At 43.2% G+C, this 144,179-nt stretch overlaps 2 protein-coding genes across 2 annotated transcripts; one reads left to right on the forward strand and one right to left on the reverse strand.

The window, feature by feature from the left end:
- The first annotated feature begins 7,638 nt into the window (after positions 1-7,638).
- On the forward strand, positions 7,639-29,991 carry LOC115194783 (Fc receptor-like protein 5). The gene is made up of 7 exons (XM_029754716.1): positions 7,639-7,832; positions 16,446-16,490; positions 20,753-21,013; positions 23,403-23,645; positions 27,179-27,292; positions 28,166-28,207; positions 29,341-29,991. The coding sequence occupies exons 1-7, from the start codon at positions 7,799-7,801 to the stop codon at positions 29,361-29,363; spliced, it is 762 nt and encodes a 253-aa protein (XP_029610576.1). The 5' UTR covers positions 7,639-7,798; the 3' UTR covers positions 29,364-29,991.
- Positions 29,992-55,577: 25,586 nt separating this feature from the next.
- Positions 55,578-95,252, reverse strand: LOC115194775 (low affinity immunoglobulin gamma Fc region receptor II-like). Its single transcript, XM_029754705.1, has 10 exons — positions 95,214-95,252; positions 80,685-80,729; positions 70,886-71,146; positions 70,248-70,490; positions 69,817-70,059; positions 69,593-69,649; positions 68,385-68,462; positions 68,221-68,274; positions 67,878-67,920; positions 55,578-56,250 (listed from the first exon to the last, which is right to left on the reverse strand). Exons 1-10 carry the CDS (start codon positions 95,242-95,244, stop codon positions 56,190-56,192), a joined length of 1,116 nt encoding a protein of 371 aa, XP_029610565.1. The 5' UTR covers positions 95,245-95,252; the 3' UTR covers positions 55,578-56,189.
- Positions 95,253-144,179: the final 48,927 nt, after the last annotated feature.

The raw sequence follows: 144,179 nt of genomic DNA on the forward strand, positions 1-144,179 counted from the left end.
GAGAATCTTGTTTCTCATGGTCTGCATCCCTTAGGTGCCTTTTGTGAAACTCCAAGCATGCTGTCATGTGCCTTTTACTGAGGAGTGGCTTCCGTCTGTCCACTCTACCATAAAGGCCTGATTGGTGGAGTGTTGCAGAGATGGTTGTCTTTCTGGAAGGTTCTCCCATCTCCACAGAGGAACTATGGAGCTCTGTCATAGTGACCATCAGGTTCTTGGTCACCTCCCTGACAAAGGCCCTTCTCCCCCGATTGCTCAGTTTGGCCGGGCGCCCAGCTCTAGGAAGAGTCTTAGTGGTTTCAAAACTTCTTCTATTTAAGAATGATGGAGACCACTGTGTTCCTGGGGACCTTGAATGCTACAGAAATATTTTGGTACAGAGTCGACACAATCCTGTCTCGGAGCTCTACAGACAATTCTTTCGACCTCATGCCTTGGTCTTTGCTCTGACATGCACTGTCAACTGTAGAACCTTATATAGACAGGTGTCTGCCTTTCCAAATCATGTCCAATCAATTGAATTTACCACAGGTGGACTCCAATCAACTTGTAGAAAAATCACAAGGATGATCAATGGAAACAGGATGCAACTGAGGTCAATTTTGAGTCTCATAGCAAAGGGTCTGAATACTTATGTAAAGAAGGTATTTCTGTTTTTAATTTTCATAAATCTGGAAAATGTTCTAAAAACCTGGTTTTGCTCTGTCATTATGAGGTATTGTGATGTCATTATGGGGTATTGTGTGTGTGGACTGATGAGGAAAATGATTTATTTAATCCATTTTAGAATAAGGCTGTACCGTAACAAAAGTCAAGGGGTCTGAATACTTTCAGAACCTTCCGAATGCACTGTATATACATATATACGTATGTATATATAAAACAATACCAATAATTCCATCAGAAAAAGGAAGTTGTCTTTCAAAAAAACATATTGCTCAGGCTCTTGAATTTGTTTTAGGTTCATTTTCCCATCTGTTAGGTGCATAACATTTTCTCTATAATTTAGCCGGTGTCATTTTTCTTAAATGGAGAATTGCAACAAACTAACAGGGTGACATCAGAGGACACATAGAACATCTTAAATACAATACTAATAATGTAGTCTAACTAGGACTATAAAATAATGAAAACATGTTTTTAATATTTTATTATTTCATAGTTTATATTTCTTGTGGAAGTTGATGAACCCGAGGACATAAGCAAATCGTCAACAAAAAATATATATTGTTCAAAATGCATAAAAATTCCCTTTCAAGATGTATATGTTTGTGTTTTAAAGGTAATGGTCACCTGACGGATCACCACCTCAAGCTGAACCTCGGCAAGACGGAGCTGCTCTTCCTCCCGGGAAGGACTGCCCGTTCCATGATCTCGCCATCACGGTTGACAACTCCCTTGTGTTCTCCTCCCAGAGTGCTAAGAACCTTGGCGTGATCCTGGACAACACCCTGTCGTTGTCCGCTAACATCAAGGCGGTGACCCGTTCCTGTAGGTTCATGCTCTACAACATTCGCAGAGTACGACCCTGCCTCACACAGGAAGCGGCGCAGGTCCTAATCCAGGCAATTGTCATCTCCCGTCTGGATTACTGCAACTCGCTGTTGGCGGGGCTCCCTGCCTGTGCCATTAAACCCCTACAACTCATCCAGAACGCCGCAGCCCGTCTGGTGTTCAACCTTCCCAAATTCTCTCACGTCACCCCGCTCCTCCGCACACTCCACTGGCTTCCAGTTGAAGCTCGCATCTGCTACAAGACCCTGGTGCTTGCCTACGGAGCTGTGAGGGGAACGGCACCTCCGTACCTTCAGGCTCTGATCAGTCCCTACACCCAAAGAAGGGCACTGCGTTCATCCACCTCTGGCCTGCTCGCCTCCCTACCTCTGCAGAAGCACAGTTCCCGCTCAGCCCAGTCAAAACTGTTCGCTGCTCTGGCACCCCAATGGTGGAACAAGCTCCCTCACGACACCAGGACAGCGGAGTCAATCACCACCTTCCGGAGACACCTGAAACCCCACCTCTTTAAGGAATACCTGGGATAGGATAAAGTAATCCTTCTAACCCTCCCCACCCCCTACCCTCCCCCCCAAAAAAAGATATAGATGTAATATTGTAAAGTGGTTGTCCACTGGATATCATAAGGTGAATGTACCAATTTGTATGTCGCTCTGGATAAGAGCGTCTGCTAAATGACGTACATGTAAATGATGTAAATGTATGTAGACCCCTTTCCTGCAGTCACATGACCAAATCTATGGTGGCCTCATGGGTGGAATGTTCATCATATTTTTTATAATTTCATAATTAATTTACTTTATTTTAAAAACCTGCCCAAAATCCAGTGTTTCTACAGTATGTCAAACAGTTGTGTTATATTTCAGTCTAATGTGATCTATACAAAGTGTAATATTAGGATGCAAACTCAAAATGTAATACATTTCAACTCTGTATCTGACATGGTACAGGGGTCTTCTTTTCTTTAACACCATAACCATGTGTGTGAGGTGGATACATTTGTTTAAAAGTACATTTGTTTAAGACTACCAAGAAAAAGTCAGTGTGACCCTGATTTAGCCCACTACAGTAAAAGGTTACAGCCTTTCGGAGTCCACATTTTACACTAAATAAGAAGGTATATTTCCTGGGGACAGAAAAGGCACTGCATTGTAGTAATGACCAAGCTAGCTAGCCATCATATAAAACAGGTGTGTGTATGTGTGTCAGTGGAGGCTCCTGATAAGAGAATTATCTAATAAAGGTAAATGAATAAAGAATCCATTACTAATTAGTAGTTATGTAGCATGGATAATGAATAATTAAAGTACTGAACATTAGTCCCATTAAGGTCTAGTAGAGACCCGGAAGGGAGAGAAATGTGTGTGTGTGATTAGTGGGTCGAAGGGAACTGTGGAAATGTGTGTGGGTGAAGAGACCGGGAGTAGCCTTCAAGGTTCTCCTAATCTCGGGGGAAAGGAACAGGCAGCGCTGGATAATGATTAACAGTGGTCGGAAGTCAAGGGAGGCCTGTTCACCTACTGTTTGTGTGTATGTGTGTGCGTAGGTTATCAACTGTTGGTGTGGAGGTGTGTGCGTAAGCGGAGAGAGAGGATAAAATGAACATCTTTGTTATTTGGACCTCAGAACGTTCTCTGAATAAACTGAACAGACCTTTTGCAGAAAGCTGAGTCCTTGCCTAATTATTCTTTACCCAGTGTCTTACAAACCTTGGGAATTAGTCAAGGCTTATTGATTGTTAATTATTATCATGGGGATAAAATAATTCCCACGACAGCTCCTCAGAGAAGGAAAGGGAGGACCATCCTCCACTATAAAAATATAAACAGTGAAACATTAAAAAAGTTATACTCTTTAGATAAAACTATAATAAAAAATATTCACGTCACCAAATAAATGATGAAAAAACACTGTTTTGCGATTAAGGTCTACAGTAGCCTCAACAGCACCATCGTGTAGCTAGCTTCTGTCCTCCTCTGGGTACATTGACTTCAATACAAAACCTTGGAGGCTCATGGTTCTCACCCCCTTCCATAGACTTACACAGTAATTATGACAGCTTACGGAGGACGTTCTCCAACCTATCAGAAATCTTGCAGCATGAACTGACATGCTGTCCACCCAATCAAAGGATTAGAAAATTAATCAAGTACTGAAAGCATAAGCTACACCTAGACATGGAGCTGCTGCAGAAAACATCCATAGACATGGAGCTGCAGCAGGTAGACCACTTCCTACAGGTAACATCCATGTCCTGCCTCAGCCTGGTCTCCATTGGCTCGGTGTCCTGGCTCAGCCTGGTCTCCAGCAGCTCGGTGTCCTGTCTCAGCCTGGTCTCCAGCTGCTCGGTGTCCTGGCTCAGCCTGGTCTGCAACAGCTCGGTGTCCTGGCTCAGCCTGGTCTCCATTAGCTCTGTGTCCTGTCTCAGCCTGGTCTCCATTAGCTCTGTGTCCTGTCTCAGCCTGGTCTCCATTAGCTCTGTGTCCTGTCTCAGCCTGGTCTCCATTAGCTCTGTGTCCTGTCTCAGCCCAGTCTCCATTAGCTTGGTGTCCTGTCTCAGCCTGGTCTCCATTAGCTCTGTGTCCTGTCTCAGCCTGGTCTCCATTAGCTTGGTGTCCTGGCTCAGCCTTGTCTCCATTAGCTCAGTGTCCTGGCTCAGCCTGGTCTCCATTAGCTCTGTGTCCTGTCTCAGCCTGGTCTCCATTAGCTCGGTGTCCTGGCTCAGCCTGGTCTGCAACAGCTCGGTGTCCTGGCTCAGCCTGGTCTCCAGCAGCTCGGTGTCCTGGCTCAGCCTGGTCTCCATTGGCTCGGTGTCCTGGCTCAGCCTGGTCTGCAACAGCTCGGTGTCCTGGCTCAGCCTGGTCTCCATTAGCTCGGTGTCCTGGCTCAGCCTGGTCTCTATTAGCTCGGTGTCCTGTCTCAGCCTGGTCTCCATTGGCTCTGTGTCCTGTCTCAGCCTGGTCTGCAACAGCTCGGTGTCCTGGCTCAGCCTGGTCTCCATTAGCTCTGTGTCCTGTCTCAGCCTGGTCTCCATTAGCTTGGTGTCCTGTCTCAGCCTGGTCTCCTTCAGCTAAATTTATTGTACATAATTCTTGCCACCAACAAAAGGTTGAATATTTGGAGCATAAAACCATCGAAGCTCTGCATATTTTGTTGTGAGGATACAGAATCAATCGACCATTTATTTTGGTATTGCCCTCAGGTAGCCTGTTTCTGGTCTCAGGTTCAGGAATGGCTGAAAATGCATAGCATTGATCTAAAATTGACCCTAGAAATACACATGTGTACAAATGCGTATACATATGCTCGCATTAAAATGCACACACGGACACACACACACGGACACACACACACAAGGACACACACACACAAGGACACAGGCGGGTTGGTGGTCTGGCCGTTGGGAGCTTGGGCTGGTGGATGATAGGTCATTGGTTTGGGTCTCCGTTTTGACTTGTTTCGAGATCTGTTGACCTGCCCTGGGCAGGGCGTTGACCCTAGTTGCTTCTCTGGGTCTCTCTAGATGGGAGTCTGTTAGATGACTAATGTAATGTAAATGGTTCTGTGGGCCTCTCTAGATGGGAGTCTGTTAGATGACTAATGTAATGTAAATGGTTCTGTGGGTCTCTCTAGATGGGAGTCTGTTAGATGACTAATGTAATGTAAATGGTTCTGAGGGTCTCTCTAGATGGGAGTCTGTTAGATGACTAATGTAATGTAAATGGTTCTGAGGGTCTCTCTAGATGGGAGTCTGTTAGATGACTAATGTAATGTAAATGGTTCTGTGGGTCGCTCTAGATGGGAGTCTGTTAGATGACTGAATGTAATGTAAATGGTTCTGTGGGTCTCTCTAGATGGGAGTCTGTTAGATGACTGAATGTAATGTAAATGGTTCTGTGGGTCTCTCTAGATGGCAGTCTGTTAGATGACTGTATGTAATGTAAATGTTGAGCGGCAGGTAGATTGTATCTTTAAATATTTGATAATAAAAATACAAATAAATTGGAAAAATATATGATAATAATAATGTCAGGGGAGATATCAACACCCCCTCTGGTTCTCTGGGGTATTACAGCTACATCACGGGGTAGTCTATTAATGTCAGGGGAAATATCAACACCCCCTCTGGTTCTCCATGGTATTACAGCTACAGATCAGGCTGACAACTAGTAAAATGTCAACTAGGCAAAGCTGCCTGAGCTGAACAGAAGAGGGAGCCATTTAGCAGAGTTGGGTCCAATGAAGAAAAGCACCATGGTCCAACCCTTAGCCTCTACTCCCTAGACCCTACTCCCTAGACCCTACTCCCTAGACCCTACTCCCTAGACCCTACTCCCTAGATCCTACTCCCTAGACCCTACTCCCTAGACCCTACTCCCTAGACCCTACTCCCTAGACCATAGACCCTAGACCCTACTCCCTAGACCCTGGACCCTACTCCCTAGACCCTACTCTCTAGACCCTACTCCCTAGACCCTGGACCCTACTCCCTAGACCCTACTCCCTAGACCCTACTCTCTAGACCCTACTCTCTAGACCCTACTCTCTAGACCCTACTCCCTAGACCCTACTCTCTAGACCCTACTCCCTAGACCCTACTCTCTAGACCCTACTCTCTAGACCCTACTCCCTAGACCCTACTCTCTAGACCCTACTCCCTAGACCCTACTCCCTAGACCCTACTCCCTAGACCCTACTCTCTAGACCCTACTCTCTAGACCCTACTCCCTAGACCCTACTCTCTAGACCCTACTCCCTAGACCCTACTCCCTAGACCCTACTCCCTAGACCCTACTCTCTAGACCCTACTCCCTAGACCCTACTCTCTAGACCCTACTCTCTAGACCCTACTCTCTAGACCCTACTCCCTAGACCCTACTCCCTAGACCCTACTCTCTAGACCCTACTCTCTAGACCCTACTCCCTAGACCCTACTCCCTAGACCCTACTCTCTAGACCCTACTCCCTAGACCCTACTCCCTAGACCAGTGGTTCTTAACCTGGGTTCGATCGAACCCCAGGGGTTCGGTGAGTCAGTCTCAGGGGTTCGGCGGAGGTCAAGACACACACCCGACTCATATGATTCGTGATGACACGCCCCGCTTGGCCATCATTGGCTGCAGGTGATCACGCAACATCGCTTGGCCTATCTGTGCTGCAGGGAATTTGGCGCGCTCAGTAGTCGAATTGTGACTGTCGTGATGGTACGTCGTGTGATTTCTTTCTTAATATTTTAATCCCTTCATACTAACTATGTCGGGCAAAAAAAGAAAGTGGTCGGACGAATATGTACAATATGGATTCACATGTATAACGGAACGTGATGAGAGTCAGCGTCCTGACTGCATGATTTGCAATGCCAAGTTGAGCAATTCTAGTCTAGCACCGGCAAAACTAAGAGAACACTTCCTTAAGCTGCATGGAGATGGACAATACAAGAACACAACGCTCGCTGAATTCAAGATGAAGAGAGCCATTTTTCCAATTAAGAAGGGTTCGGTGAATGCGCATATGAAACTGGTGGGGGTCAGTACCTCCAACAAGGTTAAGAACCACTGCCCTAGACCCTACCTCCTAGACCCTACTCCCTAGACGCTACTCCCTAGACCCTACTCCCTAGACCCTACTCCCTAGACCCTACTCCCTAGACCCTACTCTCTAGACCCTACTCCCTAGACTCTCAAGCCTTTAGCTCCTCCTCCCTATAGTAGTGACTGATAGTAGGGGTTAGAGGTCACTCCTCTCAGATCTACAGTAGTGACTGATAGTAGGGGTTAGAGGTCAATCCTCTCAGATCTACAGTAGTGACTGATAGTAGGGGTTAGAGGTCAATCCTCTCAGATCTACAGCAGTGACTGATAGTAGGGGTTAGAGGTCAATCCTCTCAGATCTACAGTAGTGACTGATAGTAGGGGTTAGAGGTCAATCCTCTCAGAATAACACAGTTTAACGGACATGACCCAGAGGTGGGAGAAGTGGCAATGAAGAAATATACAGCAGTAGAGGAAGTATAGACAAAATAATCTACTCTTTCTTCCTCGGTTTCATCACGTCGTCAGCAGCCTTGTGTGTGTGATCAGAACAGGAAGGAGGAGGAGTACTGTCTATAACTGGAGATCAGTCTCACTCAGAACTCACACCACTCTGCTGGCTACTCTGTTGGTAGTCTACTGTTTCCTCCTCTAGGGGGGTCAGGGTCTCAGTGTGTCAGAACAGGAAGGAGGAGGAGGAGGGTCTATAAGTCTATAACTGGAGATTACAGAGTCTCACTCAGCATCAAGACATGAGAGAACTGACACCACTCTGCTGGCAGCTCTGTAAGTACTCTCTCTCTGTCTCTTTCTCTCTCTCTCTCTCCCTCTCTCTCTCTCTCTCTCTCTCTCTTTGTCCGTGTGTCGCGGCAGGTGAGATGGAGCACATTTGTCTTATACTCTGTGATTATCTGGTTTAATATCTATCTGGTTTAATATCTGTATAGTTTAATATCTATATAGTTTAATATCTATATGGTTTAATATCTGTATAGTTTAATATCTGTGTGGTTTAATATCTGTATGGTGTAATATCTGTATAGTTTAACACCTCAGCCACGCTCAAGGTCCTAAACGATATCTTAACCGCCATCGATAAGAAACAATACTGTGCAGCCGTGTTCATTGACCTGGCCAAAGCTTTCGACTCTGTCAATCTCCACATCCTCATCGGCAGACTCAATAGCCTTGGTTTCTCAAATGACTGCCTCGCCTGGTTCACCAACTACTTCTCTGATAGAGTTCAGTGTGTCAAATCGGAGGGCCTCTTGTCCGGGCTCTGGCAGTCTCTATGGGGGTGCCACAGGGTTCAATTCATGGGCCGACTCTTTTCTCTGTATACATCAATGATGTCGCTCTTGCTGCTGGTGAGTCTCTGATCCACCTCTACGCAGATGACACCATTCTGTATATGTCTGGCCCTTCTTTGGACACTGTGCTAACTTCCCCTCCAGACGAGCTTCAATGCCATACAACTCTCCTTCCGTGGCCTCCAACTGCTCTTAAATACAAGTAAAACTAAATGCATGCTCTTCAACCGATCACTGCCTGCACCTGCCCGCCCGTCCAGCATCGCTACTCTGGATGGTTCTGACTTAGAATATGCGGACAACTACAAATACCTAGGTGTCTGGTTAGACTGTAAACTCTCCTTCCAGACTCACATCAAACATCTCCAATCCAAAGTTAAATCTAGAATTGGCATCCTATTTCGCAACAAAGCATCTTGCACTCATGCTGCCAAACATACCCTCGTAGTAAAACTGACCATCCTACCGATCCGTGACTTCGGCGATGTCATTTACAAAATAGCCTCCAATACCCTACTCAATAAATTAGATGCAGTCTATCACAGTGCCATCCGTTTTGTCACCAAAGCCCCATATACTACCCACCACTGTGACCTGTACGCTCACATTGGCTGGCCCTTGCTTCATACTCGTCGCCAAACCCACTGGCTCCAGGTCATCTACCATACCCTGCTAGGTAAAGTCCCCCCTTATCTCAGCTCACTGGTCACCGTAGCAGCAACCACCTGTAGCACGCGCTCCAGCAGGTATATCTCTCTGGTCACCCCCAAAGCCAATTCCTCCTTTGGCCGCCTCTCCTTCCAGTTCTCTGCTGCCAATGATTGGAACGAACTACAAAAATCTCTAAAACTGGAAAAACTAGCTTTAACCTGATATAGCTGATATAGCTGATATCACTAGCTTTAACCTGATATGGATAGGGGGCAGTATTTTCACGGCCGGGTGAAAAAAACGTGCCCGTATTAATCTGGTTATTACTCCTGCCCAGAAACTAGAATATGCATATAATTAGTAGATTTGGATAAAAAGACTCTAAAGTTTCTAAAACTGTTTGAATGGTGTCTGTGAGTATAACAGAACTCATATGGCTGGCCAAAACCTGAGAAGATTCCATACAGGAAGTGCCCTGTCTGACCATTTCTTGTCCTTTAAGGTTATCTCTATCGAAAATACAGTATCTCTGCTTTACGTGACAATTTCTAAGGCTTCCATAGGCTCTCTGAAGGCACCAGAAAGTGGATTGAGATCTCTGCAGTCTCTGGGCAGGGTTCAGCAGCTCTGTTTGTGAGTGGACAGCCTAGTGGCTCAGAGCCTGGAGATGCACGCGCACGACAGTACTCCATGTTTTTCTTCACCTGTTTGAATGAAATCAACATCGTCCGGTTTGAATATTACCGCTATTTTATGAGGAAATTTGCATAAAAATTGATTTTAAACAGCGTTTGCTTCTAAGTACGGTAAAATAACATTTTGAAATGTTTTGTCACGATACACGCCTTCGCGTCACCTTTCGGATAGTGACCTGAACGCACGAACAAAACGGAGGATATTTGAACATAACTATGGATTATTTTGAACCAGAACAACATTTGTTGTTGAAGTAGAAGACCTGGGAGTGCATTCTGACGAAGAACAGCAAAGGTAATGCAATTTTTCTTATAGTAATTCTGATTTAGTGAACGCCAAACTTGGTGGGTGTCAAATTAGCTAGCCCTGTGATAGCGAGCTATCTACTCAGAATATTGCAAAATGTGCTTTTGCCGAAAAGCTATTTTAAAATCTGACACCGCGATTGCATAAAGGAGATCTGTATCTATAATTCTTAAAATAATTGTTATGTATTTTGTAAACGTTTATCGTGAGTAATTTAGTAAATTCACCGGAAGTCTTTGGTGTGTATGCTAGTTCTGAACAGCACATGCTAATGTAAAAAGCTGGTTTTTGATATAAATATGAACTTGATTGAACAAAACATGCATGTATTGTATAACATAATGTCCTAGGAGTGTCACACACATGAAGTTTTGAAAAGATGTTACCTTTTTAACCCTTTGAAACAGCCCCTATGACCCCAATTTAACCTGTTTAGGATAGTGGGCAGTATTTTCACGGCCGGATAAAAAAACGTACCCGATTTAATCTGGTATTACTCCTGCCAGGAAACTAGAATATGCATATAATTATTTTATTTGGATAGAAAACACCCTAAAGTTTCTAAAACTGTTTGAATGGTGTCTGTGAGTATAACAGAACTCATATGGCAGGCCAAAACCTGAGAAGATTCCTTACAGGAAGTGCCCTCTCTGACCATTTCTTGGCCTTCTATAGCCTCTTTATGGAAAATAGAGGATCTCTGCTGTAACGTGACATTTTCTAAGGCTCCCATAGGCTCTCAGAAGGCGCCAGAACGGGGAATGATGACTCCGCAGTCCCTGGGCGAAAAACAGTAGGGCTTTTGGAAAGTGGTCACTCTGAGAACAATGACACGGTTGCGCGCGTGCATGTGAAGACTCCATTTTCTATTTTCAGTGTTTGAATGAAAACAAGGTCTCCCGGTCGGAATATTATCACTATTTTACGAGAAAAATTGCATAAAAATTGATTTTAAACAGCGTTTGACATGCTTCAAAGTACGGTAATGGAATATTTTGAATTTTTTTGTCACGATAAGCGCCGGCGCATCACCCTTCGGATAGTGTCTTGAACGCAAGAACAAAACGCAGCTATTTGGATATAACTATGGATTATTTGGAACCAAAACAACATTGGGTGTTGAATTAGAAGGCCTGGGAGTGCATTCTGATGAAGAACAGCAAAGGTAGTCCAATTTTTCTTATAGTAAATCTGAGTTTGGTGAGTGCCAAACTTGGTGGGTGTCAAAATAGCTAGCCATGATGGCCGGGCTATCTACTCAGAATATTGCAAAATGTGCTTTCACCGAAAAGCTATTTTAAAACCGGACACCGCGATTGCATAAAGGAGTTCTGTATCTATAATTCTTAAAATAATTGTTATGTTTTTTGTGAACGTTTATCGTGAGTAATTTAGTAAATTCACCGGAAGCTTTCGGTGGGTATGCTAGTTCTGAACGTCACATGCTAATGTAAAAAGCTGTTTTTTTATATAAATATGAACTTGATTGAACAAAACATGCATGTTTTGTATAGCATAATGTCCTAGGAGTGTCATCTGATGAAGATCATCAAAGGTTAGTGCTGCATTTAGCTGTGGTTTTGGTTTTTGTGACATTATATGCTAGCTTGAAAAATGGGTGTGTGATTATTTCTGGGTGGGTACTCTCCTGACATAATCTAATGTTTTGCTTTCGTTGTACAGCCTTTTTCAAATCGGACAATGTGGTTAGATAAAGGAGAGTCTTGTCTTTAAAATGGTGTAAAATAGTCATATGTTTGAAAAATTGAAGTTTTTGGATTTCTGAGGTGTTTGTAATTCGCGCCACGCTCTATCATTGGATATTGGCAAGGCGTTCCGCTAGCGGCACATCTAGATGTAAGAGGTTAAGGGACTTCCGGTTGGCACAGGAAGCTTACAGTAAACACATATCCTCATTGGGGTAGGCTTTTACAGAATCCTGAGTTTCAAGTCTTTACGTTAAGAACTGACTGATTTACACAGGGTTGAATGCAGTGTTTTCACAAAACTGCAGGTTGGGTGTATCATAACACCTTTAGTGTAAATTTAACCACTTCCGGTTGCTCCAGGAATCTTAGAATCAACACAGGTAGACCTCATAAGTGGCCTGATGGATTGTCATCAAAGACAGGTTCATAAGGCATTCATAAACCACATAGGCTTCAGGTTGAATTTATGGGAGCAGGCAATGTATTCCTATGGGGAGAGAAGACATTGCAAACTGTTTGATGCAAACACACTGTTTTCACTGTTAAGGGTTAATGCCACATGGTCAAGGTTAGGCTTGCACAGATCGGGAGGACCTCAGGAACGTTCCTGAGGTTGAATTGTGCTTCTAACCCTAACGGTTCTCCCGCTGTCACCCAAAAGCACCTACAATTTAGGGCCAGGTTTCATTTTGGGCCTACTTTTTTTCACGGTCGCTGTGCTCAGAGCGAGCTACTGTCAAGCGGGGCGTCTCGTTGAACTCGGCACAGCCTAGAGATAATGGTAATGCCATTGCAGGCTCTGTGTGTCTTTAAGTACCGCACTCTGTCACTCCATCCTTGCTGTGTTCGTGTGTGTGTGTGTGTGTGTGTGTGTGTGTGTGTGAGAGAGAGCTTTTTTTGACATCTGTTGGGAGAAATGACTGATTTACAGTTCATGAGGGTTGCCTAATCACACATATGAAGTTTTGAAAAGATCTGACCTTTTTAACCCTTCGAAACAGCCAGAATGACCCCAATTTAAGGCACTTCCGGTTGACACAGGAAGCTGAAAGTGAACACATATCCTCCATGGGGTAGGTTCTTACAGAATTATGAGTTTTAAATCTTTACATTAAGAACTGACTGATTTACAGAGGGTTGAATGAGTGTGTGTGATTTCAGAAAATCACAGAAAATCACAGAAATCTCACAGAGCTCCGAAACCCACCTTAACGGATTCGTCTGAACATGCTGCAACTGGATCTGTAACTTTTTTGAAAAAATAACTTTTCTTTGAGCATCACCAATTGTACATTGTACTATTTCTCGTAAATTACGATAGAGAAATGGCTAGTTCTTTTTTTCCTGACACCGTAGGTTCATGTACTTTGATGTGAAGTGGTCAAATTAGCGCTCTATTTTCGTTTTTGACCTTTCATCCCAGAGAAATGGTCTTAACTCAAAAAGCGTTGAGGCATCGACGCCATCTTGTTTCTGGGCTAACAGCCCATTAGGCCAAACCTACGCTCACCAAGTTTCGTCTTCGAAGTCTTTTCCGTTTAGGAGAAATTGCCATGTCATGATTGGTGATATTTGTACATTTGCAATAAGATTCCATTCGCCATCTGGTGGAATTTACCGGGACAAAATTTGAACATTTTATAAAACGGAAACCGAATGTTCGTGAGACTTTATTTGATGACTTCCCGGAAGATCTTTCCCTGGTGCACGGCCCGACACCATCGGCAAATTTTAAAAACCATTCGCGGACATCTAGTAAGGGTCCGTACATTTGCAATATGGAGATTCTCATCGATCATACAGCAAATGCCGAAAAGTGCCCTTCATGTATGGTAAGGCAATAAATAGGCCATAGTGGCGACATAATTACCATTTAGCAGTTAAACACTGGAGGGATAGTGCAGAAGATGAATGTGCAAGTAGAGATACTGGGGTGCAAAGGAGCAACAAAAAAAACAATATGGAGATAAGGTAGTTGGGTGGGCTATTTACAGATGGGCTATGTACAGGTGCAATGATCTGTAAGCTGCTGATACTGATGAGTTAGTGAGGGAGATATGAGTCTCCAGCTTCAGTGATTTTTGCAATTCGTGCCAAAGGAAGAATTGGCTTTGGGGGTGACCAGTGTAATATACCTCCTGGAGCGCGTGCTACGGGTGGGTGCTGCTAAGTTAAGGGGGGACTTTACCTACCAAAGACTTATAGATAACCTGGAGCCAGTGGGTTTGGCGACGAATATTGAGCCAGCCAACGAGAGCATACAGGTTGCACTGGTGGGTGGTGTATATGGGGCTTTGGTGACAAAACGGATGGCACTGTGATAGACTGCATCCAGTTTGCTGAGTAGAGTGTTGGAGGCTATTTTGTAAATGGCATCGCCGAAGTCGAGGATCGGTAGGATGGCCAGTTTTACGAGGGTATGTTTGGCAGTATGAGTGAAGGATGCTTTGTTGTGAAATAAGAAGCCTATTCTAGATTTGGATTGGAGATACTTAATGTATTAGTAAAACTATTTAGTAAAACTAAATGCATGCTCTTCAACCGATCGCTGCCTGCACCTGCCCGGCCGTCCAGCATCACTACTCTGGATGGTTCTGGCTTAGAATATGTGGACAACTACAAATACCTAGGTGTCTGGTTAGACTGTAAACTCTCCTTCCAGACTCACATCAAACATCTCCAATCCAAAGTTAAATCTAGAATTGGCTTCCTATTTCGCAACAAAGCATCCTTCACTCATGCTGCCAAACTTACCCTAGTAAAACTGACTATTCTAACGATCCTCGACTTCGGCAATGTCATTTACAAAATAGCCCCCCAATACCCTACTCAATAAACTGGATGCAGTCTATCACAGTGCCATCCGTTTTGTCACCAAAGCCTCATGTACTACCCACCACTGTGACCTGTACGCTCTCGTTGGCTGGCCCTCGCTTCATACTCGTCGCCAAACCCACTGGCTCCAGGTCATCTACAGGTCTCTGCTAGGTAAAGTCCCCCCTTAACTCCGCTCACTGGTCACCATAGTAGCACCCACCTGTAGCACGCACTCCAGCAGGTATATCTCTCTGGTCACCCCCAAAGCCGTCTCTCCTTCCAGTTCTCTGCTGCCAATGACTGGAACGAACTACAAAAATCTCTGAAACTGGAAACACTTATCTCCCTCACTAGCTTTAAGCACCAGCTGTCAGAGCAGCTCACAGATTACTGAACCTGTACATAGCCCATCTATAATTTAGCCCAAACAACTACCCCTTCCCCTACTGTATTTATTTATTTATTTTGCTCCTTTGCACCCCATTATTTCTATTTCTATTTAGCACTTTCTTCCACTACAAATCTACCATTCCAGTGTTTTACTTGCTATATTGTATTTACTTTGTCAACATGTCCTTTTTTGCCTTTACCTCCCTTATCTCACCTCATTTGCTCACATTGTATATAGACTTATTTTTCTACTGTATTATTGACTGTATGTTTGTTTTACTCCATGTGTAACTCTGTGTTGTTGTATGTGTCGAACTGCTTTGCTTTATCTTGGCCAGGTCATAATTGTCAATGAGAACTTGTTCTCAACTTGCCTACCTGGTTAAATAAAGGTGAAATACAATAAAATAAAAAAATATTCACTATTATACAGAGACATGAGGGCATTTATTTTTTACCTTCATTTAACTAGGCAAGTCAGTTAAGAACAAATTCTTATTTTCAACAACTGCCTAGGAACAGTGGGTTAACTGCCTTGCTCAGGGGCAGAATGACAGATTTGTACCTTGTCAGTTGGGGGATTTGAACTTAAAACCTTTCGGTTACAAATCCAACACGCTAACCACTTGGCTATGCTGCCTCCCCGGCATGGAACTCCCATCTTTTTAGCACAGGTGAACAGCAAACCTGGTTGTTAAGTGTAAGTAAATTGTAAAGTCTTCTGTCTGTAATGTATTTTCATTATATGTCGGACCCCAGTAAGAGTAGCTGTCTCCATGGCATCAGACCCCAGTTAGACTAGCTGTCGCCATGGTATCAGACCCCAGTTAGACTAGCTGTCTCCATGGCATCAGACCCCAGTAAGACTAGCTGTTGCCATGGTATCAGACCCCAGTTAGACTAGCTGTCTCCATGGTATCAGACCCCAGTTAGACTAGCTGTTTCCATGGTATCAGACCCCAGTTAGACTAGCTGTCTCCATGGTATCAGACCCCAGTTAGAGTAGCTGTCTCCATGGTATCAGACCCCAGTTAGACTAGCTGTCTCCATGGTATCAGACCCCAGTTAGACTAGCTGTCTCCATGGTATCAGACCCCAGTTAGACTAGCTGTCTCCATGGTATCAGACCCCATACTTCCATTCATTTGTATGGGTTACCTTCAGACGAGTCCTGTGACACTTGTGGGGGTCGTAGAGCAAAACACACTTTCTACAGCAGATGCGGAAGGCCATCATAGGGGATGTGTTGGAGTGAAAGCAAAAAAATAGATACCTCTTAAACTGAATGATTTTGTTGGGGATGTTTGTATTATGTTAATTAGATTGACGCACAAATGTGTCACTATACTATTAAGGAAATTAATATCTGTGGTACAGCCCTGTGTTTATATCATGTACCATAGTGATAGTTCTCTCTGTGTGTTTCAGTGTTTACATCATGTACCATAGTGATAGTTCTCTCTGTGTGTTTCAGTGTTTACATCATGTACCATAGTGATAGTTCTCTCTGTGTGTTTCAGTGCTGTTGAGTACACTGGTATACTGTAGCCTCGGACAAGGTGGAGGTTAGTACATTTATCTATATTCACCACCTGTTCTATAATAGTAACATTTATCTATATTCATCACCTGTTCTATAATAGTAACATTTCTCTATATTCATCACCTGTTCTATAATAGTAACATTTATCTATATTCATCACCTGTTCTATAATAGTAACATTTCTCTATATTCATCACCTGTTCTATAATAGTAACATTTATCTATATTCATCACCTGTTCTATAATAGTAACATTTATCTATATTCATCACCTGTTCTATAACAGTATAATTTCTTCCTGGTCTCTTCATTGGTTCTTCATGTCTCCAGTCCTTATTCTCTTAGTAAAGAAGGTTCCATAAAGGTTCCAATTGTTCTAGCTGCTCTCAGAAATGTTAGTCTGTGATGTGAGATACAGACTGAAATAGCTACATATTGACTATAGCCTCTTCCTCATTGATTCCCCGGCGTTTCAGGTGGTACTGGGGATTCCCCGGCTGGCCAATCACAATCCTAAGATTTCGTGGAAACAGAGGGCTTTTAAGGGGTGGTTGAAGGAGTGCTCGGGCAGATGCATAGGAGTTTCCATCGGTGCGACTACGGTGGAGAGTCCAGACCAAGTCTCTACCGTGCACATTCCCTCAGAGTATGCCGATTTGGCTATCGCCTTCAGTAAGACGAAGGCGACTCTATTACCACCCCATCGACGAGGGGATTGTGCGATAAACCTCCAGGTTAACGCTGCACTTCCCAGGAGTCACGTGTATCCCCTGTCTCAGGAAGAGACAGTGGCTATGGAAATATACGTCACTGAGTCCTTGAGGCAGGGATACATTCGGCCATCCAAATAACCTGTCTCCTCGAGCTACTTTTTTTGTGAAGAAGGAGGGAGGTTTGCGTCTGTGCATTGACTATAGAGGTCTAAATTCCATCACGGTGGGCTTCAGTTACCCGCTACCTCTCATCGCTACGGCGGTGGAGTCATTTCACGGGGCACGCTTCTTCACAAAACTGGATCTACAATTTGGTGCGTATCCGAGATGGGGACGAGTGGAAAACAGCATTTAGTACCACATCTGGCCATTATGAGTACCTCGTCATGCCGTATGGGTTGAAGAATTCTCCAGCCGTCTTCCAATCCCTTGTGGACGAGATTCTCCGGGACCTGCTCGGTCAGGGTGTGGTGGTGTACATCGATGACATTCTGATCTACTCCGCCACACGCACCGCGCATGTGTCTCAGGTGCGTAAAGTGCTTGGGAAACTGTTGGAGCATGACCTGTACGTCAAGGCTGAGAAATGTGAGTTCTCCAAACAAGCCGTCTCTTTTCTGGGGTATCACATTTCCACATCTGGGGTGGTGATGGAATGTTACCGCATTTCGGCCGCGCGTAATTGGCCGACTCCGACCACGGTCAAGGAGGTGCATCGGTTCTTAGGGTTTGCCAATTACTACCGGACGTTTATCCGGGGCTTTGGGCAGGTGGCGGCTCCCATTACCTCACTGATGAAGGCGGGGCCGGTGCGGCTGCGGTGGTCGGTGGAGGCGGACAGAGCCTTTTGTCGGCTGAAAACTCCAGCCGAAAACTCCAGTGCTAGCGCATCCGGACCCCTCTTTGCCATTCATAGTGGAGGTGGACGCGTCCGAGGCTGGGGTTGGAGCCGTGCTGTCATAGCGCTCGGGCTCGCCCCCGAAGCTTCGCCCCTGTGCTTTCGTTTCCATAAGCTGAGTCCGGCGGAGCGTAACTATGATGTGGGGGACAGGGAGTTGCTGGCTGTGGTAAGGGCCCTGAAGGTGTGGAGACATTGGCTTGAGGGGGCGCGACACCCTTTTCTCATCTGGACTGATCACCGTAATCTGGAGTACATCCAGGCGGCGAGGAGACTGAACCCTCGTCAAGCCAGGTGGGCTATGTTTTTCATGAGATTCCAGTTCACTATCTCGTACATACCAGGTTCCCGGAACATCAAGGCTGACGCACTGTCTCCACGACACCGAGGAACGGTCCACCGACCCCACTCCCATACTTCCAGCCTCCTGCCTGGTGGCACCGGTGGTCTGGGAGGTGGATGCGGACATCGAGCGGGCGCTGCAGTCAGAACCTACTCCACCTCAGTGTCCCGCGGGTCGGAAGTACGTCCCGCTCGGTGTCCGCGATCGGTTGATCCGGTGGTCGCACACGCTACCCTCCTCGGGTCATCCAGGGATTGAGCGGCCGCTGAAGGCTCTGGGCTGCAGACCGCCACTGACAACTCTGGGCTGCAGACCGCCGCTGAAGACTCGGGGCTGGGGAGCGTCACTGGAGGCTCCGGACGGAGGAGCGTCGCCGGAGGCTCCGGACTTGGAAGCGTCATTATCGGTTCCGGACTAGTGACCACTGCTGCTGGCTCCATGCCTGTTCATGATCATCTCTACAGGTTCCACGCCATGGATCATCACCGGAGGCTTCATACCATGGATGATCTCTACAGGTGCCGGGCCATGGATTATTCCTACAGGCTTCGTGCCAGGGTTTACCTACCCTACAATAACCCTACCTACCCCTACACTAACCCTACCTACCCTACACTAACCCTACCCTACACTAACTCTACCATCCCTACCTACCCCTACACTAACCTTACCTACCCTACACTAACCCTACCTACCCCACACTAACCCTACCTACCCTACACTAACTCTACCATCCCTACCTACCCCTACACTAACCCTACCTACCCTACACTAACCCTACCTACCCCTACACTAACCCTACCTACCCTACACTAACTCTACCATCCCTACCTACCCCTACAGTAACCCTCCTACCCCTACACTAACCCTACCTACCCTACACTAACCCTACCTACCCTACACTAACCCTACCTACCCTACACTAACCTTCCTACCCTACACTAACCCTAACTACCCTACACTAACCCTACCTACCCCTACACTAACCCTACCTACCCTACACTAACCCCACCTACCCCTACACTAACCCTACCTACCCCTACACTAACCCTACCTACCCCTATACTAACCCTACCTACCCCTACCTACCCTACATTAAACCTACCTACCCCTACACTAACCCTACCTACCCTACATTAAACCTACCTACCCCTACACTAACCCTACCTACCCCTACACTAACCCTAACTACCCTACACTAACCCTACCTCTCTCTACCCTACACTAACCCTACCTACCCTACACTAACCCTACACTACCCCTACCTACCCTACACTAACCCTACCTACCCTACAATAACCCTACCTATCCCCACACTAACCCTACCTCCCCCTACCCTACACTAACCCTACCTACCCTACACTAACCCTACTGACCCTACACTAACCCTACCTACTCTACACTAACCCTACCTAACCCCACACTAACCCTACCTATCCCTACCCTACACTAACCCTACCTACCCTACACTAACCCTACCTACCTCTACATTAACCCTAACCCTACCTACCCTACACTAACCCTACCTACCCTACATTAACCCTACCTACCCTACACTAACCCTACCTACCCTACACTAACCCTACCCTACCCTACCAGTTTCAACTGTTCTGCCTGCGGCTATGGAACCCTGACCTGTTCACCGGACATGCTACCTGTCCCAGACCTGCTGTTTTCAACTCTCTAGAGACAGCAGGAGCGGTAGAGATACTCTGAATGATCGGCTATGAAAAGCCAACTGAAATTTACTCCTGAGGTGCTGACCTGTTGCACCCTCGTCAACCACTGTGATTATTATTCTCTGACCCTGCTGGTCATCTATGAACATTTTAACATCTTGGCCATGTTCTGTTATAATATCCACCCGGCACAGCCAGAAGAGGACTATCCACCCTCAAAACCTGGTTCCTCTCTAGGTTTCTTCCTAGGTTCTGGCCTTTCTAGGGAGTTTTTCCTAACCACCGTGCTTCTACACCTGCATTGCTTGCTGTTTGGGGTTTTAGGCTGGGTTTCTGTACAGCACTTTGAGATATCAGCTGATGTAAGAAGGGCTTTATAAATAAGTTTGATTCGAAATTTAGTATCACTAAACAGTAGATAGATACTAATAGTATCCTACGCTCATCACCAGGCTAAACATCTTGAGAATAGGTTCTCTGCTGTGTTTCAGCATCTCTGTTCCAATACAGGCTTTACTGCTCTTGAGGGCCTACATTTAATAATTTTCTCTCTCTCTCTCTCTCTCTCTCTCTCTCTCTCTCTCTCTCTCTCTCTCTCTCTCTCTCTCTCTCTCTCTCTCTCTCTCTCTCTCTCTCTCTCTCTCTCTTCCAGCCTCTCTGAGTGTCAGTCCTGACAGATCTCAGTTCTTTAAATATGAGTCTGTTTCGCTGAGCTGTGAGGTTCAGGGGAACTCTGCTGGATGGAGAGTGGTGAGGAACACACCGAGAGGAATCCTTTCAGAGTGTCATACTGACTGGGGAAAACAACAAGGGTCTACATGCATCATGCCACTAATACCATTAGACAGTGGATTGTACTGGTGTGAGTCTGGGTCTGGAGAACACAGCAATGCTGTCAACATCACAGTACCTGGTACGTCCACAAACACCATCTACTAACATTATAGTGTTTAGTGGTTCATCTGGTTTCAGATAGCTGATGTTATGTTTATATATGATGTTTATATATTATATACAGCTGGAGCTGTGATCCTGGAGAGACCTGTTTATATATGATGTTTATATATTATATACAGCTGGAGCTGTGATCCTGGAGAGACCTGTTTATATATGATGTTTATATATTATATACAGCTGGAGCTGTGATCCTGGAAAGACCTGTTTATATATTAGACACTCCACAAGGTCCCAGCTACATCACAAATGGTCCTTGTATTCAATAAAGTCCTTCTTTATATCCCAAAAACTCAGTTTAGCTGGCGCGCTTCATTCAATTATCCACCGGTTTCCCTCCTTCAAAATGCATACAAAATGAATCCCAAACTTTACCAATAAACTTCTCCAAACAAGTCAAACAACGTTTATAATCAAACCTCAGCTACCCTAATACGTAAATAAATGATACAATTTAAGATGGAGGATCGTTATCGTCTTTCCCGGAGATAAACAACAAAGAACGAGCTCTCATCCACGCGCATGATAACACTACAGCCAAAATGGGAGCCACTTAGAAAAACTACAAATTCTAGCTATGTTTTCCAAAAAACAAGCCTGAAACTCTTTCTAAAGACTGTTGACATCTAGTGGAAGCCCTAGGAACTGCAATCTGGGATGTCTTCCCTTCATATTAACCATGACAGGCATTGGAAACAGTGGTGGGCTGAAAAACATTTCTGGATAGTTTGTCCTTGGGTTTTTGCCTGCCTTATCAGTTCTGTTATACTCACATACATTATTTTAACAGTTTTAGAAATTTTAGAGTGTTTCTATCCAATACTACCATGCATATGCATATCCTAGCTTCTGGGCCTGAGTAACAGGCAGTTTACTTTGGGCACCTCATTCATCCAAACTTCTGAATACTGCCCCCTATCCCTAAGAAGATTTATACAAGAGTCTCAGTTGTGAGGCTTGCATCTAATTGTTGTATAAAATGAATGAGTAAAGATGAAACTATTTGTGAAATTATGTAATGTGATTTTAAACTGTTTAATGAAGGAAACTCCAATTCCCTTTGGAGTTTAACTAAATCATTGGCCCGCCCCATGAGCACAGACATTGATCTGGCGTCATGGGACAGCCCCTTTCAACTGTTACGAATATAACCCCACCGGGAGGAATTCCCTTCAGACCAGCTTACCTCGATAACCGAGAGAGCTAAGGTTTGAGTAGAGACCATTAACCTGAGTATAAGCTAAGTTTGTAATGGTTGTTGATACTCTGAGACTATCGATACCGACAGAATAAGAGCAAATCTTTGATACTGATTACTAGTCTGCAGCTAGGAATTCTATACCATTGAATGCGAAGGCCGACAACCTCCAAAACATCTATTCTATAACAACGTTTCTGAATGGGACTCTGAAGTGTCCATTCTAACCACGGAAGAGAGAGAGAGGGAGGACAAACTTTCCAATCGAAAGATTCCAACAGAGATCACGACGACACACTGAGCGTAAATATATATGGATTGCAATTATTCCCGAATGAGTGAGCGTTCATGTGCAAAGGATTAGCATTTCAATGAATATAATTATTAACTGTGTGGTGACTCATTTGTGTAATTTCCGCCTTTCTCAGTCAACACCCACTTCCCTTTGTCCACCTAGCCGCTATATCAACTAAGCCCACTAGTCTTTTGTCTTTCACGCCCTTCTCAGTCCCTTTGTCTACCAAGCCGCCATACCGGTTTAGCCCACTAGGGCACATCCCCTATCATTTCCTTGTAACCATATCTACTTTGTTTGTTTATGTATTTCTGTGATTATTTAGTTAGTTAATAAATAAATGATTGAGACAATTGATGTATGAATGATTCATAGTGAAGACTGGGTTCGTACAGATAACCAACAATTTACGACGTTTGGAATGAGACTAACGTGAGGTATAGAATAATTCATTAATTAGAAGACTAATTGATCAGATATTAAAATATCTGAAAGTTATATTAGGAAAATTAGAACTTTGTAATCTGATTATTTTCCTTGGTGCCCTGACTTCCTAGTTAATTACATCTACATGATAAGTTTAATCACCTAATAATAATTACAGAGAATTGATTTGATAAATTAACAGTCTTCAGTTTAATGATGCCAAAGACAAGACACCTGTTTGTATATGATGTTTATATATTATATACAGCTGGAGCTGTGATCCTGGAGAGACCTGTTTATATATTATATACAGCTGGTGCTGTGATCTTGGAGAGACCTGTTTATATATGATGTGTATATATTATATACAGCTGGTGCTGTGATCCTGGAGAGACCTGTTTATATATGATGTTTATATATTATATACAGATGGAGCCGTGATCCTGGAGAGCCCTGCCCTTCCTGTTACTGAGGGAGATTCTGTGACTCTGCGCTGCAGATATCAGGGAACTCCCTCTGACCTCACAGCTGTTTTCTACAAAGATGGATCCCTCATCAGGGCTGAGACTACAGGAGAGATGACCATCCCTGCAGTATCCAAGTCAGATGAAGGACTCTACAAGTGTGCCAGCTTGAAAGGAGAATCACCAGAGAGCTGGATAACAGTGACAGGTGAGAATATGAGAAACCTTGACATTCAGATTATCTGGTCTTTACACCGTTAAGAGGTGCTAAAACCTGCATTATAAACTGGGGGGTTCCAGCCCTCAATGCTGATTGGATGGAAGCCATGGTATACCACAGGTATGACAAAACATGTATTTTTAATTCAAATCAAATGAAATAAAATGTATTAGTCACATGATTCTGCCACCACCATCCTTCAAGACAAATCAAATTGTATTATTCACGTGATGCTGCCACCACCATACTTCAAGTCAAATAAAATGGTATTTCTCACAACAGGTGTAGACCTTACAGTGATATGCTTATTTACAAGCATTTTATTTAACTTTACATTTGATTTAACTTTTTTATTTAATTTTATTTAACCAACAATGCATTTAAAAAGAATACTACTAGTAATAAGAAATAAAAGGAACAATTAAAGAGCAGCAGTAAAATAACAATAGTGAGACTATATACAGGTTGGTACCGGTACAGAGTCAATGTGGAGGCTATATGTGGATGCTCCTAATCCAGGCACTTGTCATCTCCCGTCTGGATTACTGCAACTCGCTGTTGGCGGGGCTCCCTGCATGTGCCATTAAAGCCCTACAACTCATCCAGAGCGCTGCAGCCCGTCTGGTGTTCAACCTTCTGCGTTCATCCACCTCTGGCCTGCTCGCCTCCCTACCTCTGCGGAAGCACATTTCCCGCTCAGCCCAGTCAAAACTGTTCGCTGCTCTGGCACCCCAATGGTAGAACAAGCTTCCTCACGACGCCAGGACAGCGGAGTCAATCACCACCTTCCGTAGACACCTGAAACCCTACCTCTTTAAGGAATACCTGGGATAGGATAAAGTAATCCTTCTAACCCACCCCCCCACCCTCTCCCCCAGAAAAAGATATAGATGTACTATTGTAAAGTGGTTGTTCCACTGGATATCATAAGGTGAATGCACCAATTTGTAAGTACCGGTACAGAGTCAATGTGGAGGCTGTATACAGAGGATACCGGTACAGAGTCAATGTGCGGGGGCACCAGTTAGTCGAGGTAATTGAGGTAATATGTACATGTAGGTAGAGTTATTAAAGTGACTGTGCATAGATAATAACAGAGAGTAGCAGCAGCATAGAAGGGTGGGGGGGCAATGCAAATAGTCTGAGTAGCCATTTGATTAGATGTTCAGGAGTTTTATGGCTTGGGGGTAGAAGCTGTTTAGATGCCTCTTGGACCTAGACTTGGCATTCCGGTATCGCTTGCTGTGCGGTAGCAGAGAGAACAGTCTATGCCTAGGGTGGCTGGGGTCTTTGACAATTTTTAGGGCCTTCCTCTGAAACCGCCTGGTACAGAGGTCCTGGATGGCAGGAAGCTTGGCCCCAGTAACGTACTGGGCCGTACGCACTATCCTCTGTAGTGCCTTGCGGTCAGATGCCGAGCATTTGCCGTACCAGGCAGTGAAGCAACCAGTCAGGATGCTCTCGATGGTGCAGCTGTAGAACCTTTTGAGGATCTGAGGACCAATGCCAAATCTTTTCAGTCACCTGTTTCATTCTCCTGAGGGGGAATAGGTTTTGCCGTGCCCTCTTCACGACTGTCTTGGTGTGTTTGGACCATGTTAGTTTGTTGGTGATGTGGACACCAAGGAACTTGAAGCTCTCAACCTGCTCCACTACAGCCTCTTTGATGAGAATGGGGGCATGCTCGGTCCTCTTTTTCCTGTAGTCCACAATCATCTCCTTTGTCTTGATCACATTGAGGGAGAGTTTGTTGTCCTGGCACCACACGGCCAGGTCTCTGACCTTCTCCCTATAGGATGTCTCGTCGTTGTCGGTGATCAGGCCTACCACTTGTATCATCAGCAAAATTAATGTTGGAGTCGTGCCTGGCCATGCAGTCATGAGTGAGGGAGTACAGGAGGAGACTGAACACGCACCCGTGAGGGATCCCTGTGTTGAGGATCAGCGTGGCAGATGTGTTGTTACCTACCCTTACCACCTGGGTGCGGCCCGTCAGGAAGTCCAGGATCCAGTTGCAGAGGGAGGTGTTTAGTCCCAGGATCCTTAACTTATTGATGAGCTTTGAGGGCACTATGGTGTTGAACGCTGAGCTGTAGTCAATGAATACCATTCTCACATAGGTGATCCTTTTGTCCAGGTGGGAAAGGGCAGTGTGGAGTGCAATAGAGATTTCATCATCTGTGAATCTGTTAGGGCGGTATGCAAATTGGAGTGGGTCTAGGGTTTCTGGGATAATGGTGTTGATGTGAGCCACCAGCCTTTCAAAGCCCTTCATGGCTACAGACGTAAGTGCTATGGGTCTGTAGTCATTTAATCAGGTTGCCTTTGCCTTTGTGTTCTTGGGCACAGGGACTATGGTGGTCTGCTTGAAACATGTTGGTATTACAGACTCAGACAGGGAGAGGTAGATAATGTCAGTGAAGACACTTGCCAGTTGGTCAGCGCATGCTTGCAGTACACATCCTGGTAATCGTCTGGCCCTGCGGCCTTGTGAATGTTGACCTGTTTAAAGGTCTTAATCACATCAGCTACGGAGAGTGTACCGGAACAGCTGGTGCTCTCATGTGTGTTTCAGTGCTATTTGCCTAGAAGTGAGCATAGAAGGAATTTAGCTTGTCTGGTAGGCTCTAGTCACTTGGCAGCTCGCAGCAGTGCTTCCCTTTGTCGTCTGTAATACTTTTGCAAGTCCAGCCACATCCGACAAGCATTGAAGCCGGTGTAGTACGATTCAATCTTAGGCCTGTATTGACACTTTGCCTTTTTGATGTTTTGTCGGAGGGCATAGCGGGATTTCTTATAAGCTTCCAGGTTAGTCTCGCTCCTTGAAAGCGGCAGCTCTAGCCTTAAGCTCAGTGCCGATGTTGTCTGTAATCCATGGCTTCTGGTTGGGGTATGTACGTACGGTCACTGTGGGGACGACGTCATTGATGCACTTATTGATGAAGCCAATGACTGATGTGGTGTACTCGTCAATGCCATTGGAAGAGTCACGGAACATATTCCAGTCTGTGCTAACAAAACAGTCCTGTAGTTTAGCATCTGATTCATCTGACCACTTTTTTATTGACCGTGTCACTGGTGCTTCCTGTTAATTTGTGGTGGTATGGAGACAGCTACGAAAAATACAGATGTAAACTCTCTAGGTAGATAGAGTGGTCTACAGTTTATCATGAGATACTCTACCTCAGGCGAGCAAAACCTTGAGACTTCTGTAGATATCGTGCACCAGCTGTTGTTTACAAATATACATAGTCCACCCCCCTTGTCTTACAAGAGGGTGCTGTTCTATCCTGCTGATACAGTGTATAACCATCCAGCTGTATGTTGGTAATGTCATCATTCAGCCACGACTCAGTGAAGCGTAAAATATTACAGTTTTTAATGTCCCGGTGGTAGTTTTATCTTCCTCGTAGGTCGTCAATTTTATTTTCCAATGATTGCATGTTAGCTAGTAGAACGGAAGGCACTGGGAGTTTATTATCTTCCTCCAACTGCTGTTCCATCTCCCATTCCATCTCCAGCAGTCCCAGTGTCCATGTCTCTCTCCAGGCTGCTGTGTTGTCTACTGGTGGGGTCTCCTTACCTGCTGGTGACCATCATACTGCTGGTGAAATACTGCAGGAGCAGGGCTCAAGGTGAGAACCTGAGTTTATACAGGATCACCTCATTCCAACAGAATACCTGTTGTAAATCAGAAATATATCACAAGGACTGACAATACTGCAGTAGCTCTGACTGAGTCAGGTTGTAATGTGTTGATAACTGTATCTCTGATTGAACCATGTTTAAAGTGTTGATAACTGTATCTCTGATTGTACCATGTTTAAAGTGTTGATAACTGTATCTCTGATTGAACCATGTTTAAAGTGTTGATAACTGTATCTCTGATTGAACCATGTTGTAAAGTGTTGATAACTGTAGCTCTGATTGAACCATGTTTAAAGTGTTGATAACTGTATCTCTGATTGAACCATATTGTAAAGTGTTGATAACTGTAGCTCTGATTGAACCATGTTTAAAGTGTTGATAACTGTATCTCTTATTAAACCATGTTGTAAAGTGTTGATAACCGTATCTCTGATTGAACCATGTTGTAAAGTGTTGATAACTGTAGCTCTGATTGAATCATGTTGTAAAGTGTTGATAACTGTATCTCTGATTGAACCATATTGTAAAGTGTTGATAACTGTATCTCTGATTGAACCATGTTGTAAAGTGTTGATAACTGTATCTCTGATTGAACCATGTTTAAAGTGTTGATAACTGTATCTCTGATTGAACCATGTTGTAAAGTGTTGATAACTGTATCTCTGATTGAACCATGTTGTAAAGTGTTGATAACTGTATCTCTGATTGAACCATGTTGTAAAGTTTTGATAACTGTATCTCTAATTGAACCATGTTGTAAAGTGTTGATAACTGTATCTCTAATTGAACCATGTTTAAAGTGTTGATAACTGTATCTCTAATTGAACCATGTTGTAAAGTGTTGATAACTGTCTGTTTAGGTGAACCCAGGATACCCAGGAAGAAACACCAAGACCAATTAGGTGAGTTTCTACCTTACAACACAACAGCTGCAGGGGCACTATATGGTATTCTGAACACAGTGTGTACTATATTATGTTACCTCTTAGTAGTAGTAGAAAGTAGGATGGATTAGAGTCAACTACCACAATATGGTATGTAACTGATAGGAATTCATTCATTTAGGAGTAAATATTCTGGGTATTGTCGTGGAAACCCCCCCAAATAATGGGAGAGATCAATCACCAATCAGCATATTACTTTATTCAAAACGTATGGAATAATACATTATGGCCTTTCTCTTGCATTTTAAAGATGATGGTACAAATAAATACAAAAGAACGGGTTGTTATTTTCTTTGTATTATCTTTTACCAGATCTATTGTGTTATATTCTACTACACTCCTTTCACATTTACACAAACTTCAAAGTGTTTCCTTTCAAATGGTGTCAAGAATATACATATCCTTGCTTCAAGTCCTGAGTTATAGGCAGTTAGATTTAGGTATGTTTAGGATAACATTTAATAAAGGGTCCGATCCTTAAGAAGTTTAATAAGGAAGCAGGTCACAATACACACACAGGTGAATACATGAATAGTGAATAGAGTGCTCTGCAATAATGAGGCTGGTCGACCCAACAAACACCAACCCATTCTATGGAATGCAGGCTCCATCAGACCAGAGGATTAGAACTACCACAACATATGTCACTGATATGAATTCTTTTTTTTAACCTTTATTTAACAAGTCAGTTAAGAACAAATTCTTATTTTCAATGACAGCCTAGGAACAGTGGGTTAACTGCCTTGTTCAGGGGTAGAACAACAGATTATTCCCAGCTCAGGGAATTGATCTTGCAACCTTGTGATTACAAGTCCAACACTCTAACCACTAGGCTAGCTGCAATTAGAAGTAAGCAGCCTGGGTATTGACAAGGAGTAAATATCCCAGGTATTGATAAGGAGTAAATAGCCCAGGTATTGATAAGGGAGAACTGGACATAAGCAGGAGCCCCATTGGAAGTAATTTGATAGGATTCTAAGTAGCACAGTATTGACTAGTAAATCATCTGATATGATTTACCTTTCTAAGTGGTTCTGTATTGGATAAGTAAATACATGGCCACACTGATGAACTACTTCTGTGTTGAACAGGTGATCATGTTGAAGAAGAGTGAGGCTGAGATCACCTGATCACCATAACAACCATCAGAATGGAACTCATGGAATTCTAATATAGAACTGTGAGTCACAATGCTGTATGTTGTTACATTGTAGCTCCACCTGCTGGAACAATAGTGGCATTTGATCAAATGTGATCTATTATTAACTGATACATGTATTATTCTGATTGGAATGTGTTTTAATATAATGTGTGTTGTATTATTCATTCAGCAGCTGTCCTTTAACATCAGTCATATACTGGTCATATACTGTATAGCATTATGGTTGATACATTGTAAACGCCTTAACTTTTCATGTCTATACAGAACAACTGATAGGTGTTGTGGTTCAGGCATTATTGTTACAGGTTCAGTATAATGTTATACCGTTACATGTTACAGAGATAGAAAACATACAGGAGAGGAGAATTCAATTATTATCATTATTTACTTTATTTTCCCATTTTGGTCTCTACAATAGTTCATCATTATTTGATTTAAACATGAAACTAATGTAGGCCTTTTGTTTTCTGGTTGTTTTGTGGTTGTTTTGTGCAAAACCATTATTTTTCAATTAATTATCTAGGTAAGATATTGCTTTTGACTTTGTAGCATATAGAATTAAATAAATGATTTTCCTCAATCATGTAGCCTGTTTTTTAATCTGTTCTGAATGACATCACAACCACTCTGTTTTTAATTTAATTCACTTCCCTTCATGTATCTTCTAAATACTCCATTCCAGGTTTCCCCTACAGCCCCCAGGGCCTTGAGTATCTTCTAAATACTCCATTCCAGGTTTCCCCTACAGCCCTCAGTCATTTCTGCCAAACTGCTCAACTATCTAGTCAACAACTGACAGTGAAAGTCACATTTATTTTATATGATCAATGTTCTTGGCACATCCCAAGTTGTTGTAAATTGAAATATTTACCACAGCCTACTTGTTGTCCAGTGACGATTTTAGCTGTAAATCTTGGTGGGTCAAGGTACATTTTATTAGATTCATGCCAACAAAGCCACTACACAACACAACACTAAACAATACATTCATTGCACTATAACGGTGAAAAACGTTGCACACAAACTATTTAGGGCCTACATAAAGCTGTCCCAACAGCAGAGCCTTCTTTTCAGCACCATAGAGTGAATCCTCACCACCACTACCCCTGAGCCTCAGTGAAGCCTTGTCTGGCAGCAAAACAGTTCATTCAGCCTCATTAACTGCCTTTAAAAACATCGCTGATATGGCTGACTAGTTTAAACAAATGTGGTTTCTACTGACAATTGAGTTAAACAAACTATGGCATGAGGGAATGATGAGTGGATAAGAGGCCATCGTAATTTTGATTAAGACAGTGAGTGAGCTGAGACGGACGTAGTCAATATAACTATTTGTTCAGCACTTTTGAAATGCACAGCGACAGAATTCAGAACATGGGCCGTTCTTACAGTATTCTACCTGTTCACCAAGTCAGAACCGTAGGATATAAAAAGGCTCCTTAACAGCTTTTACCCCCAAGCTGTAAGACTGCTGACAAATGTATAAAATGGCCACCCGGACATTTATATTTGTTTTTGCACTGCTGCTATTCACTGTTCATTATCTATGCATAGTCACTTTACCCATACCTACCATACAAATTACCTGGTCTAACCTGTATCCCCACATATTGACTTGGTACCAGCACCCCCTGTATATAGCCTCATTATTGTTATGTCATTTTATTGTGTTACTTTATATTTTCTTTTTGACTTTAGTTCATTTCGTAAATATTTTCTTAACTTCTATGGGCTAGGTGGGACGCAAGCGTAGTGTACAGCCAGTGTAATCCCGTGGCGCGATATTCAAATACATCAAAAATGCAAAAACTTCAATTTTTCAAACATATGACTATTTTACACCATTTAAAGACAAGACTCTCGTTAATCTAACCACACTGTCCGATTTCAAAAAGGCTTTACAACGAAAGCAAAACATTAGATTATGTCAGCAGAGTACCCAGCCAGAAATAATCAGACACCCATTTTTCAAGCTAGCATATAATGTCACATAAACCCAAACCACAGCTAAATGCAGCACTAACCTTTGATGATCTTCATCAGATGACAATCCTAGGACATTATGTTATACAATACATGCATGTTTTGTTCAATCAAGTTCATATTTATATCAAAAACCAGCTTTTTACATTAGCATGTGACTAGCATGTGACTAGCATTCCCACCGAACACTGCCGGTGAATTTACTAAATTACTCACGATAAACGTTCACAAAAAACATAACAATTATTTTAAGAATTATAGATACAGAACTCCTCTATGCACTCGATATGTCCGATTTTAAAATAGCTTTTCGGTGAAAGCACATTTTGCAATATTCTGAGTAGATAGCCCGGCATCACAGGGCTAGCTATTTAGACACCCAGCAAGTTTAGCACTCACCAAAGTCAGATTTACTATAAGAAAAATGTTATTACCTTTGCTGTCTTCGTCAGAATGCACTCCCAGGACTTCTACTTCAATAACAAATGTTGGTTTGGTCCCAAATAATCCATTGTTATATCCAAATAGCGGCGTTTTGTTCGTGCGTTCAAGACACTATCCGAAAGGGTAAATAAGGGTGACGAGCATGGCGCAATTCGTGACAAAACATTTCTAAATATTCCATTACCGTTCTTCGAAGCATGTCAACCGCTGTTTAAAATAAATTTTTATGCCATTTTTCTCGTAAAAAAGCGATAATATTCCGACCGGGAAAGCCTGCATACGTACAAAGAGAGAGAAAATACATCTTGTGCCCTCGTGCACGAGCGTGAGTCTCAGAGTACTCTGACCAGCCACTATCCAAACGCGATAATGTGTTTCAGCCAGAGGCTGCCTCGATATCATTCAGCTTTTTCCCGGGTTCTGAGAGCCTATGGGAGCCGTAGGAAGTGTCACGTTACGGCAAAGATCCTCAGTCTTCAATAAAAAGAGCCAAGATGAACAACAACTTGTCAGAGAGGGCGCTTCCTGTTTGGAATCTTCTCAGGTTTTTGCCTGCCATATGAGTTCTGTTATACTCACAGACACCATTAAAACAGTTTTAGAAACTTTAGGGTGTTTTCTATCCAAAGCCAATAATTATATGCATATTCTAGTTACTGGGTAGGAGTAGTAACCAGATTAAATCGGGTACGTTTTTATCCGGCCGTGTCAATACTGCCCCCTAGCCCTAACAAGTTAACTCTATTTCTTGAACTACATTGTTGGTTAGGGGCTTGTAAGTAAATATTTCACGGTAAAGGTCTACACCTGTTGTATTCAGCACGTTACAAATAAAATGTTATTTGATTTGATAGCATGGCTTCAGAACTGGAGGTAGAGTAATCTGATCCTAGATCTGTGGCTAGGGACAACTTCTACTATTTAAAGTATCATCCATGTCTGCAGCCAGGGAATGTAATAGATGTATCACAGTGTACAGTATTACACCATTACAACACATGGAGCACTGCCATCTAGTGGACAGATCAGGATACAACACATGGAGCACTGCCATCTAGTGGACAAATCAGGATACAACACATGGAGCACTGCCATCTAGTGGACAGATCAGGATACAACACATGGAGCACTGCCATCTAGTGGACAGATCAGGATACAACACATGGAGCACTGCCATCTAGTGGACAAATCAGGATACAACACATGGAGCACTGCCATCTAGTGGACACAAGGAGCACTGCCATCTAGTGGACAGATCCGGATACAACACATGGAGCACTGCCATCTAGTGGACAGATCAGGATACAACACATGGAGCACTGCCATCTAGTGGACAAATCAGGATACAACACATGGAGCACTGCCATCTAGTGGACAAATTAGGATACAACACATAGAACCTCTAGGTATTGGAAGCTTTATTTGACAAGTTGGCAAACATAAACTGGTGTTGCTCAAGATAAACACACAAAACGACATTATAGAAAAATGGTTCCAGTCAGTGGTGTCTGTATGTTCTCATGATAAACTAACTCTAACTCTGTTGATGGAGGTCAAGGCTGCAGCGTCTAAAGAGAAGTACATGATAAACTGACTCTAACTCTGTTGTGGAAACTTCACACCTCTCTGTTGCTGATACTGTTGACGGCGGTCAAGGTCGCAGCGTCTAAAGATAATTCTGTTGGTCACAAAAAGGGAAGGAGGGAGAGAGAATATAAGAGAAAGGAGAAGTAAAGAGATGGACTGACAGGGTTGTGGTTATTCACCGCTGCTGAAGAGAGCATCTTTTTCCACCCACCATTTTTCCAACAATTGTTTAAAGCCAGATTATTTCACTTATAACTCACTGTATCACAATTCCAGTGGGTCAGAAGTTTACATACACTAAGTTGACTGTGCCTTTAAACAGCTTGGAAAATTCCAGAAAAATGATGTCATGGCTTTAGAAGCTTCTGATAGGCTAATTGACATAATTTGAGTCAATTGGAGGTGTACCTGTGGATGTATTTCAAGGCCTACCTTCAAACTCAGTGCCTCTATGCTTGACGTCATGGGAAAAAATAAATAAATCAGCCAAGACCTCAGAAACCAAATTGTAGACCTCCACAAGTCTGGTTCATCCTTGGGGGCAATTTCCAAACACCTGAAGGTACCACGCTCATCTGTACAAACAATAGTAAGCAAGTATAAACACCATGGGACCAAGCAGCCGTCATACAGCTCAGGAAGGAGACGCGTTCTGTTTCCTAAAGATTACTTTGGTGCAAAAAGTGCAAATCAATCCCAGAACAACAACAAAGGACCTTGTGAAGATGCTGGAGGAAACAGGTACAAAAGTATCTATATCCACAGTAAAACGAGTCTTATATCAACATAACCTGAAAGGCCGCTCAGCAAGGAAGAAGCCACTGCTCCAAAACCGCCATAAAAAGTCAGACTACGGTTTGCAACTGCACATGGGGACAAAGATCATACTTTTTGGAGAAATGTCCTCTGGTCTGATGAAACAAAAATAGAACTGTTTGGCCATAATGACCATCGTTATGTTTGGAGGAAAAAGGGGGAGGCTTGCAAGCCAAAGAACACCATCCATCCCAACCATGAAGCACGGGGGTGGCAGCATCATGTCGTGGGGGTGCTTAGCTGCAGGAGGGACTGGTGCACTTCACAAAATAGATGGCATCATTAGGAATGAAAATGATGTGGATATATTGAAGCAACATCTCAAGACATCAGTCAGGAAGTTAAAGCTTAGTTGCAAATGGGTCTTCCAAATGGACAATGACCCCAAGCCTACTTCCAAAGTTGTGGCAAAATGGCTTAAAGACAACAAAGTCAAGGTATTGGAGTGGCCATCACAAAAAGCTGACCTCAATCCTATAGAAAATAAGTGGGCAGAACTGAAAAAGCTTGTGCGAGCAAGGAGGCCTACAAACCTGACTCAGTTACAACAGCTCTGTCAGAAGAACATGCTACATAATTCACAACAAACACAACATGCTACATCATTCATAGCAAACACAACATGCTACATCATTCATAACACAACATGCTACATCATTATTAACAAACACAACATGCTACACCCTTCATAACACAACATGATACATCATTCATAACGAACACAACATGCTACATCATTCATAACGAACGCAACATTCTACATCATTCATAACCCAACATGCCCCATCATTCAAAACACAACATGCTACATCATTCATAACACAACATGCTACATCATTCATAACAAACACAACATGCTACATCATTCAAAACAAACACAACACGCTACATCACTAATAACAAACACAACATGCTACATCATTCATAACAAACACATCATGCTACACCATTCAATAAAAACACAACATGCTACATCATTCATAACAAACGCAACACGCTACATGGTTCATAACACAACATGATACATCATTCATAACACAACATGCTACATCCTTCATAACAAACACAACATGCTACATCATTCATAACAAACACAACATGCTACATCATTCATAACACAACATGCTACATCATTCATAACAAACACAACATGCTACATCATTCATAACACAACATGCTACATCATTCATAACACAACATGCTACATCATTCATAACACAACATGCTACATCATTCATAACACAACATGGTACATCATTCATAACACAACATGCTACATTATTCATAACAAACACAACATGCTACATCATTCATAACACAACATGCTACATCATTCATAACACAACATGCTACATCATTCATAAGACGACATGCTACATCATTCATAACAAACACAACATACTACATCATTCATAACACAACATGCTCCATCATTCATAACACAATTTGCTACATAATTCATAACATACACAACATGCTACAACATTCAATACAAACACAACATGCTACATCATTCATAACAAACGCAACACGCTACATCATTCATAACACAACATGCTACATCATTCATAACACAACATGCTACATCCTTCATAACAAACACAACATGCTACATCATTCATAACACAACATGCTACATAATTCATAACAAACACAACATGCTACATCAATCATAACACAACGTGCTACATAATTCATAACAAACACAACATGCTACATCATTCATAACACAACATGCTACATCCTTCATAACAAACACAACATGCTACATCATTCATAACAAACACAACATGCTACATCATTCATAACACAACATGCTACATCATTCATAGCAAACACAACATGCTACATCATTCATAACACAACATGCTACATCATTCATAACACAACATGCTACATCATTCATAACACAACATGCTACATCATTCATAACACAACATGCCTCGCTTCGCGTTCTTAGAAAACAATGCAGTATTTTTTTTTTTTTATGTATTATGTCTTTCATTGTTACCCCAGGAACTCTTAAGTCTCATTTCCGGGAAGAACTATTGGGTAAGAGAGAATCACCATCTTACCAACATTACGACCAGGAATACGACTTTCCCAAAGCGGATCCTCTGTTTGGATCACCACCCAGGACAATGGATCGGATCCCAGTAGGCGACCCAAAACAACGACGCCGCAGAAGGGGCAGACAGAGCGGTCTTCTGGTCAGGCTCCGTAGATGGGCACATTGTTCACTGCTCCTGAGTGTACTTCTCGCCAATGTCCAGTCTTGACAACAAGGTAGACGAAATTCGAGCAAGTGTTGCCTTCCAGAGAGACATCAGAGATTGTAACATTCTCTTTTTCACGGAAACATGGCTCACTCAGGATATGTAATCAGAGTCGGTACAGCCACCCGGTTTCTTCACGCATCTTTCCAACAGAAACAAACATCTCTCTGGTAAGAAGAAGGGCGGGGGAGTATGCCTTATGATTAACGAGTCGTGGTGTGATCATAGCAACAAGCAAGTCCTTTTATTCACCTGACCTAGAATTCCTTACAATCAAATGCCGATCGCATTATCAAGAGAATAAGAGAATTCTCTTCAATTATAATCATAGCCGTGTATATCCCCCTCCCAAGCAGACACATCGACAGCCCTGAAAGAACTTCACTGGACTCTATGTAAATGGGAAACCATATATCCTGAGGCTGCATTTATTGTAGCTGGGGATTATAACAAAGCAAATCTGAAATCAAGGCTCCCTAAATTGTATCAGCATATCGAATGCGCGACCCGGGCTGGCAGCATTCTGGATCATTGTTACTCTAACTTCCATGATGCATACAAAGCCCTCCCTCGCCCTCCTTTCGGAAAATCTGACCACTACTCCATTTTGTTGCTTCCAGCCTATAGACAGAAACTAAAACAGGAAATGCCTGTGCTCAGATCTGTTCAACGCTGGTCCGACCAATCGGATTCTACACTTCAAGATTGGTTCGATCACGTGGACTGGGATATGTTCTGGATAGCCTCAGACAACAACATTGATGTATACACTGATTCGGTGAGCGAGTTTATTGGCAACTGCATCAGTGATGTTGTACCCACGGTGACTATTAAAACCTTCCCCAACCAGAAACCGTAGATTGATGGCAGCATTCGCACAAAACTGAAAGCACAAACAACTGCTTTTAATCAGTGCAAGGCGACCGGAAATATGACAGAATACAAACAGTGTAGCTATTCCCTCCACAAGCAATCAAACAAGCTAAGCGTCAGTATAGAGACAAAGTAGAGTCGCAATTCAACGGCTCATACACGAGACGTATGTGGCAGGGTCTACAGTCAATCATGGATTACAAAAAGAAAACCAGCCCCATCGCGTACACCTACGTCTTGCTCCCAGACAAATTAAACAACTTCTTTGCTCGCTTTGAAGACAATACAGTGCCACTGACATGGCCCGCTACCATAACCTGCGGGATCTCCTTTACCGCGGACAACGTGAGTTAAACATTTAAACGTGTTAACCCTCGCAAGCCGGCAGCCCTAGCCGCGTCCTCAGACCATGCGCAGACCAGCTGGCTGGTGTGTTTACAGACATATTCAATCAATCCCTATCCCAGTCTGCTGTTCCCACATGCTTCAAGAGGGCCACCATTGTTCCTGTTCCCAAGAAAGCTAAGGTAACTGAGCTAAACGACTATCGCCCCATAGCATTCACTTCTGTCATTATGAAGTGCTTTGAGAGACTATTCAAGGATCATATCTCCTCCACCTATTGCTTACCACACCAATAGATCCACAAATGACGCAATCACAATCATACTGCACACTGTCCTAACCCATCTGGAAAAGAGGAATACCTATGTAAGAATGCTGTTTACGAATTACAACTCAGCATTTAACACCATAGTAACCTCCAAACTCGTCATTAAGCTTGAGACCCTGGGTCTCGACCCGGCCCTGTGCAACTGGACTTTCTGACGGGCCGCACCCAGGTGGTGAGGGTTGGAAATAACATCTTCAACCCGCTGATCTCCCACACAAACTGGACCTGTTGAAAATACCTGCTTTAATCAGTCAGTTGATTACAAAGACGACATTGAATGTTCCTGAGTGGCCTAGTTACAGTTTTGACTGAAATCGTCTTGAAAATCTATGACTTGAAAATGGCTGTCTAGCAATGATCAACAACCAACTTGACAGATATAGAAGATTTTTTAAAAGAACAATGTACAAATATTGTACCATCCAGGTTTGCAAAGCTCTTAGAGACTTACCCAGAAATACTTACAGCTCTTAGAGACAGAAATACTTACAACTCTTAGGGACAGAAGTACTTACAACTCTTAGGGACAGAAATACTTACAACTCTTAGAGACAGAAATACTTACAGCTCTTAGAGCCTTACCCAGAAATACTTACAGCTGTAATAACTATTCGCTGCCAAATCTGATTCTAACATCAAATCAAATTTGATTTGTCACATGCGCCGAATTCAACAGGTGTAGGTAGACCTTACCATGGAATGCTTACTTACAAGCCCATAACCAACAATGCAGTTTAACAAAGACAAAAAAAGAATAAGAAATACAAATAACATTGAAGAGCAGCAGTAAAATAACAATAGAGTGACTATATACAGGGGTACAGAGTTAATGTATTGAATCAGGGGTGTGAATTAGATATTTATGTATTTCATTTTCAATAAATTACATTTCTAAAAACATGTTTTCACTTTGTCATTGTGAGGTATTGTGATGTCATTGTGAGGTATTATGATGTCATTGTGGGGTATTGTGATGTCATTATGGGGTATTGTTGTCACGGCTGTCGTCGGTGAAGGAGGACCAAAACGCAGCAGGTACGTGTATGCTCATCTTGACGTTTATTTAATAACTTTAAAAAATGAACGTACAAAATAACAAAACAAAAAAAAGAACGAACGAACAACTACTAACAGTCTGGCTAGCATAGGCTCAACACAGAACAATCACCCACGAATCCCAAACACAAACACACCCCAATATATGGGACTCTCAATCAAAGGCAGATAGACAACACCTGCCTTCAACTGAGAGTCCCAACCCCAATCAACACAACATAGAAACACACTCACCAGACTACACATAGAAATACATAAACATAGACTATAAACCAAAACCCCGGAAATACTAAATCAAACACCCTTTAAACAAACACACTACCCTGAACCACATAAAACAAATACCCACTGCCATGCCCTGACCAAACTACAAAAACAATTAACCTTATACTGGCCAGGACGTGACAGTACCCCCCCCCTTAAAGGTGCTACCCCAGAAGCACCTTAACAAAAAATAACCCCAAGCAACACCAAAAAATAAAATTCCCCTTTTCTAAAGGGAGGGAAGGGAGGGTGGCTGCCGTCAACGACGGCACTGTGCTACACCCCCCCTCCCCAACCCACCTATTTCTGGAGGTGGCTCCGGCTCAGGCCGTTCCAGGCTGTCTGGGCAGTCTGGCAGCTCGGGACAGTCTGGGCAGTCTGGCAGCTCGGGACAGTCTGGGCAGTCTGGCAGCTCGGGACAGTCTGGGCAGTCTGGCAGCTCGGGACAGTCTGGGCAGTCTGGCAGCTCGGGACAGTCTGGGCAGTCTGGCAACTCGGGACAGTCTGGGCAGTCTGGCAACTCGGGACAGTCTGGGCAGTCTGGCAACTCGGGACAGTCTGGGCAGTCTGGCCACTCCGGCAGTTCAGGGCAGTCTGGCCACTCCGGCAGTTCAGGGCAGTCTGGCCACTCCGGCAGTTCAGGGCAGTCTGGCCACTCCGGCAGTTCAGGGCAGTCTGGCCACTCCGGCAGTTCAGGGCCGTCTGGCCACTCCGGCAGTTCAGGGCCGTCTGGCCACTCCGGCAGTTCAGCGCAGTCTGGCCACTCCGGCAGTTCAGCGCAGTCTGGCCACTCCGGCAGTTCAGCGCAGTCTGGCCACTCCGGCAGTTCAGCGCAGTCTGGCCACTCCGGCAGTTCAGCGCAGTCTGACCACTCCGGCGACTGTTGACTGGCGGGCAGCTCCGACGACTGTTGACTGGCGGACAGCTCCGACGACTGTTGACTGGCGGGCAGCTCCGACGACTGTTGACTGGCGGGCAGCTCCGACGACTGTTGACTGGCGGGCAGCTCCGACGACTGTTGACTGGCGGGCAGCTCCGACGACTGTTGACTGGCGGGCAGCTCCGACGACTGTTGACTGGCGGGCAGCTCCGTCGACTGTTGACTGGCGGGCAGCTCTGACGACTGTTGACTGGCGAGGCTGGGTTTACGCACTTGCAGGCTAGTGCGGGGAGCGGGAACAGGACGAGTCGGACTGGGTTGACGCACTTCCGGGTCCGCACGAGAGACAGGAGCTGGAAACCCAGGGCTATGGAGGCGCACAGCCGGTCTAGATCTTACGTCCTGCACAACCCGCCTTGGCTGGATGGAACTAGTAGCCCTGTACGAGCGGGGTGCTCGTACAGGGCAGACTGGGCTGTGCAGGGGCCTGATGGTAGCCGTGCGTAGAGCGGGAGTTGGGTAGCCTGGTCCTCGGAGGCGTACCGGCGACCAGATGCGCTGCGCAGGCATCCTCCTACCAGGCTGGATGCCCGCTCTAGCACGGCACCTGTGAGGGGCTGGAATAACGCGCACCGGACTGTGCGTGCATATGGGTGAGATAGTGCGCTCCTCAGCGAAACATAGCACTCTCCACCCCATACGCTCCTCCATATAACCACGGGTAGCTGGCTTCCGGCTCTTCCTTTGCCTAGCCAAACTACCCGTGTGCCCCCCCAAAAAATTTCTTGGGGGTGCCTCTCGTGCTTCTCCCTCAGCGCGTCTCTGGCCTCGTACCACCGCCTCTCTGCCTTGGCTGCCTCAATTTCCCACTGCGGGCGGCGATACTCCCCAGCCTGGTGCCAAGGTCCGGCCCCGTCCAGAACTTCCTCCCAAGTCCACTTCTCCCGCCAGTCCAACTCGAACGCCGTCTGCTCCTTCCTCTGCTGCTTGGTCCTTGAGTGGTGGGTGATTCTGTCACGGCTGTCGTCGGTGAAGGAGGACCAAAACGCAGCAGGTACGTGTATGCTCATCTTGACGTTTATTTAATAACTTTCAAAAATGAAGGTACAAAATAACAAAACAAAAAAAAGAACGATCGAACAACTACTAACAGTCTGGCTAGCATAGGCTCAACACAGAACAATCACCCACGAATCACAAACACAAACACACCCCAATATATGGGACTCTCAATCAAAGGCAGATAGACAACACCTGCCTTCAACTGAGAGTCCCAACCCTAATCAACACAACATAGAAACACACTCACCAGACTACACATAGAAATACATAAACATAGACTATAAACCAAAACCCCGGAAATACTAAATCAAACACCCTTTAAACAAACACACTACCCTGAACCACATAAAACAAATACCCTCTGCCACGCCCTGACCAAACTACAAAAACAATTAACCTTATACTGGCCAGGACGTGACAATTGTGATGTCATTGTGAGGTACTGTGATGTCATTATGGGGTATTGTGATGTCATTGTGGGGTATTGTGATGTCATTGTGGGGTATTGTGATGTCATTGTGAGGTATTATGATGTCATTGTGGGGTACTGTGATGTCATTATGGGGTATTGTGATGTCATTGTGGGGTACTGTGATGTCATTATGGGGTATTGTGATGTCATTGTGGGGTATTGTGATGTCATTGTGGGGTATTGTGATGTCATTGTGGGGTATTGTGTGTAGGTGGGTGAGAAATAACATCTATTTAATGCATTCTGAATTCAGGCTGTAACACAACAAAATGTGGAATAAGTCAAGGGGTATGAATACTTTCTGAAGGCACTGTATTTAATTGCAAATAAACAATTATGTTTTAAGTGAGTAGGCATTGGTCTTTAGCCAAAAAAGAAAGGAAATTCACATGACCATCACAATGCCTTCTACACCCATACTCTACCAAGTTTTTCCAGCACACAGCTTTGACCTACTATAGTAGCTATGTTGCTCTATTGTACTTCAAACAATGTGGAGGCAGGTTGCTTAGGATTCAAACATTATCTCTTGGTGCTAATACCCACCAGCCATTTCTAAACCCAGAGGCACAATATCGCAAGACTTCGGGGAATGGTTGTGAAACAGACCAATGAGACCAGGCCGGTTTGGGGTTGGAGAAGTCAAAAAGAGAAGTGAAGCATTCTTCCTGAGTTGTTCATTTTCTAGAAATAGAAAGGCCCAACCTAGATTAGAGACAATGTCTTCAGTAGTGGAACATGTTATTACTCCACTAGATTAGAGACAATGTCTTCAGTAGTGGAACATGTTATTACTCCACTAGATTAGAGACAATGTCTTCAGTAGTGGAACATGTTATTACTCCAACCATACAATGCTGTTGCTCAAGCTAAACACACAATGACATTATAGAAAAATACAATTTCCAATTTCAAATGAACAAACAGAATTTAACAGAGCAGCTCAATATAAAAAAACACATTGAAGCCTTTACATCATTCATCATGTACATAACACTACAACTTTCCTTCTGTTAGTAGTAATGAAGCCTTTACATCATTCATCATGGACATAACACTACAACTTTCCTTCTGTTAGTAGTAATGAAGCCTTTACATCATTCATCATGGACATAACACTACAACTTTCCTTCTGTTAGTAGTAATGAAGCCTTTACAACTGATACTGTCAGCTGGTTCCAGTCAGTGGTGTCTGTATGTTCTCATGATAAACTGACTCTTGTTGTTGATAGTTCCAGTCAGTGGTGTCTGTATGTTCTCATGATAAACTAACTCTAACTCTGTTGATGTGGGTCAAGGCTGCAGCGTCTAAAGAGAAGTACATGATAAACTAACTCTAAGTCTGTTGTGGAAATTTCACACCTCTCTGTTGCTGATACTGTTGGAGGTCAATGCCGCAGTTGGTTACGAAAAGGGAAGGAGGGAGAGAGAATATAAGAGAAAGGAGAAGTAAAGAGATGGACCGACAGGGTTGTGGTTATTCACCGCTGCTGAAGAGAGCATCTTTTTCCACCCACCATGACGTTCTGAATGAACAGGGTCACTAGGTAAAGAGAGAGGAGAGAGAGATGAGTGAGGGACAGAGGAGCTGATCCAGTCTACTGCAGTGAAGACCTCCAACACCACTAGAACATTTATACACCCCAACAGGTCTCAGTGTTTAATGTGTAGTTAGATACATTTATAGACCCCAACAGGTCTCAGTGTTTAATGTGTAGTTAGATACAGTTACACACCCCAATCTGTCTGTGTGTGTGTCTGTGTGCGTCTGTTTCCGGTGTGGCTCAGTTGGTAGAGAATGGCATTTGCAATGCCAGGGTTGTGGGTTTGATTCCCACGGGGGACCAGTACAGGAAAAGAACAATAATGTATCATCTCACTATTGTAAGTCTCTCTGGACAAGAGCTAAATGACCTAAAAATACTTGTGAAATGTGTGACAGAGGAACAGAGGTATCTAACAATGAGTGATATTGTTCACATACAGCTATAACCTCAAACAGACACAGATCTACTGCTCTGATAAGTATATATGTGTGGTGTGGAGACAGCCTCTATTTTTACTAATGCTTTCAGTTGTAAGGACATTTGGCTTGATGACTTTGGGTATTTTGAGCATCATGTTATACTGTTTAAATGTCAGTCAGCAGTGCTGGCCATAACCCTCTTCAAAACAGTTTATCAATTGCATTTCAATTATCCAACCTTCCAATTCTTGAGAAATGTAACAGCCTCTAGAATAGCCTGAGGGGGACCAAGAGCCATGGAGAGGCATCCTTTAGTTACTATGCCCCCAGCCTTTAGTTACTATGCCCCCAGCCTTTAGTTACTATGCCCCTAGCCTTTAGTTACTATGGCCCCAGTCTTTAGTTACTATGTCCCCAGGCTTTAGTTACTATGGCCCCAGCCTTTAGTTACTATGGCCCCAGCCTTTAGTTACTTTGGCCCCAGCCTTTAGTTACTATGCCCCCAGCCTTTAGTTACTATACCCCCAGCCTTTAGTTACTATGCCCCCAGCCTTTAGTTACTATGCCCCCAGCCTTTAGTTACTATGCCCCCAGCCTTTAGTTACTATGCCCCCAGCCTTTAGTTACTATGCCCCCAGCCTTTAGTTACTATACCCCCAGCCTTTAGTTACTATGCCCCCAGCCTTTAGTTACTATACCCCCAGCCTTTAGTTACTATGCCCCCAGCCTTTAGTTACTATGGCCCCAGCCTCTAGTTACTATGGCCCCAGCCTTTAGTTACTATGCCCCCAGCCTTTAGTTACTATGGCCCCAGCCTTTAGTTACTATGGCCCCAGCCTTTAGTTACTATGGCCCCAGCCTTTAGTTACTATGCCCCCAGCCTTTAGTTACTATGCCCCCAGCCTTTAGTTACTATACCCCCAGCCTTTAGTTACTATGACCCCAGCCTTTAGTTACTATACCCCCAGACTTTAGTTACTATGCCCCCAGCCTTTAGTTACTATGGCCCCAGCCTCTAGTTACTATGGCCCCAGCCTTTAGTTACTATGCCCCCAGTCTTTAGTTACTATGCCCCCAGCCTTTAGTTACTATTCCCCCTTGCCTTTAGTTACTATGCCCCCAGCCTTTAGTTACTATGCCCCCAGCCTTTAGTTACTATGCCCCCAGTCTTTAGTTACTATGCCCCCAGCCTTTAGTTACTATGCCCCCAGCCTTTAGTTACTATGCCCCCAGCCTTTAGTTACTATGGCCCCAGCCTTTAGTTACTATGCCCCCAGCCTTTAGTTACTATGCCCCCAGCCTTTAGTTACTATGCCCCCAGTCTTTAGTTACTATGGCCCCAGCCTTTAGTTTCTATTCCCCCAGCCTTTAGTTACTATATCCCCAGCCTTTAGTTACTATGGCCCCAGCCTTTAGTTACTATGGCCCCAGCCTTTAGTTACTATGGCCCCAGCCTTTAGTTACTATTCCCCCAGCCTTTAGTTACTATGCCCCCAGCCTTTAGTTACTATGCCCCCAGCCTTTAGTTACTATGCCCCCAGCCTTTAGTTACTATGCCCCCAGCCTTTAGTTACTATGCCCCCAGGCTTTAGTTACTATGCCCCCAGCCTTTAGTTACTATGCCCCCAGTCTTTAGTTACTATGGGCCCCCAGCATTTAGTTACTATGCCCCCAGTCTTTAGTTACTATGCCCCCAGCCTTTAGTTACTATGGGCCCCCAGCCTTTAGTTACTATGCCCCCAGCCTTTAGTTACTATGGCCCCAGCCTTTAGTTACTATGTCCCCAGCCTCTAGTTACTATGCCCCCAGCCTCTAGTTACTATGTCCCCAGCCTTTAGTTACTATGTCCCCAGCCTCTAGTTACTATGCCCCCAGCCTCTAGTTACTATGCCCCCAGCCTTTAGTTACTATGCCCCATAGTTACTATGCCCCCAGACTTTAGTTACTATGGCCCCAGCCTTTAGTTACTATGTCCCCAGCCTTTAGTTACTATGCCCCCAGCCTTTAGTTACTATGCCCCCAGCTTTTAGTTACTATGCCCCCAGCCTTTAGATACTATGGCCCCCAGCCTTTAGTTACTATGCCCCCAGCCTTTAGTTACTATGCCCCCAGCCTTTAGTTACTATGGCCCCAGCCTTTAGTTACTATGGCCCCAGCCTTTAGTTACTATGGCCCCAGCCTTTAGTTACTATGGCCCCAGCCTTTAGTTACTATGGCCCCAGCCTTTAGTTACTATGCCCCCAGCCTTTAGTTACTATGCCCCCAGCCTTTAGTTACTATACCCCCAGCCTTTAGTTACTATGACCCCAGCCTTTAGTTACTATACCCCCAGCCTTTAGTTACTATGCCCCCAGCCTTTAGTTACTATGGCCCCAGCCTCTAGTTACTATGGCCCCAGCCTTTAGTTACTATGCCCCCAGCCTTTAGTTACTATGCCCCCAGCCTTTAGTTACTATTCCCCCTTGCCTTTAGTTACTATGCCCCCAGCCTTTAGTTACTATGCCCCCAGCCTTTAGTTACTATGCCCCCAGTCTTTAGTTACTATGCCCCCAGCCTTTAGTTACTATGCCCCCAGCCTTTAGTTACTATGCCCCCAGCCTTTAGTTACTATGGCCCCAGCCTTTAGTTACTATGCCCCCAGCCTTTAGTTACTATGCCCCCAGCCTTTAGTTACTATGCCCCCAGCCTTTAGTTACTATGGCCCCAGCCTTTAGTTACTATTCCCCCAGCCTTTAGTTACTATATCCCCATCCTTTAGTTACTATGGCCCCAGCCTTTAGTTACTATGGCCCCAGCCTTTAGTTACTATGGCCCCAGCCTTTAGTTACTATTCCCCCAGCCTTTAGTTACTATGCCCCCAGCCTTTAGTTACTATGCCCCCAGCCTTTAGTTACTATGCCCCCAGCCTTTAGTTACTATGCCCCCAGCCTTTAGTTACTATGCCCCCAGGCTTTAGTTACTATGCCCCCAGCCTTTAGTTACTATGCCCCCAGTCTTTAGTTACTATGGGCCCCCAGCCTTTAGTTACTATGCCCCCAGTCTTTAGTTACTATGCCCCCAGCCTTTAGTTACTATGGGCCCCCAGCCTTTAGTTACTATGCCCCCAGCCTTTAGTTACTATGGCCCCAGCCTTTAGTTACTATGTCCCCAGCCTCTAGTTACTATGCCCCCAGCCTCTAGTTACTATGTCCCCAGCCTTTAGTTACTATGTCCCCAGCCTCTAGTTACTATGCCCCCAGCCTCTAGTTACTATGCCCCCAGCCTTTAGTTACTATGCCCCATAGTTACTATGCCCCCAGACTTTAGTTACTATGGCCCCAGCCTTTAGTTACTATGTCCCCAGCCTTTAGTTACTATGCCCCCAGCCTTTAGTTACTATGCCCCCAGCCTTTAGTTACTATGCCCCCAGCCTTTAGATACTATGGCCCCCAGCCTTTAGTTACTATGCCCCCAGCCTTTAGTTACTATGCCCCCAGCCTTTAGTTACTATGTCCCCAGCCTTTAGTTACTATGGCCCCAGCCTTTAGTTACTATGCCCCCAGTCTTTAGTTACTATGCCCCCAGCCTTTAGTTACTATGCCCCCAGCCTTTAGTTACTATACCCCCAGCCTTTAGTTATCATGCCCCCAGCCTTTAGTTACTCTGCCCCCAGCCTTTAGTTACTATGCCCCCAGCGTTTAGTTACTCTGCCCCCAGCCTTTAGTTACTATGCCCCCAGCCTTTAGTTACTATGCCCCCAGACTTTAGTTACTATGTCCCCAGCCTTTAGTTACTATGCCCCCAGCCTTTAGTTATTATGCCCCCAGCCTTTAGTTACTATGGCCCCAGCCTTTAGTTACTATGCCCCCAGCCTTTAGTTACTATGCCCCCAGCCTTTAGTTACTATGCCCCCAGCCTTTAGTTATTATGCCCCCAGCCTTTAGTTACTATGGCCCCAGCCTTTAGTTACTATGCCCCCAGACTTTAGTTACTATGTCCCCAGCCTTTAGTTACTATGCCCCCAGCCTTTAGTTATTATGCCCCCAGCCTTTAGTTACTATGGCCCCAGCCTTTAGTTACTATGCCCCCAGCCTTTAGTTACTATGGCCCCAGCCTTTAGTTACTATGCCCCCAGCCTTTAGTTACTATGCCCCCAGCTTTTAGTTACTATGCCCCCAGCCTTTAGTTACTATGCCCCCAGCCTTTAGTTACTATGCCCCCAGCCTTTAGTTACTATGCCCCCAGCCTCTGGAATAACTTGCCAGAGAACCTGATGGGAGCTGAAACTGTGGACATATTTAAAAAAGCTATGAGGCTTTGCTTTTCCTCAGGTTCTTTTTAGTCATTCAGTTTTAATTGTTTTTATTTAGTTTATTATCCTCTTATGTTTGTTGTGTAGTAAATATTTTTGTCACGTCCTGACCAGTAATAGGGATTATTTGTTATTGTAATTTGGTCAGGACGTGGCAGAGGGTATTTGTTTTATGTGGTTCGGGGGTTATGTGTATGTAGAGGGGTGTTGTATTTATGTGTTCCGGGGTTTTTGGTGTATGTTCTTGTTTTGGTATTCTAGGTTTTTCTAGTTTGTGTATTTCTGTGTTGGTCTAGTGTGGCTCTCGATCAGGAACAGCTGTACATCGTTGTTCCTGATTGAGAGTCATATTTAGGGAGCTTGTTTTCACCTGGTTGATTGTGGGTAGTTGTATTTGCACTGCTGTTTGTTTAGCCTGCAAATCTGTTAGCTGTCGTTCTGTTTCCTGTTTTTCCGTTACTCACTTTAAATAATAAAAAAAGTATGAGTATTCACGTACCTTGGTCTAATCCCTACGACAGCCGTGACAATTTTAGTTTACATTTTCATAGTTTTATATATTTTTTCCTGTGAAGCACATTGTGTTGCATTCCATGTCTGAAATGTTCTGTATAAATAACACCTAATTTAATTAGATTTGATCTAAATCTCTCTCTCTTTCACACTGTAACACACAACACAACCTCACAATGCTATATGCTGCAAGCTATTTAATGTCAGATACAAGGCCTCTGGGTAGAGTGGGTTGGGTGTTATACTGACAGATACAAGGCCTCTGGGTATAGTGGGTTGGGTGTTATACTGACAGATACAAGGGAGACAGACAGAGTAGTTCAGAAGAGCTGGTAGAGCATGCTACATCATTCATAACAAACACAACATGCTACATCATTCATAACACAACATGCTACATCATTCATAACAAACACAACATGCTACATCATTCATAACACAACATGCTACATCATTCATAACACAACATGCTACATCATTCATAACAAACACAACATGCTACATCATTCATTACACAACATGGTACTTAATTCATAACAAACACAACAAGCTACGTCATTCATAACACAACATGCTACATCATTCATAACACAACATGATACATCATTATTAACAAACACAACATGCTACATCATTCACAACACAACATGCTACATCATTCCTAACACAACATGATACATCATTATTAACAAACACAACATGCTACATCATTCACAACACAACATGATACATCATTCATAACAAACACAACATGCTACATCATTCATAACACAATATGCTATGTCATTCATCATGTAATATGCTACATCATTCATAACACAACATGATACATCATTCATAACACAACATGCTACATCATTCATAACAAACACAACATGCTACATCATTCATAACACAACATGCTATGTCATTCATCATGTAATATGCTACATCATTCATAACACAACATGATACATCATTCATAACACAACATGCTACATCATTCATAACACAACACGCTACATCATTATTAACAAACACAACATGCTACATCATTCACAACACAACATGCTACATCCTTCATAACACAACATGCTACATCATTCATAACAAACACAACATGCTACATCATTCATAATACAACATGCTATGTCATTCATCATATAACATGCTACATCATTCATAACACAACATGCTACATCGTTCATAACAAACACAACGTACAACATCATTCATGATTGGGTCATCATTGAATATAAGAATTTGTTCTTAACTGACTTGCCTAGGTAAATAAAGGTAAATTAAAACATATTAACATGCTCCATCCATAAAAAATTCATAACATGCTCCATTGCTCATAGACTGTCAGATTGCCTGATGTAACAGTGGCTGAATGAAGGTGTGACCTTCAAGCAAAAATTAAAGCAGGAAGCACCAGCGACTAGATCAATCAAAAAGTGGTCAGATGAAGCTATGCTACAGGACGGTTTTGATAGCACAGACTAGAATATGTTCCGGGATTCCTCCAATGGCATTGATGATGTCCTTCCCACAGTGACTGTATGTACATACCCCAACCAGAAGCCACGGATTACAGGCAGCATCCACACTGAGCTAAAGGCTAGAGTGGCCGCTTTCAAGAAGCGGGACTCTAACCTGGAAGCTTACAAGAAATCCCGCTATGCCTTCCGACGAACCATCAAAAAGGCAAAGAGGCAATACAGGACTAAGATCGAGTTGTACTACACCAGCTCTGACGCTCGTTGGATGTGGCAGGGCCTGCAAACCATTACAGACTACAAAGGGAAGCACAGCTGAAAGCTGCCCAGTGACACCAGCCTACTGGACGACCGAAACTACTTCTATGCTCGCTTCGAGGCAAAAAACACTAAAACATGCATAAGAGCACCAGCTGTACCGGAAGACTGTGTGATCACGCTTTCCGCAGGCGATGTGAGTAAGACCTTCAAACAGGTCAACATTCACAAGGCCACAGGGCCAGATGGATTACCAGGATGTGTACTGCGAGCATGCGCTGACCAACTAGCAAGTGTCTTTACTGACATTTTCAACCTCTGAGTCTGTAATACCATCATGTTTGGGACGCAATCGTCCCACTCACCGTGCAGCCAGTGAAAAATCAGAGCGCCAAATTCAAAAACAACAAAATGTCATAATTCAAATTTCTCAAACATACAACTATTTTACACCATTTTATAGATAAACATCTCCTTAATCCAGCCACGTTGTCCGATTTCAAAAAGGCTTTACGGCAAAAGTGGGGGTGGTGATGGAGTGTGACCGCGTTATGTTAGGACAGTACATAGACAAAAAATCACATAGCCATTTTCAATGCAAGGACAAGCGTCACCAAAAGCAGAAAACCAGCTAAAATGATGCACTAACCTTTGGCGATCTTCATCAGATGACACTCCTAGGACATTATGTTAGACAATACATGCATTTTTTGTTCTATCAAGTTCATATTTATATCCAAAAACCCAATTTTACATTGACGCGTGACGTTCAGAAAATGTATTTTCCCCCAAAACTTTCGGTGAATTAGCACAACAATTTACAAAATACTCATTATAAACGTTGATAAAATATTAAACTGTTATTCAAAGAATTATAGATTAACATCTCCTGAATGCAACCACATTGACAGATTTCAAAATAACTTTACTGGGAAAGCACACTTTGCAATAATCTGTGTACTGCGCTCAGAAAAATACATCAGGCAATTACAGATACCCGCCATTTTGGAGTCATCTAAATGCATAAATAGCATTAGAAATATTCACTTACCTTTAATAATTTTCATCAGAAGGCACTTCCAGGGATCCCAGGTCCACAATAAATGTTGTTTTGTTCGATAAAGATCATAATTTATGTCCAAATAACTCCTTGTTGTTAGCGCGTTCAGTAAGCTACTCCAAGTGTAGGAAGCGTGAGGAAAATGTCACGACGAAAAGTAAAAAAACGTTCTCTTTACGTTCGTTCAAACATGTCAAACGTTGTAAAGCATCAATCTTTAGGGCCTTTAGAACGTGAAAATTCACTAATGTTCCAACCGGACGATTCCATCGTCTTGAAAAACGTTTTGGAACACAGCTAACTCTCGCATGAATGCTCGCCAATTAACTGATGTCCTTCCCTGGGTCACCATCTTCCCAGCCTTCCTGTTGGCTCTCTGTTCACCATAGAATCCTCAAACAACTTTCTAAAGACTGTTGACATCTAGTGGAAGCCTTAGGAAGTGCAAAATGAACCCTAACTCAATGTGTGTTTGATTGGCAATGACTTGAAAAAACTACAGGTACCAGATTTTCATTTCCTGGTTGTATTTTTCTCAGGTTTTTGCCTGCCATATGAGTTCTGTTATACTCACAGACACCATTCAAACAGTTTTACAAACTTCAAAGTGTTTTCTATCCAAATCTACTAATAATGCATATTCTAGTTTCTGGGCCAGAGTAGTAACCTGTTTAAATTGGGTACGTTTTTCATCCGGACGTGAAAATACTGCCCCCTAGCCCAGACTTAAGCAGACCACCATAGTGACTGTGGCCAAGAACACTAAACAAACCTGCCTAAATAACTCCATTCCTGCCAGCACTCACGTCTGCAGCCATGAAGTGCTTTGAAAGGCTGGTCATGGCTCACATCAACACCTTCATCCCAGAAACCCTAGACCCACTCGAGTTTGCATACCGCCCCAACAGATCCACAGATGATGCAGTCTCTATTGCACTCCACACTGCCCTTTCCCACCTGGACAAAAGGAACACCTATGTGAGAATGCTGTTCATTGACTACAGCTCAGCATTCAACACCATAGTGCTCTCAAAGCTCATCAATAAGCTAATGACACTGGGACTAAACACCTCCCTCTGCAACTGGATCCTGGACTTCCTGACGGGTCGCCCCCAGGTGTTAAGGGTAGTAACAACACATCCGCCACGTTGTTCCTCAACACGGGGGCCCCTCAGCGGTGCATGCTCAGTCCCCTCCTGTACTCCCTGTTCACTCATGACTGCATTGCCAGGCACGACTCCAACACCATCATTAAATTTGCTGATGACACAACAGTGGTAGGCCTGATCACCGACAACAATGAGACAGCCTATAGGGAGGAGGTCAGAGACCTGGCCGTGTGGTGCCTGGACAACAACCTCTCCCTCAATGTGATCAAGACAAAGGAGATGATTGTGGACTACAGGAAAAAGGAAGACAGAGCACGCCCCCATTCCCATAGAAGGGGCTGCAGTGAAGCAGGTTGAGAGCTTCAAGTTCTAAACAGCTTCTACCCCAAAGCCATAAGACTCCTGAACATCTAGTCAAACGGCTCCCCAGACTATTCACATTGCCCCCCCCCCCTTTCCACACCACTGCCACTCTCTGTTGTCATCTATGCATAGTCACTTTAGTAACTCTACCTTCATGTACATACTACCTCAACTAACCGGTGTCCCCGCACATTGACTCTGTACCGGCACCCCCTGTATATATTGTTATTTTTTACTGCTGCTCTTTAATAACTTGTTACTTTTATCTCATATTCTTTCCGTATTTTCTTGTAACTGCACTGTTGGTTAGGGGCTCGTAAGTAAGCATTTAACTGTAAGGTTGTATTCAGGGAATGTGACATATATAATTTGATTTGTTTGACCTCAGTCTGTACATTAGGGTTAGTGATACAGTGATCTGGACCTACCTCTCTGTACATTAGGGTTAGTGATACAGTGATATGGACCTACCTCAGTCTGTACATTAGGGTTAGTGATACAGTGATCTGGACCTACCTCAGTCTGTTCATTAGGGTTAGTGATACAGTGATATGGACCTACCTCAGTCTGTACATTAGGGTTAGTGATACAGTGATCTGGACCTACCTCAGTCTGTACATTAGGGTTAGTGATACAGTGATCTGGACCTACCTCAGTCTGTACATTAGGGTTAGTGATACAGTGATCTGGACCTACCTCAGTCTGTACATTACTTCCCTGGGTCCAGATACAGCTCTACCTAAAGGACACACAGATTTAATTTGTTAAAGTGTCAACATGTAACTTTTTGGGTGACCCGACCAAAACCACATAGAAGTGTGAGTTATAGATCTGTTATTCTACTTTAAAGCAAGTCTAAGTAGACAGCATCTGGAATGACCTTCTGACCTGTCTGTCTGTCTGTGAGGCAGCTAAAGTGGAGCGGTGTTATTATGAGGCGCTGTACCAACCACGAGGCAAGTGCAAGAGACAGCCGGAAAAAAAAACATTTGGGGGGGGGGTTCACGGCGATATTGGCAGAGTCAGGTTGGAGACCTGAGCCAACTCCCCGTGCTTACTGTGGGGGGCGAGTGATCGAGCAAGCACCATGTTATGCTGAGATACACACTGTGTCGCCAGTGCGCAGCACTCGGTGCAAGCTCCTCACAGGTGCCGTGCTAGAGTTGGTATTCAGCCAGGAAGGAGTATGCCTGCTCAGCGTTCCTGGTCTCCGGTGTGTCTTCTCGTCCCAGGTTATCCTGCGCCAGCTCTCTGCACGGTACCCCCAGTTCGCCAACACAAACCTGTGCGACCTGTCACAATGCCTCGCGCTTGTCAGGCTACAGAGGTTATCCAGCCAGGACGGGTTGTGCCAGCCATAAGCTCCAGACCTCCAGGCGCCTCCACGGCCCAGTATACCCTGTGCCTGCGCCGCGCACCCGGCCTCCAGCGACGTTCCCTAGTCCAGAATTCTCAGCGATGTTCTCTAGTCCGGTGAGACCTATTCCAGCTCCACGAAAGAAGCATCCAGTGATGATCCATGGCCCGGAGCCTGTAAGGATGATCCATGGCACGAAGCCTCCAGTGATAATCCATGGCACGGAACCTATAGTGATGATCCATGGCACGGAGCCTGCAGCGACGCTCCCCAGTCCGGAGCCTCCAGCGACGCTCCCCAGTCCGGAGCCTCCAGCGACGCTCCCCAGTTCGGAGCCTCCAATGGCGGCCTGCAGCCCGGAACCTCCAGCAATGATCTACAGTCCGTTTCTTTTGACGACGATCCATGGTCAGGTGGTAATAAAGCAGAAGGATCAGCAGGTGGAGTGGGGGTTACGCCCGAACCGGAGCCGCCTCCTATGCTGGAGGTAAAGGTTATGTGGACTGCATTTGAGCTGCCATAGACAATTGTCACCCTCCCTACCCTCCCTTTTGTTTTGCGGTTTCTTTTGTTTTAGGTGCATTCGGAGTCTGCACCTTTGTGGGGGGGGGGGGGTACTGTCACGTCCTGACCATAGTAAGTTGTTATTTTCTATGGTATAGTAGGTCATAGTGTGACAGGGGGTGTTTGTCTATGTTTTGTATTTCTATGTTCAGTTTCTAGTTTTGTATTTCTATGTTGGTTTTGTTTGGTATGATCTCCAATTAGAGGCAGCTGGTCATCGTTGTCTCTAATTGGAGGTCATATTTAAGCTGATGTTTGTCCCACCTGTTTTTGTGGGTGATTATATTTGTGAGTAGTGTTTGTTTCTCCTCTGCATCACGGTGTGTTGTTTTGTCCTTCAGTGTATTTTTGTATTGCATTAAGTTTCACAGTCTAAATAAATATGTGGAACTACAAACACACTGCATTTTGGTCCGCTCCTTCCGACAGCCGTGACAACCACAATGCCTTCTACACCCATGCTCTACCAAGGTTTTCCAGCACACAGATTTCACCTACTACGGTAGCTATGTTGGTCTATTGTACTTCAAACAATGTGTTGGCAGGTTGCTTAGGATTCAAACATTCTCTGTTGGTGCTAATACCCACCAGACATTTCTAAACCCAGAGGCACAATATCGCCAGACTTCGGGGAATGCTTGTGAAACAGACCAATGAGACCAGGCCGGGTTTTGGGGTTAGAGAAGTCAAAAAGAGAAGTGAAAGATTCTTCTTTAGTTGTTCATTTTCTAGAAATGTAAAGGCACAACCTAGATTAGAGACAAGGTCTTCAGCAGTGGAACATGTTATTACTCCAGACTCATGAAAGTGACAAACTGACATATTTTCTAACACCTTTTAGATAGCTTTATTTGACAAGTTAGCAACCATACAATGGTGTTGCTCAAGCTAAACACACACAACGACATTATACAAAAATACAATTTCCAATTTCACATGAACAAACAGAATTTAACAGAGCAGCTCAATATAAAACACATTGAAGCGTTTACATCATTCATCATGGACACAACACTACAACTTTCATTCTGTTAGTAGTAATGAAGCCTTTACATCATTCATCATGGACACAACAACTTTCCTTCTGTTAGTAGTAATGAAGCCTTTACAACTGATACTGTCAGCTGGTTCCAGTCAGTGGTGTCTGTATGTTCTCATGATAAACTAACTCTTGTTGTTGATAGTTCCAGTCAGTGGTGTCTGTATGTTCTCATGATAAACTAACTCTAACTCTGTTTATGCAGGTCAAGGCTGCAGCGTCTAAAGAGAAGTACATGATAAACTGACTCTAATTCTGTTGTGGAAACTTCACACCTCTCTGTTGCTGATACTGTTGGAGGTCAATGCCGCAGTTGGTTACGAAAAGGGAAGGAGGGAGAGAGAATATAAGAGAAATGAGAAGTAAAGAGATGGACTGACAGGGTTGTGGTTGTTCACCGCTGCTGAAGAGAGCATCTTTTTCCACCCACCATGACGTTCTGATGAACAGGGTCACTAGGTAAAGAGAGAGGAGAGAGAGAGATGAGTGAGGGACAGAGGAGCTGATCCAGTCTACTGCAGTGAAGACCTCCAACACCACAGGAACAGTTATACACCCCAACAGGTCTCAGTGTTTAATGTGTAGTTAGATACATTTATCACCCCAACATACAGCCCAATTATAATGACTCTGTACAACTCTGAATGTACATCATACAGAATACGTACTGTTGAAGTCGGAAGTTTACATACACCTTAGCCAAATACATTTAAACTCAGTTTTTCACATATCCTGACATTTAGTAAATATTCCCTGTCTTAGGTCAGTTAGGATCACCATTTTATTTTAAGAATGTGAAATGTCAGAATAATAGTAGAGAGAATGATTTATTTCAGCTTTTATTTCTTTCATCATATTCCCAGTGTGTCAGAAGTTTACATACACTCAATTAGTATTTGGTTGTTTAAATTGTTTAACTTGGGTCAAACGTTTCAGGTAGCCTTCCACAAGGTTCCCACAATAAGTTGGGTGAATTTTGGCCCATTCCTCCTGACAGAGCTGGTGTAACTGAGTCAGGTGTGTAGGCCTCCTTGCTCTCACACACCTTTTCAGTTCTGCCTACAAATGTTCTGTAGGATTGATGGCAGGGCTTTGTGATGGCCACTCCAATACCTTGACTTTGTTGTCCTTAAGCCATTTTGCCACAACTTTGGACGTATGCTTGGGGTCATTGTCCATTTGGAAAACCAATTTGCGACCAAGCTTTAACTTCCTGACTGATGTCTTGAGATGCTGCTTCAATATATCCACATCATTTTCATTCCTCATGATGCCATCTATTTTGTGAAGTGCACCAGTCCCTCCTGCATCAAAGCACCCTCACAACATGATGCTGCCACCCCCGTGCTTCACGGTTGGGATAGTGTTCTTTGGCTTGCAAGCCTCCCCCTTTTCCTCCAGACATAACGATGGTCATTATGGCCAAACAGTTCTATTTTTGTTTCATCAGACCAGAGGACATTTCTCCAAAAAAAGTACGATCTTTCTCACCATGTGCAGTTGCAAACCGTAGTCTGGCTTTTTTATGGCAGTTTTGGAGCAGTGGCTTTTTCCTTGCTGAGCGGACTTTCAGGTTATGTCGATACAGGACTCGTTTTACTGTGGATATTGTAACGTTTGTCCAAAGGAGTAGCATGGTATGTGTTCATATTGATATTTATTTTTACTTAAAACTTCTCTGGGCTACGTGTGACGCTACCGTCCCACCCACGGTTCACACTATTCAACAGCCAGTGAAATATCAGAGCGCCAAATTCAAAACAACAAAATGTCATAATTCAAAGTTCTCAAACATTTGATTATTTTACACCATTTTAAAGATACACTTCTCCTTGATGTAACCACGTTGTCCGATTTCAAAAAGGCTTTACGGCGAAAGGATAAAGTTAGATTATGTTAGGACAGTGAAAACACAAGAAAAACCACACAGCCATTTTCCAAGCAGGAGAGGGGTCACAAAAACCATAAATTCAGCAAAAATTATGCACTAACCTTTGATGATCTTCGACAGATGACACTCCTAGGACATCATGTTACACAATACATGCATTTTTTGTTCGATCAAGTTGATATTTATATCCACAAACAGCATATTACATTGGCGCGTGATGTTCAGAAAATATTTTGCCTCCAATACTGCTGGTGAATGAGCACAAGAATTTACAAAAATACTCATCATAAACGTTCATAAAATATTAAACTGTTATTCAAAGAATTATAGATGAACATCTTCTGAATGCAACCGCCTTGACAGATTTCAAAATAACTTCACGGGGAAAGCACACTTTGCAATAATCTGAGTACTGCGCTCATCAGGCAATACAGATACCCGCCATTTTGGAGTCATCTAAAATCATAAATAGCATTAGAAATATTCACTTACCTTTGATGATCTTCATCAGAAGGCACTTCCAGGAATCCCAGGTCCACAATAAATTTTGTTTTGTTCGATAAAGTCCATAATTTTTGTCCAAATACCCCCTTGTTGTTTGCACGTTCAGTAAGCTACTCCAAGTGTAGGAAGCGTGTGGAAAATTCCACGACGAAAAGTAAATTAAAAGTTATATTTACATTCGTTCAAACATGTCAAACGTTGTATAGCATCAATCTTTAGAGCCTTTTTATTTTAGAACTTCAATAATATTCCAATCGGACGATTCCAATGTCTTGAAAACGTTATGGAACACAGCTACCTCCTCACGTGAATGCGCGTCACAAACCCATGTCATTATCTGAGTCACCTACTGAAACAAGGTTCTAAAGACTGTTGACATCTAGTGGAAGCCTTAGGAAGTGCAAAATGAACCCTAAGTCACTGTGTGTTAGATAGGCAAGGACTTGAAAGGACTACAACCATCAGATTTTCCACTTCCTGGTTGTATTTTTTCAGGTTTTTGCCTGCCATATGAGGTCTGTTATACTCACAGACATCATTCAAACAGTTTTAGAAACTTCAGAGTGTTTTCTATCCAAATCTACTAATAATATGCAAATATTTGACTCTGGGCCCAAGGATTAGGAAGTATACTCTGGGCACGCTTTTCATCCAAAAGTGAAAATACTGCCCCCAACAGGTTAAACAATATAATAAACAATGGTAACCGACTGTCACGTCTTGCAGGCTTCACACAGCAGTACACAAATAAGATCCCACAACTCAGGGCTGCCTAAGTATGGTTCCCAATCAGAGACAACGATAGGCAGCTGCCTCTGATTGGAAACCATACCTGGCCAAAACATAGAAATATAAACCATAGAATGCCCCCCCCGCACCCTGACCTAACAAAATAGAGAAATAAACCGTCTCTCTCAGGTCAGGGCGTGACAGATTTGGAACTTTTTTATGGCGGTTTTGGAGAAGTGGCTTCTTCCTTCCTGAGCGGCCTTTCAGATGATGTTGATATAGGACTCGTTTTACTGTGGATATAGATACTTTTGTACCTGTTTCCTCCAACATCTTCACAAGGTTCTTTGCTGTTGTTCTGGGATTGATTTGCACTTTTCGCACCAAAGCACATTAATCTCTAAGAGACAGAATGTGTCTCCATCCTGAGCGGTATGATGTCTTCGTGGTCCCATTGCGTTTATACTTGCGTACTATTGTTTGTACAGATGAACGTGGTACCTTCAGGCGTTTGGAAATTGCTCCCAAGGATGAACTAGACTTGTGGAGGTCTTCAATTTTGTTTCTGAGGTCTTGGCTGATTTATTTTTATTTTCCCATGATGTCAAGCAAAGAGGCACTCGGTTTGAAGGTAGGCCTTGAAATACATCCACAGGTACACCTCCAATAGTGTATGTAAACTTCTGACCCACTGGAATTGTGATACAGTGAATTGTAAGTGAAATAATCTGTCTGTAAACAATTGTTGGAAAAATGACTTGTGTCATGCACAAAGTAGATGTCCTAACCGACTTGCCAAAACTATAGTTTGTTAACAAGAAATGTGTGGAGTGGTTGAAAAACTAGTTTTAATGACTCCAACCTAAGTGTATGTAAACTTCCGACTTCAACTGTATGGGCCTGTTGGTCCGTGTGGGTCACTGTGTGTGTGTGTGTGTGTGTGTGTGTGTGTGTGTGTGTGTGTGTGTGTGTGTGTGTGTGTGTGTGTGTGCGTGTGTGTGTGGCTCAGTTTATGTGTCTGTGTCCTGTGTGGCTCAGTTGGTAGAGAATGGCGCTGAGAAAAGTACAAAAATAAATCCGCTCTCTACTGTAAGTCGCTCTGGACAAGAGCGTCTGCTAAATGACTCACTGCTTACTGTAAGTCGCTAAATGACCAAAACATATAAAAATACATATAAAATGTGTGACAGAGGAACAGAGGTGTTAAACAATGGGTGATGTTGTTCACATACAGCTATAAGCTTAAACAGACACAGATCTACTGCTCTGATAAGTAACTATATGTGGTGGGGTGGAGACAGCCTCTATTTTTACTGCTGTCATTTGTAAGGACATTTGGCTTGGTGACTTTGGGTCTTTTGAGCATCATGTTATACTGTTTAAATGTCAGCCACCAGACCAGAGCATCATGTTATACTGTTTAAATGTCAGCCACCAGACCAGAGCATCATGTTATACTGTTTAAATGTCAGCCACCAGACCAGAGCATCATGTTATACTGTTTAAATGTCAGCCACCAGACCAGAGCATCATGTTATACTCTTTAAATGTCAGCCACCAGACCAGAGCATCATTCTATACTGTTTAAATGTCAGCCACCAGACCAGAGCATCATGTTATACTGTTTAAATGGATCCAGTTAACCACAGCCATACTCTGGACCTGGTTATTACCAAGGGGCTTTCTACTGGGCCCACCCATAACCACAGCCATACTCTGGACCTGGTTATTACCAAGGGGCTTTCTACTGGGCCCACCCGTAACCACAGCCATACTCTGGACCTGGTTAATACCAAGGGGCTTTCTACTGGGCCCACCCGTAACCACAGCCATACTCTGGACCTGGTTATTATCAAGGGGCTTTTTACTGGGCCCACCCGTAACCACAGCCATACTCTGGACCTGGTTATTACCAAGGGGCTTTCTACTGGGCCCACCCATAACCACAGCCATACTCTGGACCTGGTTATTACCAAGGGGCTTTCTACTGGGCCCACCCATAACCACAGCCATACTCTGGACCTGGTTATTACCAAGGGGCTTTCTACTGGGCCCACCCATAACCACAGCCATACTCTGGACCTGGTTATTACTAAGGGGCTTTCTACTGGACCCACCCATTACCACAGCCATACTCTGGACCTGGTTATTACCAAGGGGCTTTCTATTGACATATCCTCTATTGTTGATGTTGCTTTCTCTGATCACCACTGCGGATTTTTTACTACCTTGTTGCCAGTCCAAACGTTAATTAAATAAAAACATTGTAAATTAAGGGCAAACATTGGTGCCGCAGCTCCAGTAAAGTTGAGAAAGAACACATCCAAATGGAGAGGCCCTTGGATGACTGAGGAAACTAATACATTAAAGAGAAATTGCAGTAAGGCAGAGTGGATTTGGATGAAGTCAAAGTTGCAGGTCCATTTTGATATTCTGAGAGAGCATCATATATAACAAGGCCATTAGAAATGAGAGAGCATCATATATAACAAGGCCATTAGAAATGCCAGATGGGCTCATTTTACTAACTTGATCACCAATAATCAGAATAATTAGAGTGCTCTTCTCCACCATTGATGGCCTGATAAATCCTACCTCCGCAAACCTATGAGAACTTTCCTCTACATGTAAATGTGATGAGTTTACAGCACATTTCAGGTATTAGATTCAACATTAGACTGGGTATCAGTCAAGACCTGATGAGAAGTTTGATGATAATGTGTACTAGCCTACCATGCAAAGGCACTATGGATTTATTTTCCCTGGTTGACACAGACATGCTCAGGAAAATGATATCACAATTTTAGCCTTCCAATTCCAATCTGGTTTTTGTGCCCACCAAAGCACAGAGACAACCATAGTTAAAGTGGTAACTTATCTTAGAGCCAACACAGAGACAGTCTTAGTTAAAGTGGTAACTTATCTTAGAGCCAACACAGAGACAGTCTTAGTTAAAGTGGTAACTTATCTTAGAGCCAACACAGAGACAGTCGTAGTTAAAGTGGTAACTTATCTTAGAGCCAACACAGAGACAGTCTTAGTTGAAGTGGTAACTGATCTTAGAGCCAACACAGAGACAGCCGTAGTTAAAGTGGTAACTTATCTTAGAGCCAACACAGAGACAGTCTTAGTTACAGTGGTAAATGATCTTAGAGCCAACACAGAGACAGTCTTAGTTAAAGTAATAAATGATCTTAGAGCCAACACAGAGACAGCCGTAGTTAAAGTGGTAACTTATCTTAGAGCCAACACAGATGCCAAACAGTTCTCTGTTCTTGTAACGTTGATGTTCCGGGTAGCCTCAGACAACAACATTGATGTATACGCTGATTCGGTGAGCGAGTTTATTGGCAACTGCATCGGTGATGTTGTACCCACGGTGACTATTAAAACCTTCCCCAACCAGAAACCGTGGATTGATGGCAGCATTCGCGCAAAACTGAAAGCACAAACAACTGCTTTTAATCAGTGCAAGGCGACCGGAAACATGACAGAATACAAACAGTGTATTCCCTCCGCAAGCAATCAAACAAGCTAAGCGTCAGTATAGAGACAAAGTAGAGTCGCAATTCAACGGATCATACACAAGACGTATGTGGCTACAGTCAATCATGGATTACAAAAAGAAAACCAGCCCCATCGCGGACACCGACGTCTTGCTCACAGACAAATTAAACAACTTCTTTACTCGCTTTGAGGACAATACAGTCCTCAACCTGACACGGCCATCTACCATAACCTGCAGGATCTCCTTTACCGCGGACAACGTGAGTTAAACATTTAAAAGTGTTAACCCTAGCCACGTCCTCAGAGCATGCGCAGACCAGCTGGCTGGTGTGTTTACGGACATATTCAATCAATCCCTATCCCATTCTGCTGTTCCCACATGCTTCAAGAGGGCCACCATTGTTCCTGTTCCCAAGAAAGCTAAGGTAACTGAGCTAAATGACTATCGCCCCGAAGCACTCACTTCTGTCATTATGAAGTGCTTTGAGAGACTAGTCAAGGATCATATCACCTCCACCCTACCTGACACCCTAGACCAACTCCAGTTTGCTTACCTCCCCAATAGGTCCACAGAAGACGCAATCCCAACCACACTGCACAAACCCATCTGGACAAGAGGAATACCTATGTAAGAATGCTGTTCATCAATTACAGCTCAGCATTTAACACCGTAGTACCCTCCAAACTCGACCCTGGGCCTCGACCCCACCCTGTGCAACTGGGTCCTGGACTTTCTGATGGGCCGCCCCCACGTGGTGAGGGCAGGAAACATCTCCACCCCGCTGATCCTCAACACTGGGGCCCCTCTCCTGTACTCCCTGTTCACCCATGACTGCGTGGCCGTGCACGCCTCCATCTCAATCATCAAGTTTGCAGACGACACTACAGTGGTAGGCTTGATTACCAACAATGACGAGACGGCCTACAGGGAGGAGGGAAGGGCCCTCGGAGTGTGGTTTCAGGAAAATAACCTCACACTCAATGTCAACAAAACAAAGGAGATGATCGTGGACTTCAGGAAACAGCCGAGGGAACACCCCCCATCCACATCGACGGTACAGTGGTGGAGAAGGTGGAAAGTTTTAAGTTCCTCGGCATACACATCACGGACAAACTGAAATGGTCCACCCACACACACAGCGTGGTGAAGAAGGTGCAACAGCGCCTCTTCAACCCCAGGAGGCTGAAGAAATTTGGCTTGTCACCTAAAACCCTCAAACTTTTACAGATGCACAATCGAGAGCATCCTGTCGGGCTGTATCACCGCCTGGTACGGCAACTTTTCCGCCCACAACCGTAAGGCTCTCCAGAGGGTAGTGAGGACTGCGCAATGCATCACCGCAATGCATCTACCTGCCCTCCAGGACACCTATACCACCCGATGTCACAGGAAGGCCAAAAAGATCATCAAGGACAACAACCACCTGAGCCACTGCCTGTTCACCCCGCTATCATCCAGAAGGCAAGGTCAGTACAGGTGCATCAAAGCTAGGACCGAGAGACTGAAAAACAGCTTCTATCTCAAGGCCATCAGACTGTTAAACAGCCATCACTAACATTGAGTGGCTGCTGCCAACATACTGACTCAAATCTCTAGCCACTTTAAAAATTTGATATAATAGATGTATCACTAGTCAATTTAAACACACTTTATATAATGTTTACTTACCCTACATTACTTATCTCATATGTATATAGTGTACTATACCATCTACTGCATCTTACCTATTCCGCACGGCCATCGCTCTTCCATACATTTACATGTACATATTCATTCCTTTACACTTGTGTTTATAAGGTAGTTGTGAAATTGTTAGATTACTTGTTAGATATTGCTGCACAGTCGGAACTAGAAGCCCAAGCATTTCGCTACACTCGCATTAACATCTGCTAACCATGTGAATCTGACCAATAAAATTTGATTCGAACAAACACAACATGCTACATCATTCTTAACAAACACAACATGTTACATCATTCATAACACGACATGCTACATTTCACAACATGTTACATCATTCATAACACGACATGCTACATTTCACAACAAGCTACATCATTCATAACACAACATGCTACATCATTCATAACACAACATGCTACATCATTCATAACACAACATGCTACATCATTCATAACACAACATGCTACATCATTCATAACACAACATGCTACATCATTTACAACAAACACAACATGCTACATCATTCATAACATAATATAATGTCCCGTGTGGCTCAGTTGGTAGAGCATGGTGTTTGCAACGCCAGGGTTGTGGGTTTGATTCCCACGGGGGACCAGTACAATTGTTTTTTTATAAATGTATGCATTCACTACTGTAAGTCGCTCTGGATAAGAGCGTCTGCTAAATGTCTAAAATGTAAAATAATATGCTTCATCATTCATAGCAAACATGCTACATCATTCATAACACAAAATGCTACATCATTCGTAACACAAAATGCTACATCATTCATAACAAACACAACATGCTACATCATTCATAACAAATGCAACATCATTCATAACATAATATGCTTCATCATTCACATCACAACATGCTACCTAAAATCCAAATTAGAGCATGACACACGTAGGTTTACCATGTTGAGAAATAAGGTGATGAAAGAAAATCAGACAGGCCAAGGCAAACTTTTTTATTAACATAACTGGTGAAGCAAAGGGAAATTCTAAATTTATCTGGAAGAATCTAAAAAAGTTAACAGGGAAAGACTATAGTAACACTGCAAAAAGACTAGAAATCATGGTGAATAACAATCTAACACAGGATGCAGTCGAAATAGCAATAGCCTTCAATTCCTACTTTATTGACTCTGTCAGGGTACTGACACAGAACCCCTCTTGGGCTCAGAGGCGTGTGCTGCTCATTGATTGACTGTATTGTAATTGTTTTTAACAACCTGCCCAGGGACTGCGGTTGAAAATTAGCCGGCTGGCTAAACCCGACACATTTACTGAAACATTGATTAATGTGCACTGTCCCTGTAAAAATAACATCATTCATAACTCAACATGCTATATCAGTCATAATACAACATGATACATAATTCATAACACAACATGCTATATCATTCATAACACAACATGCTACATCATTCATCACACAACACAACATGCTACATCATTCATAACACAACACAACATGCTACATCATTCATAGCAAACACAACATGCTACATCATTCATAGCAAACACAACATGCTACATCATTCATAACAAACACAACATGCTACATCATTCATGACACAACATGCTACATCATTCATAACACAACATGCTACATCATTCATAACAGAACATGCTATATCATTCATAACACAACATGCTACATCATTCATAACACAACACGCTACATCATTCATAACACAACATGCTACATCATTCATAACACAAAACAACATGCTACATCATTCATAACACAACATGCTACATCATTCATAACACAACATAATACATCATTCATAACACAAAATGCTACATCATTCATAACACAACATGCTACATCATTCATAACAAACACAACATGCTACATCATTCATAACAAACACAACATGCTACATCATTCATAACAAACACAACATGCTACATCATTCATAACAAACACGACATGCTACATCATTCACAACAAACACAACATGCTACATCATTCACAGCAAACACAACATGCTACATCATTCATATCAAACACAACATGCTACATCATTCATAACAAACACAACATGCTACATCATTCATGACAAACACAACATGCTACATGTCATAACACAACATGCTACATCATTCATAATAAACACAACATGCTACATCATTTATAATAAACACAACATGCTACATCATTCATAACACAACATGCTACATCATTCATAACACAACATGCTACATCATTCATAACACAACATGCTACATCATTCATAATAAACACAACATGCTACATCATTCATAACAAACACAACATGCTACATCATTCTTAACAAACACAACATGCTACATCATTCATAACAAACACAACATGCTACATCATTCATAACAAACACAACATGCTACATCAATTTTAACATAAAATGTTACATCATTCATAACAAAGACAACAAGCTACATCATTCATAACATAAAATGCTACATCATTCATAACACAACATGCTACATCATTCATAACACAACATGCTACATCATTTTAACATAACATGTTACATCATTCATAACAAACAGAACATGCTATATCATAAAACACAACATGCTCCATCATTCATAACAAACACAACATACTACATCATTCATATCAAACTCAACATGCTACATCATTCATAACACAACATGCTACATCATTCATAACAAAGACAACATGCTTCATCATTCATAACACAACATGTTACATCATTCATAACACAACATGCTACATCATTCATAACAAACACAACATGATACATCATTCATAACAAACACAACATGATACATCATTCATAACAACACAACATGCTACATCATTCATAACACAACATGCTACATCATAACAAAGACAACATGCTACATCATTCATAACACAACACTTCATTTTGAAGTTAGAGTTGAAGTTAGGTACATTTGTGTCCATTAGGGTTAGTGATACAGCGATCTGGACCTACCTCAGTCTGTACATTAGGGTTAGTGATACAGTGATCTGGACCTACCTCAGTCTGTACATTAGGGTTAGTGATACAGTGATCTGGACCTACCTCAGTCTGTACATTAGGGTTAGTGATACAGTGATCTGGACCTACCTCAGTCTGTACATTAGGGTTAGTGATACAGTGATCTGGACCTACCTCAGTCTGTACATTAGGGTTAGTGATACAGTGATCTGGACCTACCTCAGTCTGTACATTAGGGTTAGTGATACAGTGATCTGGACCTACCTCAGTCTGTACATTAGGGTTAGTGATACAGTGATCTGGACCTACCTCAGTCTGTACATTAGGGTTAGTGATACAGTGATCTGGACCTACCTCAGTCTGTACATTAGGGTTAGTGATACAGCGATCTGGACCTACCTCAGTCTGTACATTAGGGTTAGTGATACAGTGATATGGACCTACCTCTCTGTACATTAGGGTTAGTGATACAGTGATATGGACCTACCTCAGTCTTTACATTAGGGTTAGTGATACAGTGATCTGGACCTACCTCAGTCTGTACATTAGGGTTAGTGATACAGTGATCTGGACCTACCTCAGTCTGTACATTAGGGTTAGTGATACAGCGATCTGGACCTACCTCAGTCTGTCCATTAGGGTTAGTGATACAGTGATTTGGACCTACCTCAGTCTGTCCATTAGGGTTAGTGATACAGTGATCTGGACCTACCTCAGTCTGTCCATTAGGGTTAGTGATACAGTGATATGGACCTACCTCAGTCTGTACATTAGGGTTAGTGATACAGTGATATGGACCTACCTCAGTCTGTACATTACGTCCCTGGATCCAGATACAGCTCTACCTAAAGGACACACAGATTACATTTGTTAAAATGGCAATATGTTACTTTTTGAGCAACCCAACAAAATCGTCTTTTGCAAAGAGCTGAAACAACAATATTTTTGGTTATAGAAAACACAGTGGTTTAGATGGTACAATGATTATCTACACTATACACAGTGCTGCATTTGTAAATCAGAACAAAAAGTGAGGTACACATGCAGAAAAAAAAGTAGACAGGGTCTGGAACGACCTTCTGACCTGTATCTCTGTCTGTCTGTCTTCACTGCTGAGTAGACAGGGTCTGGAACGACCTTCTGACCTGTATCTCTGTCTGTCTTCACTGCTGAGTAGACTGGATCTGGAACAACGTTCTCTGAAAGAAACACATAAACAGGTCACAACTATTGTTAAAAAAACGGTAAAAACATATTATTTACTTCAGAAAGATGAGGGGAGTGTTGTTGGCCTCTCCCTTCTTCCTACCTCTCCTCCTGTTGTGTTGTCTCTTTGTGTGGTTGACGTCAGCATAGGTCACATCACCTGGACCAGATCCACCTGGAACTAAACACAGGAGAGAGAGAGGATATTAACACAGACTGGACCAGATCCACCTGGAACTAAACACAGGAGAGAGAGAGGATATTAACACAGACTGGACCAGATCCACCTGGAACTAAACACAGGAGAGAGAGAGGATATTAACACAGACTGGGCCAGATCCACCTGGAACTAAACACAGGAGAGAGGATATTAACACAGACTGGACCAGATCCACCTGGAACTAAACACAGGAGAGAGAGAGGATATTAACACAGACTGGAACAGATCCACCTGGAACTAAACACAGGAGAGAGAGAGGATATTAACACAGACTGGACCAGATCCACCTGGAACTAAACACAGGAGAGAGAGAGGATATTAAACAGTATTACAGTACCTGTGGTGTTATAGTGTTATACAGTATTACAGTACCTGTGGTGTTATAGTGTTATTCAGCATTACAGTACCTGTGGTGTTATAGTGTTATACAGTATTACAGTACCTGTGGTGTTATAGTGTTATACAGTATTACAGTACCTGTGGTGTTATAGTGTTATACAGTACTACAGTACCTGTGGTGTTATAGTGTTATACAGTATTACAGTACCTGTGCTGTTATAGTATTATACAGTATTACAGTACCTGTGGTGTTATAGTGTTATTCAGCATTACAGTACCTGTGGTGTTATAGTGTTATACAGTACTACAGTACCTGTGGTGTTATACAGTACTACAGTACCTGTGGTGTTATAGTGTTATACAGTATTACAGTACCTGTGGTGTTGGAGTGTTATACAGTATTACAGTACCTGTGGTGTTATAGTGTTATACAGTATTACAGTACCTGTGCTGTTATAGTATTATACAGTATTACAGTACCTGTGGTGTTATAGTGTTATTCAGCATTACAGTACCTGTGGTGTTATAGTGTTATACAGTACTACAGTACCTGTGGTGTTATACAGTACTACAGTACCTGTGGTGTTATAGTGTTATACAGTATTACAGTACCTGTGGTGTTATAGTGTTATACAGTACTACAGTACCTGTGGTGTTATAGTGTTATTCAGTACTACAGTACCTGTGGTGTTATAGTGTTATTCAGTACTACAGTACCTGTGGTGTTATAGTGTTATACAGTACTACAGTACCTGTGGTGTTGGAGGTCTTCACTGCAGAGTAGACTGGATCAGCTCCTGGAGACTTCTCTGGAGGAGACGAGACAATGGGTTAAAGACATAAAGACACTGTACTGGTGTGTGTGTGTGTGTGTGTGTGTGTGTGTGTGTGTGTGTGTGTGTGTGTGTGTGTGTGTGTGTGTGTGTGTGTGTGTGTGTGTGTGTGTGTGTGTGTGTGTGTGTGTGTGTGTGTGTACCTCTCCTTCTCCTGGGTTCTGGGTCCTGTGTGATTCTAACGTCAGCATACGTAACATCTCTGGGTTCAGCTGCTACATCTTTGTTCCTCTTCTTGCAGAACAGGACCAGTAGAATGATCAGAGAGATGGAGAGAGCAGCCACCAACCCAGACAAAGACAGAGGCAGGAGGGGAGAGGTAGGAGAGAGGGGGGTAGGAGAGGAGGATGAGGGGGGACGGGGGAGGGATGAGGTAGATCCCCTATCTTGAAAAACACCAGAGGAAACAACACAGTAAATAGTTATAATCTATGATCTGATTAATGTTATCTAGTATGAATTACTTCTAATGACCAGAGATTATAAGAACTATTATGAATGTAATGTCTCACTCATGATGAACCTGTAAAGAAGAACCAGATAATCTGAAAGTCAAGGTTTCTCATATTCTCACCTGTCACAGTCATCCAGCTCTCTGGTGATTCTCCTTTAGAGTTGTTACACTTGTAGAGTCCTTCATCTGACTTGGATACTGCAGGGATGGTCATCTCTCCTGTAGTCTCAGTCCTGATGAGGGATCCATCTTTGTAGAAAACAGCTGTGAGGTCAGAGGGAGTTCCCTGATATCTGCAGCGCAGAGTCACAGAATCTCCCTCAGTCACAGGAAGGGCAGGGCTCTCCAGGATCACAGCACCAGCTGTATATAATATATAAACATCATATATAAACAGGTCTCTCCAGGATCACAGCACCAGCTGTATATAATATATAAACATCATATATAAACAGGTCTCTCCAGGTTCACAGCTCCAGCTGTATATAATATATAAACATCATATATAAACAGGTCTCTCCAGGATCACAGCTCCATATGTATATAATATATAAACATCATATATAAACAGGTCTCTCCAGGATCACAGCACCAGCTGTATCTAATATATAAACATCATATATAAACAGGTCTCTCCAGGATCACAGCTCCAGCTGTATATAATATATAAACATCATATATAAACATAACATCAGCTATCTGAAACCAGATGAACCACTAAACACTATAATGTTAGTAGATGGTGTTTGTGGACATACCAGGTACTGTGATGTTGACAGCATTGCTGTGTTCTCCAGACCCAGACTCACACCAGTACACTCCATTGTCTGATGGTATTAATGACACGATGCATGAAGACCCTTGTTGTTTTCCCCATTTTCTTCCACAATCTGAACGATCCCCAGAGACTGTGTATCTCTTCAGTCTCCATCCAGCAGAGTTCCCCTGAACCTCACAGCTCAGAGAGACAGACTCTAGTTTAAAAAACTGAGATCTGTCAGGACTGATGCTCAGAGAGGCTGGAGGAGAGAGATAGAGAGCGAGAGAGAGAGATAGTGAGAGAGAGTGAGTGAGTGAGTGAGTGAGTGAGTGAGTGAGTGAGTGAGTGAGTGAGTGAGAAAGTAAATTATTAAATATAGGCCCCCTAGAGCAGTAAAGCATGTATTGGAACAGAGATGCAGAAACACATCAGAGAACCTATTCTCAAGCTATTTAACCTAGTGATCTCTGTTAGTAGTAACTTAGGAAAGGTTAGTGTAGGGTAGGTAGGGTTAGTATAGGGGTAGGTAGGGTTAGTGTAAGGGTAGGTAGGGTTAGTGTAGGGTAGGTAGGGTTAGTGTAGGGGTAGGTAGGGTTAGTGTAGGGTAGGTAGGGTTAGTGTAGGGTAGGTAGGGTTAGTGTAGGGTAGGTAGGGTTAGTGTAGGGTAGGTAGGGTTAGTGTAGGGATAGGTAGGGTTAGTGTAGGGTAGGTAGGGTATGTAGGGTTAGTGTAGGGTAGGTAGGGTTAGTGTAGGTAGGGTTAGTGTAGGGGTAGGTAGGGTTAATGTAGGGTAGGTAGGGTAAGTGTAGGGTAGGTAGGGTTAGTGTAGGTGTAGGTATGGTTAGTGTAGGGTAGGTAGGGTTATTGTAGGGTAGGTAGGGTTAGTGTAGGGTAGGTAGGGTTAGTGTAGGGTAGGTAGGGTTAGTGTGGGGTAGGTAGGGTTAATGTAGGGGTAGGTAGGGTTAGTGTAGGGTAGGTAGGGTTAGTGTAGGGTAGGTGGGGTTAGTGTAGGGGTAGGTAGGGTTAGTGTAGGGTAGGTAGGGTTAGTGTAGGGGTAGGTAGGGTTAGTGTAGGGTAGGTAGGGTTAGTGTAGGGTAGACCTTTTAAAAATAAATATACTTAAAATGTGTTTTTAGAAAACAGTAGAAAACATGAAAAATTGACAGAATAAAAACATTAGCAGTGAGCATAAAATCATTCACATTAAACACCTTGCATTTCTATCAAACACAAAGGACATGAAAAGAGTTCTTAACAGGTGTGATACCACGTCTGAGAGAGCCTGGTTCACTGCAGCACCGAGGACAGTTACCAGCTGATCATGAGGCTGTGATGATGAAAACCCTTATGATCCACATTCTGGTGAACAACACTGACACCCATCTACAAAAGGACCTGGTTTTTGAATCTTATTGTCGTAATGAGAAGCGGACCAATGTGCAGCGTGTGTGTCGTTCCACATTTTATTTACACTGTGAAACTATGCGATACATAAACTAAAGAACAAAACAACAAACCGTGACGCAGCGTTGAAACATACACTACTCAAAGACAATCTCCCACAACCCTAATAACACGACCCTAATAACACAACCCTATTAACACGACCCTAATAACACAACCCTAATAACACGACCATAATAACACAACCCTAATAACACAACCCTAATAACACAACCCTAATAACACGACCCTAATAACACGACCATAATAACACAACCCTAATAACACAACCCTAATAACACAACCCTAATAACACGACCCTAATAACACGACCCTAATAACACGACCCTAATAACATGACCCTAATAACACGACCCTAACAACACAACCCTAATAACACAACCCTAATAACACAACCCTAACAACACGACCCTAATAACACGACAATAATAACACAACCCAAATAACACAACCCAAATAACACAACCCAAATAACACAACCCTAATAACACAACCCTAATAACACAACCCTAATAACACAACCCTAATAACACAACCCCAATAACACAACCCCAATAACACGACAATAATAACACGACCCTAATAACACAACCCTAATAACACAACCCTAATAACACGACAATAATAACACGACAATAATAACACGACCCTAATAACACGACCCTAATAACACGACCCTAATAACACAACCCTAATAACAAGACAATAATAACACGACCCTAACAACACGACCCTAACAACACAACCCTAATAACACAACCCTAATAACACAACCCTAATAACACGACAATAATAACACGACCCTAATAACACGACCCTAATAACACGACCCTAATAACATGACCCTAATAACACGACCCTAACAACACAACCCTAATAACACAACCCTAATAACACAACCCTAACAACACGACCCTAATAACACGACAATAATAACACAACCCAAATAACACAACCCAAATAACACAACCCAAATAACACAACCCTAATAACACAACCCTAATAACACAACCCTAATAACACAACCCTAATAACACAACCCTAATAACACAACCCCAATAACACAACCCCAATAACACGACAATAATAACACGACCCTAATAACACAACCCTAATAACACAACCCTAATAACACGACAATAATAACACGACAATAATAACACGACCCTAATAACACGACCCTAATAACACGACCCTAATAACACAACCCTAATAACAAGACAATAATAACACGACCCTAACAACACGACCCTAACAACACAACCCTAATAACACAACCCTAATAACACAACCCTAATAACACGACAATAATAACACGACCCTAATAACACGACCCTAATAACACGACCCTAATAACACGACCCTAATAACACGACCCTAACAACACAACCCTAATAACACAACCCTAATAACACAACCCTAACAACACGACCCTAATAACACGACAATAATAACACAACCCAAATAACACAACCCAAATAACACAACCCAAATAACACAACCCTAATAACACAACCCTAATAACACAACCCTAATAACACAACCCCAATAACACGACCCTAATAACACGACAATAATAACACGACCCTAATAACACAACCCTAATAACACAACCCTAATAACACGACAATAATAACACGACAATAATAACACGACCCTAATAACACGACCCTAATAACACGACCCTAATAACACAACCCTAATAACAAGACAATAATAACACGACCCTAACAACACGACCCTAACAACACAACCCTAATAACACAACCCTAATAACACAACCCTAATAACACGACCCTAATAACACGACCCTAATAACACAACCCTAATAACAAGACAATAATAACACGACCCTAACAACACGACCCTAACAACACAACCCTAATAACACAACCCTAATAACACAACCCTAATAACACGACAATAATAACACGACCATAATAACACAACCCTAATAACACAACCCTAATAACACAACCCTAATAACACGACCCTAATAACACGACCCTAATAACACGACCCTAATAACATGACCCTAATAACACGACCCTAACAACACAACCCTAATAACACAACCCTAATAACACAACCCTAACAACACGACCCTAATAACACGACAATAATAACACAACCCAAATAACACAACCCAAATAACACAACCCAAATAACACAACCCTAATAACACAACCCTAATAACACAACCCTAATAACACAACCCTAATAACACAACCCTAATAACACAACCCCAATAACACAACCCCAATAACACGACAATAATAACACGACCCTAATAACACAACCCTAATAACACAACCCTAATAACACGACAATAATAACACGACAATAATAACACGACCCTAATAACACGACCCTAATAACACGACCCTAATAACACAACCCTAATAACAAGACAATAATAACACGACCCTAACAACACGACCCTAACAACACAACCCTAATAACACAACCCTAATAACACAACCCTAATAACACGACAATAATAACACGACCCTAATAACACGACCCTAATAACACGACCCTAATAACATGACCCTAATAACACGACCCTAACAACACAACCCTAATAACACAACCCTAATAACACAACCCTAACAACACGACCCTAATAACACGACAATAATAACACAACCCAAATAACACAACCCAAATAACACAACCCAAATAACACAACCCTAATAACACAACCCTAATAACACAACCCTAATAACACAACCCTAATAACACAACCCTAATAACACAACCCCAATAACACAACCCCAATAACACGACAATAATAACACGACCCTAATAACACAACCCTAATAACACAACCCTAATAACACGACAATAATAACACGACAATAATAACACGACCCTAATAACACGACCCTAATAACACGACCCTAATAACACAACCCTAATAACAAGACAATAATAACACGACCCTAACAACACGACCCTAACAACACAACCCTAATAACACAACCCTAATAACACAACCCTAATAACACGACAATAATAACACGACCCTAATAACACGACCCTAATAACACGACCCTAATAACATGACCCTAATAACACGACCCTAACAACACAACCCTAATTACACAACCCTAATAACACAACCCTAACAACACGACCCTAATAACACGACAATAATAACACAACCCAAATAACACAACCCAAATAACACAACCCAAATAACACAACCCTAATAACACAACCCTAATAACACAACCCTAATAACACAACCCTAATAACACAACCCTAATAACACAACCCCAATAACACAACCCCAATAACACGACAATAATAACACGACCCTAATAACACAACCCTAATAACACAACCCTAATAACACGACAATAATAACACGACCCTAATAACACGACCCTAATAACACGACCCTAATAACACGACCCTAATAACACAACCCTAATAACAAGACAATAATAACACGACCCTAACAACACAACCCTAATAACACAACCCTAATAACACAACCCTAATAACACGACAATAATAACACGACAATAATAACACGACCCTAATAACACGACCCTAATAACACGACCCTAATAACACGACCCTAATAACACGACCCTAATAACACGACCCTAATAACTAACCCTAATAACACGACCTTAACAACACGGCCCTAATAACACGACCCTAACAACACGACCCTAATAACACGACCCTAATAACACGACCCTAATAACACGACCCTAATAACACGACCCTAATAACACAACCCTAATAACACGACCCTAATAACATGACCCTAACAACACGACCCTAATAACACGACCCTAATAACACAACCCTAATAACACGACCCTAACAACACGACCCTAATAACACAACCCTAATAACACAACCCTAATAACACAACCCTAACAACACAACCCTAACAACACGACCCTAATAACACAACCCTAATAACACAACCCTAATAACACAACCCTAATAACAAGACCCTAATAACACGACAATAATAACACGACCCTAACAACACAACCCCTGCCACAACTTTGGTAACCAGGAATACCTGTTAAAGATAAAGTAAGGAATACCTCTACAGATAAAGTAAGTCCCATTAGGAGCTATCATACCATTATTGATGATATTACCGAAGGTATTGGCATAAAAAGTAGTCATAGTGCCATTACCGAGAGTCAATTCAACAGACATTCCACAACCTTAGTACTGTCACAGGCAGATGGGTCTGTTGTCTGCTCACACTCACTACTCTGTCCTACTTTGACAAACGCGTCCTGGTGCAATTGAGACAGATCCCGAGAGAGTGACCTATTTAAAACATACCCACCCAACAGGGGCATGTGTAATAACTAGGTAAGGTGGTCTCTGATTAGTGCCATTGTTAATCTCAAGTGAAGGAAGGTACATATCACTCCAGGGTGTCAGCTCCACCCCCAACTCATCCACATGTTGTTGAATGGACACACTTCCAGGAGTATCAGACCTCCTCCAGCACCTATCTGCAGAACCAGGTACTCTCGCATGTTGATGATCAACATTCTCACCCCAATTAGTGACCCAGTCTGTAATACCTACCTGTTTCAAGCAGACCACCATAGTCCCTGTACCCCAAAACACCAAGGTAACCTGTCTAAATGACTACTCACATCTGTAGACATGAAATGCTATGAAATGCTGGTCATGGCTCACATCAACCCCATCATCCCAGAAACCCACTCCAATTTGCATACCGCCCTAACAGATCCACAGATAACGCAATCGCTATTGCACTCCACACTGTCCTTTCCCACCTGGACAAAAGGAACAGAATGCTATTCATTGACTACAGTTTAATGTTCAACACCATAGTGCCCTCCAACCTTATCAATAAGCTAAGGACCCTGGGACTAAACACCTCCCTCTGCAAATGGATCCTGGACTTCCTGATGGCCCACCCCCAGGTGGTAAGGATAGACAACAGCACATCTGCCACGCTGATCCTCAACACGGGGCCCCTCAGGGGTGCGTGCTCAGTCCCCTCCTGTACTCCCTGTTCACCCATGACTGCATGGCCAAGCCCGAGTCCAACACCATCATTAAGTTTGCTGACGACACAAGGGTGGTAGGCCTGATTACGAATGACAATGAGACAGCCTATAGGGAGGAAGTCAGAGACCTGGCAGTGTGGTGCCAGGACAACAACCTCTCCTTCAAGGTGGGCAAGACAAAGGAGATTCTCGTGGACTACAGGAAACTGTAGTCTGAGAATGCCCCATTCATATCGACGGGGTTGAAGTTGAGCGGGTCGAGACCTTCAAGTTCCTTGATGTCCACATCATTAAGGAACTTTCATGGTCCAAACACACCAACACAGTCGTGAAGAGGTTATGACATCGCCTCTTCCCCCTCAGGAGGCTGAAAAGATTTAGCATGGGTCCTCAGATCCTCAAAGGTCTACAGCTGCACCATTGAGAGCATCTTGACTGGCTGCATCACTGCCTGGTATGGCAACTGCTTGGCCACCGACCACAAGGTGCAACAGAGGGTAATGCATACAGCCCAGTACATCACTGGGGCTGAGCTCCCTGCCATCCAAGACCTCTATAACAGGCAGTGTCAGTAGAAGGCCCAAAAATGGTAGGACTCCAGCCACCAGAGCCATAGACCGTTCTCTCTGCAACTGCACGGCAAGCGGTACCGTAGTGCCAAGTCTAGGTCCAAGAGGCTACTTAACAGCTTCTACCCCCAAGCCATAAGTCTCCTGAACATCTAATCAAATGGCTACCTGGACTATTTACACTGACCTCCTTTTACCAACTAACTATCTAGTACTGGCTATACCCACACTACACTGGACTCTGCCCACACTAAACTGGACTCCACCCACACACTACACTGGACTCCACCCACACACTACACTGGACTCCACCCACACACTACACTGGACTCCACCCACATGCTACACTGGACTCTACCCACACTACACTGGACTCTACCCACACACTACACTGAACACTACCCACACACTACACTGGACTCTACCCACACTACACTGGACTCTACCCACACACTACACTGGACTCTACCCACACACTACACTGGACTCTACCCACACTACACTGGACTCTACCCACACACAACACTGGACTCCACCCACACGCTACACTGGACTCTACCCACACTACACTGGACTCTACCCACACTACACTGGACTCTACCCACACTACACTGGACTCTACCCACACACTACACTGGACTCTACCCACACACTACACTGGACTCTACCCCCTCTGTCTACTCTGTTAGAACCTTCTTTACTAAGAGAGTAGAATAAGGACTGCAGACTGACATGAAGTCACAACCAATGAAGAGACCAGGAAGAAATTATACTATTATAGAACAGGTGATGAATATAGATAAATGTTACTATTATAGAACAGGTGATGAATATAGATAAATGTTACTATTATAGAACAGGTGATGAATATAGATAAATGTTACTATTATAGAACAGGTGATGAATATAGATAAATGTTACTTTTATAGAACAGGTGATTGCCAGACTGCCCAGAGTCTGGGCAGTCTGGCAACTCGGGACAGTCTGGGCAGTCTGGCAACTCGGGACAGTCTGGGCAGTCTGGCAACTCGGGACAGTCTGGGCAGTCTGGCCACTCCGGCAGTTCAGGGCAGTCTGGCCACTCCGGCAGTTCAGGGCAGTCTGGCCACTCCGGCAGTTCAGGGCAGTCTGGCCACTCCGGCAGTTCAGGGCAGTCTGGCCACTCCGGCAGTTCAGGGCAGTCTGGCCACTCCGGCAGTTCAGGGCAGTCTGGCCACTCCGGCAGTTCAGCGCAGTCTGGCCACTCCGGCAGTTCAGCACAGTCTGGCCACTCCGGGAGTTCAGCACAGTCTGGCCACTCCGGCGACTGTTGACTGGCGGGCAGCTCCGACGACAGTTGACTGGCGGGCAGCTCCGACGACAGTTGACTGGCGGGCAGCTCCGACGACAGTTGACTGGCGGGCAGCTCCGACGACTGTTGACTGGCGGGCAGCTCCGACGACTGTTGACTGGCGGGCAGCTCCGACGACTGTTGACTGGCGGGCAGCTCTGACGACTGTTGACTGGCGAGGCTGGGTTTACACACTTGCAGTTTAATGCGGGGAGCGGGAACAGTACGAGTCGGACTGGGTGGACGCACTTCCGGGTCCGCACGAGAGACAGGAGCTGGAAACCCAGGGCTATGGAGGCGCACAGCCGGTCTAGATCTTACCTCCTGCACAACCCGCCTTGGCTGGATGGAACTAGTAGCCCTGTACGAGCGGGGTGCTCGTACAGGGCAGACTGGGCTGTGCAGGGGCCTGATGGTAGCCGTGCGTAGAGCGGGAGTTGGGTAGCCTGGTCCTCGGAGGCGTACCGGCGACCAGATGCGCTGCGCAGGCATCCTCCTACCAGGCTGGATGCCCGCTCTAGCACAGCACCTGCGAGGGGCTGGAATAACTCGCACCGGACTGTGCGTGCGTATGGGTGAGATAGTGCGCTTCTCAGCGAAACATAGCGCTCTCCACCCCATACGCTCCTCCATATAACCAAAACATTTATTGGGGGTGCCTCTCGTGCTTCTCCCTCAGCGCGTCTCTGGCCTCGTACCATCGCCTCTCTGCCTTGGCTGCCTCAATTTCCCACTGCGGGCGCTGATACTCCCCAGCCTGATGCCAAGGTCCGGCCCCGTCCAGAATTTCCTCCCAAGTCCACTTCTCCCGCCAGTCCAACTCGAACGCCGTCTGCTCCTTCCTCTGCTGCTTGGTCCGTTGGTGGTGGGTGATTCTGTCACGGTTGTCGTTGGTGAAAGAGGACCAAAACGCAGCAGGTACGTGTATGCTCATTTTGAGATTTATTAACTTTCCAAAATGAATACAAAATAACAAACCACGAGAATGAACGAACAACCAACAAACAGTCTGGCAAAGCCTAAGGCTCAACACAGAACAATCACCCACAAATAACAACCACAAACACACCCTAATATATGGGACTCTCAATCAAAGGCAGATAGACAACACCTGCCTTCAACTGAGAGTCCCAACCCCAATCAACACAACATAGAAACACACTCACCAGACTAGACATAGAAATACATAAACATAGACTATAAACCAAAACCCCGGAAATACTAAATCAAACACCCTTTAACCAAACACACCACCCTGAACCACATAAAACAAATACCCCCTGCCACGCCCTGACCAAACTACAAAACAATTAACCTTATATACTTGCCAGGAAGTGACAGTGATGAATATAGATAAATGTTACTATTATAGAACAGGTGATGAATATGGATAAATGTACTCACCTCCACCTTGTCCGAGGCTACAGTATACCAGTGTACTCAACAGCACTGAAACACACAGAGAGAACTATCACTATGGTACATGATGTAAACACTGAAACAGACAGAGAGAACTATCACTATGGTACATGATGTAAACACTGAAACACACAGAGAGAACCATCACTATGGTACATGATGTAAACACTGAAACACACAGAGAGAACCATCACTATGGTACATGATGTAAACACTGAGCTGTACCACAGATATTAATTTCCTTAAGAGTCAATCTAATTAACAGAATACAAAAATCCTTCAGTTTAAGTTTATGTTTTTTGTGTGGAGTATGTCTCAATCCAACACATCTCCAGCCTTTAACATCTGTGATGGAAAGTGCGTTTTGCTCTACGACCCCCACAAGTGTCAAGGGATTCGTCTGAAGGTAACCCATGGTAACCCATAGAAATGAATGGAGGTATGGAGGTATATATAGATATTAAACCTTCATCTGAAGGTAACCCATACAAATGAATGGAAGTATGGAGGTCGTTTTGGGCCAACAAAAATGGGGGTTAAATATGTGTCCAAAAAACAAAAATGTTTCCTGTTTTCTTATATCTCCTAGATACAGGACAGACACTACTATACTTTATGATAATTTTTTTGACTGTCTTATTTGCCATTTATTAATGTGTTATTCAATGTGTTTCTTTGTGCTATAGTCGTAAAGGCCAAATTCAATAGTTTATCAAATAAATAAATCTCATTTGGCGCATGTTACAAAATTTTATTTGTCACATGCGCCAAATACAACAGGCCTTACTGTAACGTCTGCTTCCAACTCTCAAACACATAGATCCCCTGAACGCAGTTCACTTTCCAGATCCCAATCACATGAATTCTGATCACCTGTTCACACACCTGTATGTCGTTATCACACACTATTTAGTTCAGTTCTTTGCATCACGGTATTGTTTGTTTTGTGACACACTTCTTTTCGGAACTCTGTTTTTCCCATATTTCAATCCTCCCGTGTATGATAGTTTTCGCCTGCCTCACTAACGACACCTTTTGACTATTCTCTGCCTGTACTTTAGTCGGATTTCCTGTTATCTCCCTATTGCCTGATCTCCCGGTCTACGTTACTAGTCTTTTCCCTGCCTGTACTGTTGCCTTTTTGGACCCCCTGTGTATGACCTTCTGCCTGCCCCTGGACCCAGCTACCTGCCTCCTCCTGTGGTCCTTTTCAATAAACACCTACTGCGCCCTGCGCTTGAAACCAGCTCTCTGTCGCCCATCGTGTTCATTAAACTTACAGTGAAATGCTTATTTACAAGCCCTTAACCAACAATTCAGTTTTAAGAAAAATACCTGTAAAGTAAAAAAAATAGATAAGTAATAAATAAAAGTAACAAATAATTAAAGAGCAGCAGTAAATAACAATATTGAGGCTATATACAGAGGGTAACGGTACAGAGTCAATGTGCGGGGGCACCGGTTAGTCTACGTAATTGAGGTAATATCTACAGGGTAGAGTTACAGTGACTTAGATAGATGATAAACAGAGAGTAGCAGCAGCGTAAAAGAGGGGGGGGGGGGGTTCAATGAAAACAGTCTGGGTAGCCATTTGATTGGTTGTTATTTCCAAAAAATTATACAGACAGGGGCCCTAAAATTGAAAATGAAATAGCTTAATGAGTCATGGAAACCCATTTCATGAAGCTCCTGACGAACAGTTCTTGTGCTCACGTTGCTTCCAGAGGCAGTTTGGAACTCGGTAGTGAGTGATTTCATTTTACTTTATTTATTAGGAGACACCAATGGAGACAGCTAGTCTTTTTTATTTTAGCTTTTATTTAACCTTTATTTAACTAGGCAAGTCAATTTGGCTTCCTTGTAGCTCAGTTGGTAGAGCATGGTGTTTGCAATGCCAGGGTTGTGGGTTCGATTCCCACGGGGGCCAGTACGGAGAAGAAAAAATATATATATATATGAAATGTATGCATTCACTTACTGTAAGTCGCTCTGGATAAGAGCGTCTGCTAAATGACTAAAATGTAAATGTTATTTACAATGACGGCCTCCTGTGGGGACGGGGGCTGGGGTATAAAAATAAATAATTATAGGACAAAACACACATCACGACAAGAGAGACAACACTACATAAAGAGAGACCTAAGACAACAACACAGCATGGTAGCAACACATGACAACACTACATGGCAGCAGCACAACATGGTAGCAATACAAAACATGGTACAAACATTATTGGGCACAGACAACAGCACAAAGGGCAAGAAGGTCAAGACAACAATACATCACACAAAGCAGCCACAACTGTCAGTAAGTGTCCATGATTGAGTCTTTGAATGAAGAGATGGAGATAAAACTGTCCAGTTTGAGTGTTTGTTGCAACTCGTTCCAGTCACTAGCTGCAGAAAACTGAAAAGAGGAGCGACCCAGGGATGTGTTTGGGACCTTTAACAGAATGTGACTGATTGAGATCTAAGATAGTTTTATAAATAAGGATCTTGCGATAGCTATACAGAGATGACCAGTTTACAGAGGAGTATAGAGTGCAGTGATGTGTCCTATAAGGAGCATTGGTGGCAAATCTGATGGCCGAATGGTAAAGAACATCTAGCCGCTCATGAGCACCCTAACCTGCCGATCTATAAATTACTTCTCCGTAATCTTTTTTATTTTTTATTTTTTTATTTATTTCACCTTTATTTAACCAGGTAGGCAAGTTGAGAACAAGTTCTCATTTACAATTGCGACCTGGCCAAGATAAAGCAAAGCAGTTCGACAACATACAAAAACACAGAGTTACACATGGAGTAAAACAACATACAATCAATGATGCAGAAGAAAAAATAAGACTATATACAATGTGAGCAAATGATGTGAGATACGGGAGGTAAAGGCAAAAAAATGCCATGGTGGCAAAGTAAATAAAGTATGGCAAGAAAAACACTGGAATGGTAGATTTGTAGTTTGAGGAAAGTTAAAAGTTAAAATATAAATAATATGGTGCAAAGGAGCAAAATAAATAAAATAAATAAATACAGTAGGGGAAGAGGTAGTAGATTGGGCTAAATTAAGGATGGGCTATGTACAGGTGCAGAGATCTGTGAGCTGCTCTGACAGCTGGTGCTTAAAGCTAGTGAGGGAGATAAGTGTTTCCAATTTTAGAGATTTTTGTAGTTCGTTCCAGTCATTGGCAGCTGAGAAATGGAAGGAGAGACGACCAAAGGAGGAGTTGGCTTTAGGGGTGACCAGAGAGATATACCTGCTGGAGCGCGTGCTACAGGTGGGTGCTGCTATGGTGACCAGTGAGCGGAGATAAGGGGGGACTTTACCTAGCAGGGTCTTGTAGATGACCTGGAGCCAATGTGTTTGGCGACGATTATGAAGTGAAGACCAGCCAACGAGAGCATACAGATCGCAGTGGTGGGTTGTATATGGGGCTTTGGTGACAAAACGGATGGCACTGTGATAGACTGCATCCAGCTTGTTGAGTAGGGTATTGGAGGCTATTTTGTAAATGACATCGCCGAAGTCGAGGATTGGTAGGATGGTCAGTTTTACGAGGGTATGTTTGGCAGCATGAGTGAAGGATGCTTTGTTGCGAAATAGGAAGCCAATTCTAGATTTCACTTTGGATTGGAGATGATTGATGTGAGTCTGGAAGGAGAGATTACAGTCTAGCCAGACACCTAGGTATTTGTAGTTGTCCACAAATTCTAAGTTAGAACCGTCCAGAGAAGTTATGTTGGATGGGCGGGCAGGTGCAGGCAGCGATCGGTTGAAGAGCATGCATTTAGTTTTACTTGTGTTTAGGAGCAGTTGGAGACCACGGAAGGAGAGTTGAATGGCATTGAAGCTCGTCTGGAGGGTTGTTAACACAGTGTCCAAAGAAGGGCCAGAAGTATACAGAATGGTGTCGTCTGCGTAGAGGTGGATCAGAGATTCACCAGCAGCAAGAGCGACATCATTTATGTATACAGAGAAAAGAGTTGGCCCAAGAATTGAACCCTGTGGTACCCCCATAGAGACTGCCAGAGGTCCAGACAGTAGGCCCTCCGATTTGACACACTGAACTCTGTCAGAGAAGTAGTTGGTGAACCAGGCGACGCAATCGTTTGAGAAACCAAGGCTACTGAGTCTGCCGATGAGGATGTGGTGATTAACAGAGTCAAAAGCTTTGGCCAGGTCAATGAATACGGCAGCACAGTATTGTTTCTTATCGATGGCGGTTATGATGTCGTTTAGGACCTTGAGCGTGGCTGAGGTGCACCCATGACCAGCTCTGAAACCAGATTGCATAGCGGAGAGGGTGCGGTGGGATTCTAAATAGTCGGTAATCTGTTTGTTGGCTTGGCTTTCGAAGACCTTAGAAAGGCAGGGTAGGATGGATATAGGTCTGTAGCAATTTGGGTCAAGAGTGTCACCTCCTTTGAAGAGGGGGATGACAGCAGCTGCTTTCCAATCTATGGGAATCTCAGACGACACGAAAGAGAGGTTGAACAGGCTAGTAATAGGGGTTGCAATAATTTCGGCAGATAATTTTAGAAAGAAAGGGTCCAGATTGTCAAGCCCAGCTGATTTGTAGGGGTCCAGATTTTGCAGCTCTTTCAGAACATCAGCTGAATGGATTTGGGAGAAGGAGAAATGGGGGAGGCTTGGGCGAGTAGCTGTGGGGGGTGCAGTGCTGTTGAATGCAGTAGGGGTAGTTAGGTGGAAAGCATGGCCAGCCGTAGAAAAATGCTTATTGAAATTCTCAATTATAGTGGGCTTATCGGTGGTGACAGAGTTTCCTATCCTCAGTGCAGTGGGCAGTTGGGAGGAGGTGTTCTTATTCTCCATGGACTTTACAATGTCCCAGAACTTTTTAGAGTTGGAGTTGCACGAAGCAAATTTCTGTTTGAAAAAGCTAGCCTTGGCGTTTCTAACTGCCTGTGTGTATTGGTTTCTAACTTCCCTAAAAAGTTGCATATCGCGGGGGCAGTTCGATGCTAATGCAGAACGCCACAGGATATTTTTGTGTTGGTTAAGGGCAGTCAGGTCTGGGGAGAACCAAGGGCTATATCTGTTCCTGGTTCTAAATTTCTTGAAAGGGGCATGCTTATTTAAGATGGAGAGGATGGCATTTAAAAAAAATAACCAGGCATCCTCTACTGACGGGATGAGGTCAATATCCTTCCAGGATACCAGGGCCAGGTCGATTAGAAAGGCTTGCTCGTTGAAATGTTTCAGGGAGCGTTTGACAGTGATGAGTGGAGGTCGTTTGACCGCTGACCCGTTACGGGTGCAGGCAATGAGGCAGTGATCGCTGAGATCTTGGTTGAAAACAGCAGAGGTGTAATTAGAGGGCACATTGGTTAGGATGATATCTATGAGGGTGCCAGTGTTTGCGGCTTTGGGGTTGTACCTGGTGGGTTCATTAATAATTTGTGTGAGATTGAGGGCATCAAGCTTGGATTGTAGAATGGCTGGGGTGTTAAGCATGTCCCAGTTTAGGTCGCCTAGTAGCACGAGCTCTGAAGATAGATGGGGGGCAATCAGTTCACATATGGTGTCCAGAGAACAGCTAGGGGCCGAGGGGGGTCTATAGCAGGCGGCAATGGTGAGAGACTTGTTTTTGGAGAGGTGGATTTTTAAAAGTAGAAGTTCAAATTGTTTGGGTACAGACCTGGATAGCAGGACAGAACTCTGCAAGCTATCTCTGCAGTAGATTGCAACACCGCCCCCTTTGGTCGTTCTATCTTGTCTGAAAACGTTGTAGTTAGGGATGAAGATTTCACAGTTTTTGGTGGACTTCCTAAGCCAAGATTCAGACACAGCTAGGACATCCGGGTTGGCAGAGTGTGCTAAAGCAGTGAATAAAACAAACTTAGGGAGGAGGCTTCTAATGTTAACATGCATGAAACCAAGGCTATTACGTTTACAGAAGCCATCAAAAGAGAGCGCCTGGGGAGTAGGAGTGGAGCCAGGCACTGCAGGGCCTGGATTCACCTCTACATCCCCAGAGGAGCAGAGAAGCATAAGTATGAGGGTACGGCTAAAAGCTATAAGAATTGGTCGTCTGTGACGTCCAGAATAGAGAGAAAAAGGAGCAGGTTTCTGGGGGCGATAAAATAGCTTCAAGGTATAATGTACAGACAAAGGTATGGTGGGATGTGAGTACAGAGGAGGTAAACCTAGGCATTTAGTGATTATGAGAGAGATATTGTTTCTAGAAACATCATTGAAACCAGAAGATGTCATAGCATGTGTGGGTGGAGGAACTGAGAGGTTGGATAAGGTATAATGAGCAGGGCTAGAGGCTCTACAGTGAAATAAGCCAATAAACACTAACCAGAACAGCAATGGACAAGGCATATTGACATTAAGGAGAGGCATGCTTAGCCGAGTGATCAGAGGGTCCAGTGGGACCTGTCCAAGTTGGCAAAATAGTTAGTTATAGTGGCCCAAGAAAAGTGTCCGATAGACCTATTCAGATCTCAGCCGAAAAGACAGCTAACGATTAGCCGGCCGCAGATGGGCGATCAGGTTACGTCGCGACGGAGGGGCCAGTTGGACAACTCCCTCGGGCAGATAATGTCGGTGGTCCAGTCGTGAAGACCCGATGGGGCTCCGCATCGGCAGTAAAATCTAGCATGGGTAGGATGGTCATCTGAATCAGGGTTAGTTTGGCAGCTGTGGTGAAAGAGGAGCAATTACGATAGAGGAAACCAAGTCCAGATTTAACCTTAGTCTGCATGAGTTGATGTGATTACCTCAAGCTCTAAACTGACAGAGGTAGTAATCACGCCTGTTCTGTTCACCTCTTCTTACCAAACCACATCACCTTTGTTTTGGAGGTGTTCATAACAAGTTAGGATCAGCTTGATCTCCCCCTTTAATTAAAGGATGAACCGTGGATGCCTTCCAAGCAATGGGAACCTCCCCAGAAAGGAGAGACCGGTTAAAAAGGTAAGAGAACTTGTTTGGGGCAGCAATATTAAAGAAGAAAGGGTCTAAACCAACTGAACCAGATATTTTTTTATGGTCAAGTTTAAGGATCTCCTATAGCACCTCGGATTCAGTGACTTTGTAGCAGGGCAGGGGGAAAAGAGGGAGGAGCATCGGGGCTAGTAGCATTAGAAGGGAGGGAATGTTGGACATGAGGAGTCAAATAGACCTAATGAAGTGTTGATTAAACAGCTCAGCCATGTTGTTCTCTTCAGAAACAACCACATTATCAACATTAAGGGACATGAACAGCTGTGAGGAGGAGGGTTTATTCTCCAGGTCGTTAACTGTTTTCCAGAATTGATTGGGGTTAGACCCACAGAGAGAGAACTGCTCCTTAAAGTAACTACCTTTGGCCTTCCGTATCAAATCAAATCAAACTTTATTTGTAACCGTGAAATGCTTACTGATAAGCCCTTAACCAACAGTGCAGTTCAAGAAGAGTTAAGAAAATATTTAACAAATAAACTAAAGTAAAAAACAATAAAAGTAACACAATAAAATAACAATAACGAGGCTATATACAGGGGATACCGGTACTGAGTCAGTGTGTGGGGATACTTTGTACATGTAGGTAGGGGTGAAGTGACTATGCATAGATAATAAACAGCGAGTAGCAGCAGTGTACAAAACAAATGAATGGGGGGGTTCAATGTAAATAGTCTGGTAGTCATTTGATTAATTGTTCAGCAGTCTCATGGCTTGGGGGTGGAAGCTGTTAAGTAGCATTTTGGTCCTATAATTGGCGCTCCGGTACGACTTGCCGTGCGGTAGCAGAGAAAACTGTCTATGACTTGGGTGACTGGAGTCTCTGACAATTTTGTGGGCTTTCCTCTATGTCCTGGATGGCAGGAAGCTTGGCCCCAGTGATGTACTGGGCCGTACGCACTACCCTCTATGGTCAGATGCCGAGCAGTAGCCATACCAGGCGGTGATGCAACCGGTCAGGATACTCTCGATGGTGAAGCTGTAGAACGTTTTGAGGATCTGGGGACCCATGACAAATCTTTTCAGTCTCCTGAGGGGGAAAAGGTGTTGTCGTGCCCTCTTCATGACTGTGTTGGTGTGTTTGGACCATGATAGTTTGTTAGTGATGTCGACCCGCTCCACTACAGCCCCGTCAATGTTAATGGGGGCCTGTTCAGCACGCCTGTTCATGTAGTCCACAATCAGCTCCTTTGTCTTGCTCACATTGAGGGAGAGGTTGTTGTCCTGGCACCACACTGCCAGTTCTCTGACCTCCTCCCTATAGGCTGTCTCATCGTTGTCGGTGATCAGGCCTACCACTGTTGTGTCATTAGCAAACTTAATGATGGTGTTGGAGTTGTGTTTGGCCACGCAGTTGTGGGTGAACAGGGAGTACAGGAGGGGACTAAGTACACACCCCTGAGGGGCCCCTGTGATGAGGATCAGCGTGGCAGACGTGTTGTTGCCTACTCTTACCACCTGGGGCGGCCCGTCAGGAAGTCCAGGATCCAGTTGCAGAGGGAGCTGTTTAGTCACAGGGTCCTTAGCTTAGTGATGGGTTTTGTGGGCACTATGGTGTTGAACGCTGAGCTGTTGGGTGGTATGCGAATTGGAGTGGCTATAGGGTATCCGGGAGGATACTGTTGATGTGAGCCATGACCAGCCTTTCAAAGCACTTCATGGCTACCGACGTCAGTGCTACGGGCAGTAATCATTCAGGCAGGTTACCTTCACTTCCTTGGGCACAGGGACTATGGTGGTTTGCTTGAAACATGTAGGTATTACAGCATCAGTCAGGGAGAGGTTGAAAATGTCAGTGAAGACACTTAATTTTCTTTTAATTTCACCTTTATTTAACCAGGTAGGCTAGTTGAGAACAACTTCTCATTTGCAACTGGCCAAGATAAAGCATAGCAATTTGACACATTCAACACAGAGTTACACATGGAATAAACAAAACATAGTCAATAATACAGTAGAACAAAAGAAAACAAAAAGTCTATATACAGTGAGTGCAAATGAGGTAAGTTAAGGCAATAAATAGGCCATGGTGGCCAAGTAATTACAATATAGCAATTAAACACTGGGATGGTAGATGTGCAGAAGATGAATGTGCAAGTAGAGATAGTTGCCAGTTGCTTGCTTTAAGTACACGTCCTTTGGTTCCTTTGGTTCTCCATGATGTTTAGGTCAGAGCATGACTAGGGGGGTGTTCTAGTCATTTTGTTTCTATGTTTTGGGATTGAGTGTGGTTCCCAATTAGAGGCAGCTGATTATCGTTGTCTCTAATTGGGGATCATACTTTAGGGTTCCCTTTTCCCACCTGCTTTGTGGGATATTGTTTTGAGTTAGTGCATGTTGCACCACTGATGTCACGGTTCGTTGTTTGTTTCTTGTTTGTTTGAAAGTTTCACTAAAATAAAGATGTGGAACTATACTCGCGCTGCGCCTTGGTCCTATTGTTCATCTGACGAACCTGACAGTCCTGGTAATCCGTCTGGCCCCGCGGCCTTGTTAATATTGACCTGTTTAAAGGTCTTGCTCTCATCGGCTACCGAGAGTGCTCTCACAGTCATCCAGAGCAGCTGGTGCTCTCATGGATGCTCCAGTGTTGCTTGCCACGAAGCAAGCATAAAAGGCATTTAGCTCATCTGGTAGACTCGCGTCACTGGGCTGCTCGCATCTGCGTTTCCCTTTGTAGTTTCCCTCAGGATAGGCTGAGTGCACTTATTTCTCATTTGCCTGAACGAGAGCCAGTCAGTCTGAGTATGCGTGTGCCGAGCCTTTCGCCAAATGCAATTATTGAGGTGGAGTAAGTCTGCCAGATCACGGTCGAACCAGGGGCTGAACCTGTTTTTAATTCTCATTTTCTTTATGGGGGCGTGTTTGTTAACAATATCACTGAAAATATAAAAAAATAAGGTCCAAGCGTCTTCGACAGAGTGGGTCAATCTGATCTATACCATTTTACAGAGGCCAGGTCATGAAGGAAAGCTTGCTAATTAAAGTGTTTTAGCAAGTGTCTATGACAAATCAGGATAGGTTGTTTCACTGAGCAGCCATTACGAACACCGGCTGTAAAACAGTGATCACTAAGGTCATTACAGAAAACACCAGACACCAGACCGATACGTATCAGGATTATTTGTGAGGATTTCATCGAGGAGAGTAGCCTTTTCTGGGTGTTTGGAGTCATACCTTGTGCAATTGGTAATTGGTAATAATCTGAGAAAGATTTAGGGAGTCCCATTGCTTAATGTGCAGAAAACACAGGCTTTTACGAGAGCAGAAATCAGTGAAACAGGTATCAGAGACCAAGTCGGAATTGGGGCTAGCAACAGTAAATGGGCCAGAGTGTACATGCACATTTCCAGATATCATCAACAGTAATACTATCAAGGCATGGTAGAGGACAGGGAGAGCTATGCAAGTGTTGATTTATAACATTTGAATGTGCATTAGATGGTAACAAGATCATATTGTACAGCAATTTCATCAGGTAACATGGATATAAAGCCAGCGAGAGGTGGTTAGAATAGGATGGGAGGCCATGAGTCTGTGTAACCAATAGAGAGTCAGAGTCCAGAGCGTGGGAAAAACATAGACTCTTCCACAGTTGTTCAATGTCAACAAAGCACATAGGAGTCATGAGGCAATTAGCATAAAGCACAAGAGAAAAATATAACAACAGCTCAGAGTCACTCGACCCAACAGATCCACTCGACCCAACAGATCCTCCTCTCCACCCTCTCCGAGTTGGGTATCTCCAGCGCGGCTCACGCTCTTGGAATGCGTCCTACCTGACAGGTCGCTCCTACCAGGTGGCGTGGCGAGAATCCGTCTCCGCACCACGTGCTCTCACCACTGGTGTCCCCCAGGGCTCAGTTCTAGGCCCTCTCCTATTCTCGCTATACACCAAGTCACTTGGCTCTGTCATATCCTCATATGGTCTCTCCTATCATTGCTACGCAGACGACACACAATTAATCTTCTCCTTTCCCCCTTCTGATAACCAGGTGGCGAATCGCATCTCTGCATGTCTGGCAGACATATCAGTGTGGATGACGGATCACCACCTCAAGCTGAACCTCAGCAAGACAGAGCTGCTCTTCCTCCCGGGGAAGGACTGCCCTTTTCATGATCTTGCCATCACGGTGGACAACTCCATTGTGTCCTCCTCCCAGAGTGCTAAGACCCGGGACAACACCCTGTCGTTCTCCGCTAACATCAAGGCGGTGACCCGATCCTGTAGGTTCATGCTATACAACATTCGCAGAGTACGACCCACTGGATATCATAAGGTGAATGCACCAATTTGTAAGTCGCTCTGGATAAGAGCGTCTGCTAAATGACGTAAATGTAAAATGCAAATGTAACAGTACGTGTGTGCTGGAGGCAAGCGAAGGTTCTGGTGAGAGGGGGGAGTGTGGTGGTGGTACCTGTACCAGACAGGGTGAGACAGACCAGGGCAGAAGGTGAATAGATGGTTTCCAAGCAGCAATGCCCACCTGGGTGAAGCTTTTTTTTCAGGAGGCAGATTCCTTGTAGAAAATCCCAGCTAACGTAGATAGCAAGTCTCTGTCCGTCTATTCCACATTGAGAAGGAGGTCATTAGCTATAACTTTTTTCGGTGTGGTCCTTTTTCATGTCCAAAGAAAAATTTTGTTTGGAACTCGGTAGTGAGTGATTTGATATATTAGGATCCCCATTAGATGATGCAAGACGGAGCCAATTACGACAGTCTTACTGAAGTCTGACATATAATGAAAAAGACAGAAAAAAATTCACATCTATTAGTTACACAAACATGTCAGAATTGTGATACAGTGAATTATAAGTGAAAATAATCTGTCTGTAAACAATTGTTGGAAAAATTACTTGTGTCATGCACAAAGTATATGTCCTAACCGACTTGCCAAAACTACAGTGAGGGAAAAAAGTATTTGATCCCCTGCTGATTTTGTACGTTTGCCCACTGACAAAGAAATGATCAGTCTATAAATTTAATGGTAGGTCTATTTGAACAGCGAGAGACAGAATAACAACAAAAAAATCCAGAAAAACGCATGTCAAAAATGTTATAAAATTATTTGCATTTTAATGAGGGAAATAAGTATTTGACCCCCTCTCAATCAGAAATATTTCTGGCTCCCAGGTGTCTTTTATACAGGTAACGAGCTGAGATTAGGAGCACACTCTTAAAGGCTGGTCTTCGAACGTATAACCATTACAGTGAAATAAGTATTTGACCCCCTCTCACCTTGTGAAGATGCTGGAGGAAACAGGTACAAAAGTATCTATATCCACAGTAAAACGCGTCCTATATCGACATATCCTGAAAGGCCGCTCAGCAAGGAAAAAGCCACTGCTCCAAAACCGCCATAAAAAAGCCAGACTACGGTTTGCAAGTACACATGGGGACAAAGATCGTACTTTTTCGAGAAATGTCCTCTGGTCTGACGAAACAAAAATAGAACTGTTTGGCCATAATGACCATCGTTATGTTTGGAGGAATAAGGGGGAGGCTTGCAAGCCAAAGAACACCATCCCAACCGTGAAGCACGGGGTGGCAGCATCATGTTGTGGGGGTGCTTTGCGGAGGAGGGACTGGTGCACTTCACTCAATAGATGGCATCATGAGGGGGGGAAATTATGTGCATATATTGAAGCAACATCTCAAGACATCAGTCAGGAAGTTTAAGCTTGGTCGCAAATGGGACTTCCAAATGGACAATGACCCCAAGCATTACATTTACATTTTAGTCATTTAGCAGACGCTCTTATCCAGAGCAACTTACAGTAGTGAATACATTTAATTTCATGCATTTAAAAAAAAAAAAATTTACTGGCCCCCCATGGGAATCGAACCCACATCCCTGGCGTTGCACACACCATGCTGGCATGCTGGCATTGCAAACACCATGCTCTACCAACTGAGCCACAACTTCCAAAGTTGTTGCAAAAAGTCAATATATTTCAGTGACCATCACAAAGCCCTGACCTCAATACTGTTGAACATTTGTGGGCAGAACTGAAAAAGTGGGTGCGAGCCAGGAGGCCTACAAACCTGACTCAGTTACACCAGCTCTGTCAGAAGGAATGGGCCCAAATTCACCCAACATATTGTGGGAAGCCTGTGGAAGGCGACTCGAAACGTTTAACCCAAGTTAGACAATTTAAAGGCAATGCTACCAAATACTAATTGAGTGTAAACTTCTGACCCACTGGGAATGTGATGAAAGAAATAAAAGCTGAAATAAATCATTCTCTACTATTATTCTGACATTTCACATTCTAAAAAAAAAGTGGTGATCCTAACTGACCTAAGACAGGGAATTTTTACTAGGATTAAATGTCAGGAATTGTGAAAAATTGAGTTTAAATGTATTTGGCTAAGGTGTATGTAAACTTCCGACTTCAACTGTATATTAAACCAGACAGATATTAAACCATACAGATATTAAACTACTGTAAATAGCAAATCAACTTTTCAGATCTTAAACTTTACAGATTTTAAGCAATGTAGATATTAAACTATATAGATTTGAAACCATACAGATATTAAACTATATATATATTAAACTATATAGATATTAAACCATATAGATATTAAACTATATGGATTTGAAACCATACATATATTAAACCGTACAGATATTAAACTATACAGATATTAAGCTATATCGATGACAAACCATACAGATTTTAAACTATACAGATAATAAACCAAATATATAAACTAAAATATGTAGATATTAACTAATATAGATATTTAACAATATCGATATTAAACCATACAGAAAATAAACCATAAAGATACAGAAAATAAACCATAAAATACAGAAAATAAACCATAAAGATATGAAAATATACAGATATTTAACCATACAGATATTAAACCATAGAGCTATTAAACAATACAGATATTAAACCACACAGATATTAAACCATACTGATATGAAATTATACAGAAAATAAACCATAAAGATATGAAAATATACAGATATTAAATCATACAGACAGTAAACAATACAGCTATTAAACAATACAGATATTAAACTATATAGATTTTAAACCATACAGATATTAAACAATACAGATATTAAACCATACAGCTATTAAACAATATGGATATTAAACTACACAGATAGTAAACCATACAGATAGTAAACCATACAGATATTAAACAATACAGATATTAAACCATATAGATATTAAACCATACAGATATTAAACCATACAGATATTAAACCATACAGATATTAAACCACATAGATATTAAACCACATAGATATTAAACCATATAGATATTAAACCATATAGATATTAAACTATATAGATATTAAACCATATAGATATTAAACCATATAGATATTAAACTATATAGATTTTAAACCATATAGATATTAAACCATACAGATATTAAACTATATATATATTAAACCATATAGATATTAAACCATATAGATAATAAACTATATATATATTAAACCATATAGGTATTAAACCATATAGATGTTAAGCTATATAGATATTAACACACACAGAAAAAGAAAGTGTACTTACAGAGCTGCCAGCAGAGTGGTGTGAGTTCCATCTTGTCTTGATGCTGAGTGAGACTCTGTGATCTCCAGTTATAGATGTATAGACCCTCCTCCTACTTCCTGTTTTGACCACACACACAAGGCCCTGCTGACGACGTGATGAAACAGAGGAAGAGAGAGTAGATTATGTATACTAGCTCTACCACTGTTTATTTCTTCATTACCACCCCTCCCACCCTGGGTCATGTCCGTTAAACTGTGTTATTCTGAGAGGATTGACCTCTAACCCCTACTATCAGTCACTACTGTAGATCTGAGAGGATTGGGGGAGAATTGTAGTAATATTTTCATCTTGCCTTCTTTTTTATTTAATTGTTTTATTTATGGTTTATTTAAAGCAAGGCAAGTCAGATAAATTCTTGTTTACAATGACTGCCTACCCCGGTGTAACGGCTGTCTGTGGAAGCGCAGCGGAGTTAGTGTTCATCTTGAGTTTTAATTCACGAACGAACACGATACAACAAAACAAGAAAACCGACAGCCAAACAGTACTGTCAGGTGCAAGACACTAAACAGAAACAATCCCCCACAAAACCCAAAGGAAAAACAGGCTCCATATGTGTGACTCCCGATCAGCAACAACGAACTACAGCTGTGCCTGATTGGGAGCCACACAGTACCCCCAAAAAAAGAAATACAAAAACATAGAAAAATTAAAATAGAACGCCCCCCCAATGTAACACCCTGGCCTAACCAAAATAAAGAACAAAAACCCCTCTCTATGGCCAGGGCGTTACACCCGGCCAAACCCGGACGACGCTGGGCCAGTTGTGCGCCGCCCTATGGGACTCCCAATCACGGCCGGATGTGATACAACCTGGACTTGAACCAGGTACTGCAGTGACGCCTCTTGATGCGGTGTCTTATACCGCTGCCCCACTCGGGAGCCATCTACTTCTGATTGGCTTGGTGGAAATGCTGCCATATTCAAATCTAGACCCTACTCTCTACTCCCTAGCCCCTACTCTCGACTATATAGCCACTACTCTCTAGCCCCTACTCTCTACTCTCTAGCCCCTACTTTCTATCACATACTCTCTACTTTCTGTCCTCTACTCTCTACTCCCTACTCTCTTGCCCCTACTCTCCAGCCCCTACTTTCTATCACCTACTCTCTACTCACTGTCCTCTACTCTCTACTCCCTACTCTCTATCCCCTACTCTCTATTCCCTACTCTCTATCCCCTACTCTCTATCCCCTACTCTCTAGCCCCTACTTTCTATCACCTACTCTCTACTCTCTAGCCCCTACTCTCTATAACCTACTCTCTACTCTCTATCCCCTACTCTCTAGCCACTACTCTCTAGCCCCTACTCTCTAGCCACTACTCTCTAGCCACTACTCTCTAGCCCCTACTCTCTAGCCACTACTATCTACCCCCTACTCTCTACTGTCTATCCCCTACTCTCTACCCCCTACTCTCTACTCTCTAGCCCCTACTCTCTACCCCCTACTCTCTACTCTCTATCCCCTACTCTCTACCCCCTACTCTCTACTCTCTAGCCCCTACTCTCTATCACCTACTCTCTACTCTCTATCCCCTACTCTCTAGCCCCTACTCTCTAGCCACTACTCTCTAGCCCCTACTCTCTAGCCCCTACTCTCTAGCCACCACTCTCTAGCCCCTACTCTCTATCCCCTACTCTCTATCCCCTACTCTCTATTCCCTACTCTCTAGCCCCTACTCTCTAGCCCCTACTCTCCAGCCCCTACTCTATATTCCCTACTCTCTATCCCCTACTCTCTATTCCCTACTCTCTATCCCCTACTCTCTATCCCCTACTCTCTATTCCCTACTCTCTATTCCCTACTCTCTATCCCCTACTCTCTATCCCCTACTCTCTATTCCCTACTCTCTATTCCCTACTCTCTATCCCCTACTCTCTACTCTCTAGCCCCTACTCTCTATCACCTACTCTCTACTCTCTATCCCCTACTCTCTAGCCCCTACTCTCTAGCCCCTACTCTCTAGCCCCTACTCTCTAGCCCCTACTCTCTACTCCCTACTCTCTACTCTCTATCCCCTACTCTCTATCCCCTACTCTCTATCCCCTAATCTATAGCCCCTACTCTCTACTCCCTACTCTCTACTCTCTATCCCCTACTCTCCAGCCACTACTCTCTAGCCCCTAATCTATAGCCCCTACTCTCTATCCCCTACTCTCTACTCCCTACTCTCTACTCTCTATCCCCTACTCTCTAGCCCCTACTCTATAGCCCCTAATCTATAGCCCCTACTCTCTATCCCCTACTCTCTACTCCCTACTCTCTACTCTCTAGTCCCTACTCTCAATCCCCTACTCTCTATCCCCTACTCTCTACCCCCTACTCTCTAGCCACTACTCTCTATCCCCTACTCTCTACTCCCTACTCTCTAGCCCCTACTCACTATTCCCTACTCTCTTGCCTCTCTCTCTCTCTGTCATCTCTGTCTCGGTGACGTCACCAATTGGAACGCTATTAGCGCGCACCACCGCTAACTAACTCGCCATTTCACATCGGTTACACTAACACCATCAGACAGTGGAGTGTACTGGTGTGAGTCTGGGTCTGGAGAACACAGCAATGCTGTCAACATCACAGTACCTGGTATGTCCACAAACACCATCTACTAACATTATAGTGTTAAGTGGTTCATCTGGTTTCAGAGAGCTGATGTTATGTTTATATATGATGTATATATATTATATACAGCTGGAGCTGTGATCCTGGAGAGACCTGTTTATATATGATGTTTATATATTATATACAGCTGGAGCTGTCATCCTGGAGAGACCTGTTTATATATGATGTTTCTGGAGAGACCTGTTTATATATGATGTTTATATATTAAATACAGCTGGTGCTGTGATCCTGGAGAGACCTGTTTATATATGATGTTTATATATTATATACAGCTGGAGCTGTGATCCTGGAGAGACCTGTTTATATATGATGTTTATATATTAAATACAGCTGGTGCTGTGATCCTGGAGAGACCTGTTTATATATGATGTTTATATATTATATACAGCTGGAGCTGTGATCCTGGAGAGACCTGTTTATATATGATGTTTATATATTAAATACAGCTGGTGCTGTGATCCTGGAGAGACCTGTTGATATATGATGTTTATATATTATATACAGCTGGTGCTGTGATCCTGGAGAGACCTGTTTATATATGATGTTTATATATTATATACAGCTGGAGCTGTGATCCTGGAGAGACCTTGAGGCTCCAATTACATTGGTAGCCGGTTTATAATAGCAATAAAGCACCTCTGAGGTGTGTGGTAAATGACCAATATACCACAGCTAAGGGTCCAGTCTGCTATATAGCAGCCTAAGCCGATATTTGAATTTATTGGGCCTTGGGCCTTAATACATGTCTTACAGTTGTGCTGTGACATTTATTAGCATAATTCTAAATCTGTGTTTTGTGTGTTTGTGTGTGTGTGTGTGTGTGTGTGTGTGTGTGTGTGTGTGTGTGTGTGTGTGTGTGTGTGTGTTAATATAAAAGGTCTTGTCATTTCCATGTCTCTCTCCAGCACAATCTCCAGGTGTCATTCTTCCTCCATCTGCAGGTCCATCTCCAACTGCAGTTCCAACTCCCATTCCATCTCCAGCAGTCCCAGTGTTGTCCATGTCTCTACCCAGGCTGCTGTGTAGTCTACTGGTGGGGTTTCCCTACCTATAAATGTGCTCATAATACAGGTCTCATTCTTTCTCCAGATGCAGGTCCATCTCCCATTCCATCTCCAGCAGTCCCAGTGTTGTCCATGTCTCTACCCAGGCTGTTGTGTAGTCTACTGGTGGGGTCTCCCTACCCATAAATAGGCTCATAATACAGGTCTCATTCTTTCTCCAGATGCAGTTCCATCTCCCATTCCATCTCCAGCAGTCCCAGTGTTGTCCATGTCTCTACCCAGGCTGCTGTGTTGTCTACTGGTGGGGTCTCCCTACCTGCTGGTGACCATCATACTGCTGGTGAAATGCTGCAGGAGCAGGGCTCAAGGTGAGACCCTGAGTTTATACAGGATCACCTCATTCCAATAAAATACCTGTTGTAAATCAGAATTATATCACAACTACTCACAATAATGAAGTAACTCTGATTCATGTTGTAAAGTGTTGATAACTGTATCTCTGATTGAACCATGTTGTAAAGTGTTGATAACTGTATCTCTGATTGAACCATGTTTAAAGTGTTGATAACTGTATCTCTGATTGAACCATGTTGTAAAGTGTTGATAACTGTAGCTCTGATTGAACCATGTTGTAAAGTGTTGATAACTGTATCTCTGATTGAACCATGTTTAAAGTGTTGATAACTGTATCTCTGATTGAACCATGTTGTAAAGTGTTGATAACTGTATCTCTGATTGAACCATGTTGTAAAGTGTTGATAACTGTAGCTCTGATTAAACCATGTTTTGAAGTGTTGATCATTTGCTTTGATTGAACCATATTGTAAAGTAATCATAACTAGCTCTGTTTAAAGTCTTGCTAGATAGCTCTGATTGAACCCTAGTATAAAGTGTTGATAACTAGATCTGATTGAACCATTTTTATAAGTGTTGAACACTTTAGCTCTGATTTCACCATGTTGTAAAGTGTGATAACTCATTTTGATTGAACCATGTTTTAAAGTGTTCAAAACTGTAACTGTAATTTAACCCTGTTTTAAATTCCTGATAATAGGCTCTGATTGAATTATGTTGTAAAGTGTTGATAAGTGTATCTCTGATTGAACCATGTTTAAAGTGTTGATAACTGTCTGTTTAGGGGAAACCAGGGAACCCAGGAAGACCCACCAAGACCAATTAGGTGAGTTTCTACTTTACAGCACAACAGCTGCAGTGGCACAATATGGTATTTTGAACACAGTGTGTACTATATTATGTTACCTCTTAGTAGAAGTAGATAGTAGGAAGGATTAGAGTGAACAAACAAAACATGTATGTAACGGATATGAATTCATGAATTTAGGAGTAAATAGCCCTGGTATTGATGAGGAGTAAATAGCCCTGGTATTGATGAGGGAGAGCTGGACATAAGGAGTAAAAAGCCCTGGTATTGATAAGGAGTAAATAACCCTGGTATTGATAATTACCCAGCCCTTCCCTGTGGCTCAGTTGGTAGAACATGGTGTTTGCAACGCCAGCATGGTGTGTGCAACGCCAGGGTTGTGGGTTTGATTCCCACGGGGGGCCAGTACCAAAAAAAATTCATGAAATGTATACATGTAAGTCGCTCTGGATATGATGATAAGATTTGTATTTCGTGATATGTTATTCCACTGGCTGTTGACTAGGGTGGGATGCAAGTGTCCCAGGTTCCCAGACTGGCCACTAGGAGTGCCATTGGATGAGCATCTTCCTGTTTAATTATGACCGTACACAGTTCATTGTGTGTGGTCTTAGTGCCAGCATCGGTCTGTGTCGGAATATAAACAGCTATGAAAAATACAGGTGAAAACTCTCTAGGTTAATAGTGTGGTCTACAGCTTATCATGAGATACTCTACCTCAGGTGAGCAAAACCTTGAGACTTCCTTAGATATCGTACACCAGCTGTTTACAAATATACATAGTCCGGCCCCCCTTGTCTTACCAGACGCCGCTGTTCTATCCTGCTGATACAGTGTATAACCATCCAGCTGTATGTTGGTAATGTCGTCGTTCGGCCACGACTCAGTGAAGCATAAGATATTACAGTTTTTAATGTCCCGTTGATAGTTTAATCTTCCTTGTAGGTCGTCAATTTTATTTTCCAATGATTGCATGTTTGCCAATAGAATGGATGGCAGAGGGGGTTTACTTGCTCGCCTCAGAGGGTAGCCCGACCTAGGCCCCCTTTTCCTCTGTCTTCTCTTTACTGTTTCCTAAAACACTCAGCAGACATGGTTCCTTGACAAAACTGTTTCCACTAACACTGGAAAGACACTGGTCCCTTGACAACACTGTTTTAAAAACACTGAGCAGACATGGGTCCCTGACAACACTGTTTCCAAAAACACTGAGAATACATGTGTCCTTGACAACACTGTTTGCAAAAACAATGGGCAGATGCGGGTCCTTGACAACACTGTTTCCAAAAACACTGAGAATACATGTGTCCTTGACAACACTGTTTGCAAAAACAATGGGCAGATGCGGGTCCTTGACAACACTGTTTCCAAAAACACTGAGAATACATGTGTCCTTGACAACACTGTTTGCAAAAACAATGGGCAGATGCGGGTCCTTGACAACACTGTTTCCAAAAACAATGGGCAGACACGGGTCCTTCACAACACGGTTTCCGAAAACACTGGGAAGACATGGATCCTTGACAACACTGTCTCCAAAAAACTGTTAGCAGACATGGGTCCTTCAGACATCAATTTTTCCAATAACCCTGAGCAGACGGCTTCTTTAATAAAACGGTTTCCAAAAACAATGGGCAGACATTGATCCTCAACACACTGTTCCATAGTACATTGGGTAGAAATTTGTCCTTGACAAAACTGTTTTCAAAAACACTGAAGAGACATGAGTCCTTGACAACACTGTTTCCATGTGTACATTTACGTCATTTAGCAGACGCTCTTATCCAGAGCGACTTACAGTAGTGAATGCATACATTTCATACATGGCTCCCCGTGGGAATCGAACCCACAACCCTGGCATTGCAAACACCATGCATTGCAAACACCATGCGCTACCAACTGAGCTACAGGGAAGGCACATGGGTCGTTGACACACCTGTTTCCAAAACCCTGATCAGACATGTGTCCTTGACAAAACTGTTTCCAAAAACAATGAGCAGAAATTCGTCCTTGACCTAACTGTTTTCAAAAACCCTGAGAACACATGGGTCCTTGACATTACTGTTTCCACTAACACAGACCTGGGTCCTTGACAACACTGTTTTCTAAAACAATGGACAGACATGGGTCCTTGACATCACTGCTTTCGAAGTCCCTGAGCAGACATTGTTCCTTGACAACAGCAAAAAATCCAAAACACTGAAGAGACATTGGTCCTTGACACACCTTTTCCAAAAACCATGAGGAGACGTGGTTCCTTGACAACACTGTTTCCAAAAACCACCAAGACTCTTCCTAGAGCTGGCCGCATGACCAAACTGAGCATTCAGGAGAGAAGGGCCTTGGTCAGGTAGGTGACTGAGAACCCGATTTTCACTCTGACAGAGCTCCAGAGTTTATCTCTGGGGATGGGAGAAACTTCCATGATAGAAGACACTCCTCAGTAAAAGGCAAATGACAGACCGCTTGGAGGTTATCAAAAAACCCCTAAAGGACTCTTCTCAGATTCTCTGGTCTGATGAAACCAAGATTGAATTCTTTGGCCTAAATGCCAGGCGTCACATCTGGAGGAAACCTGGCACCATCCCTACGGTGAAGCATGGTGGTAGCAGCATCATGCTGTGGGGATGTTTTCAGCGGCAAGAACTGGGAGATTAGTCAGGATCGAGGGAAAGATGAACGGAGCAAAATACAGAGAGATCATTGATGAAAGCCTGTTCCAGAGCATTCAGGACCTCAGACTGCGGTGAAGGTTCACCTTCCAACAGGACAACATCCCTAAGCATACAGCCATGACAACGCAGGAGTGGCTTCGGGACAAGTCTCTGAATGTCCTTGAGTGGCCCAGCCAGTGGCTCAACTTCAACCCGATCGAACATCTCTGGAGAGACCTGAAAATAGCTGTGAAGCGACGCTCCCCATCCAACCTGACAGAGCTTGTGAGGATCTGCAGAGAAGAATGAGAAAAATTGCCCAAATACAGGTATGCCAAGCTTGTAGAATCATACTCAAGAATACTCAAGGCTGTAATCGCTGCCAAAGGTGCTTCAACAAAGTATAGGTCTGAATACTATTTAATAATAATGTCTTATTAATATTTATTTTCTTTCTTTGGGGGGTTCTAAAATCTGTTCTTGCTTTGCATTATGGGTTATTGTATTGACAAAAAACTATTTAATACATTTTAGAACAAGACTGTACCATATCAAAATGTGGAAAAGTCAAGGGGTCTTGAAAACTTTCCGAATGCACTGTATATATATATATATATATATATATATATATATATATATATATATTTCCTGAGATTTCTTTATATCTCCTAGAACTTCAAAAGTTAGTTTTTTCTGATGTATTTTTTGACTATCCTGTCTGTATGTGCTTAAAACTCTAAAGAATTAAAGAAGGATTTTTAATTGAGACATGCATTGTGTATGTGTGCAAAAGGACATCCGGCCAGTGGTCAAAAACAAGTCCTTGATGAAAGAGGACAAAGGAGGCTGACACGAACTGTGCAGAGCAACAGACGGCTACATTTAGTCAACTGACAGTCCAGTACAACATTGATGCCCAAAGACACATAAAATAATGTACAGCTCATCATACCTGCTTCTTTCAGATAACAAAAAACAACGGTTGCAGTGGGCTAAGGAATGAAAGCACTGGACACTGGTCTGATGAATCCTGGTTCCTGCTGTTTCACGCTGATGGGAGGGCATGGGTATGGAGAAAACCAATATATACATCCATCATGCCGTGTGTCAACAGTGCATCTAGGTGGTGGTGGTGTGATGATGGGGTGTGTTTTCATGGCCGCTTTGATAAAAGTAGAGCAATGTTTCAAAAACAATTCAGCAGGATAATTCCGCTTGGTTTCGTATTTTAGTTTATACATGTTTTTGTGATTGGAATGGCACAGTTATACTATGGCGTCATCTCAATGCCAATTATAACATCAAAGTCACTCCCAAACATTGTTGGTTAAGGGCTTGTAATTAAGCATTTCACTGTAAGGTCAACATCTATGGTATCCGGCGCATGTGACAAATACAATTTGATTTGATTATAGCGTCTTCTACAACATCTCATGATGACCTGCTGCCCCCTGAAATCTTTTCAATAATGAGTCAAATAAAGCCAGGTATATAATGAGTCAGATACAACATTTTTTTTTTTTTTGTACCATCATCTTTGAAATGCAAGAGAAAGGCCATAATGTATTATTCCAGCCCAGGTGCAATTTAGTGTAGTGTATGTGCAAAGTTTTAGACTGATCCAATGAAGCATTGCATACTGCCCAAATGTGCCTAATTCGTTTATTAATAACTTTTCAAGTTCATAACTGTGCACTCTCCTCAAACAACAGCATGGCATTATTTCACTGTAATAGCTACTGTAAATTGGACAGTGCAGTTAAATGAACAGGAATTTAAGCTTTCTGCCAATATCAGATATGTCTATGTCCTGGGAAATATTATTGTACTTACAACCTCATGCTAATCGCATTAGCCTACATTAGCTCAACCGTCCTGATCTGTAGAGATCCTTAAGAGGTTTAAGGTTTCAGTGACACATCTATAACCTGAGTGGAAACCAGATTGCATACCAGGTCAATATCGAATATCGAATCTCTCATTCCTCTAAACAACAAAAAAACCAGTTGGGCAGCAATTCACTGCCTTCCTGAAGACAAACAATGTACACGAATTGCTTCAGACTGGTTTTAGACCCCATCATAGCACTGAGACTGCACTTGTGAAGGTGGTAAATTACCTTTTAATGGCGTCAGACCAAGGCCCTGCATCTGTCCTCGTGCTCCTACACCTTAGTGCTGCTTTTGATACCATCAATCACCACATTCTTTTGGAGAGATTGGAAACCAAAACTGGTCTGCAAGGACAAGTTCTGGCCTGGTTTAGATCTTATCTGTCGGAAATATATCAGTTTGTCTCTGTGGATGGTTTGTCCCCTGACAAATCAACTGTAAACTACGGTGTTCCTCAAGGTTCCGTTTCTAGGACCACTATTGATTTCACAAAGGCTAGCTTTTTCAAGCAGAAATTTGCATCTTGTAGCACAAACTCAAAAAAGTTCTGGGACACAGTAAAGTCCATGGAGAATAAGAGCTCTTCCTCCCAGCTGCCCAATGCACTGAGGCTAGGAAACACTGTCACCACCGATAAATCCACTATAATTGAGAATTTCAATAAGCATTTTTCTACAGCTGCCCATGCTTCCACCTGGCTACCCCTACCCCGATCAACAGCCCTCCACCCCCCACAGCAACTCGCCCAAGCCTCCCCCATTTCTCCTTCACCCAAATCCAGATAGCTGATGTTCTGAAAGAGCAGCAAAATCTGGACCCCTACAAAATCAGCCGGGTTGGACAATCTGGATAATCTCTTTCTAAAAATATCTGCCGAAATTGTTGCAACCCCTATTACTAGCCTGTTCAACCTCTCTTTCGTATCGTCTGAGATTCCCATAGATTGGAAAGCTGCCGCAGTCATCCCCCTCTTCAAAGGGGGAGACACTTTAGACCCAAACTGCTACAGACCTATATCTATCCTACCCTGCCTTTCTAAGGTCTTTGAAAGCCAAGTTAACAAACAGATTACCGACCATTTCGAATCCCATCGTACCTTCAGCGCTAGGCAATCTGGTTTCAGAGCTGGTCACGGGTGCAACTCAGCCACGCTCAAGGTCCTAAACGATATCATAACCGCCATCGATAAGAGACATTACTGTGTAACCGTATTCATCGATCTGTCTAAGGCTTTCGACTCTGTCAATCACCACATTCTTATCGGCAGACTCAACAGCCTTGGTTTCTCAAATGATTGCCTCGCCTGGTTCACCAACTACTTCTCTGATAGAGTTCAGTGTGTCAAATCGGAGGGCCTGTTCTCTGGACCTCTGGCAGTCTTTTTGGGGGTGCCACAGGGTTTAATTCAATTCAATTCTTGGGCCGACTCTCTTGTCTTTATACATCAATGATGTTGCTCTTGCTGCTGGTGATTCTTTGATCCACTTCTACGCAGATGACACCGTTCTGTATACCCCTGGCACTTCTTTGGACACTGTTAACTAACCTCCAGATGAGCTTCAATGGCATACTACTCTCCTTCCGTGGCCTCCAGCTGCTCTTAAATGCAAGTAAAACTAAATGCATGCTCTTCAACCGATCGCTGACCGCAACCACCCTGGCTTAGAATATGTGGACAACTACAAATACCTAGGCATCTGGTTAGACTGTAAACTCTCCTTCCAGACTCACATTAAACATCTCCAATCCAAAATTAAATCTAGAATTGGCTTCCTATTTTGCAACAAAGCATCCTTTACTCATGCTGCCAAACATACCCTTGTAAAACTGACTATCCTACCGATCCTCGACTTCGGCGATGTCATTTACAAAATAGCCTCCAACACACTACTCAACAAATTGGATGCAGTCTATCACAGTGCCATCTGTTTTGTCACCATAGCCCCATATACTACCCACCACTGCGACCTGTACGCTCTCGTTGGCTGGCCCTTGCTTTATACTCGTCGCCAAACCCACTGGCTCCAGGTCATCTACAAGTCTCTGCTAGGTAAAGCCCCACCTTATCTCAGCTCACTGGTCACCATAGCAGCACCCACCCGTAGCACGCGCTCCAGCAGGTATATCTCACTGGTCACCCCCAAAGCCAATTCTTCCTTTGGCCGCCTCTCCTTCCAGTTCTCTGCTGCCTATGACTGGAACGAACTGCAAAAATCACTAAAGCTCGAGACTCATCTTCCTCACTAGCTTTAAACACCAGCTGTCAGAGCAGCTCACAGATCACTGCACCTGTACATAGCCCATCTGTAAATAGCCCATTCAACTATCTCATCCCCATACTGTATTTATGTATTTATCTTGCTCCTTAGCACCCCAGCATCTCTACTTGCACATTCATCTTCTGCACATTCTACCATTCCAGTGTTTAACCTGTCTGGGCTAGGGGGCAGTATTGAGAATTTTGGAAAAATATGTTCCCATTTTTAACTGCCTCCTACACCAACTCAGAAGCTAGAATATGCATATTATTGTTCAGGTTTGGATAGAAAACACTCTGAATTTTCTAAAACTGTTTGAATGGTGTCTGTGAGTATAACAGAACTCCTATGGCAGGCAAAAACCTGACAAGGTTTCAAGCAGGAAGTACCCTGTCTGACAAGGAGTCGTGCGTCTTGCATCTTTTTATTGAAAAGTAAGGATCTTAGCTGTAACGTGACAATTCCCAGGGCTCCAATAGGCTCTCAGAGCCCGCGAAATAACTGAAGGTTTACGAGGGAACCTCAGGTTGAAACATATTATCGCCTTTTGTAAGTGGATGCTCGGAGGACCTTTCAATGATGCGCGTGCATGAGTCGCTTCTGAGGAGAAATTTTATTCGGCTGTTTAGGCTCAATGCATACTCCCGGTCGGAATATTAACACTTCTCTACGACATAAATGGCATAAAAATTGGTTTTAAACAGCGGTTGACATGCTTCGAAGTACGGTAATGGAATATTTAGACATTTTTGACACGCCAATGCGCCATGCGCGACACCGCGAAGAAGCATTCTAGAACTCACGAACAAAACGTCGCTGTTTGGATATAACGATGGATTATTTGGGACCAAACCTACATTTGTTATTGAAGTAGAAGTCCTGGCAGTGTATTCTGATGAAGAACAAGCAAGGTAAGAACATTTTTCTTATAGGAAATGTGATTTTGGTGGAGGCTGAACTGGGTGGGTATCTAAATAGCTAGCCCTGTAATGCCGGGCTATGTACTTAGATTATTGCAAAATGTGCTTCATCCGAAAAGCTATTTTAAAATCGGACATATCGAGTGCATAGAGGGGTAATGTATCTATAATTCTTAAAATAATTGTTATGCTTTTTGTGAACGTTTATCGTGAGTAATTTAGTAAAATCACCGGAAGTGTTCGGTGGGAATGCTAGTTCTGAACGTCATATGCTAATGTAAAAAGCTGGTTTTTGATATAAATATGAACTTGATTGAACAGACATGCATGTATTGTATAACACAATGTCCTAGGTGTGTCATCTGATGAAGATCATCAAAGGTTAGTGCTGCATTTAGATATGGTTTGGGTTTATGTGACATGATATGCTAGCTTGAAAAATGGCTGTGTGATTATTTCTGGCTGGGTACTCTGCTGACATAATCTAATGTTTTGCTTTTGTTGTAAAGCCTTTTTGAAATCGGACAGTGGGGTTAGATTAACGAGATTCTTGTCTTTAAATAGCTGTGAAATAGTCATATGTTTGAGAAATTGAAGTTATAGCATTTCTAACGATTCAAAAATCGCGCCACTGGATTGAAGTGGCTGTTACGTAGGTGGGACGAAATCGTCCCACATAGCCCAGACAGGTTAATTGCTATATTGTAAATACTTTGCCACCATGGCCTATTTATTGCCTTACCTCCCTTATCCTACCTCATTTGCACATGCTGTTGTCATGACGTTGGCCTGTTGGGGGAGGTTTATGACCCCCATAAATACCTTTCCCCTTTTCTCTCTCTCTACTTTATAGAGTTGACTCTTGTAAAGCCTTTGTAACATAGATAGTCTGGTAACATCAAAAGGTGGGAAATGGAACCATATTTCGGTAATCCAACCAGTTGAAAATATTCGTTGGTACTTAATGAATATGATCTCAGATCAGTTGTTGTCTGAGACATTACTACTAATGATAGTATGACATAAACTGTATCTTGGAAAATCTACACATTCTAGTTATCAGATTCACATGGAATTGTTGTGCAATTGAAATGTTTAAATACGAAACTATTTGTGAAAAGATTAAATGTAATTTAGCTTCTTAATGAGAGAACGGTTTGTCATAAAGTAAACTATGCTCACTTAGAGACCCCGCCCAAGTGAACAGACATTGGTTGTAAACTATGAAACTTCTTTCACCACTATATAAACCCGTTGATGAAAATTCAACTTCCTGTTCCAAGGACGTGAGGACTTGAGGTTAGAAGGACAAGGATAGAACTAAGCCAACCTCAGCGTGAACTCTGGACAGGAACCTAACAAAATTAGCATCGACTCTCAACGTGAAGGTGACGACCTACATGCTGGAAGGATGAATTTCGACTATACCAGCCAGAATATAGCATGAGCATATAGCATGGCAACTTGGTATGAACTTTGAACTCTTATTCACTAAAGAAGTGATACCTCCTAGCCGATTGAGTTAGCCACAGCAACTGTAAATGTGGGCTAGGAGAGGATGGACACAGTATCCATTCTACCATGCTCCAGTGCACCACTAGACATTCTTCAGATGACCAGAGATCCACGTTGGACCACCCAGCCTTCTATCTACGACCATTCTACCGAAGCGCAGCTCATAGTAAATATTTATTGCATTTTCCTTTTCCAAATGGGCAGTTATTTAGAATGCATAAGATACTGTATTTATGCATAGCTTCCAACAGCCCAATAGAGACACAAAATCTTTTGTTCCTCAGTCTTCCCGCTCTTTCATTCAAAACCCCTCTCTTTGTGTAACCAGCCGTCATATCTGTTCCGTCCACTAGGGACGTTTTCCTTTATGACATAATTAGTAATCAATGTATGATCCATTCTGTGTAGATGTAATTCTGTGTAATTATTTAGGTATTTAGTAAATAAATAATTAAACCAAATTTTGTATTGCTGATTCAACTTGTTAGCCAGGGTTCGTGAAGATAATCAAGAATTTACAAATTTCAGATGAGACTGAATAAAGTGACGATTAATATTGACTGCTATTGATGTAAAATATTACCAGGTCTTTAAGAGTTTATTCGGAAGATAACAGCTCTATAAACACTCTTTCGTGGTGCCCCGACTTTCTAGTTAATTACATTTATATGATTAGTTCAATCAGGTAATATTAATTACAGAGAAATGATTTTACGAATAGCATGTCATATCACTTAATCTGGCATAGCCAAAGACACAACACTGTATATAGACTTTTTCTACTGTATTATTGATTGTATGTTTGTTTATTCCATGTGTAACTCTGTGTTGTTTGTGTTGAACTGCTTTGCTTTATCTTGGCCAGGTTGCAGTTGCACATGAGAACTTGTTCTCAACTAGCTTACCTGGTTAAATAAAGGTGAAATAAAAAAATAAATAAACAATATATTTTACCTCTTGGTGATGTCATTCGGAAACATAATGTACATTTTCACTGCTATCGCGACGACACACAGCTGTACATTTTGATAAAACATGGTGAAGTCCCAAAATTGCCCTCCCTGGAAGCCTGTGTTTGAGAGATAAGGATGTGGATGGCAGCAAAAGTTTTACTTTTAAACTCGGACAAAACAGAGATAATAGTTCTAGGTCCCAAGAAACAAAGAGATCTTCTGTTAGATCTGACAATTAATCTTGATGGTTGTACAGTTGTCTCATATGAAACTGTGAAGAACCTCTGGACCCTGATCTCTCTTTTGACGAACATATCAAGATTGTTTCAAGGACAGCTGTTTTCCATCTACATCCAAAAATGATGCAGAAAAATGTATCCATGCTTTTGTCACTTCTAGATTAGACTACTGCAATGCTCTACTTTCCGGCTAACGGAAGGTGAACGGAAAGGCACCGGAGCGACGAATTGCTGTTTCCCCTCTCTCCCCTGGGATTCTCTGCCTCTAACCCTATTACGGGGGCTGAGTCACTGGCTTACTGGTGCTCTTTCATGCCGTCCCTAGGAGGGGTGCGTCACGTGTGTCACTTGAGTGGGATGAGTCACTGACGTGATCTTCCTGTCCGGTTTGGCGCCCCCCTCGGGTTCGTGCCGTGAGGGAGATCTTCGTGGGCTATACTCGGCCTTGTCTCAGGATGGTAAGTTGGTGGTTGAAGATATCCCTCTAGTGGTGTGGGGGCTGTGCTTTGGCAAAGTGGGTGGGGCCACAGTGTCAGGGTAGTGTCGTGGAAATATTCGGTCAATTATATTTCACAAATACCGGAGCGGTGAGTTCAAATAGACTTTTATTACCACAAAACGTAACAACTTAACAAAAGCCAATCATGAATACAACTCCCTTCCAGTCTTGGAAACAAATAATTGCCACATACGTACAGGATAATTCACAATAGTAGCACATTGGTGGTTGAAGATATCCCTCTAGTGGTGTGGGTGCTGTGCTTTGGCAAAGTGGGTGGGGTTATATCCTGCCTGGTTGGCCCTGTCAGGGGGTATCGTCGGACGGGGCCATAGTGTCTCCCGACCCCTCCTGTCTCAGCCTCCAGTATTTATGCTGCAATAGTTTGTGTTGGGGGGCTAGAGTCAGTCTGTTATATCTGGAGTATTTTTTCTCCTGTCTTATCCAGTGTCCTGTGTGAATGTAAGTATGCTCCCTCTAATTCTCTCTCTCGTTCTCTCTCACGTTCTCTCTCTCGTTCTCTCGGAGAACCTGAGACCTAGGACCATGCCTCAGGACTACCTGGCCTGATGACTCCTTGCCTTCCCCAGTCCACCTGGTTGTGCTGCTGCTCCAGTTTCAACTGTTCTGCCTGCGGCTATGGAACACTGACCTGTTCACCCGGACGTGCTACCTGTCCCGGATCTGCTGTTTTCGACTCTCTATCTACCGCACCTGCTGTCTCTAACTCGGAATGATCAGTTATGGAAAGCCAACTGACATTTACTCCTGAGGTGCTGACCTTTACAACCACTGGGATTATTATTATTTGACCCTTCTGGTCATCTATGAACGTTTGAACATCTTAGCCATGTATTGTTCTAATCTCCACCCGGCACAGCCAGAAGAGGACTGGCCACGCCTCAGAACCTGGTTCCTCTCTAGGTTTCTTCCTAGGTTCTGGCCTTTCTAGGGAGTTTTTCCTAGCCACCGTGCCTCTACACCTGCATTGCTTGTTGTTTGGGGTTTTAGACTGGGTTTCTGTACAGCACTTTGTGACATCAGCTGATGTAAGAAGGGCTTTATAAATACATTTGATTGATTGATTGATTTGATGGGCAGCTGTGAGGAGGAGTGTTTATTCTCCAGGTCCTTAACCATTTTCCAGAACTTCTTGGTGAGAGAACTGCTCCTTAAAGTCACTAACTTTGTCCTTCCGGATAGCCTGAGTGCACTTATTTCTCAATTGCCTGAACGAGAGCCAGTCAGTCTGAGTATGCGTGTGCCGAGCCTTTCACCAAATGCAATTATTGAGGTGGAGTAACTCTGCCAGATCACGGTCGAACCAGGGGCTGAACCTGTTTTTAATTCTCATTTTCTTTATGGGGGCGTGTTTGTTAACAATATCACTGAAAATATAAAAAAATAAGGTCCAAGCGTCTTCGACAGAAGGGGTCAATCTGATCTATACCATTTTACAGAGGTCAGGTCATGAAGGAAGGCTTGCTAATTAAAGTGTTTTAGCAAGCGTCTATGACAAATCAGGATAGGTAATTTCACTGAGCAGCCATTACGAACACAGGCTGTAAAACAGTGATCACTAAGGTCATTACAGAAAACACCAGACACCAGTCCGATACGTATCAGGATTATTTGTGAGGATTTCATCGAGGAGAGTAGCCTTTTCTGGGTGTTTGGAGTCATACCTTGTGCAATTGGTAATTGGTAATAATCTGAGAAAGATTTAGGGAGTCCCATTGCTTTAGGACTTGGTCAGGTGGTTTAAGCATGTCCCAGTTTAGGTCACCTAGCACTAGCAGGGCAAATTCAGACTTAGTGAAAGGGGCCAGGAGAGAGCTTAGGGCAGGTAGGGTACAGGTCGGTGCTGATGGAGGACGATAGTACCCAGCAACAGTCAACAAAGAGCTATTTGAAAGTTTAATACTTAAAACCAGCAAATCAAATTGTTTGGGGACAGACTTGGTGGAGACAACCGAGCACTGAAGGTGATACTTGGTAAAGATTGCCACTCCACCACCTTTGGTAGATCTGTCTTGCCGAAAAAGGTTATAACCAGAAAGGTTAACATCGGTGTTCAAAATACTTTTCTTCACCACGTCTCAGTAATGATCAACACATCTGGATTGGAGCTGTGAACCCACACTTTCAATTGATCCATTTTAGGTAATAAGCTTCTAGTGTTAACATGCAGAAAATCCAGGCTTTTATGAGAGTAGAAATCAGTGAAGCAAATATCAGAGCACCAGTCAGAATTGGGGCTAGTAACTGTAGATGAGCCAGGGTGTAAATGTACATTTCCAGATATCATCAACAGTAATACAATCAGGGCACGGCAAAGTACAGGGAGAGCTCTGCAGTGTTGATTTATAACATTTGAATGTTCATTAGATGGCAACAAGATCATATTGTACAGCAATTTCATCAGGTAACATGAATACAAAGCCGGCGAGAGGTGGTTAGAATAGGATGGGAGGCCAAGAGTCTGTGTAACCAATAGAGAGTCATAGTCCCGGGTGTGGGAACAAACAGACAGTCCCACAGTTGGGTAAACTAGCAAGTTGATATTAAACAAAACCTGCAGGAGTCATGAAGCAAATAGCATAAAGCACAAGAGAAAAGTATTACAACTTGGCCATTGTAAGTTCAGTCAACAGCGCATGTGTGCTGGAGGCGAGCGAAAGCTCGGAAGAGAGGGGTTAGTGTGGTGGGGGTACCTGTATCAGATGTTGGGAGACAAGCCAGACGGTGAACAGATTGCCAGGTGGAATCCAAGCAGTAGTGCAGCAGGGAATAGGTGTCACACCCACTCTGGAGAAGCTTTGATTTAGCATAGAATGAGTGAAATAGTCAAATAAGTGAAAAAGTATTTGCACACTTTCTGATTCTCTATTTTTGCATATTTTTTATCCAGAATTTTATTAGATCAAGTGAACCTGCATTTATAAATACCCTCCAAAAATGATAGGTATTTTGTTTATTTAATTAACAAAGTTATGCAACATCCAATTCCCCTGAAGTAATTGTCACCTTATAACTGGTTGTGCCACTTTTAACTGCAATGACTTTTTTGGACAAAATGAGTAGACTAAATGGAGAGAAGAGGAGCAAGACAACATTTCAAAATACAATCATGTGAAAAACAATAGTCTGCTGTTGTGTTTTGGTTTCAAGTTCCCCCTTCCTCAGTTTTTATCCCCTAGTTAATTAGACTATGTGATAGTCTATATGTACACACAAAATCTAAGCAAATATATCTATATTGAACAAAATAAATCAGCTATTTTATATTATATTTTATTAAAGGATTTTCTTTTGCAATTTAGTAAAAAACAAAAGTTCACAAGAAAAAAACAGAAAAAAAACAGCTGCTAGACATATGAACTGAAGTATTGCTTAGGCAAGACAAGGGACAAGAATAGAGCACCAGTGACAGTTACAACATCAATAAGTGTTCCTAGTCAGTGTTCCTAGTCAGTGTTTTTTGTCAGTTTTCACAGTCAGTCTCTGTCCAGATGGTCCTGAAACGGACCCCAAACCTTGAGAAATCTGCTGGAGGAGTTGGTCCTAAAAAATAATTTATCCTAGCCATCTACTGAAGCAAGTGGGGCTGTCTGACTTCCATTCTGTGAGGATCATTGTTTTTTGCAGCCATCATACCAAACATCAGAGCCTGTTGTTCCTCATAGGATGATCTTAGAAAAGACTCTGAGCAGCCAAAGAGAGCGAGTTCTGCGTCAGGCTCAATGGCCTTCCCATATACCTTTGAGTACCAATAAAAAATGTTTCTCCAATAATTATTGAGTAGTAGGGGCAGAGTTAATGAACACTCTGTGGTTTTACACTTGCCACAGAGTGGGGAGACCTGGGGGTAAATTCTATGTCATTTGTTTTGGAGTAATGAAGTCTATGCATGACTTTGTTTTTGTATCAATTGATATCTGGCATTGAAGGGACAGGAGTAGATTGTAGATGCTAATTGCTTATCTTTGTATACGTCTTCAATTGTGGCCAGTCCCTTCTCCCTCCATTCAACAAACACCTTATCAGAACGGGATGGAACAATAGAATGATTAAAGCATATCAGGGTGTATACAGAGGTATCAGGCACATTATAAACATGCTTAATCTGGTTTAAAATTATTACAGCATTTCTCAAAGCAAAGTTATTGCCTGTCAGTTTGCTTTGGAGAAAAACAAGGCTGGAAGAGAGGTATTTGTGACAGACTTGAGTTCCATATTTAGCCACAGGGGGGCAACAGTGTCCAACTTATATGGGAAACCCAGTTGCCACTTTCCTTGGGCTTTTGCAAGTGGGCTTCACGAATATGGTGGTTTTTGTAACATGAGACAAATTATAAGATTGTCTAGTCCAAAGTCTTAAAAAAATGATGAGTTAAAAAAAAGAAGAAGATTCTGGCAAAGATAAAGTAACCAAAAAACAATATTTACGGTATTAATGCGCCACATCATAGAAAGATGCAGTATTCCCCAGCTCTCTATGTTTTGTTTTAGCTCACTGTGGTTAAGCTTGAAGATGAGCTTTCGATTTCTAGGTGTTTTTTTAGTCCCAGGTAGATTAAGTGGTTTTGCACCACTTTAAACGGTATCCTCTCCAGCTCACTTGTTGTAAAATTATCTAAGATACACATGAGATCACTTTTTTCCCAATTTATTGAATAGCCAGAGACTTTGCCAAATGAATTGATCTAGTATGTTGGGGACAGAGTCTACTGGGTCAGAGAGGTATAAAAGTACATTGTCTGCATATAACGAAATGCAGCTTTTTATGTTTCCTACTTTAAGACCTTGGATATTAGGATGGTCCCTTATTTGTATCGCCAGGGGTTCAAGGGTGACAGCGATGAGCAGAGGATTGAGTGGGCAACCCAGATCTATGTAGTTCAAAGGGACTGTATTTATCGCTGTTGGTCAGAATAGAGGATGTTGGGCAGGCGTAGAGCATTTTGACCAAGGCGATAAATGAGTCGCCAAATCCAAATCTAGTGAGTGCTTCAAACATATATGACCATTCTATTTGGTAAAACGATTTTTGAGCATCTAGCCTGATTTGCATAAAGAATTTACAGCAGCCTGCGCACCTTGGAAAAAGAGAACCTGCCGGGGATAAACCCTGTCTGATCTGGGTGAATAATTGTTGTTACATGTTTGTTCAACCTATTAGCACTTTGGTGATAATTATTTTACCGAAATGAAGCACTCGGTCTATAATTTGCAGGATCTGTTACCTCTCTGCATTTTTTTCACAGAAGGCAAATATTGGCTTCATACAATGACTTCGGCAAAATATTACTTTCTGTTGAATCAGTGATCATCCTGAGTAAGAGGGGAGCGAGTGCTTCACTGAAGGTTTTATAAAATTCACAGCCAAAACCATCCAGGCCTGCAGGCTTTCTAGGTGGGAAAGCTTTTATTGCCTGAATTATTTCCTCTGTTGTGAAATTTGATTTTGGTGCTGTCATCAAGTTTTGGCAGGCTGATGGAATCAAAGAAGGCTTGATACATCAGAACCAGAAGCATCGGATCTGGAAGAACATGACTCTGAGTAAAATTCTTTGAAGCAGTTGTTTATCTCTTTAGGATCTGTCTAAGGTGCCCGCCTTAGACCGGAATGTACAGTATGTATTGCTCTGTTTGCCTGTGCATCCTTTAGTTGTCTAGCCAGCAACCTTTCTGGTTTGTCCCCTAGTTCAAATTGTTTTCGTCTCAGCTTTAGTAGGAGGTTACTGACTGAGGTTACTGTGAACCAAGAATAGAATTGAATACCTGGGATAGGATAAAGTAATCCTTCTAACCCCCCCCCCTTAAAAGATTTAGATGCACTATTGTAAAGTGGTTGTTCCACTGGATATCATAAGGTGAATGCACCAATTTGTAAGTCGCTCTGGATAAGAGCGTCTGCTAAATGACTTAAATGTAAATGTAATGAATTGTATTCATATTTTAATTTCAAAATATTGTTGTAGTCAACCTGAGAGAGTGAAGTTTTGTATGTCTCCTCCAAAACTGGGAGGGCATTTTCTATCTCCTCCAAACACCTGCGATTCCCTTTTGTTATGGCAGACTGAAATAATATGACCTCTCATAAACACTTTAAAAGTTTCCAATAGTGTAGAATCAGATACCACTCCTGTGTCATTAGTCTTGAGGAACTCATTCAACTTGGCTGTCATGCAGTCAATGAATGCTTGGTCTGTGAGCAAGGTGGTATTAAAATGCCAACTGCAATTCTGTTTTTGTAAAGAAAGATTGAAGGACAACATAATTGGAATGTGGTCGCTTATTAAGATGCTATGGTATTTCGAATTAAGCACAGTATGGGTATCAGTTTGGAACCTATTAGGAAGTAGTTGATTCTAGAATAAGACTTGTGAACATGAGAGTAGAATGAGTTGTCTTTGTCTGTGGGATGTTGCAGTCTCCAGATGTCCTCTAGATTCCTGTGGGATGTTGAAGTCTCCAGATGTTGCAGTCCCCAGATGTCCTCTAGATTCCTGTGGGATGTTGCAGTCTCCAGATGTCCACTAGATTCCTCTGGGATGTTGCAGTCTCCAGATGTCCACTAGATTCCTGTGCGATGTTGCAGTCTCCAGATGTCCACTAGATTCCTGTGGGATGTTGCAGTCTCTAGATGTCCACTAGATTCCTGTGGGATGTTGCAGTCTCCAGGTGTTGCAGTCTCCAGATGTTGCAGTCTCCAGGTGTTGCAGTCTCCAGATGTTGCAGTCCCCAGGTGTTGCAGTCTCTAGATGTCCACTAGATTCCTGTGGGATGTTGCAGTCTCCAAGTGTCCACTAGATTCCTGGATTTGATTAGATTATTTAGAACCTGGACAGAGGTGATATTTGAAGGAGTACATGTAGACAGTCTGTCAAGATAAGGATCAAGGTAACAATTAAAATAGCCTCCAATTAGATTAGTGGTACTAAGATCTGGGAGCAAATCAAAAACATTATGAAAGAAATGTGAGTTGTCAATGTTAGGGCCATAGATGTTCAACAGGGAAGTAATTCATGTTCCCTGATACTGTGACGTACCTACCGTGTGGGTCTGTAGACATGGAGGAGAGTTGAAAATGGATTTTTTTTTCGAAAGAGAATAGGAACACCTCTAGCTATGGAGGAGAAGGGTGATTGATAAACTTGAGAATTCTAGTTGGATCTCAGATGCCGCTGAACCATGGCTTTTATGTGCGTTTCTTGCAGGAAACTTATGCCAGCACCAAATGATTGCAAGTGCTTAAATACCATTCCCCTTTTGCGCGCATGCCTGAGACCGTGCACATTCCACGAGACTAATGTGACGCCTTTAACATCTGACTGATCATTTCCTGACTTTTATATCCAAGACCATTTCAAATAAAACATCTTAAGCATGTACCAATTAAAATAAAACTTGTCTGGTAGCAGAAAAAAAATGAATACAGTAACAGACCCCAGAGAAACCCGCCCTCCCCACTGCTTCCCAAATAAAGCACTGTTCTCCCACGTAAATGAGGACCGCAGTGCATGATGGCTAGAACAGACCCAATACTAAGCTAGTAAACAGTCAGACTTAACAGCCCTCTCTGCGGATGTTGGAAAAGAAATGAATACATTACCGTTTATTAACAAACATAAAATCCACTGTTTGCTCAGTCAATATCCCAGAATTTTGTGGCGAGTGATCTCACTCAGAGGGCTTGCTGTAGTTTAGATTAGTAGGTTGCAGCCTCTTCGGGCTTGGTGAAGACTCTTGTTATGCCGTTGGGATGCACATGTAGCTTGGCTGGAAAACGCAGGCTGTAATTCACCTCTGCCTATCTCATGGTCTGCATCACATCTCAGGACGCACGCCGTTGCTCCATCACCTCCATGGTGTAGTCGGGGAAGATGAGAACCTTCCATAGCTCGCTGTCGTCCAAGTCATAGTATGGTCTCCTTTTCCTGAAAGTAATGTACTCTTGCGATTATGGTGCATGGCTTGGCACCTGGTGAGGGCATCGCCTGTAGAGAGCGGTGGGTACGGTCAATGATGAGGGGCTTTGGGAAGTTGTCATCGCCCAGAATCTTGAGAATGAGACATGAACTCTGTGGGTTTACCTTTTTCTTTGGCCTCGTTCTTCTTTATAAGCGCAGGTGGTTTCCAGGCCTCTGATCCAGGTGTCGTGGTCAGACAGGGCCTCATCGCTGTGTACATGCGGCTCTTCATTGGAGACTCAAACTTTGTTTCGAGCCTGTCAAAATGATCGTTGATAGTTTTTATTACAGCCTCTTTCATTTGTTGACACATTGCCGTGGCAGAATCTTGCTGCTGGGTATCTGGAGAATTGTCATCTTCAGTACTCAAAATTGAGCTAGCTGCTGCTTGTTGGGCCTTTGTAAGCATCATGCATTAGCTGTTCTGTTGGTTTTCACTGCCTTATTTCACTTTTTTGCTGCTAGTTAGTGCCTGGGGAATATACAAAACAACGTGTACACATATTTTTGAAAACTTGGAAATAAAACAGTAATAATTCAAGATTTCAAAATAAGTGAAGAGGAGATCTGAAAAACACTTCTACTCCATGCACTAGAGCCCCCTGGAGACCTATTTAGAAAGGAAACATTAAAGCAGCAAATTCATCAATCAAATCACTGGTTGATGTATGAACAACAAAATATGCATCATGCATTCTTGCTTGCATTACATGAAACAACTTACTTTTTTGATAAATCTGTCTGTACTGTTAAACATGGGTTCATGGTAGGGTTAGTGTTTTTTACATGGGTTCATGGTAGGGTTAGTGTTTTTTACATGGGTTCATGGTAGGGTTAGGGCTTTTAACATGGGTTCATGGTAGAGTTAGGGTTTTTAACATGGTAGAGTTAGGGTTTTTAACATTGGTTCATGGTAGGTTTAGGGATTTTTATATGGTACTTAGAAGGTTTGTAACATGAGTTCATGGTAGGGTTATCAACATATGTTCATTATTGCCTGCACCTGAGCAGTCATGAGACACGAGACATTTTTCAAAACCACAGGTGAGGTCGGGTTGAAACATTACTGATGTTTCACGTTAAAAATGGCTCTAAAGATTGATGCTAAACAACGTTTGACATGTTTGAACAAACGTAAATAGATTATTTTTGTAACTTTTTTAACTTTTCACCGTGACTTCACACCCCCACCCCGCGCTACTTTTTAGTAGCCACCGAAGCGCTAACAACATGGAACAACTTAGAGTTATTTGGACATCAATTATGAACTTTGTCAAAAGAAACCACATTTGTTGTGGACCTGGGATTCCTGGAAGTGCCAATGGATGAAGATAATCAAAGGAAATGGATTATTGACAATAGTATTATTGATATTACATGGTTACAAGATGATGCTAACATGTTTAGCCTACCCTTTTGTTCTTAGCACAGCACCCGGTTTATTGCAACTTGTGATTTCCCAGTAAAGTTATTTTGAAATCTGGCAAGACAGTAGCATTTACGAAATGTTAAACTATAATTATTTGAATGACAATATTATAATTTACCAATGTTTTCGAATAGTAATTTTGAAAATTGTAACGTTGTTCACCGGAAGCATTTCAGAGAAGAAAAAAATCTGAATTTCACCCCTACTGTAAAATGCTGTTTTTGGATATAAATATGAACTTGATGGAACAAAAAATGCATGTATTGTATAACATAATGTCCTAGGAGTGTCATCTGATGGAGATTGTCAAAGGGTGTGCATAATTTTAGCTGGTTTCTGCTTTTGGTGATGCCTGACCTTGAATTGAAAATGGATGTTTGTACTTTTGTGGCTATGTACTGTCCTAACATAATCTAACTTTATGCTTTTGCCGTAAAGCCTCTTTGAAAATCGAACAATGTGGTTAGATTAAGGAGATGTTTATCTTTTAAATGGTGTAAAATAGTTGATTGTTTGAGAAATTGAAATTATTAGATTTTTGATGTTTTGAATTTCCAGCCTTGCTAGCAATCCCGTCTCAGGGTTCATTGCTAACCGGTAGCCTCAACAGGATAAACCATAATAAAAACATAAAACACGTAGTTACATTCTAGCTGCGGGTCCAGCTCTGACATTATGTGTAGGCCTATGTGAGGCGATCCCGAATCCCAAGTTTCGGCTCGATAGGTCATTCGGTGCCCGAGCAATGACCTTAATTGGTGCTGAAAATATACTTTTTCCAGGCGTTGCTTGAATGAGCTATCGGACAGAAACGTTGGGGTCCGTCTCTATGGGCCGAGGTGGTTTCAATGCACCTAGTCTTGCGACTCTGTGACATTTCTAAATGTCACCATTTTCGTGGTGTCAAAATGAATAGAACATATTGCAAATGTACAAGGCTGTTTCTCGGTCTGAGAACTGTCTAGAGCCACATAACTCATCGTGCAATATTGACTTGAGCTCTAGAACAGGTTTCAAAGTTTCAGAGCTCTAGGTCTGACGGTACTTTGATAGTTCGAACGAAGGTAACTATTGCAGGCTATGTATGTCTCTAAGCCCCACACTGTGTCCCTAGCTGTGTGTGTGTGTTATTTTGGGGGGAAATCTGATGGGATAAATGACTGATTTACAGTTCATGAGGGTTACCTTGTCACACATATGAAGTTTTGAAATGATCTGACGTTTTTAACCCTTCGAAACAGCAACTTTGACCCATATTTAAGGCACTTCCGGTTGGCACAGGGAGCTATAAGTCAACACATATCCTGAGTGGGGTATTCTCTTACAGAATCCTGAGTTTAAAGTCTTTACGTTAAGAATTGACTGATCTACATAGGGTTGAATGCAGTGATTTTCACAATCTGCAGGCTGGTTATAGAAAAACACCTCTAGGGTGTTTTTAATCACTTCCGGTTGCTCCAGGAAGCTTAGAATTTACACAGGTAGACCTCATAGTAGCCTGATGGTATGTCATCGAAGACAGGTTCATAAGGCATTCATAACCCACATAGGCTTCAGGTTGAATTTAGGGGAATAGTCAATGTATTCCTATGGGGTGAAAAGTCATTGCAAACATTTTGATGTAAACACCTTCTTTTAACTGTTAAGGGTCAATGCCACATGGTCAATGTTAGGCTTTCACAGATCGGGAGGACGCCAGGAACATTCCTGAAGTCGAATTGTGTTCCTAACCCTAACGGTTCTCTCGCTGTCACCCAAAAGCACTTGAAATTTAGGGCCAGGCTTAATTTTGGACCTACTTTTTCTCACGGTCGCTGCGCTTAGACCGAGCAAGCTACGGTCAAGTGGGGCATCTCGTTGAACTCGGCACAGCCTAGAGATTATGGTAATGCCATTGCAGGCTCTGTGTGTCTTTAAGCACCGCACTCTGTCACTCCATCCTTGCTGTGTGTGTGTGTGTGTGTGTGTGTGTGTGTGTGTGTGTGTGTGTGTGTGTGTGTGTGTGTGTGTGTGTGTGTGTGTGTGTGTGTGTGTGTGTGTGTGTGTGTGTGTGTGTGTGTGTGTGTGTGTGTGCGAGCTTTTCTTTGACATCTGTTGGGAGAAATGACTGATTTACAGTTCATGAGGGTTGCCTAATCACACATATGAAGTTGTGGAAAGATCAGACCTTTTTAATCCTTGGAAACAGCCCCTATCACACCATTTTAAGGCACTTCTGGTTGACACAGGAAGCTGAAAGTGAACACATATCCTCCGTGGGTTAGGCTCCTATAGAATATTTAGTTTTAAGTCTTAACGTTAAGTGTCACGTCCTGACCAGCAGATGGAGCTAGTGTTTTAGTTTTGGGGTCAGGACGTGGCAGGTTTGTGTTTGTTAAATGTTGGGTTGATGATTGGGACTTCCAATTGAAGGCAGGTGTCTATAGTTGCCTTTGATTGGTTGCCGGACTGCCCAGACTGTCCCGAGTTGCCAGACTGTCCCGAGTTGCCGGACTGCCCAGACTGTCCCGAGCTGCCAGACTGCCCCGAGCTGCCAGACTGCCCGCCAGTCAACAGTCGTCAGAGCTGCCCGCCAGTCAACAGTCGTCGGAGCTGCCCGCCAGTCAACAGTCGTCAGAGCTGCCCACCAGTCAACAGTCGTCGGAACAGCCCGCCAGTCAACAGTCGTCGGAGCTGCCCGCCAGTCAACAGTCGTCGGAGCTGCCCGCCAGTCAACCATCACCAGAGCTGCCCGCCAATCAACAGTCGTCGGAGCTGCCCGCCAGTCAACAGTCGTCGGAGCTCCCCGCCAGTCAACAGTCGTCGGAGCTGCCCGCCAGTCAACAGTCGTCGGAGCTGCCCGCCAGTCAACAGTCGTCGGAGCTGCCCGCCAGTCAACAGTCGTCGGAGCTGCCCGCCAGTCAACAGTCGTCGGAGCTGCCCGCCAGTCAACAGTCGTCGGAGCTGCCCACCAGTCAACAGTCGTCGGAGCTGCCCGCCAGTCAACAGTCGTCGGAGCTGCCCGCCAGTCAACAGTCGCCGGAGTGGCCAGACTGCGCTGAACTGCCGGAGTGGCCAGACTGCGCTGAACTGCCGGAGTGGCCAGACTGCGCTGAACTGCCGGAGTGGCCAGACTGCGCCGAACTGCCGGAGTGGCCAGACTGCCCCGAACTGCCGGAGTGGCCAGACTGCCCTGAACTGCCGGAGTGGCCAGACTGCCCCGAACTGCCGGAGTGGCCAGACTGCCCCGAACTGCCAGAGTGGCCAGACTGCCCCGAACTGCCAGAGTGGCCAGACTGCCCCGAACTGCCGGAGTGGCCAGACTGCCCCGAACTGCCGGAGTGGCCAGACTGCCCCGAGTTGCCGGACTGCCCAGACTGTCCCGAGTTGCCAGACTGTCCCGAGTTGCCGGACTGCCCAGACTGTCCCGAGCTGCCAGACTGCCCCGAGCTGCCAGACTGCCCCGAGCTGCCAGACTGGCCAGACTGCCCCGAACTGCCAGAGTGGCCCGACTGCCTAGAATGGCCAGAACCGGAGCCACCTCCAGGATAGGTGAGTTGGGGAGGGAGGGTGTAGCACAGTGCCGTCGATGATGGCAGCCACCCTCCCTTCCCTCCCTTATTGTTTAGGGGTTATTGTTTATGGGTTTTTTGTTGATGTTTTTCTGTTTGTAGGTGCATTCCGGGGACTGCACCTTGAGGGGGGGGGGGGGGGTACTGTCACGTCCTGACCAGCAGATGGAGCTAGTGTTTTAGTTTTGGGGTCAGAACGTGGCAGCGTTGTGTTTGTTAAATGTTGGGTTGATGATTGGGACTTCCAATTGAAGGCAGGTGTGTATAGTTGCCTTTGATTAGAAGTCCTATATAGGTGTGTGTGTTTGTCTTTGGGGTTGTGGGGAATTGTTTTGCACTGTGTTTTTTAAGCCTGCAAACTGTTGCTGCTGCTGTCGTGGTTTTTTGTTTTCCGGTGGATGCTTTACTCCTTTTGTTGGGGAAATAAAATATGAGTATCCACACTTCCACTGCGCCTTGGTCCTCCATTACAGACGACAACCGTGACATTAAGATCTGACTTATTTACAGAGGGTTGAATGAGTTTGTGTTATTTCAGAAAATCACAGAAATCTCACATTGCTCCGAAACCCGCCTTAACGGATTCATCTGAACACGCAGCAACTGGATCTGTAGGTTTTTTTTTAAACTCATTTTTTTGAATATCACCAATTTGACATTGTATGATTTCTCTTAAATTACAATAGATAAATGTCTGGTTCTTTTTTTTCCTGACACCGTAGGTTAATGTACGTTGACGTGAAGTGGTCAATTTAGCGCTCTATTTTCGTTTTTGACCTTTAATCCCATGAAAATGGCCTTATCTCAAAAAGCGTTGAGGCCTCAACTCCATCTTGTTTGGGGCCAACTGCCCATTATGCCAAACCTATGCTCACCAAGTTTCGTCTCCGAAGTCTTTTCCGTTTTGGAGAAAAGGCCACATCGTGAATCGTGATGTTTTGTGCATTTGCAATATGATTCCATTTGCCCTCTTGTGGTATCATCCGTGACAGGTGAAAAATGGCCAAAATTTGAAAATGTTATAAAACGGAAACCGAATGGCCGAGAGACTCCGTTCGATGACTTCCAGAAGATCCAATCCCGGTGCACGGCCCGACGCCATCTGCGAATTTTACAAACTTTCACAGACGTCTAGTAAGGGACCGTACATTTGCAATATGGACTTTCTCATCAACCATACAGCAAATGCCAAATTGTTCCCTTCATGTATGTTAGGGTTTTTGTCATGGGTTCATGGTAGGGTTAGGGTTTTTAACATTTGTTCATGTTAGGGTTTTTAACATGGGTTCTTAGTAGGGTTAGCATTTTTAACATGGGTTCTTGATATTGTTAGGGTTTTGAATTTGGTTTATATGTTGGGTTAGCATTTTTAACATGGGTTCATGGTAGGGTTAGGGTTTTTAATATGTGCTTCCTGTTTTCTTGGCCTTCGTCAGAGCTTTTAAACTAAATACTGAATAATCTTTTGATTTCTGAATGTGCACCGGGGTCTCTGGATGTGGATGCGTTGTTGACGTCATGTAATGTTTTTATTTGAACAGATGGATTGATTTTAGTTTTGTCGGCTTGGCTACCTATTTAATTAATTCATGGACCTATCTTAGCAGTCGTTCTTATCTCGTTCTCAATGATCAGTGATTTACTTTATTATGTTGCTGTCCAGCGGTTCTGAATTTATGATTCACCTGACTGTCCACATTTTTTCTGTGCAACAGCCTTGATTTAAACATTTTAAATATTTTGGTACACTAGACTATTTGACTTAATTTTCCCACATTTTATTGTATTACTGTCACGTCCTGACCAGTATAGGGGTTATTTGTATTTGTAGGTTGGTCAGGACGTGGCAGAGGGTATTTGTTTCATGTGGTTCGGGGGTTATGTGTAGGGGTGTTTGATTTATTATTTCCGGGTTTTGGTTTATGTTCTATGTTTCGTATTTCTAGTTTTATTCTAGTTCTTTGTATTTCTATGTCTAGGTAATTTGGTGTTGGACTCTCAATTGGAGGCAGGTGTTTTCTATTGCCTCTGATTGAGAGTCCTATATATAGGTATGTGTTTTGTTTGTAGTTTGTGGGTAGTTGTATTTCGCACTGCTGTAAGTATTAGCCTGTGAAACTGCCAGTCTGTCGTTCTTTGTTTTCCTGTGTTCACATTTATTTAATAAATTATAATGATGAACATGCAACCCGCTGCGCCTTGGTCCTCTCTACCCATTGACAGCCATTACAATTACAGCCTGAATTTGAAATGGATTACATTGGTCTATTGTGTCACTGGCCTACACGCATACATATTAATTAAAAATGAAAAGATTAAATGTCTTGAGTCAAGTATTATTCAACCCCTTTGTTATTCAAGCCTAAATAAGTTCAGGAGTAAAAATGAGCTTAACAGTCACATAAGATGCATGGACTCACTCTGTGTGCAATAATAGTGTTTAACATGATTTTGGAATGACTACTTAATCTCTGTAACCCACATATAAAATTATCTGTAAGGTCCCTCAGTCGAGCAGTACATTTCAAACACAAATTCAACCACAGATATTAAAAATCGCTTTGAACATGGCAAAGTTATTTAATTACACTTTGGATGGCGTATCAATACACCCAGTCACTGCAAAGATACAGGCATCCTTCCTAACTCAGTTGCGGGGGGGAAGGAAACTGCTCACGATATTCACCATGAGGACAAAACAAAACAAAACTGAGGATGGATCAACAACATTGTAGTTACTCCACAATACTAACATAAATAACAGAGTAAAAAGAAGGAAACCTGTGTAGAATTCAAATATTCCAAAACATGCATCCTGTTTGCAATAAGGCACTGAAGTAAAACTGGTGGCTGCATCATGTTGGTCTATTGTACTTCAAACAATGTGTTGGCAGGTTGCTTAGGATTCAAACCTTCTCTGTTGGTGCTAATACCCACCAGACATTTCTAAACCCAGAGGCACAATATCACCACACTTCGGGGAATGCTTGGGAAACAGACCAATCAGACCAGGCTGGGGTTTGGGGTTAGAGAAGTCACAAAGAGAAGTGAAACACACTTCCTGAGTTGTTCATTTTCTAGAAATCTGAAGGCCCAACCTAGATTAGAGCCAATGTCTTCTGTAGTGGAACATGTTATTACTCCACTAGATTAGAGCCAATGTCTTCAGTAGTGGAACATGTTATTACTCCAACCTAGATTAGAGACAATGTCTTCAGTAGTGGAACATGTTTTTACTCCAAACTCATGAAAGTGACAAATTGACACATTTTCTGACAAGTTTTAATTTCTGTCAAAAACACAGGAAGGAGTGCCTTTGATTTGTCGCCCTGCACATGCGCAGTTCGACACGAGACAACCATTAGACCCGATGCGCAGGAGCTTAGCTAGCCAACGTCACCATTACATTGACTACAATCAGTGGCAACCAGGGCAGGTGGGGCTGAGCCCCATCTTTGGAGATAAAAAAAATAACTAAAAAATACATTTCTTGAGGGGGAGTTTCTCTGTAGCTGATGTGAGCAAGACCTTTAAACAGGGCCAGACGGATTACCAGGGTGTGTACTCAGAACATGTGCGGACCAACTGGTAAGTGTCTTCACTGACATTTTCAACCTCTGCTTGACCGTGTCTGTGCTACCTACATGTTTCAAGCAGACCACCATGTTCCCTGTGCCCAAGAAAGTGAAGGTAATCTGCCTACTGCCTAGTAGCACTCATGTCGGTAGCCATAAAGTGCTTTGGTCATGGCTCACATCAAAACCATAATCCTGGAAACCCTAGACCCACTCCAATTCGAATACCGCCAAAACAGATCCACAGATGATGCAATCTCAATCACTGCCCTTTCCCACCTGGACAAAAGGAAAGTCTACAGTATGTGAGAATGCTGGTCATTGACTACAGTTCAGCGTTCAACATCATAGTGTTGCCCACAACAAGTAGCCCACAAAGCTCATCTCTAAGCTCTCTGGGACTAAACAATAGCCTCTGCTACTGGATCCTGGACTTGTTGATGAGCAGGTGATCCTCAAAAAAGTTAAACAGCTGCACATTCGAGAGGGTAGTGCATATAGCCCAGTACATCACTGGGGCCAAGCTTCCTGCCATACAGGACCTATATACTAGATGATGTCAGAGGAAGGCCCAAAAATTGCCAAAGACTCCAGTCACCCAAGTCAGACTGTTCTCTCTGCTACCGGAGCGAAAAGTCTAGGACCGAAAGGCTCCTTAACAGCTTTTACCCCCCTAAGATTAACATTAAAAATGTATAAAATGTAACCCGGTCCTTTTTCACTTTGTTTTTACACTGCTGCTACTCGCTGTTTATTATCTATGCTTAGTCACTTTATCCCTACCTAGAGTTGAAGTCGGAAGTTTACATACACCTTAACCAAATACATTTCAACTCAGTTTCACAATTCCTGACATTTAATCCTAGTAAAAATTCCCTGTCTTAGGTCAGTGAGGATCACCACTTTATTTTAAGAATGTGAAATGTCAGAATAATAGAAGAGAGAATGATTTATTTCAGCTTTAATTTCTTTCATCACATTCCCAGTGGGTCAGAAGTTTACATACTAATTGAGTGTATTTGGTAGCATTGCCTTTAAATTGTTTAACTTGGGTCAAACGTTTCGGGTAGCCTTCCGCAAGCTTCCCACAATAAGTTGGGTGAATGTTGGCCCATTCCTCCTGACAGAGCTGGTGTAACTGAGTCAGGTTTGTAGGCCTCCTTGCACGCACACACTTTTTCAGTTCTGCCCACACTTTCTATAGGATTGAGGTCAGAGATTGGTGACGGCCACTCCAATTCCTTGAATTTGTTACCCTTAATTAAGCCATTTTGCCACAACTTTGGAAGTATGCTTGGGGTCATTGTCCATTTGGAAGACCCATTAGCGACCAAGCTTTAACTTCCTGACTGATGTCTTGAAATGTTGCATCAATATATCCACACATTTTTCCTCCCTCAAGATGCCAACTATTTTGTGAAGTGCACCGGAACCTCCTGCCGCAAAGCACCCCCACAACATGATGCTGCCAGCCGCGTGCTTCATGGTTGGGATGGTATTCTTCAGCTTGCAAGCCTCCCCTTTTTTCCTCCAAACATAACGATGGTCATTATGGCCAAACAGTTCTATTTTTGTTTCATCAGACCAGAGGACATTTCTCCAAAAAGTACAATCTCTGTCCCCATGTGCAGTTGCAAGTCTGGCTTTTTTTATGGCGGTTTTGGAGCATTGGCTTCTTCCTTGCTGAGGGGCCTTTCAGGTCATGTCAATATAGAACTTGTTTTACTGTGGATATAGATACTTTTGTACCTGTTTCCTCCAGCATCGTCACAATGTCCTTTGCTGTTGTTCTGGGATTGATTTGCACTTTTCGCACCAAAGTACGTTCATCTCTAGGTGACAGAACACTTCTCCTTCCTGAGCGGTATGACGGCCGCGTGGTCCCATGGTGTTTATACTTGAGTACTATTGTTTGTACAGATGAACGTGGTACGTTCAGGCGTTTGAAAATTGCTCCCAAGGATGAACCAGACTTGTGGAGGTCTACAATTTTGTTTCTGAGGTCTTGGCTGATTTTCTTTAGATTTTCCCATGATGTCAAGCAAAGAGGCACTGAGATTGAAGATAGGCATTGAAATACATCCACAGGTACACCTCCAATTGACACAAATGATGTCAATTAGCCTATCAGAATCTTCTAAAGCCACAACATTATTTTTGGGAATTTTACAAGCTGTTTAACTTATCTAGGGTAGGGGGCAGTATTTTCACGGCCGGATGAAAAACGTACCTAAATTAAACAGCCTACTACTCGGGCCCAGGAACTGGAATATGCATATTATTAGTAGATTTGGATAGGAAACACTCTGAAGTTTCTAAAACCGTTTGAATGATGTCTGTGAGTATAACAGAACTCATATTACAGGCAAAAATGACCCATAAAATGACATGACGCACATTTACGTGAGGAGGTAGCTGTGTTCCATAACGTTTTTCAAGACATTGCAATCGTCTGGTTGGAATATTATTGAAGTTTTAAGTTAAAATGGCCCTAAAGATTGATGCTATACAACATAACTTGAACGAACGTAAATATAACTTTTTTTAAACTTTTCGTCTTGAAACTTTCGGGCGCTTTCTACATTTGGAGTACCTTTCTGAAAGCACAAACAACAGGGAGGTATTTGCACCTAAATTATGAACTTTATGGAACAAAACAACATTTATTGTGGACCTGGGATACCTGGAAGTGCCTTCTGATGAAGATCATCAAAGGTAAGTGAATATTTCTAATGCTATTTATGATTTTAGATGACTCCAAAATGGCGGGTATCTGAATTGATGAGCTACTCAGATTATTGCTTTCCCCGTGTAGTTATTTTGAAATTTGTCAAAGCGTCACAGCGTTAGCATTCAGGAGATGTTAATCTATAATTCTTTGAATAACAGATTCATATTTTATCAACGTTTATGATGAGTATTTTTGTAAATTGTTGTGCTGATTCACCGATGGTATTGGAGGCAAAACATTTTCTGAACATCACGCGCCAATATAAAATGCTGTTTTTGGATATAAATATCAACTTGATCGAACAAAAAATGCATGTATTGTGTAACATGATGTCCTAGGAGTGTCATCTGATAAAGATCGTCAAAGGTTAGTGCATCATTTTAGCTGGTTTTCTGTTTTTTTTTTACCCCTGTCCTTGCTAGGAAAATGGCTGTGTGGTTAATCTTGTGTTGTACCTGTCCTAACAGAATCTAACTTTATGCTTTCGCCATAAAGCCTTTTTGAAATCAGACAATGTGGTTACATTAACCTGTTATGGATAGGGGGCAGTATTTTCACGGCCGGATAAAAAACGTACCCGATTTAATCTGTTTATTACCCCTGCCCAGTAACTAGAATATGCATAAAATTGTTTGATTTGGATAGAAAACACCCTAAAGTTTATAAAACTGTTTGAATGGTGTCTGTGAGTATAACAGAACTCATATGGCAGGCCAAAACCTGAGAAGATTCCAAACAGGAAGTGCCCTCTCTGACCATTTCTTGGCCTTCTTTAGCCTCTTTATTGAAAACAGAGGATCTCTGCTGTAACGTGACACTTTCTAAGGCTCCCATAGGCTCTCAGAAAGCGCCAGAACGTTGAATGATGACTCGGCAGTCCCTGGCTGAAAAACAGTAGCGCATTTGGATAGTGGTCGATCTGAGAACAATGAGACGGGCGTGCGCATGCACGTGAAGAGTCCATTTTACATTTTCAGTCTTTGAACAAAAACGACGTCTCCCGGTCGGAATATTATCGCTATTTTACGAGAAAAATCGCATAAAAATTGATTTTAAACAGCGTTTGACATGCTTCGAAGTACGGTAATGGAATATTTTGAAATTTTTTGTCACGATATGCGCCGGCGCGTCACCCTTCGTTACCCTTCGGATAGTGTCTTGAACGCACGAACAAAACGCCGCTATTTGGATATAACTATGGATTATTTGGAACCAAACCAACATTTGTTGTTGAAGTAGAAGTCCTGGGAGTGCATTCTGACGAAGAACAGCAAAGGTAATCCAATTATTCTTATAGTAAATCTGAGTTTGGTGAGTACCAAACTTGGTGGGTGTCAAAATAGCTAGCCTGTGATGGCCGGGCTATCTACTCAGAATATTGCAAAATGTGCTTTCACCGAAAAGCTATTTTAAAATCGGACACCGCGATTGCATAAAGGAGTTCTGTATCTATAATTCTTAAAATAATTGTTATGTTTTTTGTGAACGTTTATCGTGAGTAATTTAGTAAATTCACCGGAAGTGTTCGGTGGGAATGCTAGTTCTGAATGTCACATGCTAATGTAAAAAGCTGTTTTTTGATATAAATATAAACTTGATTGGACAAAACATGCATGTATTGTATAACATAATGTCCTAGGAGTGTCATCTGATGAAGATCATCAAAGGTTAGTGCTGCATTTAGCTGTGGTTTTGGTTTTTGTGACATTATATGCTAGCTATTATTATTTTGTGACATTACATGCTAGCTTCCCTATAACTGGAACTCCCGTAAGGAGCTAGCCAGCTAACTAGCTACTAGTCTTTGTTAGCCACGGCTAGCAGTCTTCACCTTTTAGCTCGGACACCACCAGCTTTAGCTCAGAAAATACATGCCAGTCTCTACGGCGAGATATCAATCAGCGTATCGGACTGCTTCTCCCGACCACATCATCAGATTCCTGCCGCTCTGGATCATTACACCGGATCATCACAGCTAGCTAGCTGCTACCGAGTGGCTACTGTTAGCTAACGCCTCTGTCCTAAAGCAAGCACCAGTTAGCCTTGAGCTAGCCGCGAGCTCGGCCCATACAACGTAAATTCACTCACTTTTGTACATCGCGCTGGTCCGTACAATTGACCTTATTTTTGCACATTAAAAAACATAATACTTCCAGATCAACTGTAATATCAAAACCATTGTAAAGCACAATTTCTCCCCTTTCCTACAAAATCAGTTTCGAGACCGTCACGATGCCTAATTCAAGAAGGCAATGAGCTCCGTCGGGTCTTTTTTAAAAATGGCTAAACCTATTGCGTGATAGTGAGAAGGAGAGATGTCGTGTGGGGAAACTGCTTTTTTCACTCGATCTGTCAACCTTATCCCCTCTAAAATGCAAATAAAACACTATAAAGAGTTTACATAATGTGTCATTACAAATTGACTAGGTATCCCCCCCTGTCCCTGTCCCTTTCTTGTTTTTAAACAGTGAGAGAAGTGCTACACCTGGTGGAGAGGCTGTAAGACAGAATTAGCTTTATGCGTGCTGTACGTTAGGCACATCACGATGTAACGGACAGCATCAGATACATTTTTTCAACTTTTCAATTTTTTCAACTGGTCCATTTTTTCTACTTTTCTCCAATATTATCGGGCCATTACCATGTCAATCAACGCTTGAATAGAAACGTAGTTCACACCCCAGATTTTGATGTCAACACAGTCGCTACAGTCCTATTAGTTTTCTTTTGCAGCCTCATTTGAATATCACTGTTGCGCACATTTGTACGGAATGAGGTTAGCCTACGTTACCAGCTAATTGTAGGGCTACAATACCTATTTTGCCAATTGGCCTGGACCCTTTGTTGTCGACGCGGAGCCCCCCCGATCCATCACGACTGGTCTGCCAACGTAGTGGTCTCAACGGGCTTTTCTTTTGGGATGCCGCCGAAGACCCATCTTCTTGCCCCGGCCCGCTAGCTTTCTAAGCGCTGTGTCTCCCACTTGCCTAGCATAGTACTGACTACTGAACTCACCTATTACTGTTCTTTGGACCCTGTGATCACTCGGCTACACAGTTGATGCCCCCTGGACTGTTTCAATAACACGGTACCTCATTTTTTTACCTGTTGGCCCCAGCCTCAAACTCAGGTCCTGTATGTACCTAACTGACCCACTCTGCCCATTCATCGCCATTTACCCGTTATTGTCTTAGCTCTCCCGATCAACATCTGTGATTGCTTTATGCCTCTCTCTAATGTCAATATTCCTCTCTCTAATGTCAATATGCCTTGTCTACTTCTGTCTCGGCTAGTCCTTATTGTTAAATTTCACTGTAGAACCCTCAGTCCCGCTCACCTTGACTTAGTCACTTTTGTCCCCCACACATGCAGAGACCTCACCTGGCTTAACTGGTTCCTTCAGCCATATCCAGATAGCTGATGTTCTGAATGAGCTGCAAAATCTGGACCCCTACAAATCAGCTGGGCTAGACAATCTGGACCATCTCTTTCTAAAATTATCCACCGCAATTGTTGCAACCCCTATTACTAGCCTGTTCAACCTCTCTTTTGTATCATCTGAGATCCCCAAAGATTGGAAAGCTGCCATGGTCATCCTCTTATTCAAAAGGGGGAGAGACTCTAGACCCAAACTGTTATAGACCTATATCCATCCTGCCCTGCCTTTCTAAAGTCTTCGAAAGCCAAGCCAACAAACAGATCACCGACCATTTCGAATCCCACCGTACCTTCTCCGCTATGCAATCTGATATCCGAGCTGGTCATGAGTGCACCTCAGCCACACTCTAGGTCCTAAACGATATCATAACCGCCATCGATAAAAGAAAGTACTGTGCAGCCATCTTCATCGACCCGGCCAAGGTTTTTGACTCTGTCAATCACCGCAATTCTTATCGGTAGACTGAACAGCCTTGATTTCTCAAATGACTGCCTCGCCTGATTCACCAACTACTTCTCAGATAGAATTCAGTGAGTCAAATCAGAGGGCCTGTTGTCCGGACCTCTGGTAATCTCTATGGGGGTGCCACAGGGTTCAATTCTCGGGCCGACTCTTTTCTCTGTATATATCAATGATGTCGCTCTTGCTGCTGGTGATTCTCTGATTCACCTCTACGCAGATGACACCATTGTGTATACTTCTGGCCCTTCTTTGGACACTGTTAACTAACCTCCAGACGAGCTTCAATGCCATACAACTCTCCTTCCGTGGCCTCCAACTGCTCTTAAATGCTAGTAAAACCAAATGCATGCTTTTCAACTGTTCGTTGCCCGCACCCACCCCACCCCACCCGACCAGCATCACTACTCTGGACGGTTCTGACTTAGAATATGTGGACAACTACAAATACCTAGGTGTCTGGTTAGACTGTAAACTCTCCTTCCAGACTCACATTAAGCATCTCCAATCCAAAATTAAATCTAGAGTCAGCTTCCTATTTTGCAACAAAGCCTCCTTCACTCATGTTGCCAAACATACCCTCGTAAAACTGACCATCCTAACGATCCTTGACTTCAGCGATGTCATTTACAAAGTAGCCTCCAACACTCTACTCAGCAAATTAGATGTAGTCAATCACAGTGGCATCCGTTTTGTCACCAAAGCCCCATATACTACCCACCACTGAGAACTGTATGCTCTTGTTGGCTGGCCCTCGCTTCATATTTGTCGCCAAACCTACTGGCTACAGGTCATCTATAAGTCTTTGCTAGGTAAAGCCCCGCCTTATCTCAGCTCACTGGTCACCATAGCAGCATCCACCCGTAGCACACGCTCCAGCAGGTATATTTCACTGGTCACCCCCAAAGCCAATTCCTCCTTCGGCCGCCTTTCCTTCCAGTTCTCTGCTGCCAATGATTGGAATGAATTGCAAAAATCACTAAAACTGGAAACACATCATATATCCCTCACTAACTTTAAGCACCAGCTGTCAGAGCAGCTCACAGATCACTGGACCTGTACATAGCCCATCCAACTACCTCATCCCCATATTGTATTTATTTTTTGCTCTTTTGCATCCCAGTATCTCTACTTGCACATCATCATCTGCACACCTATCACTCCAGTGTTAATGGTAAATTGTAATTATTTCATATGGCCTATTTATTGCCTACCTCCCTAATCTTACTTCATTTGCTGTATATAGACTTTTTCTATTGTGTTATTGACTCTACGTTTGATTATCCCATGTGTAACTCTGTTGTTTTTGTCGCACTGCTTTGCTTTATCTTAGCCAGGTCACAGTTGTAAATGAGAACTTGTTCTCAACTGGCCTACCTGGTTATATAAAGGTGAATTTTATTTTTTTATTTAATCAAAACTTACTAACCCTGTTGATGGAGGTCTAGGCTGCTGTGTCTTAAGTATTAATGTGGGGCGGCAGGTAGCCTAGTGGTTAGAGCATTGGACTTGTAACCGTAAGGTTGCAAGATCGAATCCCTGAGCTGACGAGGAAAAAATCTGTCGTTCTGCCCCTGACCAAGGCAGTTAACCCACTATACCTAGACTGTCATTGAAAATATGAATGTTCTAAACTGACTTGTTAAATAAAGGTAAATGAGCTTCTAAAGAGAAATACATGATAAACTGACTCTAACTCTGTTGTGGAAACTTCACACCTCTCTGTTGCTGATACTGTTGATATCGGTCAATGCTGCAGCATCTAAAGATAAGTGTGTTGGTGTGAAAAGGGAAGAAGGGAGAGAGAAGATATGAGAAGTAAAGAGATGGACTGACAGGGTTGTGGTTATTCGCTGCTGAAGAGAGCATCTTGTTCCACCCACCATGACGTTCTGATGAACAGGGTCACTAGGTAAAGAGAGAGATGAGTGAGGGACAGAGGAGCTGATCCAGTCTACTACAGTGAAGACCTCCAACACCACTGGAACAGTTATACACCCCAACAGGTCTCAGTGTTTAATGTGTAGTTAGATACATTTATACACCCCTAAAGGTCTCAGTGTTTAATGTGTAGTTAGATACATTTATAGACCCCAAAATACAGCCCAATTATAATAACTGATTCAGACTGGTGTTTAAGTGTTTAGAACTCTGAATGTACATCATACAGAATACGTAGGTTGCCATGCAGACTAAAATAGACCCTGCTGCAGGGGGGTGGGGGGGAAGGGGGAAAGAACAAGAAGCTGCAGCAGACAACAAAGAGGAGGGGGGAGGGGAGGCAGAAAGAAGGAGGTACATGAATACATGTCTGTACAACCTCAAACAGACACAGCCACAGATCTACTGTTCTGATAAGATTATTTTTGTGTGTACTGGTGGTGTGAATGTCGAATGCTTTTCACATCCTTCAGTCAGCCTTCTCTCTCCATCTCAATTCAATTCAATTTCAAAGAGCTTTATTAAGCTTAGGGAAACATGTTTGCGTTGCCAAAATAGGACTATTTAAATGTCATATGTATATACACACACACTTTTGTAATGATGTGCAAATAGTTAAAGTATAAAAGGGAAAAAAAAGAAACATACATGGGTTGTATTTACAATGGTGTTTGTTCTTCACTGGTTAACCTTTTCTTGTGGCAACAGGTCACAAAATCTTGCTGCGGTGATGTCACACTGTGGTTTTTCCCCTAGTAGACATGGGAGTTTATCAAAAATTTGATTTGTTTTTTTTTTTCAAATTCTTTGTAGATCTGTGTAATTTGAGAGAAATGTGTCTCTAATATGGTCATACATTTGGCAGGAGGTTAGGAAGTGCAGCTCAGTTTCCACCTCATTTTGTGGGCAGTGTGCACATAGCCTGTCTTCTCTTGAGCGCCAGGTCTGCCTACGGCGGTCTTTATGAATAGCAAGGCTATGGTCTCTGCCACTGTGTACTCTCTGTTTAGGGCCAAATACCATACTAGTTTGCTCTGTTTTTTTGTTAATTCTTTCTAATGTATCAAGTAATTCTCTTTTTGTTTTCTCATGATTTGGTTGGGTGTAATTGTGTTGCTGTCCTGGGGCTCTGTGGGGTGTGTTTGTGAACAGAGCCCCAGGACCAGCTTGCTTAGGGGACTCTTCTCCAGGTTAATCTCTCTGTAGGTGATGGTTTTGTTATGGAAGGTTTGGGAATCGCTTCCTTTTAGGTGGTTGTAGAATTTAACTGCTCTTTTCTGGATTTTGATAATTAGTATCGGCCTAATTATGCTCTGCATGCATTATTTGGTGTTTTACATTGTACACAGAGGATATTTTTGCAGAATTCCTCTCAGATCATTCACAGCTTTGTGGAAGTTACCTGATGTTCAGAAAAAAGGAGTCATGGGCGTCCGCGTGTGTCTGAGAGTGCGCCTGTCTCTTTAGGAGACGCTGTGAGTGTGTTTGCGTTTGTCATGATTTTGGTGGCTTTGGGTATTTTGAGCATCATGCTATACTGTTTCAATCTCAGCCACCAGTGCATCATGCGGGACGGCAGGTAGCCTAGTGGTTAGTGTAACGAGTGTCGTGCGTGGAGGACCAAGACGCAACAAGGAAGTGTATACTCATCTTCTCTTTTTAATATAAGTAGAAACAAAATAAACACGTATACAATGAACAGAAACGGCACTAACAGTTCTGTCAGGTGACAAGCACAAAACAGAATACAACTACCCACAATACAAACACACCCCAAATTATAGGACCTTCAGAGACAACGATAGACAGCTGCCTCCAACTGAAGGCCCCAACACCAATTAACTAAACATAGAAATACAAATGACTAGACAGAACATAGAAATAAACTAACATAGAACAATAACCAAAACCCTGGACTAATAAATCAAATACCCCTCTCTACATGGACACATACACACAACCACCCTGAACCACATAAAACAAATACTCCCTGCCACGTCCTGACCAAACTAAACACTAACAAATAACACCTTTACAGGTCAGAACGTGACAGTACCCCCCCCCCCCCAAAGGTGCAAACCCCGGATGCACCTAAAAAAAAGAAAATACAAAAATAAACGCCAAAACAAAAAAATTCCCAGCTTATATGGGAAGGAAGGGCGGCCACCGTCACCGACAATGCCTCTGCAACGCTCCCAAATCAGACTCAGGAAGCGGGATTCCTGACATTGTTGAGTAGGGTGTTGGAGGCTATTTTGTAAATGACAATCGCCGAAGTCGAGGATCGGTAGGATGGTCAGTTTTACGAGGGTATGTTTGGCAGCATGAGTGAAGGAGGCTTTGTTGCGAAATAGGAAGCCAATTCTAGATTTAACTTTGGATTGGAGATGTTTGATGTGATTATGGAAGGAGAGTTTACAGTCTAACCAGACACCTAGGTATTTGTAGTTGTCCACATATTCTAAGTCAGAACCGTCCAGAGTAGTGATGCTGGACAGGTGGGCAAGTGTAGGCAGCGATCGGTTGAAGAGCATACATTTAGTTTTACTTGTATTTAAGAGCAGTTGGAGGCCACGGAAGGAGAGTTGTATGGCACTGAAGCTCGTCTGGAGGTTAGTTAGCACAGTGTCCAAAGAAGGGCCAGAAGTATACAGAATGGTGTCATCTGCGTAGAGGTGGATCAGAGACTCACCAGCAGCAAGAGCGACATCATTGATGTATACAGAGAAGAGAGTCGGCCCAAGAATTCAACCCTCTGGCACCCCCATAGAGACTGCCAGAGTCCCAGACAACAGGCCCTCCGATATGACACACTGAACTCTATCAGAGAAGTAGTTGGTGAACCAGGTGAGGCAATCATTTGAGAAACCAAGGCTGTTCAGTCTTCTAATGAGGGTGTGGTGATTGACAGAGTCAAAAGCCTTGGCCAGGGTAGGATAGATATTGGTCTGTAGCAGTTTGGGTCAAAAGTGTCCCCCACCTTTGAAGAGGGGGATGACCGCAGCCTCTTTCCAATCTTTGGGAATCTCAGATGACACGAAAGAGAGGTTGAACAGGCTAGAAATAGGGGTTGCAACAATTTTGGCAGATAATTTTAGAAAGAAAGTGTCCAGATTGTCTAGCCTGGCTGATTTGTAGGAGTCCAGATTTTGCAGCTCTTTCAGAACATCAGCTGACTGGATTTGGGAGAAGGAGAAATGGGGAAGGCTTGGGCAAGTTGCTGTGGGGGGGTGCAGTGCTGTTGACCGGGGTAGCCAGGTGGAAAGCATGGCCAGCCGTAGAAAAAATGCTTATTGAAGTTCTCAATTATAGTGGATTTATCAGTGGTGACAGTGTTTCCTAGCCTCAGTGCAGTGGGCAGCTGGGAGGAGGTGCTCTTATTCTCCATGGACTTTACAGTTTCCCAGAACTTTGAGTTTGTGTTGCAGGAAGCTAATTTCTGCTTGAAAAAGCAACCCTGCCTGTGTATATTGGTTTCTAACTTCCCTGAAAAGTTGCATATCCTGGGGGCTGTTCGATGCTAATGCAGAACGCCACAGGATGTTTGTGTTGGTTAAGGGCAGTCAGGTCTGGAGAGAACCAAGGGCTATATCTGTTCCTGGTTCTAAATTTCTTAGATGGGGCATGCTTATTTAAGTTGGTGAGGTATTTAAAAAAACTAACCAGGCATCTACTGATGGGATGAGGTCAATATCCTTCCAGGATACCAGGGCCAGGTCGATTAGAAAGGCTTGCTCGTTGAAATGTTTCAGGGAGCGTTTGACAGTGATGAGTGGAGGTCGTTTGATCATTGACCCATTACGGATGCAGGCAATGAGGCACTGAGATCTTGGTTGAAAACAGCAGAGATGTATTTAGAGGGCACGTTGGTTAGGATGATATCTATGAGGGTGCCAGTGTTTACGGCTTTGGGGTTGTACCTGGTAGGTTCATTGATAATTTGTGTGAGATTAAGGGCATCAAGCTTAGATTGTAGGATGGCCGGGGTGTCCCAGTTTTGGTCACCTAGCAGCACGAGCTCTGAAGATAGAAGGGGTGCAATCAGTTCTGGTGTCCAGAGCACAGCTGGGAGCAGAGTGGCAATCGTGAGAGACTTGTTTTTAAAAGTAGAAGTTCAAATTGTTTGGGTACAGACCTGGATAGTAGGACAGAACTCTGCAGGCTATCTCTGCAGTAGATTGCAACACCGCCCCCTTTGGGCGTTCTATCTTGTCTGAAAACGTTGTAGTTAGGGATGGAGATTTCAGAGTTTTTGATGGTTTTCCTAAGCCAGGATTCAGACACGGCTAGGACATCCAGGTTGGCAGAGTGTGCTAAAGCAGTGAATAAAACAAACTTAGAGAGGAGGCTTCTAATGTTAACATTCATGAAACCAAGGCTATTATGGTTACAGAAGTCATCAAAAGAGAGCGCCTGGGGAATAGGAGTGGAGCTAGGTACTGCAGGGCCTAATACATAATGAATGCAGAGGAGGAGTAGAATAAGGGTACAGCTAAAAGCTATGAGAATTGGTCGTCTAGGACGTCCGGAACAGAGTGTAAAAGGAGCAGGTTTCTCACAGACACCATTCAAACAGTTTTAGAAACTTTAGAGTGTTTTCTATCCAAATCTACTAATTATATGCATATTCTAGTTACTGGGCAGGAGTAGCAACCAGATTAAATCGGGTATGTTTTTTATCTGGCAGTGCAAATACTGCCCCCTAGCCCCATTAACAAAAAAACAGAGCAGACTAGAATGCTATTTGGCCCTAAACAGAGAGTACACAGTGGCAGAATACCTGACCACTGTGACTGACCCAAACTTAAGGAAATCTTTGACTTTGACTATGTACAGACTCAGTGAGCATAGCCTTGGTATTGAGAAAGGCCGCCGTAGGCAGACCTGGCTCTCAAGAGAAGACAGGCTATGTGCACACTGCCCACAAAATGAGGTGGAAACTGAGCTGCACTTCCTAACCTCCTGCCCAATGTATGACCATATTAGAGACAAATATTTCCCTCAGATTACACAGATCCACAAAGAATTCGAAAACAAACCCGATTTTGATAAACTCACATATGTACTGGGTGAAATACCACAGTGTGCCATCACACCAGCAAGATTTGTGACCTTTAGGTACATGAAAAGGTCAACCAGTGAAGAACAAACACCTCTGGTTCTCTGTGGTGTTACAGCTACAGAGGACAGGAACAAGGTAGTGTAGTGAACAACATTATATTGGTTCCTCTCTGGTTCTCCATGGTATTACAGCTACAGAGGACAGGAACAAGGTAGTGTAGTGAACAACATTATATTGGTTCCTCTCTGGTTCTCCATGGTATTACAGCTACAGAGGACAGGAACAAGGTAGTGTAGTGAACAACATTATATTGGTTCCTCTCTGGTTCTCCATGGTATTACAGCTACAGAGGACAGGAACAAGGTAGTGTAGTGAACAACATTATATTGGTTCCTCTCTGGTTCTCCATGGTATTACAGCTACAGAGGACAGGAACAAGGTAGTGTAGTGAACAACATTATATTGGTTCCTCTCTGGTTCTCCATGGTATTACAGCTACAGAGGACAGGAACAAGGTAGTGTAGTGAACAACATTATATTGGTTCCTCTCTGGTTCTCCATGGTATTACAGCTACAGAGGACAGGAACAAGGTAGTGTAGTGAACAACATTATATTGGTTCCTCTCTGGTTCTCCATGGTATTACAGCTACAGAGGACAGGAACAAGGTAGTGTAGTGAACAACATTATATTGGTTCCTCTCTGGTTCTCCATGGTATTACAGCTACAGAGGACAGGAACAAGGTAGTGTAGTGAACAACATTATATTGGTTCCTCTCTGGTTCTCCATGGTATTACAGCTACAGAGGACAGGAACAAGGTAGTGTAGTGAACAACATTATATTGGTTCCTCTCTGGTTCTCCATGGTATTACAGCTACAGAGGACAGGAACAAGGTAGTGTAGTGAACAACATTATATTGGTTCCTCTCTGGTTCTCCATGGTGTTACAGCTACAGAGGACAGGAACAAGGTAGTGTAGTGAACAACATTATATTGGTTCCTCTCTGGTTCTCCATGGTATTACAGCTACAGAGGACAGGAACAAGGTAGTGTAGTGAACAACATTATATTGGTTCCTCTCTGGTTCTCCATGGTATTACAGCTACAGAGGACAGGAACAAGGTAGTGTAGTGAACAACATTATATTGGTTCCTCTCTGGTTCTCCATGGTATTACAGCTACAGAGGACAGGAACAAGGTAGTGTAGTGAACCACATTGTACTGGTGCCTCTCTTTTACAGCTACAGATCAGGCTGATAACGAGTAAGATGTCAACAAGGCTCAACAGAAAAAAGAGCTTTGTCTGCTGAAAAAAGCACCCCTACTCTCTAATCCCTACTATTTACTAGCCCCTCTCTCGCCCCTACTCTCTTGCCCCTACTCTCTTGCCCCTACTCTCTTGCCCCTGCTCTCTTGCCCCTACTCTCTTGCCCCTACTCTCTGGTCCCTACTCTTTAGCCCCTACTCTCTAGCCCCTACTCTCTGGTCCCTACTCTCTAGCCCCTACTTTCTATCCCCTACTCTCTAGCCACTACTCTATAGTCCCTAATCTATAGCCACTACTCAATAGCCTCTACTCTATAGTCCCTAATCTATAGCCACTACTCAATAGCCTCTACTCAATAGCCTCTACTCAATAGCCCCTACTCTCTAGCCCCTACTCAATAGCCCCTACTCCCTATCCCCAACTCTCTAGCCCCTACTCTCGAATCCCTACTCTCTACTCTCTAGCCCCTACTCAATAGCCCTTACTCAATTGCCCCTACTCAATAGCCCCTTCTCTATAGCCCCTACTCAATAACCCCTACTCTCTAGCCCCTACTCTCTAGCCCCTACTCTATAGCCCCTACTCTCTAGTCCCTACTCTATAGCCACTACTCAATAGCCTCTACTCAATAGCCCCTACTCTCTAGCCCCTACTCAATAGCCCCTACTCTCTAGCCCCTACTCAATAGCCCCTACTCTCTAGCCCCTACTCTCTAGCCCCTACTCTCTAGCCCCTACTCTCTAGCCCCTAATCTCGATCCCCTACTCTATAGTCCCTAGTGACTAGCCCCGACTCTCTAGTCCCTACTCCCAAGCACCTACTCTTTAACCACTACACTCTAGCCCCTACTCCCTGCCCCTACTCCCAAGTCCCTACTCTATATCCCCTACTCTCTAGCCCCTATTCTCTAACCCCTACTCTCTAGTCCCTACCCCCCAGCTCCTTTTCCCTAGACCCTACTCTCTGGCCCCTACTCTGGAGGAATCCCAGAATGGTCACTCATTTCAGCTTGACTACGCAGCCAAGCTTGCAACCGGAGCTCGGTACACAACGGAGTGAAGACGAAAGAAGGTTTCGGACTTTGCCTCTCTCAGATGTCCCTCAGTCATCTCCTCTTGGCCATTCAGCACAGAGTAATATGGTGCCTCTTGCCAACAAAGCCAAAGCTTGGCTTCTCCTCTTGGCCTTTCGTCCCATAATTCCCCACAGGATGAAGCCAACCCTCTCTGTGCACTTGTCACGGAACGCCTTGACCAACTCGTTAAAATCTTCCGCACCTTTGACCCCATTCCAGCCAAACTACACTCAGACGTTCCTAGCTGACATAGAGGACGCCTTGGATGGCTATCTGAACGCTACGGGTTCTGACAGGGTTTACCTGTTGAAGCGAACATCGAATAGACACGTGACGAGGTTCATGCAAAACTCTAAACTTGCCATGGCTTTGAAAATAGAATTCAGTGGTTCTGTGACTCACAAACACAACAGTAAAACACGTTGACGTGTAGTAAAAGCACTCCAGGTCCCCATGGCATATGGCTTGATTTCGGCACTGACTCTTACTGACCTCCAGTCATTGACATGGAAATTACCTATGCAACAGGTCAGACTCATTCTGTACAGGTTGCAGCTAGGATACTTGTTTTTTTTTCCCTTGGCATGTGCGCTTGTGTAAGCATAAATGCACATGTACAACGGAACAGTTAACTTCTTTGGGATAGGGGCAGTATTTTCACGGCCGGTTGAAAAAACATACCCGATTTAAACTGGTTACT

This window comes from Salmo trutta, chromosome 5 (assembly GCF_901001165.1).
Source record: "Salmo trutta chromosome 5, fSalTru1.1, whole genome shotgun sequence".
NCBI lineage: Eukaryota > Metazoa > Chordata > Actinopteri > Salmoniformes > Salmonidae > Salmo > Salmo trutta.

Coding starts and splice junctions, on each gene's coding strand:
- LOC115194783 (XM_029754716.1), top strand. CDS start 7,799: ATGAGAGAACTGACACCACTCTGCTGGCAGCTCT. Junction 21,014..23,402: donor TGTCAACATCACAGTACCTG/GTACGTCCACAA, acceptor TATTATATACAG/ATGGAGCCGTGATCCTGGAG. Junction 27,293..28,165: donor CTGCAGGAGCAGGGCTCAAG/GTGAGAACCTGA, acceptor CTGTCTGTTTAG/GTGAACCCAGGATACCCAGG.
- LOC115194775 (XM_029754705.1), bottom strand. CDS start 95,244: ATGGAACTCACACCACTCTGCTGGCAGCTCT. Junction 70,060..70,247: donor GAGCTGGATGACTGTGACAG/GTGAGAATATGA, acceptor GTGTTTTTCAAG/ATAGGGGATCTACCTCATCC. Junction 68,275..68,384: donor ACAACACAACAGGAGGAGAG/GTAGGAAGAAGG, acceptor TGTTTCTTTCAG/AGAACGTTGTTCCAGATCCA.